The 126,869-nt window shown below is 44.6% G+C and overlaps 9 long non-coding RNA genes across 9 annotated transcripts; all 9 read right to left on the bottom strand.

Moving 5' to 3' along the window:
- Positions 1-37,524: 37,524 nt before the first annotated feature.
- On the bottom strand, positions 37,525-42,475 carry LOC140694114 (uncharacterized). Its single transcript, XR_012069867.1, has 3 exons — positions 42,318-42,475; positions 37,874-37,944; positions 37,525-37,665 (listed from the first exon to the last, which is right to left on the bottom strand). It is a non-coding gene; the product is annotated as an uncharacterized lncRNA (long non-coding RNA).
- Positions 42,476-64,052: 21,577 nt separating this feature from the next.
- Positions 64,053-68,965, bottom strand: LOC140694117 (uncharacterized). Its single transcript, XR_012069871.1, has 3 exons — positions 68,808-68,965; positions 64,364-64,434; positions 64,053-64,155 (listed from the first exon to the last, which is right to left on the bottom strand). It is a non-coding gene; the product is annotated as an uncharacterized lncRNA (long non-coding RNA).
- A 335-nt stretch (positions 68,966-69,300) lies between these two features.
- Positions 69,301-74,266, bottom strand: LOC140694123 (uncharacterized). The gene is made up of 3 exons (XR_012069877.1): positions 74,106-74,266; positions 69,662-69,732; positions 69,301-69,453 (listed from the first exon to the last, which is right to left on the bottom strand). It is a non-coding gene; the product is annotated as an uncharacterized lncRNA (long non-coding RNA).
- Positions 74,267-74,651: 385 nt separating this feature from the next.
- Positions 74,652-79,570, bottom strand: LOC140694119 (uncharacterized). Its single transcript, XR_012069873.1, has 3 exons — positions 79,401-79,570; positions 74,960-75,030; positions 74,652-74,751 (listed from the first exon to the last, which is right to left on the bottom strand). It is a non-coding gene; the product is annotated as an uncharacterized lncRNA (long non-coding RNA).
- Positions 79,571-79,920: 350 nt separating this feature from the next.
- Positions 79,921-81,583, bottom strand: LOC140694120 (uncharacterized). The gene is made up of 3 exons (XR_012069874.1): positions 81,420-81,583; positions 80,255-80,325; positions 79,921-80,046 (listed from the first exon to the last, which is right to left on the bottom strand). It is a non-coding gene; the product is annotated as an uncharacterized lncRNA (long non-coding RNA).
- A 3,662-nt stretch (positions 81,584-85,245) lies between these two features.
- LOC140694124 (uncharacterized) lies at positions 85,246-90,162 on the bottom strand. Its single transcript, XR_012069878.1, has 3 exons — positions 89,990-90,162; positions 85,548-85,618; positions 85,246-85,339 (listed from the first exon to the last, which is right to left on the bottom strand). It is a non-coding gene; the product is annotated as an uncharacterized lncRNA (long non-coding RNA).
- A 322-nt stretch (positions 90,163-90,484) lies between these two features.
- Positions 90,485-95,448, bottom strand: LOC140694116 (uncharacterized). Its single transcript, XR_012069870.1, has 3 exons — positions 95,288-95,448; positions 90,844-90,914; positions 90,485-90,635 (listed from the first exon to the last, which is right to left on the bottom strand). It is a non-coding gene; the product is annotated as an uncharacterized lncRNA (long non-coding RNA).
- A 344-nt stretch (positions 95,449-95,792) lies between these two features.
- LOC140694122 (uncharacterized) lies at positions 95,793-100,742 on the bottom strand. Its single transcript, XR_012069876.1, has 3 exons — positions 100,584-100,742; positions 96,142-96,212; positions 95,793-95,933 (listed from the first exon to the last, which is right to left on the bottom strand). It is a non-coding gene; the product is annotated as an uncharacterized lncRNA (long non-coding RNA).
- A 361-nt stretch (positions 100,743-101,103) lies between these two features.
- On the bottom strand, positions 101,104-106,035 carry LOC140694118 (uncharacterized). The gene is made up of 3 exons (XR_012069872.1): positions 105,875-106,035; positions 101,438-101,508; positions 101,104-101,229 (listed from the first exon to the last, which is right to left on the bottom strand). It is a non-coding gene; the product is annotated as an uncharacterized lncRNA (long non-coding RNA).
- Between the last annotated feature and the right edge of the window lie 20,834 nt (positions 106,036-126,869).

The raw sequence follows: 126,869 nt of genomic DNA, 5'->3' as shown, positions 1-126,869 counted from the left end.
TTGGATTCCAGGTGGAATGTTGGTGTGTACCGCTTGGCTTGTTGTGGCTGTTGGATCCTAGGGAACCGGGCAGAGTTCTGTGGGTGGATCAGTGTGAAGGAGGGGCTGCCGCCCTCTGTGGAGCTTGACTTAGGTGTTTGGTTCGGGAAGCTGTGTAAGTTCGAGATACTGCTGCTGCCCAAAGTCCTGAGTTCACAGGTCAGTTTCCAGAAACTGAAAGGGCAGAGAGTGGAAGATCTGCAAGTCATCAGCTTACTGGTCAGGCTCCGAGGTACTTTCAGACTTGCCCAGTCCTGTTGAAGTCGACTTTAGGGGAGACAAGAAGAGAAGCTGGCCGAAAAGCTGGCTGCACGGATTGAGGAGAGATGCGAACACATGGATGAGAGATATTCTGCTACAATGGAGAATACTGGCGTGGAGACAGCTGTAGAGGATACCAGGCTCAAAAGACATTCATGAGACATATTGAACCTCGCTGATACTGGCAGAAACATACGGAATGCCAACGTGGACTTGAGGAAGTTCCTCAATTCTCTTCTCCAAGAACGGGTCCAACGTTTCTGACGTCTGAAAGAGAAGAGATGGCAGAGATGATCAAAACGCTCCTGTTCTTGGAAGTGGTCGTGAGAATCCACACGTCCCAAGGGGCATTCCCAAGCCATTCAGACCAGAATTCACCAAGCCCAGGTAAAACATTTCCCAGGTTTGGGCCTAGCTAGAAAGCACTTGCCTTTCCATCCCCTTCACTCAGGCATCCATTTTGAAGGATCAGTACCTGAGCTGCAATGAAGCCATTACGAGAAGAGCAAGCGCCTCCTAGAACCAGAATTCCTCCAGCTTCACACTCTGTGAACAACAGTGAACTCCTTAAAGGTCAAATAGTCTCGGCTGAAATAGATAGGTATTGAATACTTAGCTCAAACCTAGAAAAGATGGCCTTCCGCTAGATTCAGCAAATGTTGTTTTTATGTCTTCCCTGGGGTGAAGGGAGTGTGGTAAGTGAGGGGAATCTTTGACTGAACTTGAATCTGTATTAGGCCTCAGTTTTTCAAGACAGTATAGGTAAATAGTACAAGACAGAATGTGAACTGTACTGTAAAAGTCGCCAATGATATTAAAGACACAGCTTATGTGGATTGTCTTTCACTTGAGTCAAGCCCCCGTGGGCACTATATCATGCGGGTGCAACTTGGTTGCGTTAAATGGCTTTACCAATCATGATCGGATGATTAAGCGTTCTCATCACTGATAGAAGAACACCTGGTTCTCAATAGACTACAATAGCTGAGGCAGGGTTCTCATAGCTCTAATGCCTCTAGGTGCTTTTGGATTCCAACCTAAATGTATATATTTGTTTTGTTTTCTCTAGTAATTTCCTAGAGAGGGATGTTACCCCTTGAAATGCCAACATTGGCCAGTAGGTGTCATTGGGAGTAAAGGGCATCACATGCACAAGTATATACAAGGTTTGGGGTTATTTCATATTTCCAATAGTTATTTCATGGTTCCTGTTGTGTTCGGAGGCTTCAACCGTTAAGAGCTGACATGAACCCTTGAACAGTTTGGACTGCTAGTTTGCATTCTATCTGTCTAGGTTTTCCGTAGAGCTGACACAATGTTACCAAAATTGACAAGTCTGGCTTCTAGGTCGATTGAGTGTGTTTTAAAAAATAACTTCATTTTCGTATAACTCCCAAAACATGTAAATGAATTCTGTTAAAATTCATAAAGACTGCAAATGAGATATCAACACAATGTCAAAACAGGTGTCTTCGGACAATCCCTCCCACCACGGCTGTATAGAAACAAAGAGCTAAGCAAATATCACATTTCTGTGAAATGTGTCTGGATAGTGTTGATTCATCGATGCCCAGTTGGCAGAGAAGAAATGCAACCTGAACTCACTCGCTCCCATGTACAGAGCAATGGAAACAACCACTCACCCAGCCCTTGGCACAGGACACTTGCCGAAGAGAAGTCTGTTACTTCCAGAGACAGGATGAGGCCTATGAACACCTGGAAGCAGGAGAATGCAATGCAGGAAATGGAAACCAGTGCAGGGTCTGACCCCTGGTGATGGAGCAACAAGGGTGAAACTCTGTTTAACTTGGACGCACACTCTCAAGCGGACAGGAGACATGGGATAGAAGGTGATGTGCTGAGATTTACAAGAGTGCACAGCAGATGCTTGGCTGACAGAACTCAAAGTAACCAGCGCAAAATATCCCCACAGTTGATTCTGAGTCTAAGATCCCAGCTGTCAAATTTGAGGTAGCAGAGGCAACGGTCAGTGAGGGATAGGGCTACGGATGATGGCACACGCTGAGTCCCAGGGATCTGGAGTGCGTTGTGGGATGTGGTGGGTCGAATCAAGAGAGCAAACCGAACTGTGTACCAAGGATAAACCAATCACACTGGCAGCGCGGTTGAGATTGCCGATATGTCCCATGGCCTCACCCAGTGTATCTGCAAGACCAGGGACCAATTGGGCATTTTGCCAATAGAGCACGTGTGGGGCTGAATCAGAGATATCGTGCATCTGGTCTGAGAGGTCCAGGGGGACTTGGGTTTGAAATCAGAATGAAAAGTTTTAGGATCTGCTGCATTCAAAACCTGGGATGGGATTATGGTTTGGTTTGAGACACAGGATGCGCAACAGCTCTGTTGTTGCCTTTGTGCACCCGTGCCACAAGGATGAGAGGACAAGGAAGAGTGGTCCAAGACTACAGCGTGAGAAGAGGAAGCATTTTTTCAGCACTATCTCCCAAAACCGTATGATATATTTTGGATGGCACAGGCACTGTAAGACACCGAGGATAACAAGGTAGATCTGCAGGATCATTCCACCTGGTCCTGATGTTTGACATCCATAGATATGCTTCCACTGTTGTTTATGTAGACAGAGAAATTCTGGGAATTTCTGATTCCTTTGGGACATTCCCGTGGCACAACAAAGCACAAGCGCACTCTCAGTTTGCTCTTTTGGAAACACTCCAAAATGACATAGAGCAGAATGCAGAGCTGAGAAATTTTAGAAGCTTCATTTCCACATGAGGATGTGTCCTGCGCACTTTCAGAGTTGTGAGATAAGCGTAATCAAAATGAAGTTATGCTAATCGAAATAGTATGGGTTGTTCATCAAAACTAATGAAACACCAGCAATTGGAGATATACCAGACAACACACACAGGAACACGATATGGCATCAATGTCTAGGAGAAATTGTCCTCACAGAAATCCCATGGAATTGCGTAGAGACAAGAGTCTAAAATTTTCAATTAACAAAGCCATAGAAGTCTACATTAGATACCTGATATTACCTGACCAGTAGAGATGAAGAAGTACAGTAAAAGAAACAGGAAGTACCATTTTCACTTCCAAAGATATTGAAGGCCCAAAAGATAAGCTTCCAAACAACTAGACTGCAAAACGCTATACAGACCAAGTGTTGAAAATGGAGGTTAGGAAATCCCTGAAGAACAACAGTGTCTCAGAATCCCAAAAGGCAGAATACCAGAAAAGGGAATAGAAAGTCTAAAGACGAGCCAAAAAATGTCAGAAAACTCAATGGATGTGATAATATCAGGGCAAAATTCAGTCCTAAGCAGACTTGATAATGCAGAGGGACGCGTGAATGTCTCTGAACACAGGGGAACAGAAATCCCTCGGTCAGAAGCGGACATAGGAATGCAAGTGCAAACCAATGAAAACATTGCTGTTGAATACTGGGTTAAGACAGGGCATGAAAGACTAGAATTCATAAGATTCCCAGATGGAAATGAAAGAGATAAAGAAACAAAAAATGTCTGAAAATTTATCTGTAGAAAAATCAGACTGAAAAATGCTGAAAGCCAAGAAAGTATCATCAATGCGAATTCAGGAATTACACAGCATCCAAATTAGGTGGAATCCCAATAGACCTACCAGCAGCTGTATGATTCAAATCAACATATTTCACGAATATCCCAGTGATTTAAAATGCACCTGGAGGAAACAACATAATCACAAGGGAACCTCCAGAGGGGATTCAGCTGATATCTCGGAAGCAATATTGCAGGAGAGGGAGGAGTTCCAGGACACAGACCATATCCTGAATAGCCAAATGCTGCCACCTAGGGTAGCCTATGACCCATGACCACCGTTTCTAATAACGGCAGTGCTAGAGAAATCCACAAACCGGCAAATCTTAAAAGAATTCAGCAGTTCAAAACTTCTTCTAAAAGGAAGGTTGAGAATACTCCCCTGAATATAAAAGCAGCAAGATGAAATGGAAAGAATAAAACCATCATTGGAAATGCAAAAAGAGCATGAGTGGCAAAGAAGAAACAAGAAGAAGGCAAGGAGGACATCAAAACCCTAAAATGGGAGAGGGAAGCAGGAAATGATAGGTGATTGGAAGCACTCTCTTAAGTGAATCAGATTATTTGACACTCTGTTTAATCGAAAGGAGAGATGCATGGTCTGACGTGTTTGCAAAACAAACGAGAAGCAGACCAACAAAGAATCAAAACAACAAACAAGCACCAAAAGGGTACGGTTGGCTGATATTTACCAAGGGAAACATGACTATTCAAAAGAAAATACTCAAGGTGATGTCAAGGATCATTCAGCATGCATCGACCCAGTATCGCTGCTTGCATGTACTCAGCACATTTGTATTCGGAAATCAGAGGTGTACATATATATTCGAAAATTTTGATTCATAAGAGCATATCGTGACCTAACCCCAATGCCGATTTGGAATCAAATGGATTCCTAAACCGTGATGTAGACTTGTATGTCTTCCAACAGAATAAAGGAATGCCATATTGTATGCAAAGTAGAGAAGAAATGTAAGAAGCCTATAACAAAGGCAAGTAGCTCTGCCAAGTTGTACTAACTGCAAAAGAGACAGACTTTAAAGTGCACATTGGGGTTGGATTCATTTCTTGGAATTTCAGCCCCCATGAAACAAATGGATCCATGTCCTGAGAGTGCGGGTGTTTCAGCAGAAATCAGGCGACGCATATGTATTCCGGGTGTACGGATATTATAGGAACATAAGTCTCCTTTAGTGGGTCTCTGTGTACTGTGAACTGTTAGAAAGTTTAAAGACGTGTGAAACCATAAACTGAAAAGGGACACACTTCCCTCCATTGGTACTGTGCATACAGATATGAACAAAAGGAAAGAGGGAAGAAGAAAGGCCCATGGGACGCTAGTGGGTAGAATCACATTTACCTTAGGAACCTCTCGTCGGATGCAGCCTCTCCCCCAACACTGACAAGATGCAGCAGCCATTGGGGATGGCAGTTAGCGGTTGGATTCCAGGTGGAATGTTGGTGTGTACCTCGAGGCTTGTTGTGGCTGTTGGATCCAAGGTAACCGGGTAGAGTTCTCTGGGTGGATAAGTGTGATGGAGGGGCTGCCGCCCTCTGTGGAGCTTGGCTTGGTGTTTGTTCCAGGAAGCAGTGTAAGTTCGAGATACTGCTGCTGCCCAAATACCTGAGTTCACAGGTCAGTTTCCAGAAACTGAAAGGGCAGACAGTGGAAGATCTGCCTGTCATCAGCTTACTGGTCAGGCTCCGAGGTACTTTCAGACTTGCCCAGTCCTGGTGAAGTCGACTTTAGGGGAGACACGAAGAGAAGCTGGCCGAAATGCTGGCTGCACGGATTGAGGAGATATGCGAACACATGGATGAGAGATGTTCTGCTACAATGGAGAATACAGGCGTGGAGACAGCTGTAGAGGATACCAGGCTCAAAAGTCATTCATGAGACATATTGAAACTCTCTGATACTGGCAGAAACATAGGGAGTGCCAACGTGGACTTGAGGAAGTTCTTCAATTCTCTTCTGCAAGAACGGGTCCAAGGTCCCTGACGTCTGCAAGAGAAGAAATGGCAGAGATGATCAAAACGCTCCTGTTCATGGAAGAGGTCGTGAGAATCCACACGTCCCAAGGGGCATTCCCAAGCCATTCAGACCAGAATTCACCAAGCCCAGGTAAGCCTTTTCCCAGGTTTGGGCCTAGCTAGCAAGCACTTGCCCTTCCCTCCCCAACTCTCAGTCATCCATTTTGAAGGATCAGTACCTGAGCTGCAATGAAGCCATTACGAGAAGAGCAAGCCCCTCCTAGAATCAGAGTTCCTCCAGCTTCACTCTCTGTGAACAACAGTGAACACCTTAAAGGTCAAATAGTCTCGGCTGAAATAGATAAAATTGAATACTTAGCTCACACCTAGAAACGATGTCCTTCCGCTAGATTCAGCAAATGCTGTGTTTATGTCTTCCCTGGGGTGAAGGGAGTGTGGTAAGTGAGGGGAATCTTTGACTGAACATGAATCTGTATTAGGCTTCAGTTTTTCAAGACAGTGAAGGTAAATAGTACAAGTCAGAAAGTGAACTGAACTGTAAAAGTCGCCAATGACATTAAAGACACAGCTTATGTGGATCGTCTTTCACTTGAGTCAAGCCCCCGGGGGCACTATATCATGGGGGTGCAGACTTGGTTGCGTTAAATGGCTTTAAACTACAGGATCGGATGATTAAGCGTTCTCAACACTGATAGAAAAACACCTGGTTCTCAATAGACTAGCATAACTGCAGCAGGATTCTCCTAGCTAGAATGCCTCTAGGTGCTTTTGGATTCAAACCTAAATGTATATATTTGGGTTGTTTCCTCTTGTATTTTCCTAGAGAGGGATGTTACCCCTTGAAATGCCAACATTGTCCAGTAGGTGTCATTGGGATACAGGGCACCACATGCACAAGTGTATCCAAGGTTGGGGGTTATTCCATGTTTCCAAAAGTTATTTCATGGTTCCTGTTGGTTTCGGAGGCTTCAACCTTAAAGAGCTGACATGACCCCTTGAACATTTGGACTGCTAGTTTGCATTCTATCTGTCTAGCTTTTCCGTAGAGCTGACACAATGTTACCAAAATTGACAAGTCTGGCTTCTAGGTCGATTTAGTGTGTTTCAAAAAATAACTCCATTTTCGTATAACTCCCAAAACATGTAAATGAGTTCTGTTAAACTTCTTAAAGACTGCAAATGGGATATCAACACAATGTCAAAATAGTTGTCTTCGGACAATCCCTCCCACCACGGCTGTATAGAAACAAAGAGCTAAGCAAATATCACATTTCTGTGAAATGTATCTGGATAGTGTTGATTCATCGATGCCCAGTTGGCAGAGAAGAAGTGCAACCTGCACTCACTCGCTCCCATGTACAGAGCAATGGAAACATCCACTCACCCAGCCCTTAGCATAGGACACTGGCCGAAGAGAGGTCTGTTACTCCCAAAGACAGGATGAGGCCTCAGGACACCTGGAAGCAGGAGAATGCAAAGCAGGGAATGGAAACCAGTGCAGGTTCGGACCCCTGGTGATGGAGCAACGAGGGTGAAACTCTGTTTAACTTGGACGCACACTCTCAAGCGGACAGGAGACATGGGTTTGAAGGTGATGTGCTGAGATTTACAAAGGTGCACAGCAGATGCTTGGCTGAGAGAACTCAAAGAAACCAGCGCAAAATATCCCCACAGTTAATTCTGAGACCAAGATCCAAGCTGCCAAATTTGAGGTAGCAGAGGCAATGGTCAGTGAGGCATAGAGCTACCGATTTTGGCACACGCTGAGTCTCAGGGATCTGGAGTGCGTTGTGGGATGTGGTGGGTCGAATCAAGAGAGCAAACCGAACTGTGTACCAATAATAAATCAACCACACTGGTCGCGCGGTTGCGATTACCGATATGTCCCATGGCCACACCCAGTACATCTGCAGGACCAAGGACCAATTGGGAATTTTGCCAATAGAGCACGTGTGGGGCTGAATCAGAGATATCGTGCATCTGGTCTGAGGGATCCAGGGGGCCTTGAATTTGAAATCAGAATGAAAAGCCTTAGGATATGCTACATTCTTAACCTGGGCTGGGATTATGGTTTGGTTTGAGTCACAGGATGCGCAACAACTCTGTGGTTGCCTTCGTGCACCCGTGACACAAGGATGAGAGGACAAGGAAGAGTGGTCCAAGTCCACAGCGTGAGAAGAGGAAGCATTCCCTTCAGCACTATCTCCCAAAAGCGGATGCTACATTTTGGATGGCACCGGCACGGTACGGCACCTAGGACAACAAGGAAGGTCTGCGGGATCATTCCAGCAGGCCCTGATATGTGACATCCATAGATATGCTTCCACTGGTGTTTCTGTAGACAGAGAAGCTCTGGAAAGAACTGATTTCATTGGGACATTCCCGTGGCAATAAAAAGCAGCAGAGCACTCTCAGTTTGCTGTTTTGGAAACACTCCAAAATGACATAGAGAAGAATGCAGAGCTGAGAACTTTTAGAAGCTTCATTTCCACAAGAGGAAGTGTCCTGTGCACTTTCAGAAGTGTGAGATAAGTATAATCAAAATGAAGTTATGCTAATCGAAGTAGTATGGGTTGTTCATCACAACTAATGCAACACCAGCAATTGGAGATATACCAAACAACACACACAGGTACAGGTTATGGCATCAATGCCTAGGAGAAATTGTCCTCACAGAAATCCCATGGAATTGCGTAGAGACAAGAGTCTAAAATTTTCAATTAACAAAGCCCTAGAAGTCTACATTAGATACCTGATATTACCTGACCAGTAGAGATGAAGAAGAACAGTAAAAGAAACAGGAAGTACCATTTTCAGTTCCAAAGATATTGAAGGCGCAAAAGATAAGCTTTCAAACAACTAGTCTGCAAAACGCTATCCAGAACAAGTGTTGAAAATGAAGGTCAGGAAAACACTGAAGAACACCAGTGTCTCAGAATCACAAAAGGCAGAATACCAGAAAAGGGGAAGAGAAAGTCTCAACACGAGCCAAAAATATCAGGAAACTCAATGGTTGTGATAATATCAGGGCTAAAATTCAGTCCTTAGCAGACTAGATAATGCAGAGGGACGCGTGAATGACTGTGAAGACAGGGGAAGAGAAAAACCTCGGTCAGAAGCAGACATAGGAAAGCAAGTGCAAACAAATGAAAACATTGCAGTTGAACCCTGGGTTAAGACAGGGCATGAAAGAATAGAAATCATGAGTCCCAGATGGAAAAGCAAGAGATAAAGAAACAAAAAATGTCTGAAAATTTATCTGTAGAAAAATCAGACTGAAACTTGCTGAAAGCCAAGAAAGAATCATCTATGCGAATTCAGGAATTACACAGCATCCGAAGGAGGTGGAATCCCAATAGACCTACCAGCAGCTGTATGATTCAAATCAACAAAGTTCACGAATATCCGAGTGATTTAAAATGCACCTGGAGGAAACAACATAGTCACAAGGAAACCTCCAGAGGGGTTTCAGCTGATATCTCGGCAGCAATATTGCAGGACAGGGAGGAGTGCCAGGACACAGACCATATCCTGAATGGCCAAATGCTGCCACCTAGGGTAGCCTATGCCACATGAACACCATTTCAAATAACGGCAGAGCTAGAGAATTCTACAGACCGGCAAATCTTAAAAGAATTCAGCAGTTCAAAAGTTTTTCTAAAAGAAAGGTTGAGAAAACTCCCCTGAATAGAAAAGCAGCAAGATGGAATGGAAAGAAGAAACCATTATTGGAAATGCAAGCAGAGCATGTGTGGCAGAGAAGAAAGAAGAAGAACTTAAGGAGGACATCAAAACCCTAAAGATGGGAGAGGGAAGCAGGAAATCATAGGTGATTGGAAGCACTCTCTTAAGTGAATCAGCTTATTTGACTCTGTTTGAAGCGAAAGGAGAGATGCATGGCCTGACGTGTTTGCAAAACAAGCGAGAAGAAGACCAACAAAGAATCAAACCAACAAACAAGCACCAAAATGGTATGGTTGGCTGACATATACAAAGGGAACCATGAGTATTCAAAAGAAAATACTCAAGGTGAGGTCAAGGGTCATTCAGAACGCATCGACCCAGTATCGTGGCTTGCATGTACTCAGCACACTTGTATTCGGAAATCAGAAGCGTGCATTCATATTCGTAAATTTTGATTCATAAGAGCATATCGTGACCTAACACTAATGCCGATTTGGAATCAAATGGTTTCCTAGTCCGTGATGTAGACTTGTATGTCTACATCTTCCAACAGGATGAAGGAATGCCATATTCTAGGCTACGTAGAGAAGAAATGTAAGAAGCCTATAACAAAGGCAAGTAGCTCTGCCAAAGTGTACTAAGTGCAAAAGAGACCGACAGCAAAGTGCACATTGGGGTTGGTTTCATTTCTTGGAATTTCAGCCCCCATGAATCCAATGGATCCATGTCCTGAGAGTGTGGGTGTTTCAGCAGAAATCAGGCGACGCATATGTATTCCGGGTGTACGGATATTATAGGAACATAAGTCTCCTTTAGTGGGTCCCTGTGTACTGTGAACTGTTAGAAAGTTTAAAGACGTGTGAAACCATCAACTGAAAAGGGACACACTTCCCTCCATTGGTACGGTGCATAGAGCTCTGAACAAAAGGAAAGAGGGAAGAAGAAAGGCCCATGGGACGCTAGTGGGTAGAATCACATTTACCTTAGGAACCTCTCGTCGGATGCAGCCCCTCCCCCAACACTGACAAGATGCAGCAGCCATTGGGGATGGCAGTTAGCGGTTGGATTCCAGGTGGAATGTTGGTGTGTACCGCTTGGCTTGTTGTGGCTGTTGGATCCTAGGGAACCGGGCAGAGTTCTGTGGGTGGATCAGTGTGAAGGAGGGGCTGCCGCCCTCTGTGGAGCTTGACTTAGGTGTTTGGTTCGGGAAGCTGTGTAAGTTCGAGATACTGCTGCTGCCCAAAGTCCTGAGTTCACAGGTCAGTTTCCAGAAACTGAAAGGGCAGAGAGTGGAAGATCTGCAAGTCATCAGCTTACTGGTCAGGCTCCGAGGTACTTTCAGACTTGCCCAGTCCTGTTGAAGTCGACTTTAGGGGAGACAAGAAGAGAAGCTGGCCGAAAAGCTGGCTGCACGGATTGAGGAGAGATGCGAACACATGGATGAGAGATATTCTGCTACAATGGAGAATACTGGCGTGGAGACAGCTGTAGAGGATACCAGGCTCAAAAGACATTCATGAGACATATTGAACCTCGCTGATACTGGCAGAAACATACGGAATGCCAACGTGGACTTGAGGAAGTTCCTCAATTCTCTTCTCCAAGAACGGGTCCAACGTTTCTGACGTCTGAAAGAGAAGAGATGGCAGAGATGATCAAAACGCTCCTGTTCTTGGAAGTGGTCGTGAGAATCCACACGTCCCAAGGGGCATTCCCAAGCCATTCAGACCAGAATTCACCAAGCCCAGGTAAAACATTTCCCAGGTTTGGGCCTAGCTAGAAAGCACTTGCCTTTCCATCCCCTTCACTCAGGCATCCATTTTGAAGGATCAGTACCTGAGCTGCAATGAAGCCATTACGAGAAGAGCAAGCGCCTCCTAGAACCAGAATTCCTCCAGCTTCACACTCTGTGAACAACAGTGAACTCCTTAAAGGTCAAATAGTCTCGGCTGAAATAGATAGGTATTGAATACTTAGCTCAAACCTAGAAAAGATGGCCTTCCGCTAGATTCAGCAAATGTTGTTTTTATGTCTTCCCTGGGGTGAAGGGAGTGTGGTAAGTGAGGGGAATCTTTGACTGAACTTGAATCTGTATTAGGCCTCAGTTTTTCAAGACAGTATAGGTAAATAGTACAAGACAGAATGTGAACTGTACTGTAAAAGTCGCCAATGATATTAAAGACACAGCTTATGTGGATTGTCTTTCACTTGAGTCAAGCCCCCGTGGGCACTATATCATGCGGGTGCAACTTGGTTGCGTTAAATGGCTTTACCAATCATGATCGGATGATTAAGCGTTCTCATCACTGATAGAAGAACACCTGGTTCTCAATAGACTACAATAGCTGAGGCAGGGTTCTCATAGCTCTAATGCCTCTAGGTGCTTTTGGATTCCAACCTAAATGTATATATTTGTTTTGTTTTCTCTAGTAATTTCCTAGAGAGGGATGTTACCCCTTGAAATGCCAACATTGGCCAGTAGGTGTCATTGGGAGTAAAGGGCATCACATGCACAAGTATATACAAGGTTTGGGGTTATTTCATATTTCCAATAGTTATTTCATGGTTCCTGTTGTGTTCGGAGGCTTCAACCGTTAAGAGCTGACATGAACCCTTGAACAGTTTGGACTGCTAGTTTGCATTCTATCTGTCTAGGTTTTCCGTAGAGCTGACACAATGTTACCAAAATTGACAAGTCTGGCTTCTAGGTCGATTGAGTGTGTTTTAAAAAATAACTTCATTTTCGTATAACTCCCAAAACATGTAAATGAATTCTGTTAAAATTCATAAAGACTGCAAATGAGATATCAACACAATGTCAAAACAGGTGTCTTCGGACAATCCCTCCCACCACGGCTGTATAGAAACAAAGAGCTAAGCAAATATCACATTTCTGTGAAATGTGTCTGGATAGTGTTGATTCATCGATGCCCAGTTGGCAGAGAAGAAATGCAACCTGAACTCACTCGCTCCCATGTACAGAGCAATGGAAACAACCACTCACCCAGCCCTTGGCACAGGACACTTGCCGAAGAGAAGTCTGTTACTTCCAGAGACAGGATGAGGCCTATGAACACCTGGAAGCAGGAGAATGCAATGCAGGAAATGGAAACCAGTGCAGGGTCTGACCCCTGGTGATGGAGCAACAAGGGTGAAACTCTGTTTAACTTGGACGCACACTCTCAAGCGGACAGGAGACATGGGATAGAAGGTGATGTGCTGAGATTTACAAGAGTGCACAGCAGATGCTTGGCTGACAGAACTCAAAGTAACCAGCGCAAAATATCCCCACAGTTGATTCTGAGTCTAAGATCCCAGCTGTCAAATTTGAGGTAGCAGAGGCAACGGTCAGTGAGGGATAGGGCTACGGATGATGGCACACGCTGAGTCCCAGGGATCTGGAGTGCGTTGTGGGATGTGGTGGGTCGAATCAAGAGAGCAAACCGAACTGTGTACCAAGGATAAACCAATCACACTGGCAGCGCGGTTGAGATTGCCGATATGTCCCATGGCCTCACCCAGTGTATCTGCAAGACCAGGGACCAATTGGGCATTTTGCCAATAGAGCACGTGTGGGGCTGAATCAGAGATATCGTGCATCTGGTCTGAGAGGTCCAGGGGGACTTGGGTTTGAAATCAGAATGAAAAGTTTTAGGATCTGCTGCATTCAAAACCTGGGATGGGATTATGGTTTGGTTTGAGACACAGGATGCGCAACAGCTCTGTTGTTGCCTTTGTGCACCCGTGCCACAAGGATGAGAGGACAAGGAAGAGTGGTCCAAGACTACAGCGTGAGAAGAGGAAGCATTTTTTCAGCACTATCTCCCAAAACCGTATGATATATTTTGGATGGCACAGGCACTGTAAGACACCGAGGATAACAAGGTAGATCTGCAGGATCATTCCACCTGGTCCTGATGTTTGACATCCATAGATATGCTTCCACTGTTGTTTATGTAGACAGAGAAATTCTGGGAATTTCTGATTCCTTTGGGACATTCCCGTGGCACAACAAAGCACAAGCGCACTCTCAGTTTGCTCTTTTGGAAACACTCCAAAATGACATAGAGCAGAATGCAGAGCTGAGAAATTTTAGAAGCTTCATTTCCACATGAGGATGTGTCCTGCGCACTTTCAGAGTTGTGAGATAAGCGTAATCAAAATGAAGTTATGCTAATCGAAATAGTATGGGTTGTTCATCAAAACTAATGAAACACCAGCAATTGGAGATATACCAGACAACACACACAGGAACACGATATGGCATCAATGTCTAGGAGAAATTGTCCTCACAGAAATCCCATGGAATTGCGTAGAGACAAGAGTCTAAAATTTTCAATTAACAAAGCCATAGAAGTCTACATTAGATACCTGATATTACCTGACCAGTAGAGATGAAGAAGTACAGTAAAAGAAACAGGAAGTACCATTTTCACTTCCAAAGATATTGAAGGCCCAAAAGATAAGCTTCCAAACAACTAGACTGCAAAACGCTATACAGACCAAGTGTTGAAAATGGAGGTTAGGAAATCCCTGAAGAACAACAGTGTCTCAGAATCCCAAAAGGCAGAATACCAGAAAAGGGAATAGAAAGTCTAAAGACGAGCCAAAAAATGTCAGAAAACTCAATGGATGTGATAATATCAGGGCAAAATTCAGTCCTAAGCAGACTTGATAATGCAGAGGGACGCGTGAATGTCTCTGAACACAGGGGAACAGAAATCCCTCGGTCAGAAGCGGACATAGGAATGCAAGTGCAAACCAATGAAAACATTGCTGTTGAATACTGGGTTAAGACAGGGCATGAAAGACTAGAATTCATAAGATTCCCAGATGGAAATGAAAGAGATAAAGAAACAAAAAATGTCTGAAAATTTATCTGTAGAAAAATCAGACTGAAAAATGCTGAAAGCCAAGAAAGTATCATCAATGCGAATTCAGGAATTACACAGCATCCAAATTAGGTGGAATCCCAATAGACCTACCAGCAGCTGTATGATTCAAATCAACATATTTCACGAATATCCCAGTGATTTAAAATGCACCTGGAGGAAACAACATAATCACAAGGGAACCTCCAGAGGGGATTCAGCTGATATCTCGGAAGCAATATTGCAGGAGAGGGAGGAGTTCCAGGACACAGACCATATCCTGAATAGCCAAATGCTGCCACCTAGGGTAGCCTATGACCCATGACCACCGTTTCTAATAACGGCAGTGCTAGAGAAATCCACAAACCGGCAAATCTTAAAAGAATTCAGCAGTTCAAAACTTCTTCTAAAAGGAAGGTTGAGAATACTCCCCTGAATATAAAAGCAGCAAGATGAAATGGAAAGAATAAAACCATCATTGGAAATGCAAAAAGAGCATGAGTGGCAAAGAAGAAACAAGAAGAAGGCAAGGAGGACATCAAAACCCTAAAATGGGAGAGGGAAGCAGGAAATGATAGGTGATTGGAAGCACTCTCTTAAGTGAATCAGATTATTTGACACTCTGTTTAATCGAAAGGAGAGATGCATGGTCTGACGTGTTTGCAAAACAAACGAGAAGCAGACCAACAAAGAATCAAAACAACAAACAAGCACCAAAAGGGTACGGTTGGCTGATATTTACCAAGGGAAACATGACTATTCAAAAGAAAATACTCAAGGTGATGTCAAGGATCATTCAGCATGCATCGACCCAGTATCGCTGCTTGCATGTACTCAGCACATTTGTATTCGGAAATCAGAGGTGTACATATATATTCGAAAATTTTGATTCATAAGAGCATATCGTGACCTAACCCCAATGCCGATTTGGAATCAAATGGATTCCTAAACCGTGATGTAGACTTGTATGTCTTCCAACAGAATAAAGGAATGCCATATTGTATGCAAAGTAGAGAAGAAATGTAAGAAGCCTATAACAAAGGCAAGTAGCTCTGCCAAGTTGTACTAACTGCAAAAGAGACAGACTTTAAAGTGCACATTGGGGTTGGATTCATTTCTTGGAATTTCAGCCCCCATGAAACAAATGGATCCATGTCCTGAGAGTGCGGGTGTTTCAGCAGAAATCAGGCGACGCATATGTATTCCGGGTGTACGGATATTATAGGAACATAAGTCTCCTTTAGTGGGTCTCTGTGTACTGTGAACTGTTAGAAAGTTTAAAGACGTGTGAAACCATAAACTGAAAAGGGACACACTTCCCTCCATTGGTACTGTGCATACAGATATGAACAAAAGGAAAGAGGGAAGAAGAAAGGCCCATGGGACGCTAGTGGGTAGAATCACATTTACCTTAGGAACCTCTCGTCGGATGCAGCCTCTCCCCCAACACTGACAAGATGCAGCAGCCATTGGGGATGGCAGTTAGCGGTTGGATTCCAGGTGGAATGTTGGTGTGTACCTCGAGGCTTGTTGTGGCTGTTGGATCCAAGGTAACCGGGTAGAGTTCTGTGGGTGGATAAGTGTGATGGAGGGGCTGCCGCCCTCTGTGGAGCTTGGCTTGGTGTTTGTTCCAGGAAGCAGTGTAAGTTCGAGATACTGCTGCTGCCCAAATACCTGAGTTCACAGGTCAGTTTCCAGAAACTGAAAGGGCAGACAGTGGAAGATCTGCCTGTCATCAGCTTACTGGTCAGGCTCCGAGGTACTTTCAGACTTGCCCAGTCCTGGTGAAGTCGACTTTAGGGGAGACACGAAGAGAAGCTGGCCAAAATGCTGGCTGCACGGATTGAGGAGATATGCGAACACATGGATGAGAGATGTTCTGCTACAATGGAGAATACAGGCGTGGAGACAGCTGTAGAGGATACCAGGCTCAAAAGTCATTCATGAGACATATTGAAACTCTCTGATACTGGCAGAAACATAGGGAGTGCCAACGTGGACTTGAGGAAGTTCTTCAATTCTCTTCTGCAAGAACGGGTCCAAGGTCCCTGACGTCTGCAAGAGAAGAAATGGCAGAGATGATCAAAACGCTCCTGTTCATGGAAGAGGTCGTGAGAATCCACACGTCCCAAGGGGCATTCCCAAGCCATTCAGACCAGAATTCACCAAGCCCAGGTAAGCCTTTTCCCAGGTTTGGGCCTAGCTAGCAAGCACTTGCCCTTCCCTCCCCAACTCTCAGTCATCCATTTTGAAGGATCAGTACCTGAGCTGCAATGAAGCCATTACGAGAAGAGCAAGCCCCTCCTAGAATCAGAGTTCCTCCAGCTTCACTCTCTGTGAACAACAGTGAACACCTTAAAGGTCAAATAGTCTCGGCTGAAATAGATAAAATTGAATACTTAGCTCACACCTAGAAACGATGTCCTTCCGCTAGATTCAGCAAATGCTGTGTTTATGTCTTCCCTGGGGTGAAGGGAGTGTGGTAAGTGAGGGGAATCTTTGACTGAACATGAATCTGTATTAGGCTTCAGTTTTTCAAGACAGTGAAGGTAAATAGTACAAGTCAGAAAGTGAACTGAACTGTAAAAGTCGCCAATGACATTAAAGACACAGCTTATGTGGATCGTCTTTCACTTGAGTCAAGCCCCCGGGGGCACTATATCATGGGGGTGCAGACTTGGTTGCGTTAAATGGCTTTAAACTACAGGATCGGATGATTAAGCGTTCTCAACACTGATAGAAAAACACCTGGTTCTCAATAGACTAGCATAACTGCAGCAGGATTCTCCTAGCTAGAATGCCTCTAGGTGCTTTTGGATTCAAACCTAAATGTATATATTTGGGTTGTTTCCTCTTGTATTTTCCTAGAGAGGGATGTTACCCCTTGAAATGCCAACATTGTCCAGTAGGTGTCATTGGGATACAGGGCACCACATGCACAAGTGTATCCAAGGTTGGGGGTTATTCCATGTTTCCAAAAGTTATTTCATGGTTCCTGTTGGTTTCGGAGGCTTCAACCTTAAAGAGCTGACATGACCCCTTGAACATTTGGACTGCTAGTTTGCATTCTATCTGTCTAGCTTTTCCGTAGAGCTGACACAATGTTACCAAAATTGACAAGTCTGGCTTCTAGGTCGATTTAGTGTGTTTCAAAAAATAACTCCATTTTCGTATAACTCCCAAAACATATAAATGAGTTCTGTTAAACTTCTTAAAGACTGCAAATGGGATATCAACACAATGTCAAAATAGTTGTCTTCGGACAATCCCTCCCACCACGGCTGTATAGAAACAAAGAGCTAAGCAAATATCACATTTCTGTGAAATGTATCTGGATAGTGTTGATTCATCGATGCCCAGTTGGCAGAGAAGAAGTGCAACCTGCACTCACTCGCTCCCATGTACAGAGCAATGGAAACATCCACTCACCCAGCCCTTAGCATAGGACACTGGCCGAAGAGAGGTCTGTTACTCCCAAAGACAGGATGAGGCCTCAGGACACCTGGAAGCAGGAGAATGCAAAGCAGGGAATGGAAACCAGTGCAGGTTCGGACCCCTGGTGATGGAGCAACGAGGGTGAAACTCTGTTTAACTTGGACGCACACTCTCAAGCGGACAGGAGACATGGGTTTGAAGGTGATGTGCTGAGATTTACAAAGGTGCACAGCAGATGCTTGGCTGAGAGAACTCAAAGAAACCAGCGCAAAATATCCCCACAGTTAATTCTGAGACCAAGATCCAAGCTGCCAAATTTGAGGTAGCAGAGGCAATGGTCAGTGAGGCATAGAGCTACCGATTTTGGCACACGCTGAGTCTCAGGGATCTGGAGTGCGTTGTGGGATGTGGTGGGTCGAATCAAGAGAGCAAACCGAACTGTGTACCAATAATAAATCAACCACACTGGTCGCGCGGTTGCGATTACCGATATGTCCCATGGCCACACCCAGTACATCTGCAGGACCAAGGACCAATTGGGAATTTTGCCAATAGAGCACGTGTGGGGCTGAATCAGAGATATCGTGCATCTGGTCTGAGGGATCCAGGGGGCCTTGAATTTGAAATCAGAATGAAAAGCCTTAGGATATGCTACATTCTTAACCTGGGCTGGGATTATGGTTTGGTTTGAGTCACAGGATGCGCAACAACTCTGTGGTTGCCTTCGTGCACCCGTGACACAAGGATGAGAGGACAAGGAAGAGTGGTCCAAGTCCACAGCGTGAGAAGAGGAAGCATTCCCTTCAGCACTATCTCCCAAAAGCGGATGCTACATTTTGGATGGCACCGGCACGGTACGGCACCTAGGACAACAAGGAAGGTCTGCGGGATCATTCCAGCAGGCCCTGATATGTGACATCCATAGATATGCTTCCACTGGTGTTTCTGTAGACAGAGAAGCTCTGGAAAGAACTGATTTCATTGGGACATTCCCGTGGCAATAAAAAGCAGCAGAGCACTCTCAGTTTGCTGTTTTGGAAACACTCCAAAATGACATAGAGAAGAATGCAGAGCTGAGAACTTTTAGAAGCTTCATTTCCACAAGAGGAAGTGTCCTGTGCACTTTCAGAAGTGTGAGATAAGTATAATCAAAATGAAGTTATGCTAATCGAAGTAGTATGGGTTGTTCATCACAACTAATGCAACACCAGCAATTGGAGATATACCAAACAACACACACAGGTACAGGTTATGGCATCAATGCCTAGGAGAAATTGTCCTCACAGAAATCCCATGGAATTGCGTAGAGACAAGAGTCTAAAATTTTCAATTAACAAAGCCCTAGAAGTCTACATTAGATACCTGATATTACCTGACCAGTAGAGATGAAGAAGAACAGTAAAAGAAACAGGAAGTACCATTTTCAGTTCCAAAGATATTGAAGGCGCAAAAGATAAGCTTTCAAACAACTAGTCTGCAAAACGCTATCCAGAACAAGTGTTGAAAATGAAGGTCAGGAAAACACTGAAGAACACCAGTGTCTCAGAATCACAAAAGGCAGAATACCAGAAAAGGGGAAGAGAAAGTCTCAACACGAGCCAAAAATATCAGGAAACTCAATGGTTGTGATAATATCAGGGCTAAAATTCAGTCCTTAGCAGACTAGATAATGCAGAGGGACGCGTGAATGACTGTGAAGACAGGGGAAGAGAAAAACCTCGGTCAGAAGCAGACATAGGAAAGCAAGTGCAAACAAATGAAAACATTGCAGTTGAACCCTGGGTTAAGACAGGGCATGAAAGAATAGAAATCATGAGTCCCAGATGGAAAAGCAAGAGATAAAGAAACAAAAAATGTCTGAAAATTTATCTGTAGAAAAATCAGACTGAAACTTGCTGAAAGCCAAGAAAGAATCATCTATGCGAATTCAGGAATTACACAGCATCCGAAGGAGGTGGAATCCCAATAGACCTACCAGCAGCTGTATGATTCAAATCAACAAAGTTCACGAATATCCGAGTGATTTAAAATGCACCTGGAGGAAACAACATAGTCACAAGGAAACCTCCAGAGGGGTTTCAGCTGATATCTCGGCAGCAATATTGCAGGACAGGGAGGAGTGCCAGGACACAGACCATATCCTGAATGGCCAAATGCTGCCACCTAGGGTAGCCTATGCCACATGAACACCATTTCAAATAACGGCAGAGCTAGAGAATTCTACAGACCGGCAAATCTTAAAAGAATTCAGCAGTTCAAAAGTTTTTCTAAAAGAAAGGTTGAGAAAACTCCCCTGAATAGAAAAGCAGCAAGATGGAATGGAAAGAAGAAACCATTATTGGAAATGCAAGCAGAGCATGTGTGGCAGAGAAGAAAGAAGAAGAACTTAAGGAGGACATCAAAACCCTAAAGATGGGAGAGGGAAGCAGGAAATCATAGGTGATTGGAAGCACTCTCTTAAGTGAATCAGCTTATTTGACTCTGTTTGAAGCGAAAGGAGAGATGCATGGCCTGACGTGTTTGCAAAACAAGCGAGAAGAAGACCAACAAAGAATCAAACCAACAAACAAGCACCAAAATGGTATGGTTGGCTGACATATACAAAGGGAACCATGAGTATTCAAAAGAAAATACTCAAGGTGAGGTCAAGGGTCATTCAGAACGCATCGACCCAGTATCGTGGCTTGCATGTACTCAGCACACTTGTATTCGGAAATCAGAAGCGTGCATTCATATTCGTAAATTTTGATTCATAAGAGCATATCGTGACCTAACACTAATGCCGATTTGGAATCAAATGGTTTCCTAGTCCGTGATGTAGACTTGTATGTCTACATCTTCCAACAGGATGAAGGAATGCCATATTCTAGGCTACGTAGAGAAGAAATGTAAGAAGCCTATAACAAAGGCAAGTAGCTCTGCCAAAGTGTACTAAGTGCAAAAGAGACCGACAGCAAAGTGCACATTGGGGTTGGTTTCATTTCTTGGAATTTCAGCCCCCATGAATCCAATGGATCCATGTCCTGAGAGTGTGGGTGTTTCAGCAGAAATCAGGCGACGCATATGTATTCCGGGTGTACGGATATTATAGGAACATAAGTCTCCTTTAGTGGGTCCCTGTGTACTGTGAACTGTTAGAAAGTTTAAAGACGTGTGAAACCATCAACTGAAAAGGGACACACTTCCCTCCATTGGTACGGTGCATAGAGCTCTGAACAAAAGGAAAGAGGGAAGAAGAAAGGCCCATGGGACGCTAGTGGGTAGAATCACATTTACCTTAGGAACCTCTCGTCGGATGCAGCCCCTCCCCCAACACTGACAAGATGCAGCAGCCATTGGGGATGGCAGTTAGCGGTTGGATTCCAGGTGGAATGTTGGTGTGTACCGCTTGGCTTGTTGTGGCTGTTGGATCCTAGGGAACCGGGCAGAGTTCTGTGGGTGGATCAGTGTGAAGGAGGGGCTGCCGCCCTCTGTGGAGCTTGACTTAGGTGTTTGGTTCGGGAAGCTGTGTAAGTTCGAGATACTGCTGCTGCCCAAAGTCCTGAGTTCACAGGTCAGTTTCCAGAAACTGAAAGGGCAGAGAGTGGAAGATCTGCAAGTCATCAGCTTACTGGTCAGGCTCCGAGGTACTTTCAGACTTGCCCAGTCCTGTTGAAGTCGACTTTAGGGGAGACAAGAAGAGAAGCTGGCCGAAAAGCTGGCTGCACGGATTGAGGAGAGATGCGAACACATGGATGAGAGATATTCTGCTACAATGGAGAATACTGGCGTGGAGACAGCTGTAGAGGATACCAGGCTCAAAAGACATTCATGAGACATATTGAACCTCGCTGATACTGGCAGAAACATACGGAATGCCAACGTGGACTTGAGGAAGTTCCTCAATTCTCTTCTCCAAGAACGGGTCCAACGTTTCTGACGTCTGAAAGAGAAGAGATGGCAGAGATGATCAAAACGCTCCTGTTCTTGGAAGTGGTCGTGAGAATCCACACGTCCCAAGGGGCATTCCCAAGCCATTCAGACCAGAATTCACCAAGCCCAGGTAAAACATTTCCCAGGTTTGGGCCTAGCTAGAAAGCACTTGCCTTTCCATCCCCTTCACTCAGGCATCCATTTTGAAGGATCAGTACCTGAGCTGCAATGAAGCCATTACGAGAAGAGCAAGCGCCTCCTAGAACCAGAATTCCTCCAGCTTCACACTCTGTGAACAACAGTGAACTCCTTAAAGGTCAAATAGTCTCGGCTGAAATAGATAGGTATTGAATACTTAGCTCAAACCTAGAAAAGATGGCCTTCCGCTAGATTCAGCAAATGTTGTTTTTATGTCTTCCCTGGGGTGAAGGGAGTGTGGTAAGTGAGGGGAATCTTTGACTGAACTTGAATCTGTATTAGGCCTCAGTTTTTCAAGACAGTATAGGTAAATAGTACAAGACAGAATGTGAACTGTACTGTAAAAGTCGCCAATGATATTAAAGACACAGCTTATGTGGATTGTCTTTCACTTGAGTCAAGCCCCCGTGGGCACTATATCATGCGGGTGCAACTTGGTTGCGTTAAATGGCTTTACCAATCATGATCGGATGATTAAGCGTTCTCATCACTGATAGAAGAACACCTGGTTCTCAATAGACTACAATAGCTGAGGCAGGGTTCTCATAGCTCTAATGCCTCTAGGTGCTTTTGGATTCCAACCTAAATGTATATATTTGTTTTGTTTTCTCTAGTAATTTCCTAGAGAGGGATGTTACCCCTTGAAATGCCAACATTGGCCAGTAGGTGTCATTGGGAGTAAAGGGCATCACATGCACAAGTATATACAAGGTTTGGGGTTATTTCATATTTCCAATAGTTATTTCATGGTTCCTGTTGTGTTCGGAGGCTTCAACCGTTAAGAGCTGACATGAACCCTTGAACAGTTTGGACTGCTAGTTTGCATTCTATCTGTCTAGGTTTTCCGTAGAGCTGACACAATGTTACCAAAATTGACAAGTCTGGCTTCTAGGTCGATTGAGTGTGTTTTAAAAAATAACTTCATTTTCGTATAACTCCCAAAACATGTAAATGAATTCTGTTAAAATTCATAAAGACTGCAAATGAGATATCAACACAATGTCAAAACAGGTGTCTTCGGACAATCCCTCCCACCACGGCTGTATAGAAACAAAGAGCTAAGCAAATATCACATTTCTGTGAAATGTGTCTGGATAGTGTTGATTCATCGATGCCCAGTTGGCAGAGAAGAAATGCAACCTGAACTCACTCGCTCCCATGTACAGAGCAATGGAAACAACCACTCACCCAGCCCTTGGCACAGGACACTTGCCGAAGAGAAGTCTGTTACTTCCAGAGACAGGATGAGGCCTATGAACACCTGGAAGCAGGAGAATGCAATGCAGGAAATGGAAACCAGTGCAGGGTCTGACCCCTGGTGATGGAGCAACAAGGGTGAAACTCTGTTTAACTTGGACGCACACTCTCAAGCGGACAGGAGACATGGGATAGAAGGTGATGTGCTGAGATTTACAAGAGTGCACAGCAGATGCTTGGCTGACAGAACTCAAAGTAACCAGCGCAAAATATCCCCACAGTTGATTCTGAGTCTAAGATCCCAGCTGTCAAATTTGAGGTAGCAGAGGCAACGGTCAGTGAGGGATAGGGCTACGGATGATGGCACACGCTGAGTCCCAGGGATCTGGAGTGCGTTGTGGGATGTGGTGGGTCGAATCAAGAGAGCAAACCGAACTGTGTACCAAGGATAAACCAATCACACTGGCAGCGCGGTTGAGATTGCCGATATGTCCCATGGCCTCACCCAGTGTATCTGCAAGACCAGGGACCAATTGGGCATTTTGCCAATAGAGCACGTGTGGGGCTGAATCAGAGATATCGTGCATCTGGTCTGAGAGGTCCAGGGGGACTTGGGTTTGAAATCAGAATGAAAAGTTTTAGGATCTGCTGCATTCAAAACCTGGGATGGGATTATGGTTTGGTTTGAGACACAGGATGCGCAACAGCTCTGTTGTTGCCTTTGTGCACCCGTGCCACAAGGATGAGAGGACAAGGAAGAGTGGTCCAAGACTACAGCGTGAGAAGAGGAAGCATTTTTTCAGCACTATCTCCCAAAACCGTATGATATATTTTGGATGGCACAGGCACTGTAAGACACCGAGGATAACAAGGTAGATCTGCAGGATCATTCCACCTGGTCCTGATGTTTGACATCCATAGATATGCTTCCACTGTTGTTTATGTAGACAGAGAAATTCTGGGAATTTCTGATTCCTTTGGGACATTCCCGTGGCACAACAAAGCACAAGCGCACTCTCAGTTTGCTCTTTTGGAAACACTCCAAAATGACATAGAGCAGAATGCAGAGCTGAGAAATTTTAGAAGCTTCATTTCCACATGAGGATGTGTCCTGCGCACTTTCAGAGTTGTGAGATAAGCGTAATCAAAATGAAGTTATGCTAATCGAAATAGTATGGGTTGTTCATCAAAACTAATGAAACACCAGCAATTGGAGATATACCAGACAACACACACAGGAACACGATATGGCATCAATGTCTAGGAGAAATTGTCCTCACAGAAATCCCATGGAATTGCGTAGAGACAAGAGTCTAAAATTTTCAATTAACAAAGCCATAGAAGTCTACATTAGATACCTGATATTACCTGACCAGTAGAGATGAAGAAGTACAGTAAAAGAAACAGGAAGTACCATTTTCACTTCCAAAGATATTGAAGGCCCAAAAGATAAGCTTCCAAACAACTAGACTGCAAAACGCTATACAGACCAAGTGTTGAAAATGGAGGTTAGGAAATCCCTGAAGAACAACAGTGTCTCAGAATCCCAAAAGGCAGAATACCAGAAAAGGGAATAGAAAGTCTAAAGACGAGCCAAAAAATGTCAGAAAACTCAATGGATGTGATAATATCAGGGCAAAATTCAGTCCTAAGCAGACTTGATAATGCAGAGGGACGCGTGAATGTCTCTGAACACAGGGGAACAGAAATCCCTCGGTCAGAAGCGGACATAGGAATGCAAGTGCAAACCAATGAAAACATTGCTGTTGAATACTGGGTTAAGACAGGGCATGAAAGACTAGAATTCATAAGATTCCCAGATGGAAATGAAAGAGATAAAGAAACAAAAAATGTCTGAAAATTTATCTGTAGAAAAATCAGACTGAAAAATGCTGAAAGCCAAGAAAGTATCATCAATGCGAATTCAGGAATTACACAGCATCCAAATTAGGTGGAATCCCAATAGACCTACCAGCAGCTGTATGATTCAAATCAACATATTTCACGAATATCCCAGTGATTTAAAATGCACCTGGAGGAAACAACATAATCACAAGGGAACCTCCAGAGGGGATTCAGCTGATATCTCGGAAGCAATATTGCAGGAGAGGGAGGAGTTCCAGGACACAGACCATATCCTGAATAGCCAAATGCTGCCACCTAGGGTAGCCTATGACCCATGACCACCGTTTCTAATAACGGCAGTGCTAGAGAAATCCACAAACCGGCAAATCTTAAAAGAATTCAGCAGTTCAAAACTTCTTCTAAAAGGAAGGTTGAGAATACTCCCCTGAATATAAAAGCAGCAAGATGAAATGGAAAGAATAAAACCATCATTGGAAATGCAAAAAGAGCATGAGTGGCAAAGAAGAAACAAGAAGAAGGCAAGGAGGACATCAAAACCCTAAAATGGGAGAGGGAAGCAGGAAATGATAGGTGATTGGAAGCACTCTCTTAAGTGAATCAGATTATTTGACACTCTGTTTAATCGAAAGGAGAGATGCATGGTCTGACGTGTTTGCAAAACAAACGAGAAGCAGACCAACAAAGAATCAAAACAACAAACAAGCACCAAAAGGGTACGGTTGGCTGATATTTACCAAGGGAAACATGACTATTCAAAAGAAAATACTCAAGGTGATGTCAAGGATCATTCAGCATGCATCGACCCAGTATCGCTGCTTGCATGTACTCAGCACATTTGTATTCGGAAATCAGAGGTGTACATATATATTCGAAAATTTTGATTCATAAGAGCATATCGTGACCTAACCCCAATGCCGATTTGGAATCAAATGGATTCCTAAACCGTGATGTAGACTTGTATGTCTTCCAACAGAATAAAGGAATGCCATATTGTATGCAAAGTAGAGAAGAAATGTAAGAAGCCTATAACAAAGGCAAGTAGCTCTGCCAAGTTGTACTAACTGCAAAAGAGACAGACTTTAAAGTGCACATTGGGGTTGGATTCATTTCTTGGAATTTCAGCCCCCATGAAACAAATGGATCCATGTCCTGAGAGTGCGGGTGTTTCAGCAGAAATCAGGCGACGCATATGTATTCCGGGTGTACGGATATTATAGGAACATAAGTCTCCTTTAGTGGGTCTCTGTGTACTGTGAACTGTTAGAAAGTTTAAAGACGTGTGAAACCATAAACTGAAAAGGGACACACTTCCCTCCATTGGTACTGTGCATACAGATATGAACAAAAGGAAAGAGGGAAGAAGAAAGGCCCATGGGACGCTAGTGGGTAGAATCACATTTACCTTAGGAACCTCTCGTCGGATGCAGCCTCTCCCCCAACACTGACAAGATGCAGCAGCCATTGGGGATGGCAGTTAGCGGTTGGATTCCAGGTGGAATGTTGGTGTGTACCTCGAGGCTTGTTGTGGCTGTTGGATCCAAGGTAACCGGGTAGAGTTCTGTGGGTGGATAAGTGTGATGGAGGGGCTGCCGCCCTCTGTGGAGCTTGGCTTGGTGTTTGTTCCAGGAAGCAGTGTAAGTTCGAGATACTGCTGCTGCCCAAATACCTGAGTTCACAGGTCAGTTTCCAGAAACTGAAAGGGCAGACAGTGGAAGATCTGCCTGTCATCAGCTTACTGGTCAGGCTCCGAGGTACTTTCAGACTTGCCCAGTCCTGGTGAAGTCGACTTTAGGGGAGACACGAAGAGAAGCTGGCCAAAATGCTGGCTGCACGGATTGAGGAGATATGCGAACACATGGATGAGAGATGTTCTGCTACAATGGAGAATACAGGCGTGGAGACAGCTGTAGAGGATACCAGGCTCAAAAGTCATTCATGAGACATATTGAAACTCTCTGATACTGGCAGAAACATAGGGAGTGCCAACGTGGACTTGAGGAAGTTCTTCAATTCTCTTCTGCAAGAACGGGTCCAAGGTCCCTGACGTCTGCAAGAGAAGAAATGGCAGAGATGATCAAAACGCTCCTGTTCATGGAAGAGGTCGTGAGAATCCACACGTCCCAAGGGGCATTCCCAAGCCATTCAGACCAGAATTCACCAAGCCCAGGTAAGCCTTTTCCCAGGTTTGGGCCTAGCTAGCAAGCACTTGCCCTTCCCTCCCCAACTCTCAGTCATCCATTTTGAAGGATCAGTACCTGAGCTGCAATGAAGCCATTACGAGAAGAGCAAGCCCCTCCTAGAATCAGAGTTCCTCCAGCTTCACTCTCTGTGAACAACAGTGAACACCTTAAAGGTCAAATAGTCTCGGCTGAAATAGATAAAATTGAATACTTAGCTCACACCTAGAAACGATGTCCTTCCGCTAGATTCAGCAAATGCTGTGTTTATGTCTTCCCTGGGGTGAAGGGAGTGTGGTAAGTGAGGGGAATCTTTGACTGAACATGAATCTGTATTAGGCTTCAGTTTTTCAAGACAGTGAAGGTAAATAGTACAAGTCAGAAAGTGAACTGAACTGTAAAAGTCGCCAATGACATTAAAGACACAGCTTATGTGGATCGTCTTTCACTTGAGTCAAGCCCCCGGGGGCACTATATCATGGGGGTGCAGACTTGGTTGCGTTAAATGGCTTTAAACTACAGGATCGGATGATTAAGCGTTCTCAACACTGATAGAAAAACACCTGGTTCTCAATAGACTAGCATAACTGCAGCAGGATTCTCCTAGCTAGAATGCCTCTAGGTGCTTTTGGATTCAAACCTAAATGTATATATTTGGGTTGTTTCCTCTTGTATTTTCCTAGAGAGGGATGTTACCCCTTGAAATGCCAACATTGTCCAGTAGGTGTCATTGGGATACAGGGCACCACATGCACAAGTGTATCCAAGGTTGGGGGTTATTCCATGTTTCCAAAAGTTATTTCATGGTTCCTGTTGGTTTCGGAGGCTTCAACCTTAAAGAGCTGACATGACCCCTTGAACATTTGGACTGCTAGTTTGCATTCTATCTGTCTAGCTTTTCCGTAGAGCTGACACAATGTTACCAAAATTGACAAGTCTGGCTTCTAGGTCGATTTAGTGTGTTTCAAAAAATAACTCCATTTTCGTATAACTCCCAAAACATATAAATGAGTTCTGTTAAACTTCTTAAAGACTGCAAATGGGATATCAACACAATGTCAAAATAGTTGTCTTCGGACAATCCCTCCCACCACGGCTGTATAGAAACAAAGAGCTAAGCAAATATCACATTTCTGTGAAATGTATCTGGATAGTGTTGATTCATCGATGCCCAGTTGGCAGAGAAGAAGTGCAACCTGCACTCACTCGCTCCCATGTACAGAGCAATGGAAACATCCACTCACCCAGCCCTTAGCATAGGACACTGGCCGAAGAGAGGTCTGTTACTCCCAAAGACAGGATGAGGCCTCAGGACACCTGGAAGCAGGAGAATGCAAAGCAGGGAATGGAAACCAGTGCAGGTTCGGACCCCTGGTGATGGAGCAACGAGGGTGAAACTCTGTTTAACTTGGACGCACACTCTCAAGCGGACAGGAGACATGGGTTTGAAGGTGATGTGCTGAGATTTACAAAGGTGCACAGCAGATGCTTGGCTGAGAGAACTCAAAGAAACCAGCGCAAAATATCCCCACAGTTAATTCTGAGACCAAGATCCAAGCTGCCAAATTTGAGGTAGCAGAGGCAATGGTCAGTGAGGCATAGAGCTACCGATTTTGGCACACGCTGAGTCTCAGGGATCTGGAGTGCGTTGTGGGATGTGGTGGGTCGAATCAAGAGAGCAAACCGAACTGTGTACCAATAATAAATCAACCACACTGGTCGCGCGGTTGCGATTACCGATATGTCCCATGGCCACACCCAGTACATCTGCAGGACCAAGGACCAATTGGGAATTTTGCCAATAGAGCACGTGTGGGGCTGAATCAGAGATATCGTGCATCTGGTCTGAGGGATCCAGGGGGCCTTGAATTTGAAATCAGAATGAAAAGCCTTAGGATATGCTACATTCTTAACCTGGGCTGGGATTATGGTTTGGTTTGAGTCACAGGATGCGCAACAACTCTGTGGTTGCCTTCGTGCACCCGTGACACAAGGATGAGAGGACAAGGAAGAGTGGTCCAAGTCCACAGCGTGAGAAGAGGAAGCATTCCCTTCAGCACTATCTCCCAAAAGCGGATGCTACATTTTGGATGGCACCGGCACGGTACGGCACCTAGGACAACAAGGAAGGTCTGCGGGATCATTCCAGCAGGCCCTGATATGTGACATCCATAGATATGCTTCCACTGGTGTTTCTGTAGACAGAGAAGCTCTGGAAAGAACTGATTTCATTGGGACATTCCCGTGGCAATAAAAAGCAGCAGAGCACTCTCAGTTTGCTGTTTTGGAAACACTCCAAAATGACATAGAGAAGAATGCAGAGCTGAGAACTTTTAGAAGCTTCATTTCCACAAGAGGAAGTGTCCTGTGCACTTTCAGAAGTGTGAGATAAGTATAATCAAAATGAAGTTATGCTAATCGAAGTAGTATGGGTTGTTCATCACAACTAATGCAACACCAGCAATTGGAGATATACCAAACAACACACACAGGTACAGGTTATGGCATCAATGCCTAGGAGAAATTGTCCTCACAGAAATCCCATGGAATTGCGTAGAGACAAGAGTCTAAAATTTTCAATTAACAAAGCCCTAGAAGTCTACATTAGATACCTGATATTACCTGACCAGTAGAGATGAAGAAGAACAGTAAAAGAAACAGGAAGTACCATTTTCAGTTCCAAAGATATTGAAGGCGCAAAAGATAAGCTTTCAAACAACTAGTCTGCAAAACGCTATCCAGAACAAGTGTTGAAAATGAAGGTCAGGAAAACACTGAAGAACACCAGTGTCTCAGAATCACAAAAGGCAGAATACCAGAAAAGGGGAAGAGAAAGTCTCAACACGAGCCAAAAATATCAGGAAACTCAATGGTTGTGATAATATCAGGGCTAAAATTCAGTCCTTAGCAGACTAGATAATGCAGAGGGACGCGTGAATGACTGTGAAGACAGGGGAAGAGAAAAACCTCGGTCAGAAGCAGACATAGGAAAGCAAGTGCAAACAAATGAAAACATTGCAGTTGAACCCTGGGTTAAGACAGGGCATGAAAGAATAGAAATCATGAGTCCCAGATGGAAAAGCAAGAGATAAAGAAACAAAAAATGTCTGAAAATTTATCTGTAGAAAAATCAGACTGAAACTTGCTGAAAGCCAAGAAAGAATCATCTATGCGAATTCAGGAATTACACAGCATCCGAAGGAGGTGGAATCCCAATAGACCTACCAGCAGCTGTATGATTCAAATCAACAAAGTTCACGAATATCCGAGTGATTTAAAATGCACCTGGAGGAAACAACATAGTCACAAGGAAACCTCCAGAGGGGTTTCAGCTGATATCTCGGCAGCAATATTGCAGGACAGGGAGGAGTGCCAGGACACAGACCATATCCTGAATGGCCAAATGCTGCCACCTAGGGTAGCCTATGCCACATGAACACCATTTCAAATAACGGCAGAGCTAGAGAATTCTACAGACCGGCAAATCTTAAAAGAATTCAGCAGTTCAAAAGTTTTTCTAAAAGAAAGGTTGAGAAAACTCCCCTGAATAGAAAAGCAGCAAGATGGAATGGAAAGAAGAAACCATTATTGGAAATGCAAGCAGAGCATGTGTGGCAGAGAAGAAAGAAGAAGAACTTAAGGAGGACATCAAAACCCTAAAGATGGGAGAGGGAAGCAGGAAATCATAGGTGATTGGAAGCACTCTCTTAAGTGAATCAGCTTATTTGACTCTGTTTGAAGCGAAAGGAGAGATGCATGGCCTGACGTGTTTGCAAAACAAGCGAGAAGAAGACCAACAAAGAATCAAACCAACAAACAAGCACCAAAATGGTATGGTTGGCTGACATATACAAAGGGAACCATGAGTATTCAAAAGAAAATACTCAAGGTGAGGTCAAGGGTCATTCAGAACGCATCGACCCAGTATCGTGGCTTGCATGTACTCAGCACACTTGTATTCGGAAATCAGAAGCGTGCATTCATATTCGTAAATTTTGATTCATAAGAGCATATCGTGACCTAACACTAATGCCGATTTGGAATCAAATGGTTTCCTAGTCCGTGATGTAGACTTGTATGTCTACATCTTCCAACAGGATGAAGGAATGCCATATTCTAGGCTACGTAGAGAAGAAATGTAAGAAGCCTATAACAAAGGCAAGTAGCTCTGCCAAAGTGTACTAAGTGCAAAAGAGACCGACAGCAAAGTGCACATTGGGGTTGGTTTCATTTCTTGGAATTTCAGCCCCCATGAATCCAATGGATCCATGTCCTGAGAGTGTGGGTGTTTCAGCAGAAATCAGGCGACGCATATGTATTCCGGGTGTACGGATATTATAGGAACATAAGTCTCCTTTAGTGGGTCCCTGTGTACTGTGAACTGTTAGAAAGTTTAAAGACGTGTGAAACCATCAACTGAAAAGGGACACACTTCCCTCCATTGGTACGGTGCATAGAGCTCTGAACAAAAGGAAAGAGGGAAGAAGAAAGGCCCATGGGACGCTAGTGGGTAGAATCACATTTACCTTAGGAACCTCTCGTCGGATGCAGCCCCTCCCCCAACACTGACAAGATGCAGCAGCCATTGGGGATGGCAGTTAGCGGTTGGATTCCAGGTGGAATGTTGGTGTTTACCGCGAGGCTTGTTGTGGCTGTTGGATCCTAGGGAACCGGGCAGAGTTCTGTGGGTGGATCAGTGTGATGGCGGGGCTGCCGCCCTCTGTGGAGCTTGGCTTAGGTGTTTGGTCCGGGAAGCTGTGTAAGTTCGAGATACTGCTGCTGCCCAAAGACCTGAGGTCACAGGTCAGTTTCCAGAACCTGAAAGGGCAGACAGTGGAAGATCTGCCTGTCATCAGCTTACTGGTCAGGCTCCGAGGTACTTTCAGACTTGCCCAGTCCTGGTGAAGTCGACTTTAGGGGAGACACGAAGAGAAGCTGGCCGATAAGCTGGCTGCACGGATTGAGGAGAGATGCGAACACATGGATGAGAGATGTTCTGCTACAATGGAGAATACTGGCGTGGAGACAGCTGTAGAGGATACCAGGCTCAAAAGACATTCATGAGACATATTGAAACTCACTGATAGAGGCAGAAACATACGGAGTGCCAACGTGGACTTGAGGAAGTTCCTCAATTCTCTTCTCCAATAACGGGTCCAAGGTCCCTGACGTCTGAAGGAGAAGAAATGGCAGAGATGATCAAAACGCTCCTGTTCTTGGAAGAGGTCGTGAGAATCCACACGTCCCAAGGGGCATTCCCAAGCCATTCAGACCAAAATTCAACAAGCCCAGGTAAGCCTTTTCCCAGGTTTGGGCCTAGCTAGTGAGCACTTGCCCTTGCCTCCCCTCCACTCAGGCATCCATTTTGAAGGATCAGTACCTGAGCTGCAATGAAGCCATTACGAGAAGAGCAAGCCCCTCCTAGAATCAGAGTTCCTCCAGCTTCACTCTCTGTGAACAACAGTGAACACCTTAAAGGTCAAATAGTCTCGGCTGAAATAGATAAAATTGAATACTTAGCTCACACCTAGAAACGATGTCCTTCCGCTAGATTCAGCAAATGTTGTGTTTATGTCTTCCCTGGGGTGAAGGGAGTGTGGTAAGTGAGGGGAATCTTTGACTGAACATGAATCTGTATTAGGCTTCAGTTTTTCAAGACAGTGAAGGTAAATAGTGCCAGTCAGAAAGTGAACTGAACTGTAAAAGTCGCCAATGACATTAAAGACACAGCTTATGTGGATCGTCTTTCACTTGAGTCAAGCCCCCGGGGGCACTATATCATGGGGGTGCAGACTTGGTTGCGTTAAATGGCTTTAAACTACAGGATCGGATGATTAAGCGTTCTCAACACTGATAGAAAAACACCTGGTTCTCAATAGACTAGCATAACTGCAGCAGGATTCTCCTAGCTAGAATGCCTCTAGGTGCTTTTGGATTCAAACCTAAATGTATATATTTGGTTTGGTTCCTCTTGTATTTTCCTAGAGAGGGATGTTACCCCTTGAAATGCCAACATTGGCCAGTAGGTGTCATTGGGATACAGGGCACCACATGCACAAGTGTATCCAAGGTTGGGGGTTATTCCATGATTCCAAAAGTTATTTCATGGTTCCTGTTGGTTTCGGAGGCTTCAACCTTAAAGAGCTGACATGACCCCTTGAACAGTTTGGACTGCTAGTTTGCATTCTATCTGTCTAGCTTTTCCGTAGAGCTGACACAATGTTACCAAAATTGACAAGTCTGGCTTCTAGGTCGATTTAGTGTGTTTCAAAAAATAACTCCATTTTCGTATAACTCCCAAAACATATAAATGAGTTCTGTTAAACTTCTTAAAGTCTGCAAATGGGATATCAACACAATGTCAAAATAGTTGTCTTCGGACAATCCCTCCCACCACGGCTGTATAGAAACAAAGAGCTAAGCAAATATCACATTTCTGTGAAATGTATCTGGATAGTGTTGATTCATCGATGCCCAGTTGGCAGAGAAGAAGTGCAACCTGCACTCACTCGCTCCCATGTACAGAGCAATGGAAACATCCACTCACCCAGCCCTTAGCATAGGACACTGGCCGAAGAGAGGTCTGTTACTCCCAAAGACAGGATGAGGCCTCAGGACACCTGGAAGCAGGAGAATGCAAAGCAGGGAATGGAAACCAGTGCAGGTTCGGACCCCTGGTGATGGAGCAACGAGGGTGAAACTCTGTTTAACTTGGACGCACACTCTCAAGCGGACAGGAGACATGGGTTTGAAGGTGATGTGCTGAGATTTACAAGAGTGCACAGCAGATGCTTGGCTGAGAGAACTCAAAGAAACCAGCGCAAAATATCCCCACAGTTAATTCTGAGACCAAGATCCCAGCTGCCAAATTTGAGGTAGCAGAGGCAATGGTCAGTGAGGCATAGAGCTACGGATGATGGCACACGCTGAGTCTCATGGATCTGGAGTGCGTTGTGGGATATGGTGGGTCGAATCAAGAGAGCAAACCGAACTGTGTACCAATAATAAATCAACCACACTGGTCGCGCGGTTGTGATTACCGATATGTCCCATGGCCACACCCAGTACATCTGCAGGACCAGGGACCAATTGGGAATTTTGCCAATAGAGCACGTGTGGGGCTGAATCAGAGATATCGTGCATCTGGTCTGAGGGATCCAGGGGGCCTTGAATTTGAAATCAGAATGAAAAGCCTTAGGATATGCTACATTCATAACCTGGGCTGGGATTATGGTTTGGTTTGAGTCACAGGATGCGCAACAACTCTGTGGTTGCCTTCGTGCACCCGTGCCACAAGGATGAGAGGACAAGGAAGAGTGGTCCAAGTCCACAGTGTGAGAAGAGGAAGCATTCCCTTCAGCACTATCTCCCAAAAGCGGATGCTACATTTTGGATGGCACCGGCACGGTACGGCACCTAGGACAACAAGGAAGGTCTGCGGGATCATTCCAGCAGGCCCTGATATGTGACATCCATAGATATGCTTCCACTGGTGTTTCTGTAGACAGAGAAGCTCTGGAAAGAACTGATTTCATTGGGACATTCCCGTGGCAATAAAAAGCAGCAGAGCACTCTCAGTTTGCTGTTTTGGAAACACTCCAAAATGACATAGAGAAGAATGCAGAGCTGAGAACTTTTAGAAGCTTCATTTCCACAAGAGGAAGTGTCCTGTGCACTTTCAGAAGTGTGAGATAAGTATAATCAAAATGAAGTTATGCTAATCGAAGTAGTATGGGTTGTTCATCACAACTAATGCAACACCAGCAATTGGAGATATACTAAACAACACACACAGGTACAGGTTATGGCATCAATGCCTAGGAGAAATTGTCCTCACAGAAATCCCAAGGAATTGCGTAGAGACAAGAGTCTAAAATTTTCAATTAACAAAGCCCTAGAAGTCTACATTAGATACCTGATATTACCTGACCAGTAGAGATGAAGAAGAACAGTAAAAGAAACAGGAAGTACCATTTTCAGTTCCAAAGATATTGAAGGCACAAAAGATAAGCTTTCAAACAACTAGTCTGCAAAACGCTATCCAGAACAAGTGTTGAAAATGAAGGTCAGGAAAACACTGAAGAACACCAGTGTCTCAGAATCACAAAAGGCAGAATACCAGAAAACTTTAAGAGAATGTCTAAAGACGAGCCAAAAAATATCAGGAAACTCAATGGATGTGATTATATCAAGGCTAAAGTTCAGTCCTAAGCAGACTAGATAATGCAGAGGGACGCGTGAATGACTGTGAAGACAGGGGAAGAGAAAAACCTCGGTCAGAAGCAGACATAGGAAATCAAGTGTAAACAAATGAAAACATTGCAGTTGAACCCTGGGTTAAGACAGGGCATGAAAGAATAGAAATCATGAGTCCCAGATGGAAAAGCAAGAGATAAAGAAACAAAAAATGTCTGAAAATTTATCTGTAGAAAAATCAGACTGAAACTTGCTGAAAGCCAAGAAAGAATCATCTATGCGAATTCAGGAATTACACAGCATCCGAAGGAGGTGGAATCCCAATAGACCTACCAGCAGCTGTATGATTCAAATCAACAAAGTTCACGAATATCCGAGTGATTTAAAATGCACCTGGAGGAAACAACATAGTCACAAGGAAACCTCCAGAGGGGTTTCAGCTGATATCTCGGCAGCAATATTGCAGGACAGGGAGGAGTGCCAGGACACAGACCATATCCTGAATGGCCAAATGCTGCCACCTAGGGTAGCCTATGACCCATGACCACCGTTTCTAATAACGGCAGAGCTAGAGAATTCTACAGACCGGCAAATCTTAAAAGAATTCAGCAGTTCAAAAGTTTTTCTAAAAGAAAGGTTGAGAAAACTCCCCTGAATAGAAAAGCAGCAAGATGGAATGGAAAGAAGAAACCATTATTGGAAATGCAAGAAGAGCATGTGTGGCAGAGAAGAAAGAAGAAGAACTTAAGGAGGACATCAAAACCCTAAAGATGGGAGAGGGAAGCAGGAAATCATAGGTGATTGGAAGCACTCTCTTAAGTGAATCAGCTTATTTGACTCTGTTTGAAGCGAAAGGAGAGATGCATGGCCTGACGTGTTTGCAAAACAAGCGAGAAGAAGACCAACAAAGAATCAAACCAACAAACAAGCACCAAAATGGTATGGTTGGCTGACATATACAAAGGGAACCATGAGTATTCAAAAGAAAATACTCAAGGTGAGGTCAAGGGTCATTCAGAACGCATCGACCCAGTATCGTGGCTTGCATGTACTCAGCACACTTGTATTCGGAAATCAGAAGCGTGCATTCATATTCGTAAATTTTGATTCATAAGAGCATATCGTGACCTAACACTAATGCCGATTTGGAATCAAATGGTTTCCTAGTCCGTGATGTAGACTTGTATGTCTTCCAACAGGATGAAGGAATGCCATATTCTAGGCTACGTAGAGAAGAAATGTAAGAAGCCTATAACAAAGGCAAGTAGCTCTGCCAAAGTGTACTAAGTGCAAAAGAGACCGACAGCAAAGTGCACATTGGGGTTGGTTTCATTTCTTGGAATTTCAGCCCCCATGAATCCAATGGATCCATGTCCTGAGAGTGTGGGTGTTTCAGCAGAAATCAGGCGACGCATATGTATTCCGGGTGTACGGATATTATAGGAACATAAGTCTCCTTTAGTGGGTCCCTGTGTACTGTGAACTGTTAGAAAGTTTAAAGACGTGTGAAACCATCAACTGAAAAGGGACACACTTCCCTCCATTGGTACGGTGCATAGAGCTCTGAACAAAAGGAAAGAGGGAAGAAGAAAGGCCCATGGGACGCTAGTGGGTAGAATCACATTTACCTTAGGAACCTCTCGTCGGATGCAGCCCCTCCCCCAACACTGACAAGATGCAGCAGCCATTGGGGATGGCAGTTAGCGGTTGGATTCCAGGTGGAATGTTGGTGTTTACCGCGAGGCTTGTTGTGGCTGTTGGATCCTAGGTAACCGGGCAGAGTTCTGTGGGTGGATCAGTGTGATGGCGGGGCTGCCGCCCTCTGTGGAGCTTGGCTTAGGTGTTTGGTCCGGGAAGCTGTGTAAGTTCGAGATACTGCTGCTGCCCAAAGACCTGAGGTCACAGGTCAGTTTCCAGAACCTGAAAGGGCAGACAGTGGAAGATCTGCCTGTCATCAGCTTACTGGTCAGGCTCCGAGGTACTTTCAGACTTGCCCAGTCCTGGTGAAGTCGACTTTAGGGGAGACACGAAGAGAAGCTGGCCGATAAGCTGGCTGCACGGATTGAGGAGAGATGCGAACACATGGATGAGAGATGTTCTGCTACAATGGAGAATACTGGCGTGGAGACAGCTGTAGAGGATACCAGGCTCAAAAGACATTCATGAGACATATTGAAACTCACTGATAGAGGCAGAAACATACGGAGTGCCAACGTGGACTTGAGGAAGTTCCTCAATTCTCTTCTCCAATAACGGGTCCAAGGTCCCTGACGTCTGAAGGAGAAGAAATGGCAGAGATGATCAAAACGCTCCTGTTCTTGGAAGAGGTCGTGAGAATCCACACGTCCCAAGGGGCATTCCCAAGCCATTCAGACCAAAATTCAACAAGCCCAGGTAAGCCTTTTCCCAGGTTTGGGCCTAGCTAGTGAGCACTTGCCCTTGCCTCCCCTCCACTCAGGCATCCATTTTGAAGGATCAGTACCTGAGCTGCAATGAAGCCATTACGAGAAGAGCAAGCCCCTCCTAGAATCAGAGTTCCTCCAGCTTCACTCTCTGTGAACAACAGTGAACACCTTAAAGGTCAAATAGTCTCGGCTGAAATAGATAAAATTGAATACTTAGCTCACACCTAGAAACGATGTCCTTCCGCTAGATTCAGCAAATGTTGTGTTTATGTCTTCCCTGGGGTGAAGGGAGTGTGGTAAGTGAGGGGAATCTTTGACTGAACATGAATCTGTATTAGGCTTCAGTTTTTCAAGACAGTGAAGGTAAATAGTGCCAGTCAGAAAGTGAACTGAACTGTAAAAGTCGCCAATGACATTAAAGACACAGCTTATGTGGATCGTCTTTCACTTGAGTCAAGCCCCCGGGGGCACTATATCATGGGGGTGCAGACTTGGTTGCGTTAAATGGCTTTAAACTACAGGATCGGATGATTAAGCGTTCTCAACACTGATAGAAAAACACCTGGTTCTCAATAGACTAGCATAACTGCAGCAGGATTCTCCTAGCTAGAATGCCTCTAGGTGCTTTTGGATTCAAACCTAAATGTATATATTTGGTTTGGTTCCTCTTGTATTTTCCTAGAGAGGGATGTTACCCCTTGAAATGCCAACATTGGCCAGTAGGTGTCATTGGGATACAGGGCACCACATGCACAAGTGTATCCAAGGTTGGGGGTTATTCCATGATTCCAAAAGTTATTTCATGGTTCCTGTTGGTTTCGGAGGCTTCAACCTTAAAGAGCTGACATGACCCCTTGAACAGTTTGGACTGCTAGTTTGCATTCTATCTGTCTAGCTTTTCCGTAGAGCTGACACAATGTTACCAAAATTGACAAGTCTGGCTTCTAGGTCGATTTAGTGTGTTTCAAAAAATAACTCCATTTTCGTATAACTCCCAAAACATATAAATGAGTTCTGTTAAACTTCTTAAAGTCTGCAAATGGGATATCAACACAATGTCAAAATAGTTGTCTTCGGACAATCCCTCCCACCACGGCTGTATAGAAACAAAGAGCTAAGCAAATATCACATTTCTGTGAAATGTATCTGGATAGTGTTGATTCATCGGTGCCCAGTTGGCAGAGAAGAAGTGCAACCTGCACTCACTCGCTCCCATGTACAGAGCAATGGAAACATCCACTCACCCAGCCCTTAGCATAGGACACTGGCCGAAGAGAGGTCTGTTACTCCCAAAGACAGGATGAGGCCTCAGGACACCTGGAAGCAGGAGAATGCAAAGCAGGGAATGGAAACCAGTGCAGGTTCGGACCCCTGGTGATGGAGCAACGAGGGTGAAACTCTGTTTAACTTGGACGCACACTCTCAAGCGGACAGGAGACATGGGTTTGAAGGTGATGTGCTGAGATTTACAAGAGTGCACAGCAGATGCTTGGCTGAGAGAACTCAAAGAAACCAGCGCAAAATATCCCCACAGTTAATTCTGAGACCAAGATCCCAGCTGCCAAATTTGAGGTAGCAGAGGCAATGGTCAGTGAGGCATAGAGCTACGGATGATGGCACACGCTGAGTCTCATGGATCTGGAGTGCGTTGTGGGATATGGTGGGTCGAATCAAGAGAGCAAACCGAACTGTGTACCAATAATAAAACAACCACACTGGTCGCGCGGTTGCGATTACCGATATGTCCCATGGCCACACCCAGTACATCTGCAGGACCAGGGACCAATTGGGAATTTTGCCAATAGAGCACGTGTGGGGCTGAATCAGAGATATCGTGCATCTGGTCTGAGGGATCCAGGGGGCCTTGAATTTGAAATCAGAATGAAAAGCCTTAGGATATGCTACATTCATAACCTGGGCTGGGATTATGGTTTGGTTTGAGTCACAGGATGCGCAACAACTCTGTGGTTGCCTTCGTGCACCCGTGCCACAAGGATGAGAGGACAAGGAAGAGTGGTCCAAGTCCACAGCGTGAGAAGAGGAAGCATTCCCTTCAGCACTATCTCCCAAAAGCGGATGCTACATTTTGGATGGCACCGGCACGGTACGGCACCTAGGACAACAAGGAAGGTCTGCGGGATCATTCCAGCAGGCCCTGATATGTGACATCCATAGATATGCTTCCACTGGTGTTTCTGTAGACAGAGAAGCTCTGGAAAGAACTGATTTCATTGGGACATTCCCGTGGCAATAAAAAGCAGCAGAGCATTCTCAGTTTGCTGTTTTGGAAACACTCCAAATTGACATAGAGAAGAATGCAGAGCTGAGAACTTTTAGAAGCTTCATTTCCACAAGAGGAAGTGTCCTGTGCACTTTCAGAAGTGTGAGATAAGTATAATCAAAATGAAGTTATGCTAATCGAAGTAGTATGGGTTGTTCATCACAACTAATGCAACACCAGCAATTTGGAGATATACCAAACAACACACACAGGTACAGGTTATGGCATCAATGCCTAGGAGAAATTGTCCTCACAGAAATCCCAAGGAATTGCGTAGAGACAAGAGTCTAAAATTTTCAATTAACAAAGCCCTAGAAGTCTACATTAGATACCTGATATTACCTGACCAGTAGAGATGAAGAAGAACAGTAAAAGAAACAGGAAGTACCATTTTCAGTTCCAAAGATATTGAAGGCGCAAAAGATAAGCTTTCAAACAACTAGTCTGCAAAACGCTATCCAGAACAAGTGTTGAAAATGAAGGTCAGGAAAACACTGAAGAACACCAGTGTCTCAGAATCACAAAAGGCAGAATACCAGAAAAGGGGAAGAGAAAGTCTCAACACGAGCCAAAAATATCAGGAAACTCAATGGTTGTGATAATATCAGGGCTAAAATTCAGTCCTTAGCAGACTAGATAATGCAGAGGGACGCGTGAATGACTGTGAAGACAGGGGAAGAGAAAAACCTCGGTCAGAAGCAGACATAGGAAAGCAAGTGCAAACAAATGAAAACATTGCAGTTGAACCCTGGGTTAAGACAGGGCATGAAAGAATAGAAATCATGAGTCCCAGATGGAAAAGCAAGAGATAAAGAAACAAAAAATGTCTGAAAATTTATCTGTAGAAAAATCAGACTGAAACTTGCTGAAAGCCAAGAAAGAATCATCTATGCGAATTCAGGAATTACACAGCATCCGAAGGAGGTGGAATCCCAATAGACCTACCAGCAGCTGTATGATTCAAATCAACAAAGTTCACGAATATCCGAGTGATTTAAAATGCACCTGGAGGAAACAACATAGTCACAAGGAAACCTCCAGAGGGGTTTCAGCTGATATCTCGGCAGCAATATTGCAGGACAGGGAGGAGTGCCAGGACACAGACCATATCCTGAATGGCCAAATGCTGCCACCTAGGGTAGCCTATGCCACATGAACACCATTTCAAATAACGGCAGAGCTAGAGAATTCTACAGACCGGCAAATCTTAAAAGAATTCAGCAGTTCAAAAGTTTTTCTAAAAGAAAGGTTGAGAAAACTCCCCTGAATAGAAAAGCAGCAAGATGGAATGGAAAGAAGAAACCATTATTGGAAATGCAAGCAGAGCATGTGTGGCAGAGAAGAAAGAAGAAGAACTTAAGGAGGACATCAAAACCCTAAAGATGGGAGAGGGAAGCAGGAAATCATAGGTGATTGGAAGCACTCTCTTAAGTGAATCAGCTTATTTGACTCTGTTTGAAGCGAAAGGAGAGATGCATGGCCTGACGTGTTTGCAAAACAAGCGAGAAGAAGACCAACAAAGAATCAAACCAACAAACAAGCACCAAAATGGTATGGTTGGCTGACATATACAAAGGGAACCATGAGTATTCAAAAGAAAATACTCAAGGTGAGGTCAAGGGTCATTCAGAACGCATCGACCCAGTATCGTGGCTTGCATGTACTCAGCACACTTGTATTCGGAAATCAGAAGCGTGCATTCATATTCGTAAATTTTGATTCATAAGAGCATATCGTGACCTAACACTAATGCCGATTTGGAATCAAATGGTTTCCTAGTCCGTGATGTAGACTTGTATGTCTTCCAACAGGATGAAGGAATGCCATATTCTAGGCTACGTAGAGAAGAAATGTAAGAAGCCTATAACAAAGGCAAGTAGCTCTGCCAAAGTGTACTAAGTGCAAAAGAGACCGACAGCAAAGTGCACATTGGGGTTGGTTTCATTTCTTGGAATTTCAGCCCCCACGAATCCAATGGATCCATGTCCTGAGAGTGTGGGTGTTTCAGCAGAAATCAGGCGACGCATATGTATTCCGGGTGTACGGATATTATAGGAACATAAGTCTCCTTTAGTGGGTCCCTGTGTACTGTGAACTGTTAGAAAGTTTAAAGACGTGTGAAACCATCAACTGAAAAGGGACACACTTCCCTCCATTGGTACGGTGCATAGAGCTCTGAACAAAAGGAAAGAGGGAAGAAGAAAGGCCCATGGGACGCTAGTGGGTAGAATCACATTTACCTTAGGAACCTCTCGTCGGATGCAGCCCCTCCCCCAACACTGACAAGATGCAGCAGCCATTGGGGATGGCAGTTAGCGGTTGGATTCCAGGTGGAATGTTGGTGTTTACCGCGAGGCTTGTTGTGGCTGTTGGATCCTAGGTAACCGGGCAGAGTTCTGTGGGTGGATCAGTGTGATGGCGGGGCTGCCGCCCTCTGTGGAGCTTGGCTTAGGTGTTTGGTCCGGGAAGCTGTGTAAGTTCGAGATACTGCTGCTGCCCAAAGACCTGAGGTCACAGGTCAGTTTCCAGAACCTGAAAGGGCAGACAGTGGAAGATCTGCCTGTCATCAGCTTACTGGTCAGGCTCCGAGGTACTTTCAGACTTGCCCAGTCCTGGTGAAGTCGACTTTAGGGGAGACACGAAGAGAAGCTGGCCGATAAGCTGGCTGCACGGATTGAGGAGAGATGCGAACACATGGATGAGAGATGTTCTGCTACAATGGAGAATACTGGCGTGGAGACAGCTGTAGAGGATACCAGGCTCAAAAGACATTCATGAGACATATTGAAACTCACTGATAGAGGCAGAAACATACGGAGTGCCAACGTGGACTTGAGGAAGTTCCTCAATTCTCTTCTCCAATAACGGGTCCAAGGTCCCTGACGTCTGAAGGAGAAGAAATGGCAGAGATGATCAAAACGCTCCTGTTCTTGGAAGAGGTCGTGAGAATCCACACGTCCCAAGGGGCATTCCCAAGCCATTCAGACCAAAATTCAACAAGCCCAGGTAAGCCTTTTCCCAGGTTTGGGCCTAGCTAGTGAGCACTTGCCCTTGCCTCCCCTCCACTCAGGCATCCATTTTGAAGGATCAGTACCTGAGCTGCAATGAAGCCATTACGAGAAGAGCAAGCCCCTCCTAGAATCAGAGTTCCTCCAGCTTCACTCTCTGTGAACAACAGTGAACACCTTAAAGGTCAAATAGTCTCGGCTGAAATAGATAAAATTGAATACTTAGCTCACACCTAGAAACGATGTCCTTCCGCTAGATTCAGCAAATGTTGTGTTTATGTCTTCCCTGGGGTGAAGGGAGTGTGGTAAGTGAGGGGAATCTTTGACTGAACATGAATCTGTATTAGGCTTCAGTTTTTCAAGACAGTGAAGGTAAATAGTGCCAGTCAGAAAGTGAACTGAACTGTAAAAGTCGCCAATGACATTAAAGACACAGCTTATGTGGATCGTCTTTCACTTGAGTCAAGCCCCCGGGGGCACTATATCATGGGGGTGCAGACTTGGTTGCGTTAAATGGCTTTAAACTACAGGATCGGATGATTAAGCGTTCTCAACACTGATAGAAAAACACCTGGTTCTCAATAGACTAGCATAACTGCAGCAGGATTCTCCTAGCTAGAATGCCTCTAGGTGCTTTTGGATTCAAACCTAAATGTATATATTTGGGTTGTTTCCTCTTGTATTTTCCTAGAGAGGGATGTTACCCCTTGAAATGCCAACATTGGCCAGTAGGTGTCATTGGGATACAGGGCACCACATGCACAAGTGTATCCAAGGTTGGGGGTTATTCCATGTTTCCAAAAGTTATTTCATGGTTCCTGTTGGTTTCGGAGGCTTCAACCTTAAAGAGCTGACATGACCCCTTGAACAGTTTGGACTGCTAGTTTGCATTCTATCTGTCTAGCTTTTCCGTAGAGCTGACACAATGTTACCAAAATTGACAAGTCTGGCTTCTAGGTCGATTTAGTGTGTTTCAAAAAATAACTCCATTTTCGTATAACTCCCAAAACATGTAAATGAGTTCTGTTAAACTTCTTAAAGACTGCAAATGGGATATCAACACAATGTCAAAATAGTTGTCTTCGGACAATCCCTCCCACCACGGCTGTATAGAAACAAAGAGCTAAGCAAATATCACATTTCTGTGAAATGTATCTGGATAGTGTTGATTCATCGATGCCCAGTTGGCAGAGAAGAAGTGCAACCTGCACTCACTCGCTCCCATGTACAGAGCAATGGAAACATCCACTCACCCAGCCCTTAGCATAGGACACTGGCCGAAGAGAGGTCTGTTACTCCCAAAGACAGGATGAGGCCTCAGGACACCTGGAAGCAGGAGAATGCAAAGCAGGGAATGGAAACCAGTGCAGGTTCGGACCCCTGGTGATGGAGCAACAAGGGTGAAACTCTGTTTAACTTGGACGCACACTCTCAAGCGGACAGGAGACATGGGTTTGAAGGTGATGTGCTGAGATTTACAAGAGTGCACAGCAGATGCTTGGCTGAGAGAACTCAAAGAAACCAGCGCAAAATATCCCCACAGTTAATTCTGAGACCAAGATCCCAGCTGCCAAATTTGAGGTAGCAGAAGCAATGGTCAGTGAGGCATAGAGCTACGGATGATGGCACACGCTGTGTCTCATGGATCTGGAGTGCGTTGTGGGATGTGGTGGGTCGAATCAAGAGAGCAAACCGAACTGTGTACCAATAATAAATCAACCACACTGGTCGCGCTGTTGCCATTACCGATATGTCCCATGGCCACACCCAGTACATCTGCAGGACCAGGGACCAATTGGGAAGTTTGCCAATAGAGCACGTGTGGGGCTGAATCAGAGATATCGTGCATCTGGTCTGAGGGATCCAGGGGGCCTTGAATTTGAAATCAGAATGAAAAGCCTTAGGATATGCTACATTCATAACCTGGGCTGGGATTATGGTTTGGTTTGAGTCACAGGATGCGCAACAACTCTGTGGTTGCCTTCGTGCACCCGTGCCACAAGGATGAGAGGACAAGGAAGAGTGGTCCAAGTCCACAGCGTGAGAAGAGGAAGCATTCCCTTCAGCACTATCTCCCAAAAGCGGATGCTACATTTTGGATGGCACCGGCACGGTACGGCACCTAGGACAACAAGGAAGGTCTGCGGGATCATTCCAGCAGGCCCTGATATGTGACATCCATAGATATGCTTCCACTGGTGTTTCTGTAGACAGAGAAGCTCTGGAAAGAACTGATTTCATTGGGACATTCCCGTGGCAATAAAAAGCAGCAGAGCACTCTCAGTTTGCTGTTTTGGAAACACTCCAAAATGACATAGAGAAGAATGCAGAGCTGAGAACTTTTAGAAGCTTCATTTCCACAAGAGGAAGTGTCCTGTGCACTTTCAGAAGTGTGAGATAAGTATAATCAAAATGAAGTTATGCTAATCGAAGTAGTATGGGTTGTTCATCACAACTAATGCAACACCAGCAATTGGAGATATACTAAACAACACACACAGGTACAGGTTATGGCATCAATGCCTAGGAGAAATTGTCCTCACAGAAATCCCAAGGAATTGCGTAGAGACAAGAGTCTAAAATTTTCAATTAACAAAGCCCTAGAAGTCTACATTAGATACCTGATATTACCTGACCAGTAGAGATGAAGAAGAACAGTAAAAGAAACAGGAAGTACCATTTTCAGTTCCAAAGATATTGAAGGCGCAAAAGATAAGCTTTCAAACAACTAGTCTGCAAAACGCTATCCAGAACAAGTGTTGAAAATGAAGGTCAGGAAAACACTGAAGCACACCAGTGTCTCAGAATCACAAAAGGCAGAATACCAGAAAACTTTAAGAGAATGTCTAAAGACGAGCCAAAAAATATCAGGAAACTCAATGGATGTGATTATATCAAGGCTAAAGTTCAGTCCTAAGCAGACTAGATAATGCAGAGGGACGCGTGAATGACTGTGAAGACAGGGGAAGAGAAAAACCTCGGTCAGAAGCAGACATAGGAAAGCAAGTGCAAACAAATGAAAACATTGCAGTTGAACCCTGGGTTAAGACAGGGCATGAAAGAATAGAAATCATGAGTCCCAGATGGAAAAGCAAGAGATAAAGAAACAAAAAATGTCTGAAAATTTATCTGTAGAAAAATCAGACTGAAACTTGCTGAAAGCCAAGAAAGAATCATCTATGCGAATTCAGGAATTACACAGCATCCGAAGGAGGTGGAATCCCAATAGACCTACCAGCAGCTGTATGATTCAAATCAACAAAGTTCACGAATATCCGAGTGATTTAAAATGCACCTGGAGGAAACAACATAGTCACAAGGAAACCTCCAGAGGGGTTTCAGCTGATATCTCGGCAGCAATATTGCAGGACAGGGAGGAGTGCCAGGACACAGACCATATCCTGAATGGCCAAATGCTGCCACCTAGGGTAGCCTATGACCCATGACCACCGTTTCTAATAACGGCAGAGCTAGAGAATTCTACAGACCGGCAAATCTTAAAAGAATTCAGCAGTTCAAAAGTTTTTCTAAAAGAAAGGTTGAGAAAACTCCCCTGAATAGAAAAGCAGCAAGATGGAATGGAAAGAAGAAACCATTATTGGAAATGCAAGAAGAGCATGTGTGGCAGAGAAGAAAGAAGAAGAACTTAAGGAGGACATCAAAACCCTAAAGATGGGAGAGGGAAGCAGGAAATCATAGGTGATTGGAAGCACTCTCTTAAGTGAATCAGCTTATTTGACTCTGTTTGAAGCGAAAGGAGAGATGCATGGCCTGACGTGTTTGCAAAACAAGCGAGAAGAAGACCAACAAAGAATCAAACCAACAAACAAGCACCAAAATGGTATGGTTGGCTGACATATACAAAGGGAACCATGAGTATTCAAAAGAAAATACTCAAGGTGAGGTCAAGGGTCATTCAGAACGCATCGACCCAGTATCGTGGCTTGCATGTACTCAGCACACTTGTATTCGGAAATCAGAAGCGTGCATTCATATTCGTAAATTTTGATTCATAAGAGCATATCGTGACCTAACACTAATGCCGATTTGGAATCAAATGGTTTCCTAGTCCGTGATGTAGACTTGTATGTCTTCCAACAGGATGAAGGAATGCCATATTCTAGGCTACGTAGAGAAGAAATGTAAGAAGCCTATAACAAAGGCAAGTAGCTCTGCCAAAGTGTACTAAGTGCAAAAGAGACCGACAGCAAAGTGCACATTGGGGTTGGTTTCATTTCTTGGAATTTCAGCCCCCATGAATCCAATGGATCCATGTCCTGAGAGTGTGGGTGTTTCAGCAGAAATCAGGCGACGCATATGTATTCCGGGTGTACGGATATTATAGGAACATAAGTCTCCTTTAGTGGGTCCCTGTGTACTGTGAACTGTTAGAAAGTTTAAAGACGTGTGAAACCATCAACTGAAAAGGGACACACTTCCCTCCATTGGTACGGTGCATAGAGCTCTGAACAAAAGGAAAGAGGGAAGAAGAAAGGCCCATGGGACGCTAGTGGGTAGAATCACATTTACCTTAGGAACCTCTCGTCGGATGCAGCCCCTCCCCCAACACTGACAAGATGCAGCAGCCATTGGGGATGGCAGTTAGCGGTTGGATTCCAGGTGGAATGTTGGTGTTTACCGCGAGGCTTGTTGTGGCTGTTGGATCCTAGGTAACCGGGCAGAGTTCTGTGGGTGGATCAGTGTGATGGCGGGGCTGCCGCCCTCTGTGGAGCTTGGCTTAGGTGTTTGGTCCGGGAAGCTGTGTAAGTTCGAGATACTGCTGCTGCCCAAAGACCTGAGGTCACAGGTCAGTTTCCAGAACCTGAAAGGGCAGACAGTGGAAGATCTGCCTGTCATCAGCTTACTGGTCAGGCTCCGAGGTACTTTCAGACTTGCCCAGTCCTGGTGAAGTCGACTTTAGGGGAGACACGAAGAGAAGCTGGCCGATAAGCTGGCTGCACGGATTGAGGAGAGATGCGAACACATGGATGAGAGATGTTCTGCTACAATGGAGAATACTGGCGTGGAGACAGCTGTAGAGGATACCAGGCTCAAAAGACATTCATGAGACATATTGAAACTCACTGATAGAGGCAGAAACATACGGAGTGCCAACGTGGACTTGAGGAAGTTCCTCAATTCTCTTCTCCAATAACGGGTCCAAGGTCCCTGACGTCTGAAGGAGAAGAAATGGCAGAGATGATCAAAACGCTCCTGTTCTTGGAAGAGGTCGTGAGAATCCACACGTCCCAAGGGGCATTCCCAAGCCATTCAGACCAAAATTCAACAAGCCCAGGTAAGCCTTTTCCCAGGTTTGGGCCTAGCTAGTGAGCACTTGCCCTTGCCTCCCCTCCACTCAGGCATCCATTTTGAAGGATCAGTACCTGAGCTGCAATGAAGCCATTACGAGAAGAGCAAGCCCCTCCTAGAATCAGAGTTCCTCCAGCTTCACTCTCTGTGAACAACAGTGAACACCTTAAAGGTCAAATAGTCTCGGCTGAAATAGATAAAATTGAATACTTAGCTCACACCTAGAAACGATGTCCTTCCGCTAGATTCAGCAAATGTTGTGTTTATGTCTTCCCTGGGGTGAAGGGAGTGTGGTAAGTGAGGGGAATCTTTGACTGAACATGAATCTGTATTAGGCTTCAGTTTTTCAAGACAGTGAAGGTAAATAGTGCCAGTCAGAAAGTGAACTGAACTGTAAAAGTCGCCAATGACATTAAAGACACAGCTTATGTGGATCGTCTTTCACTTGAGTCAAGCCCCCGGGGGCACTATATCATGGGGGTGCAGACTTGGTTGCGTTAAATGGCTTTAAACTACAGGATCGGATGATTAAGCGTTCTCAACACTGATAGAAAAACACCTGGTTCTCAATAGACTAGCATAACTGCAGCAGGATTCTCCTAGCTAGAATGCCTCTAGGTGCTTTTGGATTCAAACCTAAATGTATATATTTGGTTTGGTTCCTCTTGTATTTTCCTAGAGAGGGATGTTACCCCTTGAAATGCCAACATTGGCCAGTAGGTGTCATTGGGATACAGGGCACCACATGCACAAGTGTATCCAAGGTTGGGGGTTATTCCATGATTCCAAAAGTTATTTCATGGTTCCTGTTGGTTTCGGAGGCTTCAACCTTAAAGAGCTGACATGACCCCTTGAACAGTTTGGACTGCTAGTTTGCATTCTATCTGTCTAGCTTTTCCGTAGAGCTGACACAATGTTACCAAAATTGACAAGTCTGGCTTCTAGGTCGATTTAGTGTGTTTCAAAAAATAACTCCATTTTCGTATAACTCCCAAAACATATAAATGAGTTCTGTTAAACTTCTTAAAGTCTGCAAATGGGATATCAACACAATGTCAAAATAGTTGTCTTCGGACAATCCCTCCCACCACGGCTGTATAGAAACAAAGAGCTAAGCAAATATCACATTTCTGTGAAATGTATCTGGATAGTGTTGATTCATCGATGCCCAGTTGGCAGAGAAGAAGTGCAACCTGCACTCACTCGCTCCCATGTACAGAGCAATGGAAACATCCACTCACCCAGCCCTTAGCATAGGACACTGGCCGAAGAGAGGTCTGTTACTCCCAAAGACAGGATGAGGCCTCAGGACACCTGGAAGCAGGAGAATGCAAAGCAGGGAATGGAAACCAGTGCAGGTTCGGACCCCTGGTGATGGAGCAACGAGGGTGAAACTCTGTTTAACTTGGACGCACACTCTCAAGCGGACAGGAGACATGGGTTTGAAGGTGATGTGCTGAGATTTACAAGAGTGCACAGCAGATGCTTGGCTGAGAGAACTCAAAGAAACCAGCGCAAAATATCCCCACAGTTAATTCTGAGACCAAGATCCCAGCTGCCAAATTTGAGGTAGCAGAGGCAATGGTCAGTGAGGCATAGAGCTACGGATGATGGCACACGCTGAGTCTCATGGATCTGGAGTGCGTTGTGGGATATGGTGGGTCGAATCAAGAGAGCAAACCGAACTGTGTACCAATAATAAATCAACCACACTGGTCGCGCGGTTGCGATTACCGATATGTCCCATGGCCACACCCAGTACATCTGCAGGACCAGGGACCAATTGGGAATTTTGCCAATAGAGCACGTGTGGGGCTGAATCAGAGATATCGTGCATCTGGTCTGAGGGATCCAGGGGGCCTTGAATTTGAAATCAGAATGAAAAGCCTTAGGATATGCTACATTCATAACCTGGGCTGGGATTATGGTTTGGTTTGAGTCACAGGATGCGCAACAACTCTGTGGTTGCCTTCGTGCACCCGTGCCACAAGGATGAGAGGACAAGGAAGAGTGGTCCAAGTCCACAGCGTGAGAAGAGGAAGCATTCCCTTCAGCACTATCTCCCAAAAGCGGATGCTACATTTTGGATGGCACCGGCACGGTACGGCACCTAGGACAACAAGGAAGGTCTGCGGGATCATTCCAGCAGGCCCTGATATGTGACATCCATAGATATGCTTCCACTGGTGTTTCTGTAGACAGAGAAGCTCTGGAAAGAACTGATTTCATTGGGACATTCCCGTGGCAATAAAATGCAGCAGAGCATTCTCAGTTTGCTGTTTTGGAAACACTCCAAATTGACATAGAGAAGAATGCAGAGCTGAGAACTTTTAGAAGCTTCATTTCCACAAGAGGAAGTGTCCTGTGCACTTTCAGAAGTGTGAGATAAGTATAATCAAAATGAAGTTATGCTAATCGAAGTAGTATGGGTTGTTCATCACAACTAATGCAACACCAGCAATTTGGAGATATACCAAACAACACACACAGGTACAGGTTATGGCATCAATGCCTAGGAGAAATTGTCCTCACAGAAATCCCAAGGAATTGCGTAGAGACAAGAGTCTAAAATTTTCAATTAACAAAGCCCTAGAAGTCTACATTAGATACCTGATATTACCTGACCAGTAGAGATGAAGAAGAACAGTAAAAGAAACAGGAAGTACCATTTTCAGTTCCAAAGATATTGAAGGCGCAAAAGATAAGCTTTCAAACAACTAGTCTGCAAAACGCTATCCAGAACAAGTGTTGAAAATGAAGGTCAGGAAAACACTGAAGAACACCAGTGTCTCAGAATCACAAAAGGCAGAATACCAGAAAAGGGGAAGAGAAAGTCTCAACACGAGCCAAAAATATCAGGAAACTCAATGGTTGTGATAATATCAGGGCTAAAATTCAGTCCTTAGCAGACTAGATAATGCAGAGGGACGCGTGAATGACTGTGAAGACAGGGGAAGAGAAAAACCTCGGTCAGAAGCAGACATAGGAAAGCAAGTGCAAACAAATGAAAACATTGCAGTTGAACCCTGGGTTAAGACAGGGCATGAAAGAATAGAAATCATGAGTCCCAGATGGAAAAGCAAGAGATAAAGAAACAAAAAATGTCTGAAAATTTATCTGTAGAAAAATCAGACTGAAACTTGCTGAAAGCCAAGAAAGAATCATCTATGCGAATTCAGGAATTACACAGCATCCGAAGGAGGTGGAATCCCAATAGACCTACCAGCAGCTGTATGATTCAAATCAACAAAGTTCACGAATATCCGAGTGATTTAAAATGCACCTGGAGGAAACAACATAGTCACAAGGAAACCTCCAGAGGGGTTTCAGCTGATATCTCGGCAGCAATATTGCAGGACAGGGAGGAGTGCCAGGACACAGACCATATCCTGAATGGCCAAATGCTGCCACCTAGGGTAGCCTATGCCACATGAACACCATTTCAAATAACGGCAGAGCTAGAGAATTCTACAGACCGGCAAATCTTAAAAGAATTCAGCAGTTCAAAAGTTTTTCTAAAAGAAAGGTTGAGAAAACTCCCCTGAATAGAAAAGCAGCAAGATGGAATGGAAAGAAGAAACCATTATTGGAAATGCAAGCAGAGCATGTGTGGCAGAGAAGAAAGAAGAAGAACTTAAGGAGGACATCAAAACCCTAAAGATGGGAGAGGGAAGCAGGAAATCATAGGTGATTGGAAGCACTCTCTTAAGTGAATCAGCTTATTTGACTCTGTTTGAAGCGAAAGGAGAGATGCATGGCCTGACGTGTTTGCAAAACAAGCGAGAAGAAGACCAACAAAGAATCAAACCAACAAACAAGCACCAAAATGGTATGGTTGGCTGACATATACAAAGGGAACCATGAGTATTCAAAAGAAAATACTCAAGGTGAGGTCAAGGGTCATTCAGAACGCATCGACCCAGTATCGTGGCTTGCATGTACTCAGCACACTTGTATTCGGAAATCAGAAGCGTGCATTCATATTCGTAAATTTTGATTCATAAGAGCATATCGTGACCTAACACTAATGCCGATTTGGAATCAAATGGTTTCCTAGTCCGTGATGTAGACTTGTATGTCTTCCAACAGGATGAAGGAATGCCATATTCTAGGCTACGTAGAGAAGAAATGTAAGAAGCCTATAACAAAGGCAAGTAGCTCTGCCAAAGTGTACTAAGTGCAAAAGAGACCGACAGCAAAGTGCACATTGGGGTTGGTTTCATTTCTTGGAATTTCAGCCCCCATGAATCCAATGGATCCATGTCCTGAGAGTGTGGGTGTTTCAGCAGAAATCAGGCGACGCATATGTATTCCGGGTGTACGGATATTATAGGAACATAAGTCTCCTTTAGTGGGTCCCTGTGTACTGTGAACTGTTAGAAAGTTTAAAGACGTGTGAAACCATCAACTGAAAAGGGACACACTTCCCTCCATTGGTACGGTGCATAGAGCTCTGAACAAAAGGAAAGAGGGAAGAAGAAAGGCCCATGGGACGCTAGTGGGTAGAATCACATTTACCTTAGGAACCTCTCGTCGGATGCAGCCCCTCCCCCAACACTGACAAGATGCAGCAGCCATTGGGGATGGCAGTTAGCGGTTGGATTCCAGGTGGAATGTTGGTGTTTACCGCGAGGCTTGTTGTGGCTGTTGGATCCTAGGTAACCGGGCAGAGTTCTGTGGGTGGATCAGTGTGATGGCGGGGCTGCCGCCCTCTGTGGAGCTTGGCTTAGGTGTTTGGTCCGGGAAGCTGTGTAAGTTCGAGATACTGCTGCTGCCCAAAGACCTGAGGTCACAGGTCAGTTTCCAGAACCTGAAAGGGCAGACAGTGGAAGATCTGCCTGTCATCAGCTTACTGGTCAGGCTCCGAGGTACTTTCAGACTTGCCCAGTCCTGGTGAAGTCGACTTTAGGGGAGACACGAAGAGAAGCTGGCCGATAAGCTGGCTGCACGGATTGAGGAGAGATGCGAACACATGGATGAGAGATGTTCTGCTACAATGGAGAATACTGGCGTGGAGACAGCTGTAGAGGATACCAGGCTCAAAAGACATTCATGAGACATATTGAAACTCACTGATACAGGCAGAAACATACGGAGTGCCAACGTGGACTTGAGGAAGTTCCTCAATTCTCTTCTCCAATAACGGGTCCAAGGTCCCTGACGTCTGAAGGAGAAGAAATGGCAGAGATGATCAAAACGCTCCTGTTCTTGGAAGAGGTCGTGAGAATCCACACGTCCCAAGGGGCATTCCCAAGCCATTCAGACCAAAATTCAACAAGCCCAGGTAAGCCTTTTCCCAGGTTTGGGCCTAGCTAGTGAGCACTTGCCCTTGCCTCCCCTCCACTCAGGCATCCATTTTGAAGGATCAGTACCTGAGCTGCAATGAAGCCATTACGAGAAGAGCAAGCCCCTCCAAGAATCAGAGTTCCTCCAGCTTCACTCTCTGTGAACAACAGTGAACACCTTAAAGGTCAAATAGTCTCGGCTGAAATAGATAAAATTGAATACTTAGCTCACACCTAGAAACGATGTCCTTCCGCTAGATTCAGCAAATGTTGTGTTTATGTCTTCCCTGGGGTGAAGGGAGTGTGGTAAGTGAGGGGAATCTTTGACTGAACATGAATCTGTATTAGGCTTCAGTTTTTCAAGACAGTGAAGGTAAATAGTGCCAGTCAGAAAGTGAACTGAACTGTAAAAGTCGCCAATGACATTAAAGACACAGCTTATGTGGATCGTCTTTCACTTGAGTCAAGCCCCCGGGGGCACTATATCATGGGGGTGCAGACTTGGTTGCGTTAAATGGCTTTAAACTACAGGATCGGATGATTAAGCGTTCTCAACACTGATAGAAAAACACCTGGTTCTCAATAGACTAGCATAACTGCAGCAAGATTCTCCTAGCTAGAATGCCTCTAGGTGCTTTTGGATTCAAACCTAAATGTATATATTTGGGTTGTTTCCTCTTGTATTTTCCTAGAGAGGGATGTTACCCCTTGAAATGCCAACATTGGCCAGTAGGTGTCATTGGGATACAGGGCACCACATGCACAAGTGTATCCAAGGTTGGGGGTTATTCCATGTTTCCAAAAGTTATTTCATGGTTCCTGTTGGTTTCGGAGGCTTCAACCTTAAAGAGCTGACATGACCCCTTGAACAGTTTGGACTGCTAGTTTGCATTCTATCTGTCTAGCTTTTCCGTAGAGCTGACACAATGTTACCAAAATTGACAAGTCTGGCTTCTAGGTCGATTTAGTGTGTTTCAAAAAATAACTCCATTTTCGTATAACTCCCAAAACATGTAAATGAGTTCTGTTAAACTTCTTAAAGACTGCAAATGGGATATCAACACAATGTCAAAATAGTTGTCTTCGGACAATCCCTCCCACCACGGCTGTATAGAAACAAAGAGCTAAGCAAATATCACATTTCTGTGAAATGTATCTGGATAGTGTTGATTCATCGATGCCCAGTTGGCAGAGAAGAAGTGCAACCTGCACTCACTCGCTCCCATGTACAGAGCAATGGAAACATCCACTCACCCAGCCCTTAGCATAGGACACTGGCCGAAGAGAGGTCTGTTACTCCCAAATACAGGATGAGGCCTCAGGACACATGGAAGCAGGAGAATGCAAAGCAGGGAATGGAAACCAGTGCAGGTTCGGACCCCTGGTGATGGAGCAACAAGGGTGAAACTCTGTTTAACTTGGACGCACACTCTCAAGCGGACAGGAGACATGGGTTTGAAGGTGATGTGCTGAGATTTACAAGAGTGCACAGCAGATGCTTGGCTGAGAGAACTCAAAGAAACCAGCGCAAAATATCCCCACAGTTAATTCTGAGACCAAGATCCCAGCTGCCAAATTTGAGGTAGCAGAAGCAATGGTCAGTGAGGCATAGAGCTACGGATGATGGCACACGCTGTGTCTCATGGATCTGGAGTGCGTTGTGGGATGTGGTGGGTCGAATCAAGAGAGCAAACCGAACTGTGTACCAATAATAAATCAACCACACTGGTCGCGCTGTTGCCATTACCGATATGTCCCATGGCCACACCCAGTACATCTGCAGGACCAGGGACCAATTGGGAAGTTTGCCAATAGAGCACGTGTGGGGCTGAATCAGAGATATCGTGCATCTGGTCTGAGGGATCCAGGGGGCCTTGAATTTGAAATCAGAATGAAAAGCCTTAGGATATGCTACATTCATAACCTGGGCTGGGATTATGGTTTGGTTTGAGTCACAGGATGCGCAACAACTCTGTGGTTGCCTTCGTGCACCCGTGCCACAAGGATGAGAGGACAAGGAAGAGTGGTCCAAGTCCACAGCGTGAGAAGAGGAAGCATTCCCTTCAGCACTATCTCCCAAAAGCGGATGCTACATTTTGGATGGCACCGGCACGGTACGGCACCTAGGACAACAAGGAAGGTCTGCGGGATCATTCCAGCAGGCCCTGATATGTGACATCCATAGATATGCTTCCACTGGTGTTTCTGTAGACAGAGAAGCTCTGGAAAGAACTGATTTCATTGGGACATTCCCGTGGCAATAAAAAGCAGCAGAGCACTCTCAGTTTGCTGTTTTGGAAACACTCCAAAATGACATAGAGAAGAATGCAGAGCTGAGAACTTTTAGAAGCTTCATTTCCACAAGAGGAAGTGTCCTGTGCACTTTCAGAAGTGTGAGATAAGTATAATCAAAATGAAGTTATGCTAATCGAAGTAGTATGGGTTGTTCATCACAACTAATGCAACACCAGCAATTGGAGATATACTAAACAACACACACAGGTACAGGTTATGGCATCAATGCCTAGGAGAAATTGTCCTCACAGAAATCCCAAGGAATTGCGTAGAGACAAGAGTCTAAAATTTTCAATTAACAAAGCCCTAGAAGTCTACATTAGATACCTGATATTACCTGACCAGTAGAGATGAAGAAGAACAGTAAAAGAAACAGGAAGTACCATTTTCAGTTCCAAAGATATTGAAGGCGCAAAAGATAAGCTTTCAAACAACTAGTCTGCAAAACGCTATCCAGAACAAGTGTTGAAAATGAAGGTCAGGAAAACACTGAAGCACACCAGTGTCTCAGAATCACAAAAGGCAGAATACCAGAAAACTTTAAGAGAATGTCTAAAGACGAGCCAAAAAATATCAGGAAACTCAATGGATGTGATTATATCAAGGCTAAAGTTCAGTCCTAAGCAGACTAGATAATGCAGAGGGACGCGTGAATGACTGTGAAGACAGGGGAAGAGAAAAACCTCGGTCAGAAGCAGACATAGGAAAGCAAGTGCAAACAAATGAAAACATTGCAGTTGAACCCTGGGTTAAGACAGGGCATGAAAGAATAGAAATCATGAGTCCCAGATGGAAAAGCAAGAGATAAAGAAACAAAAAATGTCTGAAAATTTATCTGTAGAAAAATCAGACTGAAACTTGCTGAAAGCCAAGAAAGAATCATCTATGCGAATTCAGGAATTACACAGCATCCGAAGGAGGTGGAATCCCAATAGACCTACCAGCAGCTGTATGATTCAAATCAACAAAGTTCACGAATATCCGAGTGATTTAAAATGCACCTGGAGGAAACAACATAGTCACAAGGAAACCTCCAGAGGGGTTTCAGCTGATATCTCGGCAGCAATATTGCAGGACAGGGAGGAGTGCCAGGACACAGACCATATCCTGAATGGCCAAATGCTGCCACCTAGGGTAGCCTATGACCCATGACCACCGTTTCTAATAACGGCAGAGCTAGAGAATTCTACAGACCGGCAAATCTTAAAAGAATTCAGCAGTTCAAAACTTCTTCTAAAAGGAAGGTTGAGAATACTCCCCGGAATAGAAAAGCAGCAAGATGGAATGGAAAGAAGAAACCATTATTGGAAATGCAAGAAGAGCATGTGTGGCAGAGAAGAAAGAAGAAGAACTTAAGGAGGACATCAAAACCCTAAAGATGGGAGAGGGAAGCAGGAAATCATAGGTGATTGGAAGCACTCTCTTAAGTGAATCAGCTTATTTGACTCTGTTTGAAGCGAAAGGAGAGATGCATGGCCTGACGTGTTTGCAAAACAAGCGAGAAGAAGACCAACAAAGAATCAAACCAACAAACAAGCACCAAAATGGTATGGTTGGCTGACATATACAAAGGGAACCATGAGTATTCAAAAGAAAATACTCAAGGTGAGGTCAAGGGTCATTCAGAACGCATCGACCCAGTATCGTGGCTTGCATGTACTCAGCACACTTGTATTCGGAAATCAGAAGCGTGCATTCATATTCGTAAATTTTGATTCATAAGAGCATATCGTGACCTAACACTAATGCCGATTTGGAATCAAATGGTTTCCTAGTCCGTGATGTAGACTTGTATGTCTTCCAACAGGATGAAGGAATGCCATATTCTAGGCTACGTAGAGAAGAAATGTAAGAAGCCTATAACAAAGGCAAGTAGCTCTGCCAAAGTGTACTAAGTGCAAAAGAGACCGACAGCAAAGTGCACATTGGGGTTGGTTTCATTTCTTGGAATTTCAGCCCCCATGAATCCAATGGATCCATGTCCTGAGAGTGTGGGTGTTTCAGCAGAAATCAGGCGACGCATATGTATTCCGGGTGTACGGATATTATAGGAACATAAGTCTCCTTTAGTGGGTCCCTGTGTACTGTGAACTGTTAGAAAGTTTAAAGACGTGTGAAACCATCAACTGAAAAGGGACACACTTCCCTCCATTGGTACGGTGCATAGAGCTCTGAACAAAAGGAAAGAGGGAAGAAGAAAGGCCCATGGGACGCTAGTGGGTAGAATCACATTTACCTTAGGAACCTCTCGTCGGATGCAGCCCCTCCCCCAACACTGACAAGATGCAGCAGCCATTGGGGATGGCAGTTAGCGGTTGGATTCCAGGTGGAATGTTGGTGTTTACCGCGAGGCTTGTTGTGGCTGTTGGATCCTAGGTAACCGGGCAGAGTTCTGTGGGTGGATCAGTGTGATGGCGGGGCTGCCGCCCTCTGTGGAGCTTGGCTTAGGTGTTTGGTCCGGGAAGCTGTGTAAGTTCGAGATACTGCTGCTGCCCAAAGACCTGAGGTCACAGGTCAGTTTCCAGAACCTGAAAGGGCAGACAGTGGAAGATCTGCCTGTCATCAGCTTACTGGTCAGGCTCCGAGGTACTTTCAGACTTGCCCAGTCCTGGTGAAGTCGACTTTAGGGGAGACACGAAGAGAAGCTGGCCGATAAGCTGGCTGCACGGATTGAGGAGAGATGCGAACACATGGATGAGAGATGTTCTGCTACAATGGAGAATACTGGCGTGGAGACAGCTGTAGAGGATACCAGGCTCAAAAGACATTCATGAGACATATTGAAACTCACTGATACAGGCAGAAACATACGGAGTGCCAACGTGGACTTGAGGAAGTTCCTCAATTCTCTTCTCCAATAACGGGTCCAAGGTCCCTGACGTCTGAAGGAGAAGAAATGGCAGAGATGATCAAAACGCTCCTGTTCTTGGAAGAGGTCGTGAGAATCCACACGTCCCAAGGGGCATTCCCAAGCCATTCAGACCAAAATTCAACAAGCCCAGGTAAGCCTTTTCCCAGGTTTGGGCCTAGCTAGTGAGCACTTGCCCTTGCCTCCCCTCCACTCAGGCATCCATTTTGAAGGATCAGTACCTGAGCTGCAATGAAGCCATTACGAGAAGAGCAAGCCCCTCCTAGAATCAGAGTTCCTCCAGCTTCACTCTCTGTGAACAACAGTGAACACCTTAAAGGTCAAATAGTCTCGGCTGAAATAGATAAAATTGAATACTTAGCTCACACCTAGAAACGATGTCCTTCCGCTAGATTCAGCAAATGTTGTGTTTATGTCTTCCCTGGGGTGAAGGGAGTGTGGTAAGTGAGGGGAATCTTTGACTGAACATGAATCTGTATTAGGCTTCAGTTTTTCAAGACAGTGAAGGTAAATAGTGCCAGTCAGAAAGTGAACTGAACTGTAAAAGTCGCCAATGACATTAAAGACACAGCTTATGTGGATCGTCTTTCACTTGAGTCAAGCCCCCGGGGGCACTATATCATGGGGGTGCAGACTTGGTTGCGTTAAATGGCTTTAAACTACAGGATCGGATGATTAAGCGTTCTCAACACTGATAGAAAAACACCTGGTTCTCAATAGACTAGCATAACTGCAGCAGGATTCTCCTAGCTAGAATGCCTCTAGGTGCTTTTGGATTCAAACCTAAATGTATATATTTGGTTTGGTTCCTCTTGTATTTTCCTAGAGAGGGATGTTACCCCTTGAAATGCCAACATTGGCCAGTAGGTGTCATTGGGATACAGGGCACCACATGCACAAGTGTATCCAAGGTTGGGGGTTATTCCATGATTCCAAAAGTTATTTCATGGTTCCTGTTGGTTTCGGAGGCTTCAACCTTAAAGAGCTGACATGACCCCTTGAACAGTTTGGACTGCTAGTTTGCATTCTATCTGTCTAGCTTTTCCGTAGAGCTGACACAATGTTACCAAAATTGACAAGTCTGGCTTCTAGGTCGATTTAGTGTGTTTCAAAAAATAACTCCATTTTCGTATAACTCCCAAAACATATAAATGAGTTCTGTTAAACTTCTTAAAGTCTGCAAATGGGATATCAACACAATGTCAAAATAGTTGTCTTCGGACAATCCCTCCCACCACGGCTGTATAGAAACAAAGAGCTAAGCAAATATCACATTTCTGTGAAATGTATCTGGATAGTGTTGATTCATCGATGCCCAGTTGGCAGAGAAGAAGTGCAACCTGCACTCACTCGCTCCCATGTACAGAGCAATGGAAACATCCACTCACCCAGCCCTTAGCATAGGACACTGGCCGAAGAGAGGTCTGTTACTCCCAAAGACAGGATGAGGCCTCAGGACACCTGGAAGCAGGAGAATGCAAAGCAGGGAATGGAAACCAGTGCAGGTTCGGACCCCTGGTGATGGAGCAACGAGGGTGAAACTCTGTTTAACTTGGACGCACACTCTCAAGCGGACAGGAGACATGGGTTTGAAGGTGATGTGCTGAGATTTACAAGAGTGCACAGCAGATGCTTGGCTGAGAGAACTCAAAGAAACCAGCGCAAAATATCCCTACAGTTAATTCTGAGACCAAGATCCCAGCTGCCAAATTTGAGGTAGCAGAGGCAATGGTCAGTGAGGCATAGAGCTACCGATGATGGCACACGCTGAGTCTCAGGGATCTGGAGTGCGTTGTGGGATGTGGTGGGTCGAATCAAGAGAGCAAACCGAACTGTGTACCAATAATAAATCAACCACACTGGTCGCGCGGTTGCGATTACCGATATGTCCCATGGCCACACCCAGTACATCTGCAGGACCAGGGACCAATTGGGAAGTTTGCCAATAGAGCACGTGTGGGGCTGAATCAGAGATATCGTGCATCTGGTCTGAGGGATCCAGGGGGCCTTGAATTTGAAATCAGAATGAAAAGCCTTAGGATATGCTACATTCATAACCTGGGCTGGGATTATGGTTTGGTTTGAGTCACAGGATGCGCAACAACTCTGTGGTTGCCTTCGTGCACCCGTGCCACAAGGATGAGAGGACAAGGAAGAGTGGTCCAAGTCCACAGCGTGAGAAGAGGAAGCATTCCCTTCAGCACTATCTCCCAAAAGCGGATGCTACATTTTGGATGGCACCGGCACGGTACGGCACCTAGGACAACAAGGAAGGTCTGCGGGATCATTCCAGCAGGCCCTGATATGTGACATCCATAGATATGCTTCCACTGGTGTTTCTGTAGACAGAGAAGCTCTGGAAAGAACTGATTTCATTGGGACATTCCCGTGGCAATAAAAAGCAGCAGAGCACCCTCAGTTTGCTGTTTTGGAAACACTCCAAAATGACATAGAGAAGAATGCAGAGCTGAGAACTTTTAGAAGCTTCATTTCCACAAGAGGAAGTGTCCTGTGCACTTTCAGAAGTGTGAGATAAGTATAATCAAAATGAAGTTATGCTAATCGAAGTAGTATGGGTTGTTCATCACAACTAATGCAACACCAGCAATTGGAGATATACTAAACAACACACACAGGTACAGGTTATGGCATCAATGCCTAGGAGAAATTGTCCTCACAGAAATCCCAAGGAATTGCGTAGAGACAAGAGTCTAAAATTTTCAATTAACAAAGCCCTAGAAGTCTACATTAGATACCTGATATTACCTGACCAGTAGAGATGAAGAAGAACAGTAAAAGAAACAGGAAGTACCATTTTCAGTTCCAAAGATATTGAAGGCGCAAAAGATAAGCTTTCAAACAACTAGTCTGCAAAACGCTATCCAGAACAAGTGTTGAAAATGAAGGTCAGGAAAACACTGAAGCACACCAGTGTCTCAGAATCACAAAAGGCAGAATACCAGAAAACTTTAAGAGAATGTCTAAAGACGAGCCAAAAAATATCAGGAAACTCAATGGATGTGATTATATCAAGGCTAAAGTTCAGTCCTAAGCAGACTAGATAATGCAGAGGGACGCGTGAATGACTGTGAAGACAGGGGAAGAGAAAAACCTCGGTCAGAAGCAGACATAGGAAAGCAAGTGCAAACAAATGAAAACATTGCAGTTGAACCCTGGGTTAAGACAGGGCATGAAAGAATAGAAATCATGAGTCCCAGATGGAAAAGCAAGAGATAAAGAAACAAAAAATGTCTGAAAATTTATCTGTAGAAAAATCAGACTGAAACTTGCTGAAAGCCAAGAAAGAATCATCTATGCGAATTCAGGAATTACACAGCATCCGAAGGAGGTGGAATCCCAATAGACCTACCAGCAGCTGTATGATTCAAATCAACAAAGTTCACGAATATCCGAGTGATTTAAAATGCACCTGGAGGAAACAACATAGTCACAAGGAAACCTCCAGAGGGGTTTCAGCTGATATCTCGGCAGCAATATTGCAGGACAGGGAGGAGTGCCAGGACACAGACCATATCCTGAATGGCCAAATGCTGCCACCTAGGGTAGCCTATGACCCATGACCACCGTTTCTAATAACGGCAGAGCTAGAGAATTCTACAGACCGGCAAATCTTAAAAGAATTCAGCAGTTCAAAACTTCTTCTAAAAGGAAGGTTGAGAATACTCCCCGGAATAGAAAAGCAGCAAGATGGAATGGAAAGAAGAAACCATTATTGGAAATGCAAGAAGAGCATGTGTGGCAGAGAAGAAAGAAGAAGAACTTAAGGAGGACATCAAAACCCTAAAGATGGGAGAGGGAAGCAGGAAATCATAGGTGATTGGAAGCACTCTCTTAAGTGAATCAGCTTATTTGACTCTGTTTGAAGCGAAAGGAGAGATGCATGGCCTGACGTGTTTGCAAAACAAGCGAGAAGAAGACCAACAAAGAATCAAACCAACAAACAAGCACCAAAATGGTATGGTTGGCTGACATATACAAAGGGAACCATGAGTATTCAAAAGAAAATACTCAAGGTGAGGTCAAGGGTCATTCAGAACGCATCGACCCAGTATCGTGGCTTGCATGTACTCAGCACACTTGTATTCGGAAATCAGAAGCGTGCATTCATATTCGTAAATTTTGATTCATAAGAGCATATCGTGACCTAACACTAATGCCGATTTGGAATCAAATGGTTTCCTAGTCCGTGATGTAGACTTGTATGTCTTCCAACAGGATGAAGGAATGCCATATTCTAGGCTACGTAGAGAAGAAATGTAAGAAGCCTATAACAAAGGCAAGTAGCTCTGCCAAAGTGTACTAAGTGCAAAAGAGACCGACAGCAAAGTGCACATTGGGGTTGGTTTCATTTCTTGGAATTTCAGCCCCCATGAATCCAATGGATCCATGTCCTGAGAGTGTGGGTGTTTCAGCAGAAATCAGGCGACGCATATGTATTCCGGGTGTACGGATATTATAGGAACATAAGTCTCCTTTAGTGGGTCCCTGTGTACTGTGAACTGTTAGAAAGTTTAAAGACGTGTGAAACCATCAACTGAAAAGGGACACACTTCCCTCCATTGGTACGGTGCATAGAGCTCTGAACAAAAGGAAAGAGGGAAGAAGAAAGGCCCATGGGACGCTAGTGGGTAGAATCACATTTACCTTAGGAACCTCTCGTCGGATGCAGCCCCTCCCCCAACACTGACAAGATGCAGCAGCCATTGGGGATGGCAGTTAGCGGTTGGATTCCAGGTGGAATGTTGGTGTTTACCGCGAGGCTTGTTGTGGCTGTTGGATCCTAGGTAACCGGGCAGAGTTCTGTGGGTGGATCAGTGTGATGGCGGGGCTGCCGCCCTCTGTGGAGCTTGGCTTAGGTGTTTGGTCCGGGAAGCTGTGTAAGTTCGAGATACTGCTGCTGCCCAAAGACCTGAGGTCACAGGTCAGTTTCCAGAACCTGAAAGGGCAGACAGTGGAAGATCTGCCTGTCATCAGCTTACTGGTCAGGCTCCGAGGTACTTTCAGACTTGCCCAGTCCTGGTGAAGTCGACTTTAGGGGAGACACGAAGAGAAGCTGGCCGATAAGCTGGCTGCACGGATTGAGGAGAGATGCGAACACATGGATGAGAGATGTTCTGCTACAATGGAGAATACTGGCGTGGAGACAGCTGTAGAGGATACCAGGCTCAAAAGACATTCATGAGACATATTGAAACTCACTGATACAGGCAGAAACATACGGAGTGCCAACGTGGACTTGAGGAAGTTCCTCAATTCTCTTCTCCAATAACGGGTCCAAGGTCCCTGACGTCTGAAGGAGAAGAAATGGCAGAGATGATCAAAACGCTCCTGTTCTTGGAAGAGGTCGTGAGAATCCACACGTCCCAAGGGGCATTCCCAAGCCATTCAGACCAAAATTCAACAAGCCCAGGTAAGCCTTTTCCCAGGTTTGGGCCTAGCTATTGAGCACTTGCCCTTGCCTCCCCTCCACTCAGGCATCCATTTTGAAGGATCAGTACCTGAGCTGCAATGAAGCCATTACGAGAAGAGCAAGCCCCTCCTAGAATCAGAGTTCCTCCAGCTTCACTCTCTGTGAACAACAGTGAACACCTTAAAGGTCAAATAGTCTCGGCTGAAATAGATAAAATTGAATACTTAGCTCACACCTAGAAACGATGTCCTTCCGCTAGATTCAGCAAATGTTGTGTTTATGTCTTCCCTGGGGTGAAGGGAGTGTGGTAAGTGAGGGGAATCTTTGACTGAACATGAATCTGTATTAGGCTTCAGTTTTTCAAGACAGTGAAGGTAAATAGTGCCAGTCAGAAAGTGAACTGAACTGTAAAAGTCGCCAATGACATTAAAGACACAGCTTATGTGGATCGTCTTTCACTTGAGTCAAGCCCCCGGGGGCACTATATCATGGGGGTGCAGACTTGGTTGCGTTAAATGGCTTTAAACTACAGGATCGGATGATTAAGCGTTCTCAACACTGATAGAAAAACACCTGGTTCTCAATAGACTAGCATAACTGCAGCAGGATTCTCCTAGCTAGAATGCCTCTAGGTGCTTTTGGATTCAAACCTAAATGTATATATTTGGTTTGGTTCCTCTTGTATTTTCCTAGAGAGGGATGTTACCCCTTGAAATGCCAACATTGGCCAGTAGGTGTCATTGGGATACAGGGCACCACATGCACAAGTGTATCCAAGGTTGGGGGTTATTCCATGATTCCAAAAGTTATTTCATGGTTCCTGTTGGTTTCGGAGGCTTCAACCTTAAAGAGCTGACATGACCCCTTGAACAGTTTGGACTGCTAGTTTGCATTCTATCTGTCTAGCTTTTCCGTAGAGCTGACACAATGTTACCAAAATTGACAAGTCTGGCTTCTAGGTCGATTTAGTGTGTTTCAAAAAATAACTCCATTTTCGTATAACTCCCAAAACATATAAATGAGTTCTGTTAAACTTCTTAAAGTCTGCAAATGGGATATCAACACAATGTCAAAATAGTTGTCTTCGGACAATCCCTCCCACCACGGCTGTATAGAAACAAAGAGCTAAGCAAATATCACATTTCTGTGAAATGTATCTGGATAGTGTTGATTCATCGATGCCCAGTTGGCAGAGAAGAAGTGCAACCTGCACTCACTCGCTCCCATGTACAGAGCAATGGAAACATCCACTCACCCAGCCCTTAGCATAGGACACTGGCCGAAGAGAGGTCTGTTACTCCCAAAGACAGGATGAGGCCTCAGGACACCTGGAAGCAGGAGAATGCAAAGCAGGGAATGGAAACCAGTGCAGGTTCGGACCCCTGGTGATGGAGCAACAAGGGTGAAACTCTGTTTAACTTGGACGCACACTCTCAAGCGGACAGGAGACATGGGTTTGAAGGTGATGTGCTGAGATTTACAAGAGTGCACAGCAGATGCTTGGCTGAGAGAACTCAAAGAAACCAGCGCAAAATATCCCCACAGTTAATTCTGAGACCAAGATCCCAGCTGCCAAATTTGAGGTAGCAGAGGCAATGGTCAGTGAGGCATAGAGCTACGGATGATGGCACACGCTGAGTCTCAGGGATCTGGAGTGCGTTGTGGGATGTGGTGGGTCGAATCAAGAGAGCAAACCGAACTGTGTACCAATAATAAATCAACCACACTGGTCGCGCGGTTGCGATTACCGATATGTCCCATGGCCACACCCAGTACATCTGCAGGACCAGGGACCAATTGGGAAGTTTGCCAATAGAGCACGTGTGGGGCTGAATCAGAGATATCGTGCATCTGGTCTGAGGGATCCAGGGGGCCTTGAATTTGAAATCAGAATGAAAAGCCTTAGGATATGCTACATTCATAACCTGGGCTGGGATTATGGTTTGGTTTGAGTCACAGGATGCGCAACAACTCTGTGGTTGCCTTCGTGCACCCGTGCCACAAGGATGAGAGGACAAGGAAGAGTGGTCCAAGTCCACAGCGTGAGAAGAGGAAGCATTCCCTTCAGCACTATCTCCCAAAAGCGGATGCTACATTTTGGATGGCACCGGCACGGTACGGCACCTAGGACAACAAGGAAGGTCTGCGGGATCATTCCAGCAGGCCCTGATATGTGACATCCATAGATATGCTTCCACTGGTGTTTCTGTAGACAGAGAAGCTCTGGAAAGAACTGATTTCATTGGGACATTCCCGTGGCAATAAAAAGCAGCAGAGCACCCTCAGTTTGCTGTTTTGGAAACACTCCAAAATGACATAGAGAAGAATGCAGAGCTGAGAACTTTTAGAAGCTTCATTTCCACAAGAGGAAGTGTCCTGTGCACTTTCAGAAGTGTGAGATAAGTATAATCAAAATGAAGTTATGCTAATCGAAGTAGTATGGGTTGTTCATCACAACTAATGCAACACCAGCAATTGGAGATATACTAAACAACACACACAGGTACAGGTTATGGCATCAATGCCTAGGAGAAATTGTCCTCACAGAAATCCCAAGGAATTGCGTAGAGACAAGAGTCTAAAATTTTCAATTAACAAAGCCCTAGAAGTCTACATTAGATACCTGATATTACCTGACCAGTAGAGATGAAGAAGAACAGTAAAAGAAACAGGAAGTACCATTTTCAGTTCCAAAGATATTGAAGGCGCAAAAGATAAGCTTTCAAACAACTAGTCTGCAAAACGCTATCCAGAACAAGTGTTGAAAATGAAGGTCAGGAAAACACTGAAGCACACCAGTGTCTCAGAATCACAAAAGGCAGAATACCAGAAAACTTTAAGAGAATGTCTAAAGACGAGCCAAAAAATATCAGGAAACTCAATGGATGTGATTATATCAAGGCTAAAGTTCAGTCCTAAGCAGACTAGATAATGCAGAGGGACGCGTGAATGACTGTGAAGACAGGGGAAGAGAAAAACCTCGGTCAGAAGCAGACATAGGAAAGCAAGTGCAAACAAATGAAAACATTGCAGTTGAACCCTGGGTTAAGACAGGGCATGAAAGAATAGAAATCATGAGTCCCAGATGGAAAAGCAAGAGATAAAGAAACAAAAAATGTCTGAAAATTTATCTGTAGAAAAATCAGACTGAAACTTGCTGAAAGCCAAGAAAGAATCATCTATGCGAATTCAGGAATTACACAGCATCCGAAGGAGGTGGAATCCCAATAGACCTACCAGCAGCTGTATGATTCAAATCAACAAAGTTCACGAATATCCGAGTGATTTAAAATGCACCTGGAGGAAACAACATAGTCACAAGGAAACCTCCAGAGGGGTTTCAGCTGATATCTCGGCAGCAATATTGCAGGACAGGGAGGAGTGCCAGGACACAGACCATATCCTGAATGGCCAAATGCTGCCACCTAGGGTAGCCTATGACCCATGACCACCGTTTCTAATAACGGCAGAGCTAGAGAATTCTACAGACCGGCAAATCTTAAAAGAATTCAGCAGTTCAAAACTTCTTCTAAAAGGAAGGTTGAGAATACTCCCCGGAATAGAAAAGCAGCAAGATGGAATGGAAAGAAGAAACCATTATTGGAAATGCAAGAAGAGCATGTGTGGCAGAGAAGAAAGAAGAAGAACTTAAGGAGGACATCAAAACCCTAAAGATGGGAGAGGGAAGCAGGAAATCATAGGTGATTGGAAGCACTCTCTTAAGTGAATCAGCTTATTTGACTCTGTTTGAAGCGAAAGGAGAGATGCATGGCCTGACGTGTTTGCAAAACAAGCGAGAAGAAGACCAACAAAGAATCAAACCAACAAACAAGCACCAAAATGGTATGGTTGGCTGACATATACAAAGGGAACCATGAGTATTCAAAAGAAAATACTCAAGGTGAGGTCAAGGGTCATTCAGAACGCATCGACCCAGTATCGTGGCTTGCATGTACTCAGCACACTTGTATTCGGAAATCAGAAGCGTGCATTCATATTCGTAAATTTTGATTCATAAGAGCATATCGTGACCTAACACTAATGCCGATTTGGAATCAAATGGTTTCCTAGTCCGTGATGTAGACTTGTATGTCTTCCAACAGGATGAAGGAATGCCATATTCTAGGCTACGTAGAGAAGAAATGTAAGAAGCCTATAACAAAGGCAAGTAGCTCTGCCAAAGTGTACTAAGTGCAAAAGAGACCGACAGCAAAGTGCACATTGGGGTTGGTTTCATTTCTTGGAATTTCAGCCCCCATGAATCCAATGGATCCATGTCCTGAGAGTGTGGGTGTTTCAGCAGAAATCAGGCGACGCATATGTATTCCGGGTGTACGGATATTATAGGAACATAAGTCTCCTTTAGTGGGTCCCTGTGTACTGTGAACTGTTAGAAAGTTTAAAGACGTGTGAAACCATCAACTGAAAAGGGACACACTTCCCTCCATTGGTACGGTGCATAGAGCTCTGAACAAAAGGAAAGAGGGAAGAAGAAAGGCCCATGGGACGCTAGTGGGTAGAATCACATTTACCTTAGGAACCTCTCGTCGGATGCAGCCCCTCCCCCAACACTGACAAGATGCAGCAGCCATTGGGGATGGCAGTTAGCGGTTGGATTCCAGGTGGAATGTTGGTGTTTACCGCGAGGCTTGTTGTGGCTGTTGGATCCTAGGTAACCGGGCAGAGTTCTGTGGGTGGATCAGTGTGATGGCGGGGCTGCCGCCCTCTGTGGAGCTTGGCTTAGGTGTTTGGTCCGGGAAGCTGTGTAAGTTCGAGATACTGCTGCTGCCCAAAGACCTGAGGTCACAGGTCAGTTTCCAGAACCTGAAAGGGCAGACAGTGGAAGATCTGCCTGTCATCAGCTTACTGGTCAGGCTCCGAGGTACTTTCAGACTTGCCCAGTCCTGGTGAAGTCGACTTTAGGGGAGACACGAAGAGAAGCTGGCCGATAAGCTGGCTGCACGGATTGAGGAGAGATGCGAACACATGGATGAGAGATGTTCTGCTACAATGGAGAATACTGGCGTGGAGACAGCTGTAGAGGATACCAGGCTCAAAAGACATTCATGAGACATATTGAAACTCACTGATACAGGCAGAAACATACGGAGTGCCAACGTGGACTTGAGGAAGTTCCTCAATTCTCTTCTCCAATAACGGGTCCAAGGTCCCTGACGTCTGAAGGAGAAGAAATGGCAGAGATGATCAAAACGCTCCTGTTCTTGGAAGAGGTCGTGAGAATCCACACGTCCCAAGGGGCATTCCCAAGCCATTCAGACCAAAATTCAACAAGCCCAGGTAAGCCTTTTCCCAGGTTTGGGCCTAGCTAGTGAGCACTTGCCCTTGCCTCCCCTCCACTCAGGCATCCATTTTGAAGGATCAGTACCTGAGCTGCAATGAAGCCATTACGAGAAGAGCAAGCCCCTCCTAGAATCAGAGTTCCTCCAGCTTCACTCTCTGTGAACAACAGTGAACACCTTAAAGGTCAAATAGTCTCGGCTGAAATAGATAAAATTGAATACTTAGCTCACACCTAGAAACGATGTCCTTCCGCTAGATTCAGCAAATGTTGTGTTTATGTCTTCCCTGGGGTGAAGGGAGTGTGGTAAGTGAGGGGAATCTTTGACTGAACATGAATCTGTATTAGGCTTCAGTTTTTCAAGACAGTGAAGGTAAATAGTGCCAGTCAGAAAGTGAACTGAACTGTAAAAGTCGCCAATGACATTAAAGACACAGCTTATGTGGATCGTCTTTCACTTGAGTCAAGCCCCCGGGGGCACTATATCATGGGGGTGCAGACTTGGTTGCGTTAAATGGCTTTAAACTACAGGATCGGATGATTAAGCGTTCTCAACACTGATAGAAAAACACCTGGTTCTCAATAGACTAGCATAACTGCAGCAGGATTCTCCTAGCTAGAATGCCTCTAGGTGCTTTTGGATTCAAACCTAAATGTATATATTTGGTTTGGTTCCTCTTGTATTTTCCTAGAGAGGGATGTTACCCCTTGAAATGCCAACATTGGCCAGTAGGTGTCATTGGGATACAGGGCACCACATGCACAAGTGTATCCAAGGTTGGGGGTTATTCCATGATTCCAAAAGTTATTTCATGGTTCCTGTTGGTTTCGGAGGCTTCAACCTTAAAGAGCTGACATGACCCCTTGAACAGTTTGGACTGCTAGTTTGCATTCTATCTGTCTAGCTTTTCCGTAGAGCTGACACAATGTTACCAAAATTGACAAGTCTGGCTTCTAGGTCGATTTAGTGTGTTTCAAAAAATAACTCCATTTTCGTATAACTCCCAAAACATATAAATGAGTTCTGTTAAACTTCTTAAAGTCTGCAAATGGGATATCAACACAATGTCAAAATAGTTGTCTTCGGACAATCCCTCCCACCACGGCTGTATAGAAACAAAGAGCTAAGCAAATATCACATTTCTGTGAAATGTATCTGGATAGTGTTGATTCATCGATGCCCAGTTGGCAGAGAAGAAGTGCAACCTGCACTCACTCGCTCCCATGTACAGAGCAATGGAAACATCCACTCACCCAGCCCTTAGCATAGGACACTGGCCGAAGAGAGGTCTGTTACTCCCAAAGACAGGATGAGGCCTCAGGACACCTGGAAGCAGGAGAATGCAAAGCAGGGAATGGAAACCAGTGCAGGTTCGGACCCCTGGTGATGGAGCAACGAGGGTGAAACTCTGTTTAACTTGGACGCACACTCTCAAGCGGACAGGAGACATGGGTTTGAAGGTGATGTGCTGAGATTTACAAGAGTGCACAGCAGATGCTTGGCTGAGAGAACTCAAAGAAACCAGCGCAAAATATCCCCACAGTTAATTCTGAGACCAAGATCCCAGCTGCCAAATTTGAGGTAGCAGAGGCAATGGTCAGTGAGGCATAGAGCTACCGATGATGGCACACGCTGAGTCTCAGGGATCTGGAGTGCGTTGTGGGATGTGGTGGGTCGAATCAAGAGAGCAAACCGAACTGTGTACCAATAATAAATCAACCACACTGGTCGCGCGGTTGCGATTACCGATATGTCCCATGGCCACACCCAGTACATCTGCAGGACCAGGGACCAATTGGGAAGTTTGCCAATAGAGCACGTGTGGGGCTGAATCAGAGATATCGTGCATCTGGTCTGAGGGATCCAGGGGGCCTTGAATTTGAAATCAGAATGAAAAGCCTTAGGATATGCTACATTCATAACCTGGGCTGGGATTATGGTTTGGTTTGAGTCACAGGATGCGCAACAACTCTGTGGTTGCCTTCGTGCACCCGTGCCACAAGGATGAGAGGACAAGGAAGAGTGGTCCAAGTCCACAGCGTGAGAAGAGGAAGCATTCCCTTCAGCACTATCTCCCAAAAGCGGATGCTACATTTTGGATGGCACCGGCACGGTACGGCACCTAGGACAACAAGGAAGGTCTGCGGGATCATTCCAGCAGGCCCTGATATGTGACATCCATAGATATGCTTCCACTGGTGTTTCTGTAGACAGAGAAGCTCTGGAAAGAACTGATTTCATTGGGACATTCCCGTGGCAATAAAAAGCAGCAGAGCACTCTCAGTTTGCTGTTTTGGAAACACTCCAAAATGACATAGAGAAGAATGCAGAGCTGAGAACTTTTAGAAGCTTCATTTCCACAAGAGGAAGTGTCCTGTGCACTTTCAGAAGTGTGAGATAAGTATAATCAAAATGAAGTTATGCTAATCGAAGTAGTATGGGTTGTTCATCACAACTAATGCAACACCAGCAATTGGAGATATACTAAACAACACACACAGGTACAGGTTATGGCATCAATGCCTAGGAGAAATTGTCCTCACAGAAATCCCAAGGAATTGCGTAGAGACAAGAGTCTAAAATTTTCAATTAACAAAGCCCTAGAAGTCTACATTAGATACCTGATATTACCTGACCAGTAGAGATGAAGAAGAACAGTAAAAGAAACAGGAAGTACCATTTTCAGTTCCAAAGATATTGAAGGCGCAAAAGATAAGCTTTCAAACAACTAGTCTGCAAAACGCTATCCAGAACAAGTGTTGAAAATGAAGGTCAGGAAAACACTGAAGCACACCAGTGTCTCAGAATCACAAAAGGCAGAATACCAGAAAACTTTAAGAGAATGTCTAAAGACGAGCCAAAAAATATCAGGAAACTCAATGGATGTGATTATATCAAGGCTAAAGTTCAGTCCTAAGCAGACTAGATAATGCAGAGGGACGCGTGAATGACTGTGAAGACAGGGGAAGAGAAAAACCTCGGTCAGAAGCAGACATAGGAAAGCAAGTGCAAACAAATGAAAACATTGCAGTTGAACCCTGGGTTAAGACAGGGCATGAAAGAATAGAAATCATGAGTCCCAGATGGAAAAGCAAGAGATAAAGAAACAAAAAATGTCTGAAAATTTATCTGTAGAAAAATCAGACTGAAACTTGCTGAAAGCCAAGAAAGAATCATCTATGCGAATTCAGGAATTACACAGCATCCGAAGGAGGTGGAATCCCAATAGACCTACCAGCAGCTGTATGATTCAAATCAACAAAGTTCACGAATATCCGAGTGATTTAAAATGCACCTGGAGGAAACAACATAGTCACAAGGAAACCTCCAGAGGGGTTTCAGCTGATATCTCGGCAGCAATATTGCAGGACAGGGAGGAGTGCCAGGACACAGACCATATCCTGAATGGCCAAATGCTGCCACCTAGGGTAGCCTATGACCCATGACCACCGTTTCTAATAACGGCAGAGCTAGAGAATTCTACAGACCGGCAAATCTTAAAAGAATTCAGCAGTTCAAAAGTTTTTCTAAAAGAAAGGTTGAGAAAACTCCCCTGAATAGAAAAGCAGCAAGATGGAATGGAAAGAAGAAACCATTATTGGAAATGCAAGAAGAGCATGTGTGGCAGAGAAGAAAGAAGAAGAACTTAAGGAGGACATCAAAACCCTAAAGATGGGAGAGGGAAGCAGGAAATCATAGGTGATTGGAAGCACTCTCTTAAGTGAATCAGCTTATTTGACTCTGTTTGAAGCGAAAGGAGAGATGCATGGCCTGACGTGTTTGCAAAACAAGCGAGAAGAAGACCAACAAAGAATCAAACCAACAAACAAGCACCAAAATGGTATGGTTGGCTGACATATACAAAGGGAACCATGAGTATTCAAAAGAAAATACTCAAGGTGAGGTCAAGGGTCATTCAGAACGCATCGACCCAGTATCGTGGCTTGCATGTACTCAGCACACTTGTATTCGGAAATCAGAAGCGTGCATTCATATTCGTAAATTTTGATTCATAAGAGCATATCGTGACCTAACACTAATGCCGATTTGGAATCAAATGGTTTCCTAGTCCGTGATGTAGACTTGTATGTCTTCCAACAGGATGAAGGAATGCCATATTCTAGGCTACGTAGAGAAGAAATGTAAGAAGCCTATAACAAAGGCAAGTAGCTCTGCCAAAGTGTACTAAGTGCAAAAGAGACCGACAGCAAAGTGCACATTGGGGTTGGTTTCATTTCTTGGAATTTCAGCCCCCATGAATCCAATGGATCCATGTCCTGAGAGTGTGGGTGTTTCAGCAGAAATCAGGCGACGCATATGTATTCCGGGTGTACGGATATTATAGGAACATAAGTCTCCTTTAGTGGGTCCCTGTGTACTGTGAACTGTTAGAAAGTTTAAAGACGTGTGAAACCATCAACTGAAAAGGGACACACTTCCCTCCATTGGTACGGTGCATAGAGCTCTGAACAAAAGGAAAGAGGGAAGAAGAAAGGCCCATGGGACGCTAGTGGGTAGAATCACATTTACCTTAGGAACCTCTCGTCGGATGCAGCCCCTCCCCCAACACTGACAAGATGCAGCAGCCATTGGGGATGGCAGTTAGCGGTTGGATTCCAGGTGGAATGTTGGTGTTTACCGCGAGGCTTGTTGTGGCTGTTGGATCCTAGGTAACCGGGCAGAGTTCTGTGGGTGGATCAGTGTGATGGCGGGGCTGCCGCCCTCTGTGGAGCTTGGCTTAGGTGTTTGGTCCGGGAAGCTGTGTAAGTTCGAGATACTGCTGCTGCCCAAAGACCTGAGGTCACAGGTCAGTTTCCAGAACCTGAAAGGGCAGACAGTGGAAGATCTGCCTGTCATCAGCTTACTGGTCAGGCTCCGAGGTACTTTCAGACTTGCCCAGTCCTGGTGAAGTCGACTTTAGGGGAGACACGAAGAGAAGCTGGCCGATAAGCTGGCTGCACGGATTGAGGAGAGATGCGAACACATGGATGAGAGATGTTCTGCTACAATGGAGAATACTGGCGTGGAGACAGCTGTAGAGGATACCAGGCTCAAAAGACATTCATGAGACATATTGAAACTCACTGATACAGGCAGAAACATACGGAGTGCCAACGTGGACTTGAGGAAGTTCCTCAATTCTCTTCTCCAATAACGGGTCCAAGGTCCCTGACGTCTGAAGGAGAAGAAATGGCAGAGATGATCAAAACGCTCCTGTTCTTGGAAGAGGTCGTGAGAATCCACACGTCCCAAGGGGCATTCCCAAGCCATTCAGACCAAAATTCAACAAGCCCAGGTAAGCCTTTTCCCAGGTTTGGGCCTAGCTAGTGAGCACTTGCCCTTGCCTCCCCTCCACTCAGGCATCCATTTTGAAGGATCAGTACCTGAGCTGCAATGAAGCCATTACGAGAAGAGCAAGCCCCTCCTAGAATCAGAGTTCCTCCAGCTTCACTCTCTGTGAACAACAGTGAACACCTTAAAGGTCAAATAGTCTCGGCTGAAATAGATAAAATTGAATACTTAGCTCACACCTAGAAACGATGTCCTTCCGCTAGATTCAGCAAATGTTGTGTTTATGTCTTCCCTGGGGTGAAGGGAGTGTGGTAAGTGAGGGGAATCTTTGACTGAATATGAATCTGTATTAGGCTTCAGTTTTTCAAGACAGTGAAGGTAAATAGTGCCAGTCAGAAAGTGAACTGAACTGTAAAAGTCGCCAATGACATTAAAGACACAGCTTATGTGGATCGTCTTTCACTTGAGTCAAGCCCCCGGGGGCACTATATCATGGGGGTGCAGACTTGGTTGCGTTAAATGGCTTTAAACTACAGGATCGGATGATTAAGCGTTCTCAACACTGATAGAAAAACACCTGGTTCTCAATAGACTAGCATAACTGCAGCAGGATTCTCCTAGCTAGAATGCCTCTAGGTGCTTTTGGATTCAAACCTAAATGTATATATTTGGTTTGGTTCCTCTTGTATTTTCCTAGAGAGGGATGTTACCCCTTGAAATGCCAACATTGGCCAGTAGGTGTCATTGGGATACAGGGCACCACATGCACAAGTGTATCCAAGGTTGGGGGTTATTCCATGATTCCAAAAGTTATTTCATGGTTCCTGTTGGTTTCGGAGGCTTCAACCTTAAAGAGCTGACATGACCCCTTGAACAGTTTGGACTGCTAGTTTGCATTCTATCTGTCTAGCTTTTCCGTAGAGCTGACACAATGTTACCAAAATTGACAAGTCTGGCTTCTAGGTCGATTTAGTGTGTTTCAAAAAATAACTCCATTTTCGTATAACTCCCAAAACATATAAATGAGTTCTGTTAAACTTCTTAAAGTCTGCAAATGGGATATCAACACAATGTCAAAATAGTTGTCTTCGGACAATCCCTCCCACCACGGCTGTATAGAAACAAAGAGCTAAGCAAATATCACATTTCTGTGAAATGTATCTGGATAGTGTTGATTCATCGATGCCCAGTTGGCAGAGAAGAAGTGCAACCTGCACTCACTCGCTCCCATGTACAGAGCAATGGAAACATCCACTCACCCAGCCCTTAGCATAGGACACTGGCCGAAGAGAGGTCTGTTACTCCCAAAGACAGGATGAGGCCTCAGGACACCTGGAAGCAGGAGAATGCAAAGCAGGGAATGGAAACCAGTGCAGGTTCGGACCCCTGGTGATGGAGCAACGAGGGTGAAACTCTGTTTAACTTGGACGCACACTCTCAAGCGGACAGGAGACATGGGTTTGAAGGTGATGTGCTGAGATTTACAAGAGTGCACAGCAGATGCTTGGCTGAGAGAACTCAAAGAAACCAGCGCAAAATATCCCCACAGTTAATTCTGAGACCAAGATCCCAGCTGCCAAATTTGAGGTAGCAGAGGCAATGGTCAGTGAGGCATAGAGCTACCGATGATGGCACACGCTGAGTCTCAGGGATCTGGAGTGCGTTGTGGGATGTGGTGGGTCGAATCAAGAGAGCAAACCGAACTGTGTACCAATAATAAATCAACCACACTGGTCGCGCGGTTGCGATTACCGATATGTCCCATGGCCACACCCAGTACATCTGCAGGACCAGGGACCAATTGGGAATTTTGCCAATAGAGCACGTGTGGGGCTGAATCAGAGATATCGTGCATCTGGTCTGAGGGATCCAGGGGGCCTTGAATTTGAAATCAGAATGAAAAGCCTTAGGATATGCTACATTCATAACCTGGGCTGGGATTATGGTTTGGTTTGAGTCACAGGATGCGCAACAACTCTGTGGTTGCCTTCGTGCACCCGTGCCACAAGGATGAGAGGACAAGGAAGAGTGGTCCAAGTCCACAGCGTGAGAAGAGGAAGCATTCCCTTCAGCACTATCTCCCAAAAGCGGATGCTACATTTTGGATGGCACCGGCACGGTACGGCACCTAGGACAACAAGGAAGGTCTGCGGGATCATTCCAGCAGGCCCTGATATGTGACATCCATAGATATGCTTCCACTGGTGTTTCTGTAGACAGAGAAGCTCTGGAAAGAACTGATTTCATTGGGACATTCCCGTGGCAATAAAAAGCAGCAGAGCATTCTCAGTTTGCTGTTTTGGAAACACTCCAAAATGACATAGAGAAGAATGCAGAGCTGAGAACTTTTAGAAGCTTCATTTCCACAAGAGGAAGTGTCCTGTGCACTTTCAGAAGTGTGAGATAAGTATAATCAAAATGAAGTTATGCTAATCGAAGTAGTATGGGTTGTTCATCACAACTAATGCAACACCAGCAATTTGGAGATATACCAAACAACACACACAGGTACAGGTTATGGCATCAATGCCTAGGAGAAATTGTCCTCACAGAAATCCCAAGGAATTGCGTAGAGACAAGAGTCTAAAATTTTCAATTAACAAAGCCCTAGAAGTCTACATTAGATACCTGATATTACCTGACCAGTAGAGATGAAGAAGAACAGTAAAAGAAACAGGAAGTACCATTTTCAGTTCCAAAGATATTGAAGGCGCAAAAGATAAGCTTTCAAACAACTAGTCTGCAAAACGCTATCCAGAACAAGTGTTGAAAATGAAGGTCAGGAAAACACTGAAGAACACCAGTGTCTCAGAATCACAAAAGGCAGAATACCAGAAAAGGGGAAGAGAAAGTCTCAACACGAGCCAAAAATATCAGGAAACTCAATGGTTGTGATAATATCAGGGCTAAAATTCAGTCCTTAGCAGACTAGATAATGCAGAGGGACGCGTGAATGACTGTGAAGACAGGGGAAGAGAAAAACCTCGGTCAGAAGCAGACATAGGAAAGCAAGTGCAAACAAATGAAAACATTGCAGTTGAACCCTGGGTTAAGACAGGGCATGAAAGAATAGAAATCATGAGTCCCAGATGGAAAAGCAAGAGATAAAGAAACAAAAAGTGTCTGAAAATTTATCTGTAGAAAAATCAGACTGAAACTTGCTGAAAGCCAAGAAAGAATCATCTATGCGAATTCAGGAATTACACAGCATCCGAAGGAGGTGGAATCCCAATAGACCTACCAGCAGCTGTATGATTCAAATCAACAAAGTTCACGAATATCCGAGTGATTTAAAATGCACCTGGAGGAAACAACATAGTCACAAGGAAACCTCCAGAGGGGTTTCAGCTGATATCTCGGCAGCAATATTGCAGGACAGGGAGGAGTGCCAGGACACAGACCATATCCTGAATAGCCAAATGCTGCCACCTAGGGTAGCCTATGCCACATGAACACCTTTTCAAATAACGGCAGAGCTAGAGAATTCTACAGACCGGCAAATCTTAAAAGAATTCAGCAGTTCAAAAGTTTTTCTAAAAGAAAGGTTGAGAAAACTCCCCTGAATAGAAAAGCAGCAAGATGGAATGGAAAGAAGAAACCATTATTGGAAATGCAAGAAGAGCATGTGTGGCAGAGAAGAAAGAAGAACTTAAGGAGGACATCAAAACCCTAAAGATGGGAGAGGGAAGCAGGAAATCATAGGTGATTGGAAGCACTCTCTTAAGTGAATCAGCTTATTTGACTCTGTTTGAAGCGAAAGGAGAGATGCATGGCCTGACGTGTTTGCAAAACAAGCGAGAAGAAGACCAACAAAGAATCAAACCAACAAACAAGCACCAAAATGGTATGGTTGGCTGACATATACAAAGGGAACCATGAGTATTCAAAAGAAAATACTCAAGGTGAGGTCAAGGGTCATTCAGAACGCATCGACCCAGTATCGTGGCTTGCATGTACTCAGCACACTTGTATTCGGAAATCAGAAGCGTGCATTCATATTCGTAAATTTTGATTCATAAGAGCATATCGTGACCTAACACTAATGCCGATTTGGAATCAAATGGTTTCCTAGTCCGTGATGTAGACTTGTATGTCTTCCAACAGGATGAAGGAATGCCATATTCTAGGCTACGTAGAGAAGAAATGTAAGAAGCCTATAACAAAGGCAAGTAGCTCTGCCAAAGTGTACTAAGTGCAAAAGAGACCGACAGCAAAGTGCACATTGGGGTTGGTTTCATTTCTTGGAATTTCAGCCCCCACGAATCCAATGGATCCATGTCCTGAGAGTGTGGGTGTTTCAGCAGAAATCAGGCGACGCATATGTATTCCGGGTGTACGGATATTATAGGAACATAAGTCTCCTTTAGTGGGTCCCTGTGTACTGTGAACTGTTAGAAAGTTTAAAGACGTGTGAAACCATCAACTGAAAAGGGACACACTTCCCTCCATTGGTACGGTGCATAGAGCTCTGAACAAAAGGAAAGAGGGAAGAAGAAAGGCCCATGGGACGCTAGTGGGTAGAATCACATTTACCTTAGGAACCTCTCGTCGGATGCAGCCCCTCCCCCAACACTGACAAGATGCAGCAGCCATTGGGGATGGCAGTTAGCGGTTGGATTCCAGGTGGAATGTTGGTGTTTACCGCGAGGCTTGTTGTGGCTGTTGGATCCTAGGTAACCGGGCAGAGTTCTGTGGGTGGATCAGTGTGATGGCGGGGCTGCCGCCCTCTGTGGAGCTTGGCTTAGGTGTTTGGTCCGGGAAGCTGTGTAAGTTCGAGATACTGCTGCTGCCCAAAGACCTGAGGTCACAGGTCAGTTTCCAGAACCTGAAAGGGCAGACAGTGGAAGATCTGCCTGTCATCAGCTTACTGGTCAGGCTCCGAGGTACTTTCAGACTTGCCCAGTCCTGGTGAAGTCGACTTTAGGGGAGACACGAAGAGAAGCTGGCCGATAAGCTGGCTGCACGGATTGAGGAGAGATGCGAACACATGGATGAGAGATGTTCTGCTACAATGGAGAATACTGGCGTGGAGACAGCTGTAGAGGATACCAGGCTCAAAAGACATTCATGAGACATATTGAAACTCACTGATACAGGCAGAAACATACGGAGTGCCAACGTGGACTTGAGGAAGTTCCTCAATTCTCTTCTCCAATAACGGGTCCAAGGTCCCTGACGTCTGAAGGAGAAGAAATGGCAGAGATGATCAAAACGCTCCTGTTCTTGGAAGAGGTCGTGAGAATCCACACGTCCCAAGGGGCATTCCCAAGCCATTCAGACCAAAATTCAACAAGCCCAGGTAAGCCTTTTCCCAGGTTTGGGCCTAGCTAGTGAGCACTTGCCCTTGCCTCCCCTCCACTCAGGCATCCATTTTGAAGGATCAGTACCTGAGCTGCAATGAAGCCATTACGAGAAGAGCAAGCCCCTCCTAGAATCAGAGTTCCTCCAGCTTCACTCTCTGTGAACAACAGTGAACACCTTAAAGGTCAAATAGTCTCGGCTGAAATAGATAAAATTGAATACTTAGCTCACACCTAGAAACGATGTCCTTCCGCTAGATTCAGCAAATGTTGTGTATGTCTTCCCTGGGGTGAAGGGAGTGTGGTAAGTGAGGGGAATCTTTGACTGAACATGAATCTGTATTAGGCTTCAGTTTTTCAAGACAGTGAAGGTAAATAGTGCCAGTCAGAAAGTGAACTGAACTGTAAAAGTCGCCAATGACATTAATGACACAGCTTATGTGGATCGTCTTTCACTTGAGTCAAGCCCCCGGGGGCACTATATCATGGGGGTGCAGACTTGGTTGCGTTAAATGGCTTTAAACTACAGGATCGGATGATTAAGCGTTCTCAACACTGATAGAAAAACACCTGGTTCTCAATAGACTAGCATAACTGCAGCAGGATTCTCCTAGCTAGAATGCCTCTAGGTGCTTTTGGATTCAAACCTAAATGTATATATTTGGTTTGTTTCCTCTTGTATTTTCCTAGAGAGGGATGTTACCCCTTGAAATGCCAACATTGGCCAGTAGGTGTCATTGGGATACAGGGCACCACATGCACAAGTGTATCCAAGGTTGGGGGTTATTCCATGATTCCAAAAGTTATTTCATGGTTCCTGTTGGTTTCGGAGGCTTCAACCTTAAAGAGCTGACATGACCCCTTGAACAGTTTGGACTGCTAGTTTGCATTCTATCTGTCTAGCTTTTCCGTAGAGCTGACACAATGTTACCAAAATTGACAAGTCTGGCTTCTAGGTCGATTTAGTGTGTTTCAAAAAATAACTCCATTTTCGTATAACTCCCAAAACATGTAAATGAGTTCTGTTAAACTTCTTAAAGACTGCAAATGGGATATCAACACAATGTCAAAATAGTTGTCTTCGGACAATCCCTCCCACCACGGCTGTATAGAAACAAAGAGCTAAGCAAATATCACATTTCTGTGAAATGTATCTGGATAGTGTTGATTCATCGATGCCCAGTTGGCAGAGAAGAAGTGCAACCTGCACTCACTCGCTCCCATGTACAGAGCAATGGAAACATCCACTCACCCAGCCCTTAGCATAGGACACTGGCCGAAGAGAGGTCTGTTACTCCCAAAGACAGGATGAGGCCTCAGGACACCTGGAAGCAGGAGAATGCAAAGCAGGGAATGGAAACCAGTGCAGGTTCGGACCCCTGGTGATGGAGCAACGAGGGTGAAACTCTGTTTAACTTGGACTCACACTCTCAAGCGGACAGGAGACATGGGTTTGAAGGTGATGTGCTGAGATTTACAAGAGTGCACAGCAGATGCTTGGCTGAGAGAACTCAAAGAAACCAGCGCAAAATATCCCCACAGTTAATTCTGAGACCAAGATCCCAGCTGCCAAATTTGAGGTAGCAGAGGCAATGGTCAGTGAGGCATAGAGCTACGGATGATGGCACACGCTGAGTCTCAGGGATCTGGAGTGCGTTGTGGGATGTGGTGGGTCGAATCAAGAGAGCAAACCGAACTGTGTACCAATAATAAATCAACCACACTGGTCGCGCGGTTGCGATTACCGATATGTCCCATGGCCACACCCAGTACATCTGCAGGACCAGGGACCAATTGGGAATTTTGCCAATAGAGCACGTGTGGGGCTGAATCAGAGATATCGTGCATCTGGTCTGAGGGATCCAGGGGGCCTTGAATTTGAAATCAGAATGAAAAGCCTTAGGATATGCTACATTCATAACCTGGGCTGGGATTATGGTTTGGTTTGAGTCACAGGATGCGCAACAACTCTGTGGTTGCCTTCGTGCACCCGTGCCACAAGGATGAGAGGACAAGGGAGAGTGGTCCAAGTCCACAGCGTGAGAAGAGGAAGCATTCCCTTCAGCACTATCTCCCAAAAGCGGATGCTACATTTTGGATGGCACCGGCACGGTACGGCACCTAGGAAAACAAGGAAGGTCTGCGGGATCATTCCAGCAGGCCCTGATATGTGACATCCATAGATATGCTTCCACTGGTGTTTCTGTAGACAGAGAAGCTCTGGAAAGAACTGATTTCATTGGGACATTCCCGTGGCAATAAAAAGCAGCAGAGCACTCTCAGTTTGCTGTTTTGGAAACACTCCAAAATGACATAGAGAAGAATGCAGAGCTGAGAACTTTTAGAAGCTTCATTTCCACAAGAGGAAGTGTCCTGTGCACTTTCAGAAGTGTGAGATAAGTATAATCAAAATGAAGTTATGCTAATCGAAGTAGTATGGGTTGTTCATCACAACTAATGCAACACCAGCAATTGGAGATATACCAAACAACACACACAGGTACAGGTTATGGCATCAATGCCTAGGAGAAATTGTCCTCACAGAAATCCCATGGAATTGCGTAGAGACAAGAGTCTAAAATTTTCAATTAACAAAGCCCTAGAAGTCTACATTAGATACCTGATATTACCTGACCAGTAGAGATGAAGAAGAACAGTAAAAGAAACAGGAAGTACCATTTTCAGTTCCAAAGATATTGAAGGCGCAAAAGATAAGCTTTCAAACAACTAGTCTGCAAAACGCTATCCAGAACAAGTGTTGAAAATGAAGGTCAGGAAAACACTGAATAACACCACTGTCTCAGAATCACAAAAGGCAGAATACCAGAAAAGTTTAAGAGAATGTCTAAAGACGAGCCAAAAAATATCAGGAAACTCAATGGATGTGATTATATCAAGGCTAAAGTTCAGTCCTAAGCAGACTAGATAATGCAGAGGGACGCGTGAATGACTGTGAAGACAGGGGAAGAGAAAAACCTCGGTCAGAAGCAGACATAGGAAAGCAAGTGCAAACAAATGAAAACATTGCAGTTGAACCCTGGGTTAAGACAGGGCATGAAAGAATAGAAATCATGAGTCCCAGATGGAAAAGCAAGAGATAAAGAAACAAAAAGTGTCTGAAAATTTATCTGTAGAAAAATCAGACTGAAACTTGCTGAAAGCCAAGAAAGAATCATCTATGCGAATTCAGGAATTACACAGCATCCGAAGGAGGTGGAATCCCAATAGACCTACCAGCAGCTGTATGATTCAAATCAACAAAGTTCACGAATATCCGAGTGATTTAAAATGCACCTGGAGGAAACAACATAGTCACAAGGAAACCTCCAGAGGGGTTTCAGCTGATATCTCGGCAGCAATATTGCAGGACAGGGAGGAGTGCCAGGACACAGACCATATCCTGAATAGCCAAATGCTGCCACCTAGGGTAGCCTATGCCACATGAACACCTTTTCAAATAACGGCAGAGCTAGAGAATTCTACAGACCGGCAAATCTTAAAAGAATTCAGCAGTTCAAAAGTTTTTCTAAAAGAAAGGTTGAGAAAACTCCCCTGAATAGAAAAGCAGCAAGATGGAATGGAAAGAAGAAACCATTATTGGAAATGCAAGAAGAGCATGTGTGGCAGAGAAGAAAGAAGAACTTAAGGAGGACATCAAAACCCTAAAGATGGGAGAGGGAAGCAGGAAATCATAGGTGATTGGAAGCACTCTCTTAAGTGAATCAGCTTATTTGACTCTGTTTGAAGCGAAAGGAGAGATGCATGGCCTGACGTGTTTGCAAAACAAGCGAGAAGAAGACCAACAAAGAATCAAACCAACAAACAAGCACCAAAATGGTATGGTTGGCTGACATATACAAAGGGAACCATGAGTATTCAAAAGAAAATACTCAAGGTGAGGTCAAGGGTCATTCAGAACGCATCGACCCAGTATCGTGGCTTGCATGTACTCAGCACACTTGTATTCGGAAATCAGAAGCGTGCATTCATATTCGTAAATTTTGATTCATAAGAGCATATCGTGACCTAACACTAATGCCGATTTGGAATCAAATGGTTTCCTAGTCCGTGATGTAGACTTGTATGTCTTCCAACAGGATGAAGGAATGCCATATTCTAGGCTACGTAGAGAAGAAATGTAAGAAGCCTATAACAAAGGCAAGTAGCTCTGCCAAAGTGTACTAAGTGCAAAAGAGACCGACAGCAAAGTGCACATTGGGGTTGGTTTCATTTCTTGGAATTTCAGCCCCCACGAATCCAATGGATCCATGTCCTGAGAGTGTGGGTGTTTCAGCAGAAATCAGGCGACGCATATGTATTCCGGGTGTACGGATATTATAGGAACATAAGTCTCCTTTAGTGGGTCCCTGTGTACTGTGAACTGTTAGAAAGTTTAAAGACGTGTGAAACCATCAACTGAAAAGGGACACACTTCCCTCCATTGGTACGGTGCATAGAGCTCTGAACAAAAGGAAAGAGGGAAGAAGAAAGGCCCATGGGACGCTAGTGGGTAGAATCACATTTACCTTAGGAACCTCTCGTCGGATGCAGCCCCTCCCCCAACACTGACAAGATGCAGCAGCCATTGGGGATGGCAGTTAGCGGTTGGATTCCAGGTGGAATGTTGGTGTTTACCGCGAGGCTTGTTGTGGCTGTTGGATCCTAGGTAACCGGGCAGAGTTCTGTGGGTGGATCAGTGTGATGGCGGGGCTGCCGCCCTCTGTGGAGCTTGGCTTAGGTGTTTGGTCCGGGAAGCTGTGTAAGTTCGAGATACTGCTGCTGCCCAAAGACCTGAGGTCACAGGTCAGTTTCCAGAACCTGAAAGGGCAGACAGTGGAAGATCTGCCTGTCATCAGCTTACTGGTCAGGCTCCGAGGTACTTTCAGACTTGCCCAGTCCTGGTGAAGTCGACTTTAGGGGAGACACGAAGAGAAGCTGGCCGATAAGCTGGCTGCACGGATTGAGGAGAGATGCGAACACATGGATGAGAGATGTTCTGCTACAATGGAGAATACTGGCGTGGAGACAGCTGTAGAGGATACCAGGCTCAAAAGACATTCATGAGACATATTGAAACTCACTGATACAGGCAGAAACATACGGAGTGCCAACGTGGACTTGAGGAAGTTCCTCAATTCTCTTCTCCAATAACGGGTCCAAGGTCCCTGACGTCTGAAGGAGAAGAAATGGCAGAGATGATCAAAACGCTCCTGTTCTTGGAAGAGGTCGTGAGAATCCACACGTCCCAAGGGGCATTCCCAAGCCATTCAGACCAAAATTCAACAAGCCCAGGTAAGCCTTTTCCCAGGTTTGGGCCTAGCTAGTGAGCACTTGCCCTTGCCTCCCCTCCACTCAGGCATCCATTTTGAAGGATCAGTACCTGAGCTGCAATGAAGCCATTACGAGAAGAGCAAGCCCCTCCTAGAATCAGAGTTCCTCCAGCTTCACTCTCTGTGAACAACAGTGAACACCTTAAAGGTCAAATAGTCTCGGCTGAAATAGATAAAATTGAATACTTAGCTCACACCTAGAAACGATGTCCTTCCGCTAGATTCAGCAAATGTTGTGTATGTCTTCCCTGGGGTGAAGGGAGTGTGGTAAGTGAGGGGAATCTTTGACTGAACATGAATCTGTATTAGGCTTCAGTTTTTCAAGACAGTGAAGGTAAATAGTGCCAGTCAGAAAGTGAACTGAACTGTAAAAGTCGCCAATGACATTAATGACACAGCTTATGTGGATCGTCTTTCACTTGAGTCAAGCCCCCGGGGGCACTATATCATGGGGGTGCAGACTTGGTTGCGTTAAATGGCTTTAAACTACAGGATCGGATGATTAAGCGTTCTCAACACTGATAGAAAAACACCTGGTTCTCAATAGACTAGCATAACTGCAGCAGGATTCTCCTAGCTAGAATGCCTCTAGGTGCTTTTGGATTCAAACCTAAATGTATATATTTGGTTTGTTTCCTCTTGTATTTTCCTAGAGAGGGATGTTACCCCTTGAAATGCCAACATTGGCCAGTAGGTGTCATTGGGATACAGGGCACCACATGCACAAGTGTATCCAAGGTTGGGGGTTATTCCATGATTCCAAAAGTTATTTCATGGTTCCTGTTGGTTTCGGAGGCTTCAACCTTAAAGAGCTGACATGACCCCTTGAACAGTTTGGACTGCTAGTTTGCATTCTATCTGTCTAGCTTTTCCGTAGAGCTGACACAATGTTACCAAAATTGACAAGTCTGGCTTCTAGGTCGATTTAGTGTGTTTCAAAAAATAACTCCATTTTCGTATAACTCCCAAAACATGTAAATGAGTTCTGTTAAACTTCTTAAAGACTGCAAATGGGATATCAACACAATGTCAAAATAGTTGTCTTCGGACAATCCCTCCCACCACGGCTGTATAGAAACAAAGAGCTAAGCAAATATCACATTTCTGTGAAATGTATCTGGATAGTGTTGATTCATCGATGCCCAGTTGGCAGAGAAGAAGTGCAACCTGCACTCACTCGCTCCCATGTACAGAGCAATGGAAACATCCACTCACCCAGCCCTTAGCATAGGACACTGGCCGAAGAGAGGTCTGTTACTCCCAAAGACAGGATGAGGCCTCAGGACACCTGGAAGCAGGAGAATGCAAAGCAGGGAATGGAAACCAGTGCAGGTTCGGACCCCTGGTGATGGAGCAACGAGGGTGAAACTCTGTTTAACTTGGACTCACACTCTCAAGCGGACAGGAGACATGGGTTTGAAGGTGATGTGCTGAGATTTACAAGAGTGCACAGCAGATGCTTGGCTGAGAGAACTCAAAGAAACCAGCGCAAAATATCCCCACAGTTAATTCTGAGACCAAGATCCCAGCTGCCAAATTTGAGGTAGCAGAGGCAATGGTCAGTGAGGCATAGAGCTACGGATGATGGCACACGCTGAGTCTCAGGGATCTGGAGTGCGTTGTGGGATGTGGTGGGTCGAATCAAGAGAGCAAACCGAACTGTGTACCAATAATAAATCAACCACACTGGTCGCGCGGTTGCGATTACCGATATGTCCCATGGCCACACCCAGTACATCTGCAGGACCAGGGACCAATTGGGAATTTTGCCAATAGAGCACGTGTGGGGCTGAATCAGAGATATCGTGCATCTGGTCTGAGGGATCCAGGGGGCCTTGAATTTGAAATCAGAATGAAAAGCCTTAGGATATGCTACATTCATAACCTGGGCTGGGATTATGGTTTGGTTTGAGTCACAGGATGCGCAACAACTCTGTGGTTGCCTTCGTGCACCCGTGCCACAAGGATGAGAGGACAAGGGAGAGTGGTCCAAGTCCACAGCGTGAGAAGAGGAAGCATTCCCTTCAGCACTATCTCCCAAAAGCGGATGCTACATTTTGGATGGCACCGGCACGGTACGGCACCTAGGAAAACAAGGAAGGTCTGCGGGATCATTCCAGCAGGCCCTGATATGTGACATCCATAGATATGCTTCCACTGGTGTTTCTGTAGACAGAGAAGCTCTGGAAAGAACTGATTTCATTGGGACATTCCCGTGGCAATAAAAAGCAGCAGAGCACTCTCAGTTTGCTGTTTTGGAAACACTCCAAAATGACATAGAGAAGAATGCAGAGCTGAGAACTTTTAGAAGCTTCATTTCCACAAGAGGAAGTGTCCTGTGCACTTTCAGAAGTGTGAGATAAGTATAATCAAAATGAAGTTATGCTAATCGAAGTAGTATGGGTTGTTCATCACAACTAATGCAACACCAGCAATTGGAGATATACCAAACAACACACACAGGTACAGGTTATGGCATCAATGCCTAGGAGAAATTGTCCTCACAGAAATCCCATGGAATTGCGTAGAGACAAGAGTCTAAAATTTTCAATTAACAAAGCCCTAGAAGTCTACATTAGATACCTGATATTACCTGACCAGTAGAGATGAAGAAGAACAGTAAAAGAAACAGGAAGTACCATTTTCAGTTCCAAAGATATTGAAGGCGCAAAAGATAAGCTTTCAAACAACTAGTCTGCAAAACGCTATCCAGAACAAGTGTTGAAAATGAAGGTCAGGAAAACACTGAATAACACCACTGTCTCAGAATCACAAAAGGCAGAATACCAGAAAAGTTTAAGAGAATGTCTAAAGACGAGCCAAAAAATATCAGGAAACTCAATGGATGTGATTATATCAAGGCTAAAGTTCAGTCCTAAGCAGACTAGATAATGCAGAGGGACGCGTGAATGACTGTGAAGACAGGGGAAGAGAAAAACCTCGGTCAGAAGCAGACATAGGAAAGCAAGTGCAAACAAATGAAAACATTGCAGTTGAACCCTGGGTTAAGACAGGGCATGAAAGAATAGAAATCATGAGTCCCAGATGGAAAAGCAAGAGATAAAGAAACAAAAAGTGTCTGAAAATTTATCTGTAGAAAAATCAGACTGAAACTTGCTGAAAGCCAAGAAAGAATCATCTATGCGAATTCAGGAATTACACAGCATCCGAAGGAGGTGGAATCCCAATAGACCTACCAGCAGCTGTATGATTCAAATCAACAAAGTTCACGAATATCCGAGTGATTTAAAATGCACCTGGAGGAAACAACATAGTCACAAGGAAACCTCCAGAGGGGTTTCAGCTGATATCTCGGCAGCAATATTGCAGGACAGGGAGGAGTGCCAGGACACAGACCATATCCTGAATAGCCAAATGCTGCCACCTAGGGTAGCCTATGCCACATGAACACCTTTTCAAATAACGGCAGAGCTAGAGAATTCTACAGACCGGCAAATCTTAAAAGAATTCAGCAGTTCAAAAGTTTTTCTAAAAGGAAGGTTGAGAATACTCCCCGGAATAGAAAAGCAGCAAGATGGAATGGAAAGAAGAAACCATTATTGGAAATGCAAGAAGAGCATGTGTGGCAGAGAAGAAAGAAGAAGAACTTAAGGAGGACATCAAAACCCTAAAGATGGGAGAGGGAAGCAGGAAATCATAGGTGATTGGAAGCACTCTCTTAAGTGAATCAGCTTATTTGACTCTGTTTGAAGCGAAAGGAGAGATGCATGGCCTGACGTGTTTGCAAAACAAGCGAGAAGAAGACCAACAAAGAATCAAACCAACAAACAAGCACCAAAATGGTATGGTTGGCTGACATATACAAAGGGAACCATGAGTATTCAAAAGAAAATACTCAAGGTGAGGTCAAGGGTCATTCAGAACGCATCGACCCAGTATCGTGGCTTGCATGTACTCAGCACACTTGTATTCGGAAATCAGAAGCGTGCATTCATATTCGTAAATTTTGATTCATAAGAGCATATCGTGACCTAACACTAATGCCGATTTGGAATCAAATGGTTTCCTAGTCCGTGATGTAGACTTGTATGTCTTCCAACAGGATGAAGGAATGCCATATTCTAGGCTACGTAGAGAAGAAATGTAAGAAGCCTATAACAAAGGCAAGTAGCTCTGCCAAAGTGTACTAAGTGCAAAAGAGACCGACAGCAAAGTGCACATTGGGGTTGGTTTCATTTCTTGGAATTTCAGCCCCCATGAATCCAATGGATCCATGTCCTGAGAGTGTGGGTGTTTCAGCAGAAATCAGGCGACGCATATGTATTCCGGGTGTACGGATATTATAGGAACATAAGTCTCCTTTAGTGGGTCCCTGTGTACTGTGAACTGTTAGAAAGTTTAAAGACGTGTGAAACCATCAACTGAAAAGGGACACACTTCCCTCCATTGGTACGGTGCATAGAGCTCTGAACAAAAGGAAAGAGGGAAGAAGAAAGGCCCATGGGACGCTAGTGGGTAGAATCACATTTACCTTAGGAACCTCTCGTCGGATGCAGCCCCTCCCCCAACACTGACAAGATGCAGCAGCCATTGGGGATGGCAGTTAGCGGTTGGATTCCAGGTGGAATGTTGGTGTTTACCGCGAGGCTTGTTGTGGCTGTTGGATCCTAGGTAACCGGGCAGAGTTCTGTGGGTGGATCAGTGTGATGGCGGGGCTGCCGCCCTCTGTGGAGCTTGGCTTAGGTGTTTGGTCCGGGAAGCTGTGTAAGTTCGAGATACTGCTGCTGCCCAAAGACCTGAGGTCACAGGTCAGTTTCCAGAACCTGAAAGGGCAGACAGTGGAAGATCTGCCTGTCATCAGCTTACTGGTCAGGCTCCGAGGTACTTTCAGACTTGCCCAGTCCTGGTGAAGTCGACTTTAGGGGAGACACGAAGAGAAGCTGGCCGATAAGCTGGCTGCACGGATTGAGGAGAGATGCGAACACATGGATGAGAGATGTTCTGCTACAATGGAGAATACTGGCGTGGAGACAGCTGTAGAGGATACCAGGCTCAAAAGACATTCATGAGACATATTGAAACTCACTGATACAGGCAGAAACATACGGAGTGCCAACGTGGACTTGAGGAAGTTCCTCAATTCTCTTCTCCAATAACGGGTCCAAGGTCCCTGACGTCTGAAGGAGAAGAAATGGCAGAGATGATCAAAACGCTCCTGTTCTTGGAAGAGGTCGTGAGAATCCACACGTCCCAAGGGGCATTCCCAAGCCATTCAGACCAAAATTCAACAAGCCCAGGTAAGCCTTTTCCCAGGTTTGGGCCTAGCTAGTGAGCACTTGCCCTTGCCTCCCCTCCACTCAGGCATCCATTTTGAAGGATCAGTACCTGAGCTGCAATGAAGCCATTACGAGAAGAGCAAGCCCCTCCTAGAATCAGAGTTCCTCCAGCTTCACTCTCTGTGAACAACAGTGAACACCTTAAAGGTCAAATAGTCTCGGCTGAAATAGATAAAATTGAATACTTAGCTCACACCTAGAAACGATGTCCTTCCGCTAGATTCAGCAAATGTTGTGTTTATGTCTTCCCTGGGGTGAAGGGAGTGTGGTAAGTGAGGGGAATCTTTGACTGAACATGAATCTGTATTAGGCTTCAGTTTTTCAAGACAGTGAAGGTAAATAGTGCCAGTCAGAAAGTGAACTGAACTGTAAAAGTCGCCAATGACATTAAAGACACAGCTTATGTGGATCGTCTTTCACTTGAGTCAAGCCCCCGGGGGCACTATATCATGGGGGTGCAGACTTGGTTGCGTTAAATGGCTTTAAACTACAGGATCGGATGATTAAGCGTTCTCAACACTGATAGAAAAACACCTGGTTCTCAATAGACTAGCATAACTGCAGCAGGATTCTCCTAGCTAGAATGCCTCTAGGTGCTTTTGGATTCAAACCTAAATGTATATATTTGGTTTGGTTCCTCTTGTATTTTCCTAGAGAGGGATGTTACCCCTTGAAATGCCAACATTGGCCAGTAGGTGTCATTGGGATACAGGGCACCACATGCACAAGTGTATCCAAGGTTGGGGGTTATTCCATGATTCCAAAAGTTATTTCATGGTTCCTGTTGGTTTCGGAGGCTTCAACCTTAAAGAGCTGACATGACCCCTTGAACAGTTTGGACTGCTAGTTTGCATTCTATCTGTCTAGCTTTTCCGTAGAGCTGACACAATGTTACCAAAATTGACAAGTCTGGCTTCTAGGTCGATTTAGTGTGTTTCAAAAAATAACTCCATTTTCGTATAACTCCCAAAACATATAAATGAGTTCTGTTAAACTTCTTAAAGTCTGCAAATGGGATATCAACACAATGTCAAAATAGTTGTCTTCGGACAATCCCTCCCACCACGGCTGTATAGAAACAAAGAGCTAAGCAAATATCACATTTCTGTGAAATGTATCTGGATAGTGTTGATTCATCGATGCCCAGTTGGCAGAGAAGAAGTGCAACCTGCACTCACTCGCTCCCATGTACAGAGCAATGGAAACATCCACTCACCCAGCCCTTAGCATAGGACACTGGCCGAAGAGAGGTCTGTTACTCCCAAAGACAGGATGAGGCCTCAGGACACCTGGAAGCAGGAGAATGCAAAGCAGGGAATGGAAACCAGTGCAGGTTCGGACCCCTGGTGATGGAGCAACGAGGGTGAAACTCTGTTTAACTTGGACGCACACTCTCAAGCGGACAGGAGACATGGGTTTGAAGGTGATGTGCTGAGATTTACAAGAGTGCACAGCAGATGCTTGGCTGAGAGAACTCAAAGAAACCAGCGCAAAATATCCCTACAGTTAATTCTGAGACCAAGATCCCAGCTGCCAAATTTGAGGTAGCAGAGGCAATGGTCAGTGAGGCATAGAGCTACCGATGATGGCACACGCTGAGTCTCAGGGATCTGGAGTGCGTTGTGGGATGTGGTGGGTCGAATCAAGAGAGCAAACCGAACTGTGTACCAATAATAAATCAACCACACTGGTCGCGCGGTTGCGATTACCGATATGTCCCATGGCCACACCCAGTACATCTGCAGGACCAGGGACCAATTGGGAAGTTTGCCAATAGAGCACGTGTGGGGCTGAATCAGAGATATCGTGCATCTGGTCTGAGGGATCCAGGGGGCCTTGAATTTGAAATCAGAATGAAAAGCCTTAGGATATGCTACATTCATAACCTGGGCTGGGATTATGGTTTGGTTTGAGTCACAGGATGCGCAACAACTCTGTGGTTGCCTTCGTGCACCCGTGCCACAAGGATGAGAGGACAAGGAAGAGTGGTCCAAGTCCACAGCGTGAGAAGAGGAAGCATTCCCTTCAGCACTATCTCCCAAAAGCGGATGCTACATTTTGGATGGCACCGGCACGGTACGGCACCTAGGACAACAAGGAAGGTCTGCGGGATCATTCCAGCAGGCCCTGATATGTGACATCCATAGATATGCTTCCACTGGTGTTTCTGTAGACAGAGAAGCTCTGGAAAGAACTGATTTCATTGGGACATTCCCGTGGCAATAAAAAGCAGCAGAGCACCCTCAGTTTGCTGTTTTGGAAACACTCCAAAATGACATAGAGAAGAATGCAGAGCTGAGAACTTTTAGAAGCTTCATTTCCACAAGAGGAAGTGTCCTGTGCACTTTCAGAAGTGTGAGATAAGTATAATCAAAATGAAGTTATGCTAATCGAAGTAGTATGGGTTGTTCATCACAACTAATGCAACACCAGCAATTGGAGATATACTAAACAACACACACAGGTACAGGTTATGGCATCAATGCCTAGGAGAAATTGTCCTCACAGAAATCCCAAGGAATTGCGTAGAGACAAGAGTCTAAAATTTTCAATTAACAAAGCCCTAGAAGTCTACATTAGATACCTGATATTACCTGACCAGTAGAGATGAAGAAGAACAGTAAAAGAAACAGGAAGTACCATTTTCAGTTCCAAAGATATTGAAGGCGCAAAAGATAAGCTTTCAAACAACTAGTCTGCAAAACGCTATCCAGAACAAGTGTTGAAAATGAAGGTCAGGAAAACACTGAAGCACACCAGTGTCTCAGAATCACAAAAGGCAGAATACCAGAAAACTTTAAGAGAATGTCTAAAGACGAGCCAAAAAATATCAGGAAACTCAATGGATGTGATTATATCAAGGCTAAAGTTCAGTCCTAAGCAGACTAGATAATGCAGAGGGACGCGTGAATGACTGTGAAGACAGGGGAAGAGAAAAACCTCGGTCAGAAGCAGACATAGGAAAGCAAGTGCAAACAAATGAAAACATTGCAGTTGAACCCTGGGTTAAGACAGGGCATGAAAGAATAGAAATCATGAGTCCCAGATGGAAAAGCAAGAGATAAAGAAACAAAAAATGTCTGAAAATTTATCTGTAGAAAAATCAGACTGAAACTTGCTGAAAGCCAAGAAAGAATCATCTATGCGAATTCAGGAATTACACAGCATCCGAAGGAGGTGGAATCCCAATAGACCTACCAGCAGCTGTATGATTCAAATCAACAAAGTTCACGAATATCCGAGTGATTTAAAATGCACCTGGAGGAAACAACATAGTCACAAGGAAACCTCCAGAGGGGTTTCAGCTGATATCTCGGCAGCAATATTGCAGGACAGGGAGGAGTGCCAGGACACAGACCATATCCTGAATGGCCAAATGCTGCCACCTAGGGTAGCCTATGACCCATGACCACCGTTTCTAATAACGGCAGAGCTAGAGAATTCTACAGACCGGCAAATCTTAAAAGAATTCAGCAGTTCAAAACTTCTTCTAAAAGGAAGGTTGAGAATACTCCCCGGAATAGAAAAGCAGCAAGATGGAATGGAAAGAAGAAACCATTATTGGAAATGCAAGAAGAGCATGTGTGGCAGAGAAGAAAGAAGAAGAACTTAAGGAGGACATCAAAACCCTAAAGATGGGAGAGGGAAGCAGGAAATCATAGGTGATTGGAAGCACTCTCTTAAGTGAATCAGCTTATTTGACTCTGTTTGAAGCGAAAGGAGAGATGCATGGCCTGACGTGTTTGCAAAACAAGCGAGAAGAAGACCAACAAAGAATCAAACCAACAAACAAGCACCAAAATGGTATGGTTGGCTGACATATACAAAGGGAACCATGAGTATTCAAAAGAAAATACTCAAGGTGAGGTCAAGGGTCATTCAGAACGCATCGACCCAGTATCGTGGCTTGCATGTACTCAGCACACTTGTATTCGGAAATCAGAAGCGTGCATTCATATTCGTAAATTTTGATTCATAAGAGCATATCGTGACCTAACACTAATGCCGATTTGGAATCAAATGGTTTCCTAGTCCGTGATGTAGACTTGTATGTCTTCCAACAGGATGAAGGAATGCCATATTCTAGGCTACGTAGAGAAGAAATGTAAGAAGCCTATAACAAAGGCAAGTAGCTCTGCCAAAGTGTACTAAGTGCAAAAGAGACCGACAGCAAAGTGCACATTGGGGTTGGTTTCATTTCTTGGAATTTCAGCCCCCATGAATCCAATGGATCCATGTCCTGAGAGTGTGGGTGTTTCAGCAGAAATCAGGCGACGCATATGTATTCCGGGTGTACGGATATTATAGGAACATAAGTCTCCTTTAGTGGGTCCCTGTGTACTGTGAACTGTTAGAAAGTTTAAAGACGTGTGAAACCATCAACTGAAAAGGGACACACTTCCCTCCATTGGTACGGTGCATAGAGCTCTGAACAAAAGGAAAGAGGGAAGAAGAAAGGCCCATGGGACGCTAGTGGGTAGAATCACATTTACCTTAGGAACCTCTCGTCGGATGCAGCCCCTCCCCCAACACTGACAAGATGCAGCAGCCATTGGGGATGGCAGTTAGCGGTTGGATTCCAGGTGGAATGTTGGTGTTTACCGCGAGGCTTGTTGTGGCTGTTGGATCCTAGGTAACCGGGCAGAGTTCTGTGGGTGGATCAGTGTGATGGCGGGGCTGCCGCCCTCTGTGGAGCTTGGCTTAGGTGTTTGGTCCGGGAAGCTGTGTAAGTTCGAGATACTGCTGCTGCCCAAAGACCTGAGGTCACAGGTCAGTTTCCAGAACCTGAAAGGGCAGACAGTGGAAGATCTGCCTGTCATCAGCTTACTGGTCAGGCTCCGAGGTACTTTCAGACTTGCCCAGTCCTGGTGAAGTCGACTTTAGGGGAGACACGAAGAGAAGCTGGCCGATAAGCTGGCTGCACGGATTGAGGAGAGATGCGAACACATGGATGAGAGATGTTCTGCTACAATGGAGAATACTGGCGTGGAGACAGCTGTAGAGGATACCAGGCTCAAAAGACATTCATGAGACATATTGAAACTCACTGATAGAGGCAGAAACATACGGAGTGCCAACGTGGACTTGAGGAAGTTCCTCAATTCTCTTCTCCAATAACGGGTCCAAGGTCCCTGACGTCTGAAGGAGAAGAAATGGCAGAGATGATCAAAACGCTCCTGTTCTTGGAAGAGGTCGTGAGAATCCACACGTCCCAAGGGGCATTCCCAAGCCATTCAGACCAAAATTCAACAAGCCCAGGTAAGCCTTTTCCCAGGTTTGGGCCTAGCTAGTGAGCACTTGCCCTTGCCTCCCCTCCACTCAGGCATCCATTTTGAAGGATCAGTACCTGAGCTGCAATGAAGCCATTACGAGAAGAGCAAGCCCCTCCTAGAATCAGAGTTCCTCCAGCTTCACTCTCTGTGAACAACAGTGAACACCTTAAAGGTCAAATAGTCTCGGCTGAAATAGATAAAATTGAATACTTAGCTCACACCTAGAAACGATGTCCTTCCGCTAGATTCAGCAAATGTTGTGTATGTCTTCCCTGGGGTGAAGGGAGTGTGGTAAGTGAGGGGAATCTTTGACTGAACATGAATCTGTATTAGGCTTCAGTTTTTCAAGACAGTGAAGGTAAACAGTGCCAGTCAGAAAGTGAACTGAACTGTAAAAGTCGCCAATGACATTAATGACACAGCTTATGTGGATCGTCTTTCACTTGAGTCAAGCCCCCGGGGGCACTATATCATGGGGGTGCAGACTTGGTTGCGTTAAATGGCTTTAAACTACAGGATCGGATGATTAAGCGTTCTCAACACTGATAGAAAAACACCTGGTTCTCAATAGACTAGCATAACTGCAGCAGGATTCTCCTAGCTAGAATGCCTCTAGGTGCTTTTGGATTCAAACCTAAATGTATATATTTGGGTTGTTTCCTCTTGTATTTTCCTAGAGAGGGATGTTACCCCTTGAAATGCCAACATTGGCCAGTAGGTGTCATTGGGATACAGGGCACCACATGCACAAGTGTATCCAAGGTTGGGGGTTATTCCATGTTTCCAAAAGTTATTTCATGGTTCCTGTTGGTTTCGGAGGCTTCAACCTTAAAGAGCTGACATGACCCCTTGAACAGTTTGGACTGCTAGTTTGCATTCTATCTGTCTAGCTTTTCCGTAGAGCTGACACAATGTTACCAAAATTGACAAGTCTGGCTTCTAGGTCGATTTAGTGTGTTTCAAAAAATAACTCCATTTTCGTATAACTCCCAAAACATGTAAATGAGTTCTGTTAAACTTCTTAAAGACTGCAAATGGGATATCAACACAATGTCAAAATAGTTGTCTTCGGACAATCCCTCCCACCACGGCTGTATAGAAACAAAGAGCTAAGCAAATATCACATTTCTGTGAAATGTATCTGGATAGTGTTGATTCATCGATGCCCAGTTGGCAGAGAAGAAGTGCAACCTGCACTCACTCGCTCCCATGTACAGAGCAATGGAAACATCCACTCACCCAGCCCTTAGCATAGGACACTGGCCGAAGAGAGGTCTGTTACTCCCAAAGACAGGATGAGGCCTCAGGACACCTGGAAGCAGGAGAATGCAAAGCAGGGAATGGAAACCAGTGCAGGTTCGGACCCCTGGTGATGGAGCAACGAGGGTGAAACTCTGTTTAACTTGGACTCACACTCTCAAGCGGACAGGAGACATGGGTTTGAAGGTGATGTGCTGAGATTTACAAGAGTGCACAGCAGATGCTTGGCTGAGAGAACTCAAAGAAACCAGCGCAAAATATCCCCACAGTTAATTCTGAGACCAAGATCCCAGCTGCCAAATTTGAGGTAGCAGAGGCAATGGTCAGTGAGGCATAGAGCTACGGATGATGGCACACGCTGAGTCTCAGGGATCTGGAGTGCGTTGTGGGATGTGGTGGGTCGAATCAAGAGAGCAAACCGAACTGTGTACCAATAATAAATCAACCACACTGGTCGCGCGGTTGCGATTACCGATATGTCCCATGGCCACACCCAGTACATCTGCAGGACCAGGGACCAATTGGGAATTTTGCCAATAGAGCACGTGTGGGGCTGAATCAGAGATATCGTGCATCTGGTCTGAGGGATCCAGGGGGCCTTGAATTTGAAATCAGAATGAAAAGCCTTAGGATATGCTACATTCATAACCTGGGCTGGGATTATGGTTTGGTTTGAGTCACAGGATGCGCAACAACTCTGTGGTTGCCTTCGTGCACCCGTGCCACAAGGATGAGAGGACAAGGGAGAGTGGTCCAAGTCCACAGCGTGAGAAGAGGAAGCATTCCCTTCAGCACTATCTCCCAAAAGCGGATGCTACATTTTGGATGGCACCGGCACGGTACGGCACCTAGGAAAACAAGGAAGGTCTGCGGGATCATTCCAGCAGGCCCTGATATGTGACATCCATAGATATGCTTCCACTGGTGTTTCTGTAGACAGAGAAGCTCTGGAAAGAACTGATTTCATTGGGACATTCCCGTGGCAATAAAAAGCAGCAGAGCACTCTCAGTTTGCTGTTTTGGAAACACTCCAAAATGACATAGAGAAGAATGCAGAGCTGAGAACTTTTAGAAGCTTCATTTCCACAAGAGGAAGTGTCCTGTGCACTTTCAGAAGTGTGAGATAAGTATAATCAAAATGAAGTTATGCTAATCGAAGTAGTATGGGTTGTTCATCACAACTAATGCAACACCAGCAATTGGAGATATACCAAACAACACACACAGGTACAGGTTATGGCATCAATGCCTAGGAGAAATTGTCCTCACAGAAATCCCATGGAATTGCGTAGAGACAAGAGTCTAAAATTTTCAATTAACAAAGCCCTAGAAGTCTACATTAGATACCTGATATTACCTGACCAGTAGAGATGAAGAAGAACAGTAAAAGAAACAGGAAGTACCATTTTCAGTTCCAAAGATATTGAAGGCGCAAAAGATAAGCTTTCAAACAACTAGTCTGCAAAACGCTATCCAGAACAAGTGTTGAAAATGAAGGTCAGGAAAACACTGATTAACACCACTGTCTCAGAATCACAAAAGGCAGAATACCAGAAAAGTTTAAGAGAATGTCTAAAGACGAGCCAAAAAATATCAGGAAACTCAATGGATGTGATTATATCAAGGCTAAAGTTCAGTCCTAAGCAGACTAGATAATGCAGAGGGACGCGTGAATGACTGTGAAGACAGGGGAAGAGAAAAACCTCGGTCAGAAGCAGACATAGGAAAGCAAGTGCAAACAAATGAAAACATTGCAGTTGAACCCTGGGTTAAGACAGGGCATGAAAGAATAGAAATCATGAGTCCCAGATGGAAAAGCAAGAGATAAAGAAACAAAAAGTGTCTGAAAATTTATCTGTAGAAAAATCAGACTGAAACTTGCTGAAAGCCAAGAAAGAATCATCTATGCGAATTCAGGAATTACACAGCATCCGAAGGAGGTGGAATCCCAATAGACCTACCAGCAGCTGTATGATTCAAATCAACAAAGTTCACGAATATCCGAGTGATTTAAAATGCACCTGGAGGAAACAACATAGTCACAAGGAAACCTCCAGAGGGGTTTCAGCTGATATCTCGGCAGCAATATTGCAGGACAGGGAGGAGTGCCAGGACACAGACCATATCCTGAATAGCCAAATGCTGCCACCTAGGGTAGCCTATGCCACATGAACACCTTTTCAAATAACGGCAGAGCTAGAGAATTCTACAGACCGGCAAATCTTAAAAGAATTCAGCAGTTCAAAAGTTTTTCTAAAAGAAAGGTTGAGAAAACTCCCCTGAATAGAAAAGCAGCAAGATGGAATGGAAAGAAGAAACCATTATTGGAAATGCAAGAAGAGCATGTGTTGCAGAGAAGAAAGAAGAAGAACTTAAGGAGGACATCAAAACCCTAAAGATGGGAGAGGGAAGCAGGAAATCATAGGTGATTGGAAGCACTCTCTTAAGTGAATCAGCTTATTTGACTCTGTTTGAAGCGAAAGGAGAGATGCATGGCCTGACGTGTTTGCAAAACAAGCGAGAAGAAGACCAACAAAGAATCAAACCAACAAACAAGCACCAAAATGGTATGGTTGGCTGACATATACAAAGGGAACCATGATTATTCAAAAGAAAATACTCAAGGTGAGGTCAAGGGTCATTCAGAACGCATCGACCCAGTATCGTGGCTTGCATGTACTCAGCACACTTGTATTCGGAAATCAGAAGCGTGCATTCATATTCGTAAATTTTGATTCATAAGAGCATATCGTGACCTAACACTAATGCCGATTTGGAATCAAATGGTTTCCTAGTCCGTGATGTAGACTTGTATGTCTTCCAACAGGATGAAGGAATGCCATATTCTAGGCTACGTAGAGAAGAAATGTAAGAAGCCTATAACAAAGGCAAGTAGCTCTGCCAAAGTGTACTAAGTGCAAAAGAGACCGACAGCAAAGTGCACATTGGGGTTGGTTTCATTTCTTGGAATTTCAGCCCCCATGAATCCAATGGATCCATGTCCTGAGAGTGTGGGTGTTTCAGCAGAACTCAGGCGACGCATATGTATTCCGGGTGTACCGATATTATAGGAACATAAGTCTCCTTTAGTGGGTCCCTGTGTACTGTGAACTGTTAGAAAGTTTAAAGACGTGTGAAACCATCAACTGAAAAGGGACACACTTCCCTCCATTGGTACTGTGCATAGAGCTCTGAACAAAAGGAAAGAGGGAAGAAGAAAGGCCCATGGGACGCTAGTGGGTAGAATCTCATTTACCTTAGGAACCTCTCGTCGGATGCAGCCCCTCCCCCAACACTGACAAGATGCAGCAGCCATTGGGGATGGCAGTTAGCGGTTGGATTCCAGGTGGAATGTTGGTGTTTACCGCGAGGCTTGTTGTGGCTGTTGGATCCTAGGTAACCGGGCAGAGTTCTGTGGGTGGATCAGTGTGATGGCGGGGCTGCCGCCCTCTGTGGAGCTTGGCTTAGGTGTTTGGTCCGGGAAGCTGTGTAAGTTCGAGATACTGCTGCTGCCCAAAGACCTGAGGTCACAGGTCAGTTTCCAGAACCTGAAAGGGCAGACAGTGGAAGATCTGCCTGTCATCAGCTTACTGGTCAGGCTCCGAGGTACTTTCAGACTTGCCCAGTCCTGGTGAAGTCGACTTTAGGGGAGACACGAAGAGAAGCTGGCCGATAAGCTGGCTGCACGGATTGAGGAGAGATGCGAACACATGGATGAGAGATGTTCTGCTACAATGGAGAATACTGGCGTGGAGACAGCTGTAGAGGATACCAGGCTCAAAAGACATTCATGAGACATATTGAAACTCACTGATACAGGCAGAAACATACGGAGTGCCAACGTGGACTTGAGGAAGTTCCTCAATTCTCTTCTCCAATAACGGGTCCAAGGTCCCTGACGTCTGAAGGAGAAGAAATGGCAGAGATGATCAAAACGCTCCTGTTCTTGGAAGAGGTCGTGAGAATCCACACGTCCCAAGGGGCATTCCCAAGCCATTCAGACCAAAATTCAACAAGCCCAGGTAAGCCTTTTCCCAGGTTTGGGCCTAGCTAGTGAGCACTTGCCCTTGCCTCCCCTCCACTCAGGCATCCATTTTGAAGGATCAGTACCTGAGCTGCAATGAAGCCATTACGAGAAGAGCAAGCCCCTCCTAGAATCAGAGTTCCTCCAGCTTCACTCTCTGTGAACAACAGTGAACACCTTAAAGGTCAAATAGTCTCGGCTGAAATAGATAAAATTGAATACTTAGCTCACACCTAGAAACGATGTCCTTCCGCTAGATTCAGCAAATGTTGTGTATGTCTTCCCTGGGGTGAAGGGAGTGTGGTAAGTGAGGGGAATCTTTGACTGAACATGAATCTGTATTAGGCTTCAGTTTTTCAAGACAGTGAAGGTAAATAGTACAAGTCAGAAAGTGAACTGAACTGTAAAAGTCGCCAATGACATTAAAGACACAGCTTATGTGGATTGTCTTTCACTTGAGTCAAGCCCCCGGGGGCACTATATCATGGGGGTGCAGACTTGGTTGCGTTAAATGGCTTTAAACTACAGGATCGGATGATTAAGCGTTCTCAACACTGATAGAAAAACACCTGGTTCTCAATAGACTAGCATAACTGCAGCAGGATTCTCCTAGCTAGAATGCCTCTAGGTGCTTTTGGATTCAAACCTAAATGTATATATTTGGGTTGTTTCCTCTTGTATTTTCCTAGAGAGGGATGTTACCCCTTGAAATGCCAACATTGGCCAGTAGGTGTCATTGGGATACAGGGCACCACATGCACAAGTGTATCCAAGGTTGGGGGTTATTCCATGTTTCCAAAAGTTATTTCATGGTTCCTGTTGGTTTCGGAGGCTTCAACCTTAAAGAGCTGACATGACCCCTTGAACAGTTTGGACTGCTAGTTTGCATTCTATCTGTCTAGCTTTTCCGTAGAGCTGACACAATGTTACCAAAATTGACAAGTCTGGCTTCTAGGTCGATTTAGTGTGTTTCAAAAAATAACTCCATTTTCGTATAACTCCCAAAACATGTAAATGAGTTCTGTTAAACTTCTTAAAGACTGCAAATGGGATATCAACACAATGTCAAAATAGTTGTCTTCGGACAATCCCTCCCACCACGGCTGTATAGAAACAAAGAGCTAAGCAAATATCACATTTCTGTGAAATGTATCTGGATAGTGTTGATTCATCGATGCCCAGTTGGCAGAGAAGAAGTGCAACCTGCACTCACTCGCTCCCATGTACAGAGCAATGGAAACATCCACTCACCCAGCCCTTAGCATAGGACACTGGCCGAAGAGAGGTCTGTTACTCCCAAAGACAGGATGAGGCCTCAGGACACCTGGAAGCAGGAGAATGCAAAGCAGGGAATGGAAACCAGTGCAGGTTCGGACCCCTGGTGATGGAGCAACAAGGGTGAAACTCTGTTTAACTTGGACGCACACTCTCAAGCGGACAGGAGACATGGGTTTGAAGGTGATGTGCTGAGATTTACAAGAGTGCACAGCAGATGCTTGGCTGAGAGAACTCAAAGAAACCAGCGCAAAATATCCCCACAGTTAATTCTGAGACCAAGATCCCAGCTGCCAAATTTGAGGTAGCAGAGGCAATGGTCAGTGAGGCATAGAGCTACGGATGATGGCACACGCTGAGTCTCATGGATCTGGAGTGCGTTGTGGGATGTGGTGGGTCGAATCAAGAGAGCATACCGAACTGTGTACAATAATAAATCAACCACACTGGTCGCGCGGTTGCGATTACCGATATGTCCCATGGCCACACCCAGTACATCTGCAGGACCAGGGACCAATTGGGAATTTTGCCAATAGAGCACGTGTGGGGCTGAATCAGAGATATCGTGCATCTGGTCTGAGGGATCCAGGGGGCCTTGAATTTGAAATCAGAATGAAAAGCCTTAGGATATGCTACATTCATAACCTGGGCTGGGATTATGGTTTGGTTTGAGTCACAGGATGCGCAACAACTCTGTGGTTGCCTTCGTGCACCCGTGCCACAAGGATGAGAGGACAAGGGAGAGTGGTCCAAGTCCACAGCGTGAGAAGAGGAAGCATTCCCTTCAGCACTATCTCCCAAAAGCGGATGCTACATTTTGGATGGCACCGGCACGGTACGGCACCTAGGACAACAAGGAAGGTCTGCGGGATCATTCCAGCAGGCCCTGATATGTGACATCCATAGATATGCTTCCACTGGTGTTTCTGTAGACAGAGAAGCTCTGGAAAGAACTGATTTCATTGGGACATTCCCGTGGCAATAAAAAGCAGCAGAGCACTCTCAGTTTGCTGTTTTGGAAACACTCCAAAATGACATAGAGAAGAATGCAGAGCTGAGAACTTTTAGAAGCTTCATTTCCACAAGAGGAAGTGTCCTGTGCACTTTCAGTAGTGTGAGATAAGTATAATCAAAATGAAGTTATGCTAATCGAAGTAGTATGGGTTGTTCATCACAACTAATGCAACACCAACAATTGGAGATATACCAAACAACACACACAGGTATAGGTTATGGCATCAATGCCTAGGAGAAATTGTCCTCACAGAAATCCCATGGAATTGCGTAGAGACAAGAGTCTAAAATTTTCAATTAACAAAGCCCTAGAAGTCTACATTAGATACCTGATATTACCTGACCAGTAGAGATGAAGAAGAACAGTAAAAGAAACAGGAAGTACCATTTTCAGTTCCAAAGATATTGAAGGCGCAAAAGATAAGCTTTCAAACAACTAGTCTGCAAAACGCTATCCAGAACAAGTGTTGAAAATGAAGGTCAGGAAAACACTGAAGAACACCAGTGTCTCAGAATCACAAAAGGCAGAATACCAGAAAAGGGGAAGAGAAAGTCTCAACACGAGCCAAAAATATCAGGAAACTCAATGGTTGTGATAATATCAGGGCTAAAATTCAGTCCTTAGCAGACTAGATAATGCAGAGGGACGCGTGAATGACTGTGAAGACAGGGGAAGAGAAAAACCTCGGTCAGAAGCAGACATAGGAAAGCAAGTGCAAACAAATGAAAACATTGCAGTTGAACCCTGGGTTAAGACAGGGCATGAAAGAATAGAAATCATGAGTCCCAGATGGAAAAGCAAGAGATAAAGAAACAAAAAGTGTCTGAAAATTTATCTGTAGAAAAATCAGACTGAAACTTGCTGAAAGCCAAGAAAGAATCATCTATGCGAATTCAGGAATTACACAGCATCCGAAGGAGGTGGAATCCCAATAGACCTACCAGCAGCTGTATGATTCAAATCAACAAAGTTCACGAATATCCGAGTGATTTAAAATGCACCTGGAGGAAACAACATAGTCACAAGGAAACCTCCAGAGGGGTTTCAGCTGATATCTCGGCAGCAATATTGCAGGACAGGGAGGAGTGCCAGGACACAGACCATATCCTGAATGGCCAAATGCTGCCACCTAGTGTAGACTATGACCCATGACCACCGTTTCTAATAACGGCAGAGCTAGAGAATTCTACAGACCGGCATATCTTAAAAGAATTCAGCAGTTCAAAAGTTTTTCTAAAAGAAAGGTTGAGAAAACTCCCCTGAATAGAAAAGCAGCAAGATGGAATGGAAAGAAGAAACCATTATTGGAAATGCAAGAAGAGCATGTGTGGCAGAGAAGAAAGAAGAACTTAAGGAGGACATCAAAACCCTAAAGATGGGAGAGGGAAGCAGGAAATCATAGGTGATTGGAAGCACTCTCTTAAGTGAATCAGCTTATTTGACTCTGTTTGAAGCGAAAGGAGAGATGCATGGCCTGACGTGTTTGCAAAACAAGCGAGAAGAAGACCAACAAAGAATCAAACCAACAAACAAGCACCAAAATGGTATGGTTGGCTGACATATACAAAGGGAACCATGATTATTCAAAAGAAAATACTCAAGGTGAGGTCAAGGGTCATTCAGAACGCATCGACCCAGTATCGTGGCTTGCATGTACTCAGCACACTTGTATTCGGAAATCAGAAGCGTGCATTCATATTCGTAAATTTTGATTCATAAGAGCATATCGTGACCTAACACTAATGCCGATTTGGAATCAAATGGTTTCCTAGTCCGTGATGTAGACTTGTATGTCTTCCAACAGGATGAAGGAATGCCATATTCTAGGCTACGTAGAGAAGAAATGTAAGAAGCCTATAACAAAGGCAAGTAGCTCTGCCAAAGTGTACTAAGTGCAAAAGAGACCGACAGCAAAGTGCACATTGGGGTTGGTTTCATTTCTTGGAATTTCAGCCCCCATGAATCCAATGGATCCATGTCCTGAGAGTGTGGGTGTTTCAGCAGAAATCAGGCGACGCATATGTATTCCGGGTGTACGGATATTATAGGAACATAAGTCTCCTTTAGTGGGTCCCTGTGTACTGTGAACTGTTAGAAAGTTTAAAGACGTGTGAAACCATCAACTGAAAAGGGACACACTTCCCTCCATTGGTACTGTGCATAGAGCTCTGAACAAAAGGAAAGAGGGAAGAAGAAAGGCCCATGGGACGCTAGTGGGTAGAATCTCATTTACCTTAGGAACCTCTCGTCGGATGCAGCCCCTCCCCCAACACTGACAAGATGCAGCAGCCATTGGGGATGGCAGTTAGCGGTTGGATTCCAGGTGGAATGTTGGTGTTTACCGCGAGGCTTGTTGTGGCTGTTGGATCCTAGGTAACCGGGCAGAGTTCTGTGGGTGGATCAGTGTGATGGAGGGGCTGCCGCCCTCTGTGGAGCTTGGCTTAGGTGTTTGGTCCGGGAAGCTGTGTAAGTTCGAGATACTGCTGCTGCCCAAAGACCTGAGGTCACAGGTCAGTTTCCAGAACCTGAAAGGGCAGACAGTGGAAGATCTGCCTGTCATCAGCTTACTGGTCAGGCTCCGAGGTACTTTCAGACTTGCCCAGTCCTGGTGAAGTCGACTTTAGGGGAGACACGAAGAGAAGCTGGCCGATAAGCTGGCTGCACGGATTGAGGAGAGATGCGAACACATGGATGAGAGATGTTCTGCTACAATGGAGAATACTGGCGTGGAGACAGCTGTAGAGGATACCAGGCTCAAAAGACATTCATGAGACATATTGAAACTCACTGATACAGGCAGAAACATACGGAGTGCCAACGTGGACTTGAGGAAGTTCCTCAATTCTCTTCTCCAATAACGGGTCCAAGGTCCCTGACGTCTGAAGGAGAAGAAATGGCAGAGATGATCAAAACGCTCCTGTTCTTGGAAGAGGTCGTGAGAATCCACACGTCCCAAGGGGCATTCCCAAGCCATTCAGACCAAAATTCAACAAGCCCAGGTAAGCCTTTTCCCAGGTTTGGGCCTAGCTAGTGAGCACTTGCCCTTGCCTCCCCTCCACTCAGGCATCCATTTTGAAGGATCAGTACCTGAGCTGCAATGAAGCCATTACGAGAAGAGCAAGCCCCTCCTAGATTCAGAGTTCCTCCAGCTTCACTCTCTGTGAACAACAGTGAACACCTTAAAGGTCAAATAGTCTCGGCTGAAATAGATAAAATTGAATACTTAGCTCACACCTAGAAACGATGTCCTTCCGCTAGATTCAGCAAATGTTGTGTATGTCTTCCCTGGGGTGAAGGGAGTGTGGTAAGTGAGGGGAATCTTTGACTGAACATGAATCTGTATTAGGCTTCAGTTTTTCAAGACAGTGAAGGTAAATAGTACAAGTCAGAAAGTGAACTGAACTGTAAAAGTCGCCAATGACATTAAAGACACAGCTTATGTGGATCGTCTTTCACTTGAGTCAAGCCCCCGGGGGCACTATATCATGGGGGTGCAGACTTGGTTGCGTTAAATGGCTTTAAACTACAGGATCGGATGATTAAGCGTTCTCAACACTGATAGAAAAACACCTGGTTCTCAATAGACTAGCATAACTGCAGCAGGATTCTCCTAGCTAGAATGCCTCTAGGTGCTTTTGGATTCAAACCTAAATGTATATATTTGGGTTGTTTCCTCTTGTATTTTCCTAGAGAGGGATGTTACCCCTTGAAATGCCAACACTGGCCAGTAGGTGTCATTGGGAGTAAAGGGCACCACATTCACAAGTTTATTCATGGTTGGGGGTTATTTCATGTTTCCAATAGTTATTTCATGGTTCCTGTTGGTTTCGGAGTCTTCAACCGTAAAGAGCTGACATGAACCCATTAAGAGTTTGGACTGCTAGTTTGCATTCAATCTGTCAAGGTTTTCCGTAGAGCTGACACAATGTTACCAAAATTGACAAGTCAGGCTTCTAGGTCGTTTGAGTGTGTTTCAAAAAATAATTTCATTTTCGTATAACTCCCAAAACATGTAAATGAGTTCTGTTAAACTTCTTAAAGACTGCAAAAGAGGTATCAACACAATGTCAAATAAGTGTCTTCGGAAAATCCCTCCCACCACGGCTGTATAGAAACAAATAGCTAAGCAAATATCACATTTCTGTGAAATGTATCTGGATAGTGTTGATTCATCGATGCCCAGTTGGCAGAGAAGAAGTGCAACCTGCACTCACTCACTCCCATGTACAGAACAATGGAAACAAACACTCACACAGACCTTGGCACAGGACACTTGCCGAAGAGAGGTCTGTTACTTCCAAAGATAGGATGAGGCCTCAGAACCCCTAAAGCAGGAAAATGCAAAGCAGGGAATGGAAACCAGTGCAGGGTCTGACCCCTGGAGATGTTGCAACAAGGGTGAAACTCTGTTTAACTTGGACGCACACTCTCAAGCGAACAGGAGACATGGGATAGAAGGTGATGTGCTGAGATTTACAAGAGTGCTCAGCAGATGCTTTGCTGACAGATCTCAAAGAAACCAGCGCAAAATATCCCCACAGTTGATTCTGAGACCAAGATCCCAGCTGCAAAATTTGAGGTAGCAGAGGCAACGGTCAGTGAGGGATAGGGATACGGATGATGGCACATGCTGAGTCTCAGGGATCTGGAGTGCATTGTGGGATGTGGTGGGTCGAATCAATAGAGCAAACCGAACTGTGTACCTATGATAAAGCAACCACACTTGTCGCGCGGTTGAGATTACTGATATGTCCCATGGCCACACCCAGTGCATCTGCAGGACCTGGGACCAATTGGGCATTTTGCCAATAGAGCACGTGTGGGGCTGAATCAGAGCTATCGTGCATCGGTTCTGAAGTATCCAGGGGGCCTTGTGTTTGAAATCAGAATGAAAAGCCTTAGGATATGCTACATTCATAACCTGGGCTGGGATTATGGTTTGGTTTGAGGCACAGGATGCGCAACAGCTCTGTGGTGGCCTTCGTGCACCCGTGCCACAAGGATGAGAGGACAACTAAAAGTGGTCCAAGTCCACAGCATGAGAAGGGAAGCATTTCCTTCAGCACTATCTCCCAAAAGCGGATGCTACATTTTGGATGGCACCGTCACTGTACGGCACCGAGGACACCAAGGTCCGTCTGCGGGATCATTCCAGCAGGCCCTGATGTGTGACATCCATGGTTGTGCTTCCACTGGTGTTTCAGTAGACAGAGAAGCTCTGAGACGAACTGCTTTCTTTGGAACATTCCCGTGGCACTACAAAGCACAAGCGCACTCTCAGTTTGCTCTTTTGGAAACACTCCAAAATGACATAGTGCAGAATGCAGAGCTGAGATCCTTTTGAAGCCTCATTTCCACAAGAGGAAGTGTCCTGCGCACTTCCAGAATTGTGAGATAAGTGCAATCAAATTGAAGTTATGCTAATTGAAATAGTATGGGTTGTTCATCACAACAAATGCAACACCAGCAATTGGAGATATACCAGACAACACACACAGGAACACGATATGGCATCAATGTCTAGGAGAAATTGGCCTCACAGAAATCCCATGGAATTGTGTAGAGCCAAGAGTCTAAAATTTTCACTTAACAAAGCCCTGGATTTTACATTAGATACATGATATTACATGACCAGAATATTTCAAGAAGTACAGTAAAAGATACAGGAAGTTCCATTTTCACTTCCAAAGATATTGAAGGCCCAAGAGTTAAGCTTTCAAACAACTAGACTGCAAAATACTTTCCAGACCAAGTGTTGAAAATGGAGGTTAGGAAATCCCTGAAGAACAACAGTGTATCAGAATCACAAAAGGCAGAATACCAGAAAAGGGGAAGAGAAAGTCTAAAGTCGAGCCAAAAAATGTCAGAAAACTCAATGGATGTGATAATATCAGGCCAAAATTCAGGCCTTAGCAGACTTGATAATGCAGAGGGACGCGTGAATGACTGTGAAGACAGGGGAAGAGAAATCCTTCGGTCAGAAGCGGACATAGCAATGCAAGTGCAAACCAATGAAAACATTGCTGTTGCATACTGGGTTAAGACAGGGCATGAAAGACTAGAATTCATAAGAGTCCCAGATGGAAAAGCAAGAGATAAAGAAACAAAAAAAGTCTGAAAATTTATCTGTAGAAAAATCAGAATGAAAATTGCTTAAAGCCAGGAAAGTATCATCTATGCGAATTCAGGAATTACACAGCATCCAAATTAGGAGGAATCCCAATAGACCTACCAGCAGCTGTATGATTCAAATCAACAAGTTCACGAATATCCCAGTGATTAAAAATGCACCTGGAGGAAACAACATAGTCACAAGGAAACCTCCAGAGGGGTTTCAGCTGATATCTCGGCAGCAATATTGCAGGACAGGGAGGAGTGCCAGGACACAGACCTTATCCTGAATAGCCAAATGCTGCCACCTAGGGTAGCCTATGCCCCATGACCACCATTTCTAATAATGGCAGTGCTAGAGAATTCCACAAACCGACAAATCTTAAAAGAATTCAGCAGTTCAAAACTTCTTCTAAAATGATGGTTGAGAATACTCCCCTGAATAGAAAAGCAGCAAGAGGAAATGGAAAGAAGAGAACCATCATTGCAAATGCAAAAAGAGCATGAGTGGCAAAGAAGAAACAAGAAGAAGGCAAGGATGACATCAAAACCCTAAAGATGGGAGAGGGAAGCAGGAAATCATAGGTGATTGGAAGCACTCTCTTAAGTGAATCAGCTTATTTGACTCTCTGTTTAAGCGAAAGGATAGATGCATGTCCTGATGTGTTTGCAAAACTAATGGGATGTAGACCAACAAAGAATCAAACCAACAAACAAGCACCAACAGTGTATGGTTGGCTGACATATAAAAAGGGAACCATGATTATTCAAAAGTAAATACTCAAGGTGATATCAAGGATCATTCAGCACGCATTGACCCAGTATCGCGGCTTGCATGTACTCAGCACACTTGTATTCGGAAATCAGACGCGTGCATACATATTCGTAAATTTTGATTCATAAGAGCATATCGTGACCTAACCCAAATGCCGATTTGGAAGAAAATGGAGTCCTTGTCCGTGATATAGAGTTGCAAGTCTTCCAATAGGATGAATGATTGCCATATTCTACCCTACGTAGATAAGAAATGGTATAAGCCTATAACAAAGACAAGTAGCTCTGCAATAGTGTACTAAGAGCAAAAGAGACAGACAGTAAAGTGCACATTGGGGTTGGTTTCATTTCTTGGAATTTCAGCCCCCATTAAACAAAAGGATCCATGTCCTGAGATTGCGGGTGTTTCAGCAGAAATCAGGCGACGCATATGTATTCTGGATGTACGGATATTACAGGAACATACGTTTCCTTTATTGGGTCTCTGTGTGCTGTGAACTTTTAGAAAGTTTAACGACGTGTGAAAACATCAACTGAAAATGGACACATTTCCCTCCGTTGCTACAGTGCATACAGATCTGAACAAAAGGAAAGAGGGAAGAACAAAGGCCCATGGGACGCTAGTGGGTAGAATCACATTTACCTTAGGAACCTCTCGTCGGATGCAGCCCCTCCCCCAACACTGACAAGATGCAGCAGCCATTGGGGATGGCAGTTAGCGGTTGGATTCCAGGTGGAATGTTGGTGTGTACCGCGAGGCTTGTTGTGGCTGGTGGATCCTAGGTAACCGGGCAGAGTTCTGTGGGTGGATCAGTGCGATGGAGGGGCTGCCACCCTCTGTGGAGCTTGGCTTAGGTGTTTGGTCCGGGAAGCTGTGTCAGTTCGAGATACTGCTGCTGCCCAAAGACCTGAGTTCACGGGTCAGTTTCCAGAATCTGAAAAGGCAGACAGTGGAAGATCTGCCTGTCTTCAGCTTACTGGAGAGGCTCCGAGGTCCTTTCAGACTTGCCCAGTCCTGTTGAAGTCGACTTTATGGGAGACACGAAGAGAAGCTGGCCGAAAATATGGCTGCACGGATTGAGGAGAGATGCGAACACATTGATGAGAGATGTTCTGCTACAATAGAGAATACTGGCCTGGAGACAGCTGTAGAGGATAGCAGGCTCGAAAGGCATTCATGAGACATATTGAACCTCGCTGATACTAGCAGAAACATACGGAGGGCCACCGTGGACTGGAGGAAGTTCCTCAATTCTCTGCTCCAAGAACGGGTCCAAGATCCCTGACGTCTAAAGAGAAGAGATGGCAGAGATGATAAAAACGCTCATGTTCTTGAAAGAGGTCAGATAATCCACACGACCCAAGGGGCAATTCCAAGCCATTCAGATCAAAGTGCACCAAGCCCAGGTAAGCCTTTTCCCAGGTTTGGGCCTAGCTATCAAGCACTTGCTCTTCCCTCCCCTCCACTCAGGCATCCATTTTGAGGGATCAGTACCTGAGCTGCAATGAAGCCAGTAAGAGAAGAGCAAGCCCCTCCTAGAATCAGAGTTCCTCTAGCTTCATCCTCTGTGAACAACAGGGAACCCCATAAAGGTCAAATACTCTCGTATGAAATAGATAGGAATTGAATACTTAGCTCCCACAAAGAAACGATGGCCTTCCGCTAGATTCAGCAAATGCTGGGTTTATGTCTTCTCTGGGGTGAAGGGAGTGTGGTAAGTGAGTGGATTCTTTGCCTGAATTTGAATATTTATTTATCCTCAGTTTTTCAAAACAGTATTTGTAACTATTATAATTCTTTTATTGAAATGAAGTGTAATTGTTGGCATAGATATGTAGTGACAAATTTTTTGTGGACCATTTTTCCCTTCAGGCATGTACCGGGTGCAAATATGTGGCTGCCATATTTGTCAGGTTTAATTGTGTTTCTCAACATAATTGGATGATTAAACATTCTTATCTTTCAAAGAAGAGTACATGATTCTCAATAGCCTAGCAAAACTTTTGCAGTGTTCTCGTATCTATAATGTCTCTAAGTGCTATTGAAACCAAGCCTATATAAAAATACATTGTTTGGATTTCTTTGTGCTTTCCTAAATAGTAATGTTGCCCCTTGAATCACCAACATTGACCAGTATGTGCCATTATTAGGAAAGGGCACCACATGAACAATGGAAACCCATGGTTGTGGTTGTTAATGATTCTAAGAATTATTTCATTGTTTTTCTTAGTGTTGGAAGCACCAAGAGAAAAGTGTTGACCTGCCTCCTTCATGAATTTTGGCTGCTAACTAGTATTTTCTGTGTATTTTTCTTATTTGGGTATTTCAAGCTGATACCTAAATATGGCAACTCTGTCTTGTAGTTAGATTTAGTATATTTCTAAAACTATCTTTATTTTGATACACTTCCCATAGTATGTAATTCAATTCTGTTAATTATTTGAAAGTCTGCAATGGAGGTATGTACACATTGTCAGACTTGGAATCTTCAAACACATCCTTCCACAATTGATATAGAGAAAAATAGCTAAACAAGGATCAAGTGTCTGTGAGTTATGTCTAAACTGTGTTAATTTATCCATGCCAAACTGGCAGAGTACCAGTGCAAACTTCGCTCACTCTCTCCCATGTATACAGCAAGATAAACTTCCACTCTCCTGGCCCTTGGCTCAGGATCCCTGCTGAATAATGGCCAAACATCTCTTACTTCAAAAGTCAGAAAGAATTCTCACATAACCTGGAAAGAGTAGAAGGCAAAGTAGAGAATGGAAATCAGTACAGGTCCTGACCTTTGGTGAAGGAGCAGTAAAGGGGAAACTGTGTTTTACTGGGATGCACACTCTAAAGTGGACAGGTCATTTAAGATGGAAGACGATGCGCTGAGGGTTAAAAGAGTGCATAGTGGACGTTTGATTGACATAACTGAAAGCAATAATCACAAAATTTCTCTGCAATTGATTCCCAGACCAAGACTGCATCTGCCAGTTTTGAGCTAGGAGTGCCTGTGGAATCTGTGTTAGGGGTGTGGCTGATGGCACAAATTTATTCCCAGGGGTTTGGAGATTGTTTTGGGCTGTGGTTGGTACTATCTAGAGAACAGATCTGCCTGGGTCCTCTCTTAATATTAAATCTGCTGGCATATGTGTTGTGGATTAGCTTAGTAACCCACGGCCTTAGTCACAGCATTTTCACATCCACAGTATAATTGCTCATTTTCTCCATAAAGGAGAAATGGTCTCAATCAGAGCCATCTTTATCTGGTTTCTAGAATCCAGGGCAATTTAGTGTTGAAATAAGATTCTATAGCCAAAAGATCTGCAACTTTCATAGGCAGGATTGAAATTTCTTATTGTCCAGTGCAGAGGTTTTTGAAATGCTCCATGCTTGCCTTTGAGTTCCCATGCCTTATTGACAAGAGTTCTTGGAGCAGATATCTGATGAAAAATAGGAGAATTTGAAGCTTTTCCATCAACCTTGCCTACCACATGCTAATGCAACTATAGTTGTGGTGCTGACCCAGTACTACACTTAGGACCCAATTGTGGCACTGCAGGATTGTTTCAGCAGTTTCTAATGTGTGACATCATTAAATTTGTTTCCACTTTTGTCTTTGTTTGCAGAGAACCTGAGGGAACCCATTATAAAATTTTGACTTTTCCGTGGCAACAGTGAGGACGAATGCACTTTCATGAGTGTGTATTGGAACAATTCCCTCTCCACATATCCAGCCTGCAGCCCAGAAACCATTTGGAAACCTCTATTCCAGCAAAAATTAGAAGTCCCAGCACTGTCACAGCTATGATATTTAACCAAAATGACACTCTGCTAACTTTACTAGAATAGGTTATATTCACCACAACAAAAACCGCAGTAGCAATCATAGATATAACAGGCAACAGACACAGAAGGAATGCATGGCATCATTACATACCAAAAACAATCCTCACAGCATTAAAACTAAATGTGCACAGAAATGATTTCACTTACAAAAGCCGTTCAACTCTATAATAGATAACTGATAATCCTTAACCCATAGCGATAGAGAGATATAATAAAGTTAAAATAACTATTCCAAATTTTCAAAAGACAGGAGTCTCCTGAAAGAACATCCAATGTATTAGACCCCCAAAATTTACTAGAACATGACTTGAAAAGGGAGGACATAAAACACTGAAGGAAATCTTGAGTCTATGAATACAAATGCAGGCTAGTATAAATGGAAAGAGAAACACTTTAGATGAGCCAAATATAATCAGAAAACTCAATGGTGAGAATAGCTAAGCTAAAGACAGTCCAAATCGGACTAGATAATGCACAGGAACAAATAAATGACTTAGAAAACAGGATAATCACAATCACTCAGTCAGAACACGACATAGAAAAGCTAGTGAAAAGCAATGCAAGCAATGCAACTGAAACCTGGGATAAGAGAAAACGTACCAGTGTATGACTCCTAGGGATCCCACATGGAAAAGAATAAAGACAAATGATTTGAAAAGGTATTTGAAGAAATCAGACTGAAATTTTCTTAAACCAAAGATAGAACCGGCTATCTCAACACAGCAAGCACAGAGCGTCCAAGCATAATGAACCCCAGTAGGCCTAGAACAATATGTATTCTAATTTAAATGGCAAAAATTGATAATAAGGAAATGATTCTAAATGCACCAAAATAGAAACAAGTGCATTGCAAGAGAACTTTTTAATGTCTTCAGCTGATTTCTCAACAGATAGATTGGTATTTTTTTCTTCCCTCTTTCCTTTTGTGTTGATCTCTATTCCAAGAACTGATGAAAGGCAGATTCCTTCAGTCTAAACAAGATGAATGGGCAGAGATTCTAAAAGTGTTCAAGTTCTTGGAAGAGGTCATCAGAATCAACACATCTCAAGGGTCTTTTTCAGAGAATACAAGAGACCATGCACCAAGCCCTGTTTATCCTTTTCCCAGGAGTGGGCCAATGTATTAAGACTTGCTGTTCCTTCACACTCAACCAGCCATGCAGGTATAACCTCAGTCTGCTACTGCAGGAGAATTAGAGCCAGGTCCAATTTTACCAATACTGTAGGGAGAACCTGAGCCTGCTACTGCAGGAGAGACAGCACTGTGTCCCATTTCACCAATCTTTCAAGGAGACCCTAAGCCTACTCCTGCTGGAGACTCAGAGCCGAATCACATTCCACCAGCTGTGTAGGAAGACCATCATGCCTTCACTTGCAATGGATCCAGGAATGTGTCCAATTACACTAGCCTTGTAGGGAGACCTTGAGCCTGTTCCTGCAGGAGAAACAGATCTCTGTCGTATTCCACCATCCCTCCAGGAAGATGCAGGGCCTCCTCCTGCAGGAGACTCAGGAATTGGTCCAATTTCACCAGTCCTGCAGGAAGACTCTGAGCCAATTCCTGCAGGAGACCCAGGACTGGGTCCCATTCCATCAATCATGCACTAAGACCTTGAAGTGGGTCCAATTCCACTAGCCTTGCTGGGTGACCCACAAGCCTGATCCTGCAGGAAAATTAGAGATATGTCATATTCCAGAAGCCCTGCAGGAAGACTGAAAGCCTGCTTCTGCAGGAGACCCAGGAATAGGTCCAAATACGCCAGCCTTGCTGGGAGAGCACAAACCTTATCCTGCAGGTGATACACAGTGAGGTACAATTCCAACAGCCCTGCAGGGATATCCTGAGGCCACTTCGGCAGGAAACACATGACTAGGTCACATTCCAATACCCCAGAAGGGAGACCGTGAGCCTGCTACTCCAGGAAACCCAGAACTTAGTCCCATTCCACCAAACCTGCAGTCAAACACTAAGACTGCATCTGCAGAAAACACAGTGCGGGTCACATAACACCAGCCCTGTAGTGAGACTACAAACCTGCTCCTGGGGGAGACCAAGCCATTCACAGAGAATATGAGCCAGCTCCTGCAGAAGAACAAGAGTTGTGTGACATTCTACCAGCTCTGCAGGTAATCCATAGGCTTGCTCCTGCAGGAGACAGACATCCCAGTCCAATTCCATCAGCCTCTCCAGGGAGAACCCCAGCCTCCTCCTGCAGGAGAGCCAGAACTAGATCCCATTCCACCAACCCTGCATGGAAACACTGAGCTTGCTCCTGCAGCATACCCACAGCCAAGTCATATTCAACAAACCCTCCAGGGAGACACTGAGCCTGCAATTGTAAGAGACCCAGGACTGGGACCAATTCCAACAGCTCTCCAGGGAATCCCTCACCTGCTCCCATAGGAGACTAAGAGCCATCAGTTCTGGTGGGGTCCCTGAGCCTGCATCTGCAAAAGAACCACAGGGTGGAGTCACATTCCACCAGCCCTGCAAAGAGAACAGAACCTGCTACTGCAGGAGACACAGGACTAGGTCCCATCCCACCAACCTTGCAGGGATACCCTGAGCCTTGGACCAAGGAATGGGACAAATTCTGCTAACCTTCTAGGGAGACCATGAGCTTCTCCTGCAAGAGAACCAGAGATGGGTCATATTACAGTATTCTTCCAGGAAGAACCAAGGCCTGCTCCTGCAGGAGATGCAAGAACAGGCCCAATTCCACCAGCCTGAAGGCAGAGTCCAAATCTGTTCTGGCAGGTGACTTAGAGAAGGGGCCCATTCCACCAGCCCTGCAGGGAGACTCTGAGCCTACTACTACAGGAGACCCAAGAATGGGTCCCACTAAACCAACCCTGAAGGGAGACACAGAATCTACACTTGCAGGAACCACAGAGCCAGGACACATTTCATCAGCCCTGTAGTGACCCCTGAGCTGGGACCAATTACACTATCCTTGCAAGGAGACTCTGTGCCTACTCCTGAAGCAGAACCAGTGATTGGTCATGTTCCAACAGCCCTGCAGGAAGACCTGGAGCTGCTTCTGCAGAAGACTCAGGACAGGGTCTGATTCCACCATCCCAGCAGTGAGAAAACTAGCCTGCTCCTGCAAGTGATCAAGGTCTGAGACATATTCAACTAGCCATACAGGAAGGACATAAGCCTGCTGTTGCAGGAAACTCAGAACCATGTGCCATTCCAGCAACACTGCAAGGAGACTCTGAGCCTGCCCCTGCAGGAAACAGAAACCCAGTCACATTCCACAAGCCCTACAGGGATACCAAAGCCTGTACATGCAGGAGACCCAGGCCTGGGACCAATTCTACCAACCCTGTGGAAAGACCCTGAATCAGCTCTAGCATTAGACTAAGAGCCATGTCACATTCCACCAGCCCTACAGGTAATTTATCAGCCTGCAACCTACACCTTCAAAAGACCCAAGAATTGGACCAATTCCAATGGCACTGCAGGGAGACCATGAGCCATGTCCAATTCCACTAGCCCTTCAGGAAGGCCCCAAGCCTACTCCTGCAGGAGAACCTGAGATTGGTCATGTTGCAACATGAGCCTGCTCCTCCAGGAGACCCAGGACTATGTCCCATCCACCAGCCCTGCAGGGAAACCCTGAGACTGTCCCTTCAGGAGAACCACAACTGGGTCACATTTCACTAGCAATGCAGGGAGACTTAGAGCCTACACCTTCAAGACACCCAAGAATTGCAACAATTCCAGCAGCACTGCAGGGACACCATTAGCCAGGTCCAATTCCACTAGCCCTGCATGTAGACCCCGAGCATGCTCCTGTAAGAGACCCAGCAATGGGTCTCATTCCACAAGTCTTGCAGGGAGAAATTCTGCCTGTTTCTGCAAGAGACCAACAGCTGAGTCACATTTCACCAGCCCTGAAGGGAGACCCCAGTCCTGCACCTGCAAAGGACCTAAGACTGGAACAAAATCGACTAGCCCTGTAGGGGGACCCTGAGCCTGCTTCTGAAAGAGAATCAGAGATGGGTCATATTCCAACAACCCAGCAGGGACAGTCCAAGCCTGCTCCTGCAGGAGTTATAGAGCAGGGTGAAATTGCAAAACCTTGCAGGGACACCCTGAATCTGCTGCTGCAGGAGAAAAATGATGGGGTCTCATTCCACAAGCATTACAAGGATACCCTGAGCCTGGTCTTGCATGAGATCCTGAGCTGGCTCCTTCAGGAGACACAGGACTGTGTCCCATTCTAACAACCCTGCTGGGGAACCCGAGCCTGCACCTGCAAAACACACAGGACCGTGTCACATCCCACCAGCTTTGCAGACTGTAAGACTAGCCCTATAGGAGACCTAGAACCAGGTTACATTACCAGTCCTGCAGGGAGACCCTGAGCCTGATTTTGTAGCTCCCCCTGCACCTACACACATACTTCTATGAGACCCAGAGCCAATTCAGGCATCACCACCCCTACGGGCTGAGATGTCTCTGCAACCACCAACACTGTCATCTAATTCTAAGAATCAACCCACTCTCAGACCCGAACTTTACTTCCCTTCTCCTGGCATCATTTTTGTTTCTTTTTTCTGTCATTTCCTTGTTTTCTTTCATGTCATTTAGAGTACCATCTATTTTTATGTTTTAAGTTTACCATAATAAAATTTAGATGTTTTTCCATTTTAAATTGTGCAATTCAGGAGCATTAAGTGCATTCACAATGCTGTGTAACCATCGTCACTGTCTAGTTTCAGACTGTTTCTTTCCTCAAAATAAAACCCCGTATCCAAAGCACACATTCTCTTTTCTCCCTCCCCCAACCCCTGACAAGCCCTAATCCTCTTTCTCTCTGTGTGTTTTTCCCTACACTGGATGTTCCCTATCAATGAAATCATACAAAAGATGGCTGTTTGTGTCTGCTCTCATATTTTAACAAGGGATTGGTGTTTTTTTTTTACTTGAAGTAGCATTTTGGTTATTTCAAAGGGAAATCCAGGTGGATTAAATATGAGATATACAAAATGAATATTTTTAGAAACTATGTGCATAATCTCGAGATAGGCACTGCTATTCTATGTGTGAAACCAGAGCCAGGAGGGAGATGCTTGGCTCTTCCTGTGGCAAAACATAACCTAACAAAATAAAAAAAAATAATAATCAAAATCCATGAAAGACAAACCACAACATGGAAATATCATTTTTCATAACCTAAAGTCAGAGAAAGGTTTCACATCCCTGTGGTCCAAAAATATCTTGAAACACTGTGTTCTAAACAGAAACAGAACAAACACATGCAATTCCAACAAGAGGCAATGCAGGTGGCCAGTGTATATTAGAGATGCTCGACCTCTCAAGTGAGAATGCAAGATGTTCACACTTCGGAGACAGCATTGGTCAACATCACACTGGCAGGCCTTTAGCCTGGTGACAACCAGCTCTAGTGACAACATGAGGAGACAGAGGCCACAGTAGATCCCCTGGAGGGAAGAGTGAGCAGACTCTCCTCTCTGGGAGAACAGTATGCAGGATGCATCACAGTTCCACAAGTGCACCACTTTTCGAGCAGTGCTAATGCTTACCGTTGATCATACTAAAATTCTTGCACAATTGTTCAAAGATGTCTTTTCAAGGATGTTCATCACAGTCCTGTTTAAACTACTAGGGAAATGGAAGCAACACTAATGTTCATGGAGAGGGGGTGGGATTCATCAGTTCTGGTTCAGATGGAGGAATGATTGTTGTGCAGCTGGAAAAATGAGTGCTAGGTCTTTACCTGATGTCAAGGAAGCCCTCAGTTTGGATGCCTGTTAATCCATCATCTACATCCAAGATGCCATCTCTATGACCACATATGTGTCAAATCATCATAGATGTAAATGAATCTTGTGGTGTGTGAGAGACAGAGGCAGAGAGAATGAGAGAGATAGAGACTGAGAGATGTTCACCAAACCATTAATGACGGTCACTTCTGGGAGTGGGATTTGCAAATCTCTGCACTTTTCCTTTAGGCAACATTTCAAGCGTTTATAATGTATCTATATTGCTTTACTAATTCTAAGGTATTAAAAGCATATGTTACTTGAGATTCATTCATATTTCATCTATAGAATAAAGTTTATTATTTTTATTTTAAAATATTTGTTACAAGTACAATCAGCATTTATGAGAGTAAAATGATAAATTCTAAAGAATTAAGAATCAGATAAAGAACAAAACTTTTTGGTGACTCAGACACAGGCCAGCTATTTGGCAGTAAATGGCAGGGTGGGAAAGGTTTCTCCAGAAGGTTGTGTATGTTCTGAATCAGCATCCAATAGAGGCAAGGAAAAATTACAAGACATGTACGCTGAAAACTACAACAGCTTGTTAAGAGTAATTAAGAAAGACCTAGCACTATTTTAAAATTTGAAGGAGCCAAAATGGCAGAGTAGACAGACTCACAGCTTGACCTCTCCCACAAATACGCAAAGAATTACATCTACAAAAACATTGAATTGCACAGAAACCTCCTGAACTCTGGTAGAGTGTCTTTTATTTTGAAATACAGGAAGATTCTCACAAAATATGGTAAGGAATAAAAAGAGAAAAGAAAAATTCAGTGCAGAACTGATCCTGCAGGGAAAGAGTAGCATAGGAAGAAAGGCACACTCACACTGGGACACAACCTCTCTAGCTGGGAGATCAGCTAGGAAAGAAGCAGAGCTTCCAAGGTTTGGAGGAGACAGTGGCAACTGCATGGCAGGCAGAACTGGAGAAAACTGACACAGAGGGTCCCTGTGATGACCAGCCCTAGACATGAGCTAGAAGGGATGAGCCAGAACTGGCTACTGGAGTCAGTGAAGAGCCCAGGCAGAGGGCTGGGTCACACTGCAGACAGGCAGCCTCAGGAAACTAGAGGGCAGTGTGAGCTCTGGCTGTGTGTGTGTGTGTGGAACAGAACAGACTGAAACTCTCATAAAAAAGCACCGATGTTGGTATAATGGGGGAGGAATGAAACACAGCTGTGCCAAAGTCACTTTCTCCACTTGGCTCCATTGTTGGTGTGTTCTCATGAGAAGAGAAATGGGGCTTGGTGATAGGCAACACTTCTGCACAAAGGCAGAGCTGAATGTTGACTCCATACCCTGTGCCATTGCAACTTCACAGGCAGGAATGAGATTTGTTTACAGCCCCAGGCAGAGAGGGTGGATTTGCTGTATCTGGTCACTTTGTGGATCCACACCTCTGAGACTTACAGGCAGTGAGTGGAGTTCTGACTCAAGAAGGGTGGCCAGTGAGGGTATTTACAACAGGGTGGTGTATGGTTCCATATGTGGGTGCGGGATTAGGGTTTGAGCTGAACCTGTAGTGGACCACAAATTCATGTGTGTGACTGCACACTTGCTAAGGCAGGTCCAAGGGACTGACACTGCTGGATCTGCACTGATGTTTCCTGGGGCTCAGAACCTGAGGGGCACCAGAGTAGGTGGCTGACATTCCCATAGCTAAGGCAGGGATAAAGCCAACATCAACAAATTGTACTTTGTAAGTCTGCATAACAAGTGACAGGCAACACCACAGAGAGAACTCCCCAGTGAACATCTTCTGCCTATTCTTCTTCACAACTGAATTGCTCCAACCCTGCCTACTACATATCACAGCTCAGAAACGGGTCTAAAAGAAATACATAGAGCCAGAGAAATATAAGTAAAATAAAGAAGCCGAGGAACCACTTTCAATTAAAAGAACAAGAGAAATCCCCTGAAAGAACAATCAGTAAAATAGACTTTGATAGTCTACTAGACTTCAAAAAGGAAATGATCAACTCACTGAAAGAAATAAAAGAGACTATCAATAGAGACAGAAAACTTTAAAAAGAAAATTTAAACTATAAAGAAGAGCTAGTTAAAAATAGAAAATTCAACTACAGGCAATCAAAAGAAGACTAGATAATGCAGAGGAATGAATAAATGGCTTAGGAGACAAGATAAAAGAAATAACCCAAAAAGAACAGCAGACAGAAAAGTCAATAAAAACCAATTAAAGCAAGATAATATAAAGTGTGCCAGCCTATGCATAATGGTGAGTCCCAAAAGGAGAAGAAAGTGAAAGGGGGATTGAAAAGTTAGTTAAAGAAATCATGACTGAAAACTTTCCAAACCTTAAGAAGGAAAGAATTATCTAACTACAGGAGGCACACAGGGTCCCAAACAAGGAGAAACCAAACAGACCTACACCAAGACATATTATAGTTAAAATGGTTAAAGTAAAATAAAATATTCTAAAGGCAGTGAGAGAAAAACAAAGTGTTTGTTACAAGGGAGTCCCATAAGCATTCAGCAGATTTCACTACCTAAAATCTTCTGGCCAGAAGGGAGTGGCAAGATGTATTCAAAGTCCTGAATAAGAAAAAGGCTGCAAACTAGGATATTCTATCTAGAAAGACTATCCTTTAGAACAGAAAGAGAGAAAGATTTTCACAGACAAGCAAAAACTAAAAGAATTCAGCAGTACTAAATCTATGCTAAAAAACAATTTGAAAGTTCTAATCTAAATAAAAAATAAACAGGAAGCTATAGAAATTAAGAAACCATAATTGGAAATGCGATAAATACAGTGAGTTGCAAGGGAAAACATGAGGATATAAATAAGTCAGTAAGTCAATAAAGAAAACGAGAAGGCAAACAAGAAAGAGAGAATAGCAAAATCATGAAAGGTGGAAGAGGAGAGCAAGAGAATATATATTTTTTCTCTTTTTTTTCTTTTTTCTCTTTGTCTTCTTTCTTTTTAGGATGCACTTGAGCCCACATGACTATCAACTAAAACCAAACAGATGAAGTAAGGGGTTACCATACTTGAATGACAAGATAACCACAAATCAGAAGTATATAATAGAGTCATAAAACCCAAAAAGAAACCAAGCTAATAGAAAAGGAATTTATCAAACCACAAAAATAAAAATAATTAAAAGAAAGAAACAAATAATTACCAAAATCAACTGGAAAACAAATTTCAAAATAGCAATAAACCCACATCTATTAAATAGCTACTATAAATGTCAATGGACTAAATGTTCCAATCAAAAGAAAAAGAGTGAAGGAGGAGGAAAGATGGTGGAGTAAAAAAGATGCTCAGAGCTCACCCTCTCCCACAAATTCACCAAGAGTGACATCAACAGACACACCCACCACCCAGAACACCTGCTGAACTTTGACAGAATATTGGCTTCTTCAAAAGATAAAATTTTCCACAAATCTGGTGGGAGAACAGGAGAAAAGAAGAAAAAGGAAAATAGTTCTGGACCATTCCAATGGGGAGGGAGCTGCAAAGGAGGAATAGCATTAATACACTGGGTCTCTCCAACTCCATTGGCCAGTTCAGCAGGATGGAGATGGAACCTCACAGGCTCAGATCTGTATAGAATAGACTTTGACTGACAGAAATAAGTTAATGGGGCACAAAGGGTCCCAACGATCCCCAGCCCTAGATGCGAACCAGCAGGTGTGGGATGGGACAGGCTGTCTGAGTTGAGCAGAGGACTTGGGCTGACTCTACAGAGGAAAACTTGGGGGACTGCAATGTTCTGTGTGCCATGGCTGGGAGAGTATACAGAACAGCCTGGGTCCCCCATAAAATAAAAAAAAAGGCAGAAAACACTGCTGGTGTGCCCTGGGGGGAAGGGTAGCCATAGCCTTTGTGTCCGCAGACCCACAGTGCCATTATTGGAGACTTCTTGGGAGAAGAGAGTCAAGGCTCAGCCATAGCCACTATATTTTCTGGTGCATGGTTCCCAGGTAGAGGAGGGGTCAAAACCCAAATCCCTACCTAGGGGCTCCACAACCTCATAGGTGGGACTGAGATTTGTTTACAGTCCCAAGAAGAAGGGACCATTACACACCGATGCCTCTCTGAGTTGGCTCTTCTAAGACAAATGCACAAGAAGCAGTGTTCTGGAACAGAGCAGGGGTGAGGGCTAGTGCAGCTGTTTCCTCTGAGTCCACCTACAAAGCATGGACCTAATGCGGCAGGGGAGCTACCTGCCAACTACCTTGCACAAGTGTGGTCCTGGGACCAGGCATCTGGTGGGGGGTGCAGACCACCCATTTACCGATGCTGGGACACAGACCAGGGGCACGACTAGACGGCCTCTGGAACCAGCAAGTGGAGTTTTCACAGCAGGATATGGGCAGGAGTGTGATAACCACAGGAAAAAAAGGAGCTCCTGCTCAATAGCCAGGGCAGATTCAGGCCACCAGAACACCAGCCACACCACCAACAAAGGGGATAACAGGCAAAAGGCGTGGAAGGAAGACTTGGCAACCACCCATAGTTAAAAATAACCTTATGACAAAATTATTAAGAGTGTATATTCTTGCAGAAAGGCCAAGATAGTGGAGTAGAAGGATGCTTGTATCTTATCCTCTCCAATAAATTCACCAAGACTGACATTCACAGACACACCCATCCACTCAGGACATCTGCTGAACTTTGATAAAACATTGCCATCTTCAAAAGACAAAATGTGCCACCAATCTGGTAGGAGAAAAGGAAAAAAGAAGGAAGAAAATGCAAAATGGCTTGGGGTTGGTCCTTTGAAGAGGGAGCAGCAAAGGAGGGATAGTGCTGGTTGACTGGGTCTCCCTCTTTCCAATGGAGAGGTCAGCAGGATGGACAGGGAACCTCTGAGGCCCAGATGTGTACAGAACCACCCTTGACTGACAGAATTAAGTTAAATGGGCACAAAGTGTGACAACAACCCCCAAACCTAGAAGTGAATCAGGGATGGGAAGGGACAGGCTGCTGGATCCAGGCAGACTCTGGATGACTGTACATAGGTAACCCTGGGGGACTGCAGTGTGCTGTGGACATCTGCTTGGATTGTATACAGATCAGAACAGCCTGGGCCTCCCATAAAATAAGAAAAAAAATAAAGCAAAGCAATATTGCTGGCTTGCCTGGGGGAAGGGGTGTTTCGTCCTTTGTTTCTGCTGACTCATGGCAACATAACTGGTGATTTCTCAGAATAAGAGAGATGAGGCTCAGCCACAGCCATCATACCCACCCAGGCAGACATGGGGTTGAAACCTGAATATGTACCTGGCAGTTCTGCAACCTCATAGGTGAGACTGAGACTTGTTTACATCCCCAGACATATAGGAAGTTTCTGTCCTGGTGCCTCTACGAACTCACACCTCTAAGACAAATGAACAAGGAGCAAAGTTCTGTCAAAGACCAGGGACTAGGGCTGGTGTGGCCATTTGCCTCAAGCCCACCCACAGAGTGTGGAACAGATGTGGAGTGGGGAGTTGCACTGAATATGGGAGCAACCAACCCAACTATTGTGGAGGACTGCTGCACCTGGACACGGCATTGGGAAGGGGCACAACCTGCCCACCTACCATGCAGGAGTGCAGCACCAAGATGCAGCACTGGGAGGAGATGTGACATGTCTACCTACAGGCACTGGGAGCAGCACAGACCAAGGGTGTGACCAGAGGGTCTCTGGAAACAACGAGCTGAGTTCATGAAGCAAGGCAAGGGCAGGAGCTGTGACAACCACAAAACAAAGAGGAGTCCCCATTCAATAGCCAGGGTAGGCTCTGGTTAACAGGTTATTGGCCACATCATTAACCAAAGGGATAACAGACAAAAGGCACAGAAGTAAGACTTGGTAACCACACATATTTAAGAAGGACCTCTTGATAAAATTACTAAGGGCACACAATCTCCACGGGAACATACTCTTTTCTTTTTCTGTTCCATTTTCTTTTACTTTTTAAATGTTACTTCTTAAATAATTTTTATATTTCTATTTTTAATCCCTTTTAAAATTTTCTTTTAAAATACTTTTATTATTATCTTTCAATTTGTCTAATTTCATTTTTATCCTTGTTTTTTTCTTCTGTTGTGATTATACTCTGTTGTCAAATATTTTTTCTTCCTTTAATATTTTAAAAATTCATCCCAACTCAATTGTTATCTTGTTTCAATATGTTCTTCTGTTATTGATTATACTGCTTTTAAAACTAATTTCTTTGTGCTTAGTTTTATTTCTGCATCCATTTTATATAAATAAGTAAACTCTTAAAAGACCACAGTAGATAATTGATACTCCATAAGCCATAGTGCCACAGAGATATAAGCAAGATAAAAAAGCAGAGCAACCTGTCTCAATTAAAAGAACAAGATAAACCCCCTGAAAGAACAATCAATGAAATAGACATTGATAGTCTACTAGATGATTTCAAAAAAGGAGTGATCAAAGTACTGAAGAAACTAAAAGAGATTGTGTATAGAGACAGAGAATATGTCAAATAACGAAATTGAAACTCTAAAGAGGAGCCAGTGAAAATTGGAAAACTCATTTTCTGAGATGAGAGTTGAGGTAAAGGATGTAAAATGTAGGCTGGATAATTGAGAGGAATGAATATGTGACTTAGAAGACAGGACAACAAAACAGCTGAGAGACAACAAATAAAAACCAATGAAAGCAATATAAGGGACCTATGGAATAACATAAAGCATGCCAACCTACTCATAATGGGG

The sequence above is a fragment of the Vicugna pacos genome, unplaced genomic scaffold (genome assembly GCF_048564905.1).
Source record: "Vicugna pacos unplaced genomic scaffold, VicPac4 scaffold_20, whole genome shotgun sequence".
Classification (NCBI taxonomy): domain Eukaryota; kingdom Metazoa; phylum Chordata; class Mammalia; order Artiodactyla; family Camelidae; genus Vicugna; species Vicugna pacos.
The sequence above is the reverse complement of the archived record's forward strand: the minus strand, read 5'-3'. Positions and strand labels throughout refer to the sequence as shown.